The following is a 134,361-nucleotide window of genomic DNA, read 5'->3' on the forward strand; positions in this document are numbered from 1 at the left end:
CCCGGACCTCGAGCGCATCCAACGCCTCCGCCGTCTCATGGTGGCCAAGGAGGAAGGGGATGGGGCCGCCGGGGCGCGCTGGCGGGGTCCCGGGCGGAGGAGGAAGGCGCCGCGCAACGTGCTCACGCGAATGCCCTGTGAGTCCTGCAGGCCGGGGAGGGAAAGAGGGACCTGCTGGCTGTCCGGAAGGCGACGGCCAGGGGGCGTCTGCAGGGTCTGCACGTATGTGGGGGAGGGTCTTCGTGAAGGCTTGCAGAGACAGTCTGTGACTGTGGGGAGTATCTGCTGCAGTAATGTGGGATTTTATGGGGGCGTGGGGAGGGTCGCCTCGAATAATGAAGGGTCTGCATGAGCAGCAGGGGAGAGTGGTAAGGCTGTATTAGTAATAAGGAACGGTGGGGGAAGGTCTGCAAAGGTAACCGGGGTCAGTGAAAGTGTCTACAGAGGTGATGAGCTTGCAGAGAGATCTGCAGGAGCGATGGGGGATCTGGAGGGGTGGTGGGACCTGGAAACTGTTACGGAGTGTGTAGGGACATCATAGGGAAGTCTGCAGAGGTGATGAGAGGTCTTGGGGATTAGATAGAGGTAGAAGGCGGGTGGGGGTGGGGGCTGGGGCGTACAGGAGAAGTTGTGGAGAGCACAGCCAATATTAGGGGAGGGAGAGTGTTTGGTCAGTGGGATTTGGGGATGATCTGATGGAGTGGGAACATCTGTTCAGGTAGGACAAGGGACATAATCTCAAAACCCCTGCACGTTAAGCGACAGCTAGTTCTCGGGTGCTATAAGCAGGAGAAGGGTTGCAGGGTCTTGATACACATAGGTTCATGCTGCTAAATCACAAGTGTACGAATGCAGCAGGCACCAAATACCACTAAAACATAGACACTGTTTTACAGCCACTTTGCCTGGCCGGGTGCAGGACTGTGTCTCTCAGGCTCGTATTACCATATGTGCAGGTTATTTTAATTTCTGAAAGTGTAAATGACACAAGAGAATTTCTTAGGCCTCCTAATAGATCCTTAGAGTAAAGCTGTAAACAGTAGAGGTTCTAATGTGTGAGTTAGGTCTTGTATATATGGAATAAAAACCGTCCAGGGTTATACCTTTTATCATGTGGCAAGCAATTCTGACATCTGCCCTGTGAACACAATGACCTACTTAGCCATTCAAAGCATCTGTAGCCTGATAATTAAATTGTTACATTATTAAATCACTGCCTTCTGAGTGCAGGGGTATGCTAAGCAAGGGACTATTTTATTTTATTCCTAGAAATTTATTTAATAAAGAAACATCCTGAAAAGCTGTGTGCTATATGGATGTCTTTGTTGGATTATTTACGGGGCCAGAACATCCCTGCCCAAGCTAGGATTTACCCTAGCTTGCTGGCCCAGCAGTAACACAAAAGAGTATGAATGTTTCTAAAATGAGAGCAGTATGGGGGACCTATTTTGCCTATAAGTTTTGCAAATGCATGTTGTAGAAATGCACTCCCAAGTCTCAGATTGTAACATTTATTTCTATTTACCAGTTATTGCTTTGTTACTGAGATTGGCAAGGGAAAGAAATATTTCTATGTGGTGGGTGGTTTTAGCTTTACTGTATTGGTGTGACAGGGTGTGAAGACTAGCTTTGTCGATTTCCCATGATTAAATATATGCCTGGAATCAAGATCTGAAGAAATACACCCTTGGCTCTGAAAGTCTTAATCATGGCACTGGCAACAATTAGTTGTACGTGATAGAAGTAAGTTGACATCACAAAGAATTGATGACCTTCAGAAAGCAAGAAAATGGCAAAAGCATGGCTGAGGATTAGACTTATTCAAGAAAGAGTTCCTGTAAGCTTTAGGTCTTGAAGTTAAGGAAGGAGATAATGACGGATAGTAATTATTTTAAAATCAGGCTATTAATATGTTATTTACATGTAACAAAATTCACCGTTTTTAAGTGAGTTTTGACAAATATGTAGAGTCTGCCTAAGTTTGAACACTGGCTCCTCTATTCTCTGGCTATGTTACCTTAGGCAAGTCCCTTAAACTTTTTTGTGCCTTAGTTTCCTCATCTGTGGAATGAAGGCAATAATAGTTTCTACCTGTCATTGTGAGGATTAAATTCCTTAATACGTTTAAGCATTTAGAACAGTAATGGTCCCTAGCACATAGGGAAGTTTTCAGTGAATGTTAATTGCCATTCTTATTTTAGGTATGGTTGTGGTTATTATTATTTTTAAATTGTCATAATTAAAAGCCCCAGTTCAGAATGCATATAACCTGCCTGTATTGAGTCTTGGCTTAGCTGTTTACTAGGTAAGTGACCTTGAGCAAATTACTTAAACCTTAATGAGCCTCAGTTTCCTCATCTATAAATGGGGTGAAATAATGGTACCTATGTGTTTGGGTTGTTTTGAGGCTTAGATAAAATAAGGTATGTAAAGTTAAACTTACCACAGGGCCTGGCTCATACCAAAGGCACAGTAATGGGTGATATTGGTGGTGACAGTGATGATGATGGTGAGTGAGGGAACTAGGCAACTCTTGTGGTAAACCAATAATCATCTGATAAGGTTTTGGACTGGATTGTGTTATGGAAAGAGAAAGGCAAAGGCAGGTCTTAGTTATTGAGAATCTATAGTCTAAATTTAGTGATGGCCCCAACAGGGAGAAGGAAGAGTGGAGCAAAAAATAACCAGGATTTGGAAGGGTGTGGCCCAAGAGTAGTGGCAGCAGAGAAGAGGATTTGGAAGAATAACTTTCATCAAAGATAAGGCATATGCTTTTTTTGTCTTAAAAGTTTTAGAAGCCTGGCTCATATCTATTTCGAGTTTGTCTCAGGGACAGCTGGAAAGAGAATGTGGATTCTGATTCAGAATGAGGAGCTCATTTTTGCCTTGGCAGTTTGCTCTGATAGGTGGTGCTAGTGTTGTATTTTTGTTCATACAAGGAGAGAAATGCTTCCTGGAATTACACCTTATTAAATCTGTAGAAGAAAAAAATAAGAGAAAGGTACAAAGATATGAGAGTTGAGAGGCCTGAGTTTGCTGTTTATTTAATTAGAACAAGGGACTGTTATTAAGATATATGCTTGCCCTTTCTCTCTGTTTTGTGGGTGTGGGGGAGGAAGTAAGGTCCCTATTGTTTTCCAAGCTAGAGAAAGGGTGGTCTTTTCATTCTTTGTGGAAACACATATGTCTGGGGGCAGGAGGCAGTGCATATGTATCGGCAAGGGTTAATCCCGACATTGTGACCAGTTTCTAAGAAATTGATTTATAGAGACTTATTCCTGGAATTAATCTAGAAGTTAACTAGTCTAACCTCATTTTATGAATGAGGAAACTTGGACTTGCAAAGAAAAAATTACTCACCAAGGTCACACAACTAGTTATAGTGGCCTAAAAATTGTTTACAATGCTTGATTTAACATGGCCTAAGGGGCTGAGCCCGTGGCGCACTCGGGAGAGTGCGGCGCTGGGAGCGCGGCGACGCTCCCGCCGCAGGTTCGGATCCCATATAGGAATGGCCGGTGCACTCACTGGCTGAGTGCCGGTCACGAAAAAGACAAAAAAAAAAAAAAAAAAACATGGCCTAAAACATATATGCAGAGATATATGTGCACGCGCACACACACACTCTTATATATCAAAGGTTCAGAGGACTTTAAAATATTGCTACAAGAGAGGTAGATGATGAAGGTCAGACCAGGGTTCTCATGTTCTACCCAAGGCTACTGTTTCTACCACTTTGCACTGAGGAAGGAGATGCTAGCCAGGTAAAGGAAGAAAAGATTTTATTAGCAAGCAGCAAGCAGACCTGCCAGGCTGAGGGGAAAAATGGCATCAGCGCCTAGAGGCAGTTGGGTGTCTTCTTTTATAAGGTTAAGACTGGCATCTGGCCTAGCCTAGGAAGACAGTCACAATGTTCCACTCCGGATACAGTCTGTTTATGGGAACAGAGACATGGAGAGACAGAAACCTTGGTCTGGCCCGGGGAAGCAGTTACAATGTTCCACCCCAGTTTAGCTTGTTCAGCCTGCTCCTGGGAACAGACTTAGGGAGATAGAAACTCTACTTCTCATCTCCTAAGTCATTTTCTTCCATAGAGGATTGTCTTTTATTAATTTGTCATGGCCATCATTTATCAGCCAACCTATGGATGAGAGAAGGTAGTGAAGAGAAACCAACTTAGTTATCCAAACTGAAATGGAGGACTATTGTTCTCTTTTATGCCACTAGAAACAAAACAGATTCTTTTGTTTACTATCAATGGCAAATAATCTAAGAATTTTGCCTTGCAAACTTGGGAGAGAAAGACTGAGACTGTGTGTGTATGTGTGTATGTGTGTATGTGTGTATGTGTGTATGTGTGTTTGTGTGTGCGTGTGTGTGTTTTGGGACTTTTTATATACTATAGCAAGCATATTGTGAGAACTAAGTTAACATGAGGTAATAAATTCATCCCTGCTCCCAAGGTGAGTAAAGTATCCCTTATAATAAAAGCTGAAATTTGTAGTCCCAATATTTTTCCCATGAATTGTCATACTGCTCTTTTCAGATCATGCTTATTAGCAATCTCATAGGAACCAGATGTTCAGCAGGCCTTTTATGCTATCAAGGCTTAGGATATAACAGTATTTCCTCCTACTGTAAAGATGATATACATTAAAACACTAGTGACTCCATAGAGCTTATGCATGCAGTAGCTCAGATTCATGGGGCCAAAAGGCCATTCTCTCTGAGAGGCTTGCACATGTTTAAGGGAAAATGTGTACACAGTTCCTGTCCTTCAAACATATGAACAAGGTTTTTGGTTCTTTGGAAGGCACAGGCTAGATATGTGATTCATGAGAATTATGCTGAAAAAAGTTGTCTTAAGGCACAGAATTGAGAATCTAGCTGCTGGTGTGTACATTTAATATGGTATTTCTTTTTTTGCCACTAAAAGTTTTAAATGATGGTGCTCTTAGAATCAGTAACATCATAGAATAAAGGCTATAGAGGTAGTGGCACATTTGGATGATATCCATACCTATGGTTTATCCATATTCTGTTGGAATCTAGTCTCATCTCAGTGTGTGTTGGCTGTACTAGCCATGATGTCCATTGGGGAGGTTGTCACTGCACTGTGTTGCCTTGTATTTCCAGACATGGTTGGGTGGTCTTGGCTGTTAATTCTGGGAAGGAGGGCAGATGTTTATGCTGTACTGTTTTTCTCTTGTTTCAGTGCACGAAGGCAGCCCTCTGGGTGAACTCCATCGTTGTATCCGAGAGGGGGTAAAGGTGAATGTTCACATCCGCACTTTCAAGGGACTTCGGGGCGTCTGTACAGGCTTCCTCGTTGCATTTGACAAGTTCTGGAATATGGTAATTAAGCCTTTCTCCAGGGCCCGGAGAACCTCCTAGACATTAAATCTGTTATATGTCTAATGGACCTGAGTAAACTTAGCAGGCAAGACTTACAGAATAACTTCCCAGAGGACTAGAATGTTTGCACACTTTTGGGCAACAACAACAACAACAACAAAAAGTTCTTTTTATTGCTTCCTTTTCCTTAAGGAAGTGGCTCTCAACTGGGGTGATTTTGCTCTTCCCTCCCTGGGACATTTGGCGATGTCTGGGGACATTTTTTGATTATCACAACTGTAAGAGGAGGTGCTACTGGCAGCTAATAGGCAGAGGCCAGGAATGCTACTAAACATCTTATAATACACAAGACAGCTCCCAACAAGAAAGAGTTATCCCATCCAAAATGTCATTAGTGCCAAGTTTGAGAAACCCAGACTTAAGGAATAATTACTTATTTCATCTATTTAGCAATTTTAAGTTGATTTCCTACCACCCATTCTTTGATTTATTTAAAAATGTTTATTGACTTCCCACTTGGCTGGGCCTGGTTCTAGGTTTCTGAAAGGAACTTTCATTCTACAGTGTGTGGGAAGATAGGTAAGGATGGAGGTAAAGCAGGCATTAATAAACAAAGTGCTTTGCATAGTGTCTCCTTACGAAGGAGTGTATCACACATCCCAGCCTTCTTGAGGCTTACTATCTCTTTACTAGACGTTTGTTGGAGAGAAGGGATATGTTTTAGCACAACTATAATATGAGGTAGGGCTTTCTAATGTCTCTTTTCCATATGGTCTTCCATCTCCAACTTTCCTTTTCCCTGTGCTTTATCCCCATCCAAGCATTCTCCTAGATAATAACGATAGTTTTTAGCATATATTGAGTACTTGCTATGTGCCAGATACTGTACTAAGGGCTTTATATACTACCTCACTGAATGAATTGTAGGTACTATTACTGTTCCATTTCACAAATGAAGAAATTGAGTCTAGAGAGACTGGAAGTCCCAGATCATACTGTTAGCAAGGGAAAGTACTAGTCCTTATCCTGGGTTTTTCTGACTCTTCTAAGACCATGTTTTCAACCATTATGGAATTTGAATCCTAACTTCAAATACTAGACCTGGATTTTATTCCTAGCTTTACCACTTGGTAGCTGTGTGACTGTAGCAAGGTAATTTCTCTGAGCCTCGGTTTTCTTATTTCCAAAATGTAGGAAAAAATAATTTGAGTATTATTTTAGTACTACCTTTGAAAGGAAAGGATTTAAGAGAATATATTGATGACAATGGTAGTAATGATACTATCAGTTTATATTTGTAGGATGATTTATACTTTCCAGAGTAATTTCTTTTACACAGTCTCATTTGATCTGAACAGCTGTCCTGTGAGGTTGATCTCAGTGATAAAATTCACCAATAATCCTGTGTAACCCTAGTTAATCTCTGCTATTTGCTATCATAAGACGTAGAAACTGAGGAGGGTAAAGAAGTAGTAATGTTTCTCAAAGGGTGGTCTAAAGCCATTCTGCATCAGAATCACTGGGGTTTCTGGTTAAAACAGAAGGTTCCTGGGTTTTATCCCAGACCTACTGAATCAGAATCTCTAGGAGAGTAGCCTTGGATTTGTATTTTAATAAGCTTCCTAGATATTTATGCACACTGAAATTTAAGAGCCTCTACAACATAGTTGTAAAGGCCCTCACCATTTATAGAAGAAATCTATCATATGTGGTGGTAGCACCTTGGAAATTCTCTGCAGAAAGTACCAGGTATTACCATTTTCTTCTGCCCAAGAGCTGAGTCGCCTGTTAAGTTTAGTTCTGCTACAATTAGATATTATTCTGTCTTTTTTTCCCTTGCAAGCTGTAAGGGTAATATTTTTAATGCTGCCTCATTTTCTTTTTTCCCCTTTGGGCTGTTCCTCTAGGCACTTACTGATGTTGATGAGACCTACCGAAAACCTGTTCTAGGCAAGGCGTATGAACGGGATTCTTCATTGACTCTCACTAGGGTAGGCAGTTTCCCCTGACCTCCTAAATACCCATCATGTTTTCCTGCTTAGAAATTAAGATCACTGAGCTCCATTACCAGGATTTCCTAGAGGGAAATCTTTATTGCTGCAAACCAGGTATGCCTGTACTGAGAGTTCTTCCTTAGTCTCTCTTCTTGTGCTTCCAGCTAATCTCAGATGAGTCTGTGCTTCTAACCTGCATATTATTTGAGCAACAAGTTAACTCTTATAAGGCTTAAAAGTCTTTCAGCTTTGTACCATGGAAATAAGTAGGTGCCTTTTCTCTTGACATACGTATCGGTTTATCTGACTTATGGCTAGAAATAGAAAACTCATTATTAACTTTTTAAAAGATGAAAAGCAAGGTGTCCACAGATCATAATTAAGGAATCTGGTCTTTTTCTGAATGTTGAAAGGGAGATGTTGAAGGGTAAAGAGAAGGCTAATATTTGTCATTGCTTTCCTTAAAAGCTATTTGATCGGCTGAAACTTCAAGATTCCGCCAAGAAGGAAGCAGATTCTAAGTCTGCAGTTGAAGACTCCACTCTGTCCAGATACTCCCAGACATCTACTTGGAAGGTGGCTTCAGTGTGGGGAAGAGGAGACACTGACAGGGGTTCACGCAGGCGTTCCCGTTCCGTCCCTTCTTCCCTGCAGGCATCCGCAAGGGAGGAATCCAGGTCAGAGATGTCAGGGAGGACTACACGGACAGAAGGGTCCAGTGCAGGAGGTACCTTTTCCAGGGCTACCACCCTTTCTAGGGGCCAGTCCCGTAAGAAAAAGCGAAAGCCGAAAGTTGATTACCAGCAGGTATTCACTAGACACATAAATCAGATTTTCATTCGAGGTGAGAATGTCCTGCTGGTTCATCTTGCACAGTGACCAGCTCAGCCTCAATTAAGCTTTGGTTTTTAGAAGTAAAGTGCATGAATTGCTGCTCTGCTGTATCTTAGTATCTCAGTGAAACTCTGAGTTGGAATGATTCCCTCTGGTCCTGCATATGCAGAGGACAGAGCAGGCTCGGTCCTCTGGAAGTTGAGCTCAAGGGGAGGACAGGTCTTGGGAGGGTAGTTGTTTGCATTAATGTTAAGGCAAAAGCCATACATAGGTACCTGCATCTGATGTGGTATTATGGTCTACTTCAGACTCTCAAACCAAATATGAGTATAAGATCTTCCATTTGACTTAAGGGTCACACAGTATGAATGGAATTCGCTACTTAGAGAATATAGAAAGAAATTGTCTCAGAAAGAATTATCTCATTTCTAAAAGCTAGTGCCCTGAGTACTCATGAATTTGATTCTAAGAATAGCAGTGTGAATTGCCCTGGAGCCCTGCACCTCCATGCTGTTACTGACCTTTGTATTTTGCTCTGCACTATTCTTTCTTGATCAAGAAATGAAATTATTATCTTTGAATATCTATACGATTAAGGAACATTACCAACTTACGTATGGGCAAACTTTGGATAGGTGGTATGCTCAAAGCAGCTAGCAATGAATGCTCTATTTTGATCCTCTCCTTATTATGGAAAGGAGTACAGGACCTCATCAGTCTTCCCTTACCAGCGGTAGCCTCTGCAAATGGCATACCAGATGGGACTATAAGATGCTTGTGTGGTGGCTTCTTGTCCTTCTCTCTGACTTCTGTGGCATGGTGCTAGTGCATGTACCTGTGGTATTGCTCCTCTGTATGTAGTGTGAATTGTCCTGTGAGCTTTATGGCAGGAGACTGTGACCTTCATGTCTGGCTTCAAAGAGTTCTGGGGAAACTCAGTAATACACACACATCACACAGCTGAGAGTCCCCTTTCCAGACAGGGCTGGCCTTGTGGAGAGTATCTTTCAGAATGGTTTTGTCATGAAACACAGGTGTTAGTTTTGTTCCCTTGTGTCAGGCCAAAAATGTTCTTAAAAAGTACAGTGGGTAGTGTCTCAAGGGACACTTTACTCACAGCCTGACTTGAGTAACAGGCACACCATAGCACCCACAAATGCTTCTACTTGAATCATATTATATGCTTTTCTCTATCATCAGTGCAGAATAGGCTGCATCTTGACACAGACTGTTAGGCAATATTGCCTCTTTTGTTTTGTTAGTTTATGTTTGGTTTTATCTTGGATAACTTGTATTCAAAGTGAAAATAAGAAATAACTAGCTAGTTAAAATGTATGAAAAGAAAAATTTTTCCTGCTCTATTTGTTGTGTAACTTAGATAAGCTTTCTGTGAAGCAGGGTGACTAAAGTTTGGGGAGCCGGGACACCTAGTCCTTCTGCTAGCTGGACTACTGGTTTATCATACAGTGAAAAGTGAGAGGACTTCCCCTCTGTGCCTCAGTTTTTTCCCATTAGACACCTACCTCATAGGGGCATTGAGACAAAGAATTTTAGAAAGGCATTTTACAGTCTCTAAACATGTTTAAGTGCCATGAGTAATTTTTCCTAACTCTATTTCATTGCTTTGTAAGAACTCTATGTCTTATGAGCAAGGCAGGTGCTACATAAGAAAGTAATCTTCATAGGTGTAATAATTATGATCTTGTCGTAACTCGCATCAGAAGGCAGTGATATCTTCAGAAATTATTTTCCGTATTCCATTTCTTCTTCCCAAGGGAAAATGGAAGTTCTCTGAAGAGTAACATTTTTTTGCTGCTCCCCCCACATCCCAGCCCCCCCTTTCTGATCATTATCAGAAAAGATTCCCTTGAACTTTTCAAGGGGTTTATATGATAGTACCAAAGGGAGAATGAGCATCTAAAAATGACACATCCCCAAAGGGGAATTTGTGCAAGTTTTTTGTTTTTATTTGTTTTTATTTTTAAATGCATTTTAAGGTATACTCTAGAGCCAGATCAGATGCATTTAAGTTTATAGTGGTTCTAGGTTACAAACTCAGGTGAACAATTATCTTTGGAATCTGCCAGTCTAAATTCTCTTCTAAGTAGTGTGTCCAAAATCTCAGTTACCAAATTAATAGTTGTCTTGTTTAATCATCAGGTGATGCTCTTTATCAGTTTTCCTGGTGTGGCTATCCTCATCCGTCTACCCTCTTGTCCCTCAGCTAGAAGCTGTAGTGGATACTGTATTTTCCCAGTAATGTAGAAATTTGGAATCAAAGGAATATAATTGATTTCTTTTCATTTCAGTGGCTGATTAAATCTAACCTGATTTATTTTAAACACATTCTTCTTCATGTTTAGATATAATATTCATATATCTATACAAGGGTTGATTTTCTGTTTTCTGCCCAACATGAAAATTCTGGCTATGAACATTATTTTTAAACTGTGTGATCTATCGTATGTGCTATATGTTCCCATTGACTTGTTTGGTTAGGACAGGGATTCTGGAATGAATCATATCTAGTGAATATGCTGTTTTGTACAAAGCATGATAATTACTTTTTGGAGAAGTCAATTTTTAAAAATCATTGCCTTTATTATTGGAGAAATTTTTCAAAAGGAAGAAAAAATAGATCCTAATAATATATGTGCTGCTCAAAAACTAATCATCTAGGACATTATAATAAATTGCTATGGAAATAACTGAAGTCTTCAGAAGAAGGAAAGAGAAGGGGAACGTAATGGTGGAGTTCGGGAAGCCCCCCACCAACCCACCTGAGAAGGGCCCTACACAGCTGAAGTGCAACAAAACTGGTTTCTAGTATTCTCCAAGGATGGGCGTGGGAAACTTGGTAAGAATAGTACTTATTTTTGAACATTCAACTTTGGTTCTTCTGCGTAATCTCTAGATACGGGAATATGTTTTCAAGATAATTCACAGGACGTATATATGCACATGGTGAGTTCTTCTCAGGAGTAGCCAGCTTTGTTAGATAGTAGCAAGTGATTAAAAAAATGGAAGATACGGTTTTGTGCCCAGAACAATTTCATGTGCCATTCTTTATACATAGAGATGATTCTTCTGCTCTACCAGTGAAAGTTCTACTAATGGTAGAACTTATTTGATCTAGTATTTGGGAAGCATTTATGCTTCCTTTCAGGTATCATCTTATGACCAGAGGTAGGCTGTTTGTGAGAATGTTAGCCAGAGTTAGTAGTGGCTGAAGCAGGTGACTTTAGACCAATTGGTACCTTGCTGTCTGTGCATGGTGCATGTCAAGTTAGAAAGCTTGGAAACCATTAGCATTGAGATCTGTGTATATAGACATCGTCATGAATTGTTATGGATAAGGAGAAGCTCTATCCTCATGGTGAAAGAGTCCAGGAGCACCTTTAGAGATTGTTAGATCAGGAGCTATGAGCTGCCCTTAATTCTCAGAAGCCTTATAGAAATCTAGGTGTACCACTTCTAACCCTTGAGAAGAAAGAAATAGAAATCTAACTTGATGGAAAATGGATATTTATATTTCTCTTTGCATTATTTCTGTAGCAGCTGACATGGGCAAAATCATGAAATAGAATCAGCTCTATAAATTGCTTTTTTAAATTTTCTCTAAATTTTGTTTGTAGGAAAAAATTAAAATTATTCAGAGACAGCTAGCTGTCATTGATGCTTCCTCAAAGCTTTCCAGTCTTATATGTATTTTTTATGAATGAAATTGTTACTGTGAGAAGGTCAAAGTTCATGTAAGAGAAAAGTATCGTGGTATAAATATGATGGTTTCGCAGCTGTTTCAATTTTTCTTTCTCTGTGCCAGATATAGAATGCAGTTGGCCCCTTTTCAGTAACTTGTGTTCACCATTCTGTGTTTTTCTTCTCCCAGAAGGCTTTACTTAGTGGTTGTAAAGCAAGAAAATCTTATTTGGGCCTGTGTTGCGAAGGTGGGTGGTCTGTTGTTATTTTCTGGCAAATTGAGTTGATGGATTTAAGATAAGCCTTTGGGGTTCCTGTCAGTTTTCTGGGCTCTGAGGAAGGTTTGGGCTTCCTTTACTCTCAGTGTGAGTATTTTTCAAATGTTTGTAAGTTCTCTTGCACTTCTCTAATAAAAATGAAAGCTCTCTGTCAAGAAATGGCTTTGGATGGTTCGAAGATCTAGAGAAGAAAAATAAGTACACCTGAGACCTTCAGTTGGCCTTTTATTTATTTAGAATAAAAAGTAGTTTAATAAGCTACCAGAGTTGGTGCTTCTTTAAAAACACTCTCTGAAAAGATGGGAACTGTCCCTTAGGAAAGCTATAAAAGCTATTCCCAACACATGGCAATTGCTTTCGATTTTTAGTCCTTTGGAGCAAATGTCTGATGTTATATTTTTAGAGCGGTGAAAAAACAAAGTTAGAAAATTTTAAGGGATATTATTTAAAAAATGATTATCTGGCTGAATTATGTGTGAGTTAGGTTCTAGAGCAGCTGTCCACTTCTTTTTCTGTTGTCCTGACAGTAAAGCAGTAAGCTATGTCTTGAAAAGTGACTTGCTTATTCCATACTGACATCTAAAGACATCAGACTTCTATTTGGCAACCCTGGGGATACCCTCTGCACCATGACTTATTAATGTTTTTTTAGACAAGGTTGTACCTGGAAGACTCTATGTATCTATAGTTTTACTATTCATATACCAGCTGCTAAAAGAAAAACCATGACTTGTAATCTTGTCTTTAAATTACTCCTAATTGTTGTTAACCGAAACCCTTCCTATTTAGGGAGGATTGCTGCTAGTAACATCAGTTTGCAATGTTCTGCTTTAGATGTGTGTCACATGGGAGTGTGGAAACTAATAAATATGATTGTATTATTGGCCTGGCTGCTTTGTCTCTGCTGATTTTGGGGAGCGTGGAGGTGGGGGAGACAGGGAGGTAGCAGGAGAGTCCATTTCCAAGTGAAGACACCTATCTAGAAAGTTAAAACATCTCAAGCCTTCTGCAATCTCATTATTGTAACCTTGTGCCTTTTTTTTTTTTTTTAACCAAAATACATGCCATTCTTGAGGGATTTTTCTTCCAAGTTTATTTGAAGTTCATGCTTAGAAAAGGAACTTGGTCCACATTATAGATTCTCTTTTTTAAGCCCCAAGCAATGGTAACTGCCCCTGCAAATTTATTCTGCCTAAACAGCTCACTGGCACTAATCCATTCTCTTCATGGTCTACTGTAATCACTATTGATTCTGCTCTCTTCTGAGTGTTTTACCACATTTGGGTAATTGATCCTAACGTGATTCCAGAAATATGTGAATTTGCCACCAGTTTTCCTCTGTGCATGCACAGGAAGTTGAGTTGCCCAAGGATTTGCCACATTAATTACTTGATCTCTTCTGTGTGCTTCTGGAACTGAGTCACCTGGGTAAGGTGGACAGGTAAAATCACATTGATTCTTAAGGAGGGAAACCTCAAGTTAAATGTCAAGACCCAGTTCCCCACTTGAAAGGATATGTTAACTTGGGCTCAGCTGCCACACGTGAAATTTCTAACCACTGTAGTGGAAGAGAAGGAAGCAAGACCCACATGCTCTAGGTCTGTTCCTTGTTTGTTTTGTATCTCAAAGATTTCTGATTAAATGAGAATGTTCTCATTAATCACAGTAAAGGCAGAAGAGTCACCTAGCTTCAAATGTACAGTGTCAGATAAATGTTGTCAGAGGAGTGGAAGCCAGTGGAATGAGACACATTTATCACTCTTGTCTTGTGCTTCTCGGAAAGGAGTGGAAAGGGAAGAAAAATTCCTTGCCAGCCACCTTCTCTCCTTGGATATAAATGAAGCATTTTCAGTCTGCTCAGTTACCACTAGGTGGCAGTGAGATAAAGAAAACTGCTTAACTGAGGGTCCCAGAAGGACCTGTGTCTCCAGGTCTCCAGTCACTGCTACAATTTATCAATAATTGCTCACCAGTCTGGGCTGAGATAATCAAGGACAAACAAGCCGTAATCAACCCAAGTGGCAGTATAAATGTTTCTTCCCAGTATTGCATTTACCTGATTTGAGGATCAGGAAGCCTGACTGTTGGCATCCAGGTAGGGAATGTGCTCAGGGAAGAGTGGTGAAGAGAAATCTCCCCAGGTCCACCGCTATTCTGTCACTATTCTCACGTTGTGAGGCTCCTCAGTTCTTCTCAGAGGACTGTCCACTCCACTCAGCCTCTTTTTATCTGCTGGCAAGGGATTGCCTCAGGAAAACAGTCTTGAAACCCTTATATCTCAGCAACCATCTCACTTCAGAACAATTCAATTTCACCCAGTGTTGATGCCTGAAAGTCCTTTTGTGAGAAAGGTTGTAGCTCTCTTACGATTCTCTCCCATAACCAGAATTGGGCCTCCACTCCAAGACTATAAGCAACTGTGTTCTTGAGTCAGAAGAAAATTCATAATAAGTAGAAGAAAGTCTGTTGTTTTAGGCTGGGACACAGCGGGGGCAGAAGAGCCAGGGTTGGCAGTGCTACTCAGTCTCCTAGTACATCATGCCACAGCCTTCAAAAGACCTCCCTACCTCAGACATAATTTTCCAGCAGCCTGTGATGAACAAGAATATAGTATGTGAAATAATAGATACTGGTCTTCAAATGAATAACTAAAAGTAAGATTAGAATAAAGAGCTTCATTTTATGCCTTTTTAGTCCTTGGCAAGTTGCACTACATTTCAATCAATCATGCTGTGTGAAGGGGCAGAGAACAGGTCGTGCAAAAGAAATACTGTCACTTTTGGGCATTTCAGCCCTCTGCCAAGCATGTTACATGCATTATTATTCACATACAGCCACCCTAACAGTAGTATTTTATCCCCATTGTATATGTGAGGGGACTAAATCTCAGAGAGGTTTGGTAACTTGCCAGCATCTGTATACAACATCATCATCATTAATATCTCTCTGCTAATAAATGGTGAATTTGGGATTCTGCATATATCTCTCTGACTCTTAAGTTTACTGTTAGCCAGTTGCGCCTTAAAACTATTAAATTTCTCAGGTATTAACCAGGAAACTTTAAGGGCGAGCTGAGTCATCCCCTTAGACTAACCAGCAATCAGAGGCCTGAGTTAAGATATGGCTTGATTGGTTGCTTCAAGTTCCTCTAGTCCCTTCTGATTCACACTGTTCTTTGGCTGGAGTGGACACATGCACACAGGACTTTATGGCTTCCCAAGAGGACCAGGGAGGTGAGCACCACTAGAGGAGACAGGCCAGCTGTGGCTCTGGGAAGAGTAGCTGCCATGTGAGTGCTAGGAGGTATTTTACCCACCAGTTAGTTTGGCCCTGGAAGTCTTTCCTCAGCTCTTCATTATGCTCAGCAAGTCCACCGTCCCTTTCTTTCCAATATTCCACAACACTTGGGAAGGATGCTTTAAGCTCTTGGCCTTGACAACAGATTCATCTAATTGAAGAAATTCTCACAGCCAAGGTACAGAGGTGCTAAAGCTTCAAGAAAGTAAGGTTACTTGAAGGCCGACAGCCTTTCTACTCAGACCTAAATGGGGCACAAGCTGAAAGATTTGGCAAGCCGTCTGTTCATCTTGTAAAATTGCCCTTCAACTTGATGATGCATTAATTTTCAGAATATGGCAATCCTGGGAGGGTTTTTGGGTCTTTCACTAATTACTTCTGAGCCTTAGATTCCAGATCTTTAAAATAGGGATAATACCACCTGCCTCACAGGGGTGTTGATGAAAAGTGTTCTGCTCTTACAGCAAGCACTTAATGTCATTTATGCTAGTTGAAGGTTCTGTGTGATGCTCAGCAGCTTTCTGGACTTCCCTTTGCCTCCATTCTGTGTCCTGAGACCAGGCCTGGCAAACAAATGGACAGAGCAGAATGTTGGTTTTGAAGGATTATTCCCAGGCTTCCTGAGTTCTCTGTTCTTCCTCAGTTGGCTCTCCCTGGGTTAAAACTTGGGAATGTCATCAACTTCTCCACTGCTGGGAGAGCTGTGTGCTCCCCCAGGAACGACATTAGGCTCCACGGGACATTCATTAGTTGGGGTTACAAGGGGGCCACAGGGCACTGAAATGGTAATTTCCTACATGGGACCCCAGTGACCCAGAGTGAGCTAGCTCAGCTGGTCTGAGCATGTGGCTAATGAGGGAAAGGTCATGGTTTCACTCCTGTGTGGGCCAATTAGTGTCACGTGGAAAGCATGCTCTTGGGGCATCAGGCAGCAGTCTTACATGTTTGTGGTACTGGTCACCAGAATGGCTCAGTATAGCTATCGTCACTGTGAGAAACCCAACCCAAATCCTATATCTTCTTTCTTATTATTACATAGCCCATTGTTTCCAAAATTTGGGTCATTTACGGAGCACTTTCATGATATTTGCCTTATCCTAAGCAGACACATTTTTATTTATTCAGTATTTTTCTATAAATTGACTCACTTTTTAACTTACACTTAAAAGGAAGCTAATACATCACTACCATCAATGCAAAATTGGGAAGTGTGTTGAAAGAACACATTAAAATAAATACATAATTATTGAAATGAAAACGTTTGTCTTCATACCATCTGCAAACAGCTTCTGTGCTACAGTGATCAATGGACCATGTGTTAATAAATGTTGTGTGTATAGAATCTGCATGTGTTATATAATACACACACTGGTAATAAAATGGTCACATCAGCAAAGACTATTATAAAACAATTGCTTTAGTGGGAAGAGTTAGGGCCAGCAACTGGGGAATTTCACATTCGAAGTGATGAAATTATTATTCTTGCAGGAATTTTAACACCAAGGGTCTAATAGCCGTAAACGTATAGCTATGAAATCTAAACTCTGAGCATATCAAGGTTTAATTTACATCTAGCTTTTGCTCGAGTCATGGCTTTTGTTCACACTCTTCACTGGCACTATCATTAACACAGTGCTTCTTACACGTCCTTATCATTATCGCCCATTTTATGATAAACAAAGCACAAACATGCAAAGCAGATGCATTGGCTGCACATCTTTGTGCCCCTTCAGTCATAAGCCAGTTAACGCTAACCTTCCTGGCTGGCCAGTTCTTTATGGAGATGAAGATATAACCAATAGTGGTGTTGGTAATAAGAATATAGTCCCTAATTAGTTGAGCACATTACATACAATCCAGTTAAGAAAATGTACACTGGAGGACAAATACACATAAACACACACACATACACCTCAAGGTTGAGAGAGAGCCTGGCCGCTTCCTACATTAAAAAATGAGGAAATGTCAAAGCAGAGTTGTAAAAACTCTGACATGTTTTAAAAATCCAAGTTGAAAAATGGACAGCTTTCAATCCTCTCTGTATCTGTGACTGGTGTGAGGTGTGTAGCTTCATTTGGAGGTGAGCCGCAAGTCTGTAGGTGAGGTCTTTGTGAACGTAAGGCCCAAAGGGTCCTCCCTCCTGGCCCCAGCCCGAGATGAGCCCCACCAGGAACATTGACTTATATATGGATCTGGGCTCAAATGTTCTGTAAGGGAGAAAGAAGCATTTTGGCAATGTGGAAAAACAAAGTCACCTTGCATGTAGAAGGACCAGAAAGTGAATAGCTACACTTTCCTTCTCGTGTCTTTCTTATCTTGTGGGTTCTCCCCATAGCCACTTCTGTTATTTCGGCACTGCTTGGGTTATCCCACTTTTAAAGCTTTCTCATCATCTTTGGAACGCCACTAATTGGAAGCAAGGGGGCCAGGCTGTAAGTGCCAGAAGACTTACTTAGATTAGAAAATCAAAACATTAAGAAGTGAGAAAGCAGTTATAGCTTTCCTCCCATTGCTCGTGAATCTGACTACTTTAACCATAAGAACTGCATTGAATGACCATGCACATGCATGCACACATGGAAAAGAGCACATAAAGGACCCCGTGACGTTAACATCTACAAAGTTCTCACTGTGCAATACTTGGAACAGTAAGATTGTGTAATTGAGAGTGTTATGTATGTACTTATATGAAGTAGTATAAAAACAAATGTTTACTGAAAAATAATCTATTAGAATTCTGTTTGTATGGCTTTGTTCTAAGACTGATGCATAGTTGTGGTCTTTGCCTCTAGGGCAAAGAAAGGTTTTTCTGCCTTTTGGCAGAAAGTGACTAGTTAGTTTGGTATCCTATGTGAGGAATCTGAGGTCAGGTGCTATGGCCTCTTTTTTACTGTTGCCAGGACCAATTATGCCTCAGCTGAGTCTCTCTCCCTGCTACCCCCTCAAGTCCCCAGAGCCAATCTGAACACATCTGTTGCTCCATTAAAAGTATTTTGGCAGAAGCTGCTTTCCCCTGTGGTAGATGTCCTTACTGGCTTAGAACTATTTTTACTCAGAACTGTTTTTACCTATATTTAAATAAGGTAGGTAAAAAACATATACATGTATGTATATATACACATATATGTGTGTGTGTATATATGCCATTTTAATAGAGACCAAAGTGAGGTCGTGACACCAAACCAAGAGTGATATAGAGATTCCAACTCAAAAAAGGTTTGGGAGAAACTTTTAAACCTTCACATACCAGATGAGGAGCCCAAAGGATTCTGAATGTTTCCTTCCAGCTCTACCTTCTGCTCTAGTCCTCAGGTACAACCCTCAGTGATCATCCCTCATATCCAGCCTCTCTTGCACTGAGTGGATATTCAAAATCCAGTGCTTACTCTTTTGAAACACATTTTAGCAAAGTCCTAGTAGACATATCTCAGGTCCTAGAGATCTTACTAGGAAGTAACATACTTGGGGTAACATACTATCCTACACAGAACTGCCCAAGTAGTGAGCCATGGCACCCTGAGTTATATGATTGATGCCTCAGCTCTGGGGCAGCTAGAACCTCTGGGTCAGTCACTTCCAGCCACAAGCATCAACAGCTTCATCAGAGTCCCTTGAGTGTGGCCGAATGGAGCAAGGTATGAAAGTGTGGCCCATGGTCCTGTAAATGTGGAACCTGATGAACCTGCTGACATCTACATTGTTATGCTCCATGCCCATGAGCTGAGGGCAGCAGCTGAGAAATTGCTTCACATCTGAAAGGCCATATGCCACTGCCCATCCTGAGCAAGGACACAGGGTAGCTACTGAAGGAGGTTGTGTTCCAGGTGCCCAAGATGCAAGGACTGGCTACATAAATTGCAGGGCCCAGTGAGAGATGAAAAGGCAGGGCCCCTTGTTCAAAATTATTAAGAATTTCAAGATGGCAAGAGCAGAGCATTAAACTAAGCACAGAGTCCTTCTAAGCGTGGGGTCCTGTGCAACTGTGTAGGTGGCAGGTCTATGTAGCTGGCCCTGCAAAAAGCACAGCACCAGGCCAAAGTGGAGCCAGTTGGAAGTGCAACAGTGCCTGGGGGTCAGGTGGGTTGGCGAGGGTGGTTCTTGGCAGACAGAGCTGAGTCCGTCTTCACGTATATTGTGTTCTTTGAGCTGTTTGTGATTGATGTGTCCTTTTGGTGGTGTCCAGACTGTCTGTACTTAGTAACTACTCTATGCATGGGTTATTGACAAAGAAAAGCATTCTCGTTATTTTTAAATACTTTGAGAAAGTTTTGTTAGATTGGAAACTCATTCACACCATTGCAAGGAATTTTACCCTTGCAATTGTCAAAGAAAGAAGAAGAATAATTATTAGTTTCTTTAAATATGAATCAAATGATATAAAATTTAGAATGGTTTCAAAAAAGTGTTTGTTTTTTTAATATCATCACTTAATGTGAACAAAGTTTACTGTTAATGATGACTATCAAGAACTTAAAGAGACCATTAGTAAAAAGTCTTGATGGGATTAAAAAAGTCTGATCAGGAATTGCTATTTCAAGCATAAAATCTGATATTAAAAAGCTATGTTTTTAAAAGCTAATACAAATTTCTCATTAAAAAATTGAAGTGGTTATTTTTTGGGAATTTTTTACAAATTCAGTATTTAATGTCTTCCCTAAATTTTGAACTTTTCTTACATAATATGAAGAGTAATGAAGGCTTTTGTCAAGTCCCACACAGATACCTCAAATCTCTAATTTATCCCAGTGTGTGACTTAAAATATTATCATTTTTTATATGTGCTATGAGGCAAAAAATGTTGGAAGCAGTACTCTAGCCAGCAGCTGTCTCAGGGAGTCTGAGGAATATGAAGAAATTCATTTGTTTTGGCCTGCTGGTAGTAGAAGAGGCTATTGGAGTTGGACTTGGTAAATTAAGCCATGATTGAAACGAAATGCAATCATGGTGACAATAGTAATCATAGAGCTGTTGAAATGATTACATGAGATACTGCATGAAAAGAGCACAGAACAGTGCCTGATACATAGGAAATATTCAGTGAATGATAGTTACTCTTACCTGGCACCTCGGATAGCTAAAATGTTGACACATTCTGTTGATTCCCTGTCCACAGTGCCTCAGCTCTGCTCCTGCCCTTACTTTCCGTCCTTTCTGTCCCACCCCACCATAATGTAGCATTTTATCACTGCTCACCTAGACAATTATATTAGCCTCTTAATTTGTCTTTCAGCTTCCAGTGTTTTTATTTTTGACTTATCTGGTTCAATTAAGATGCTTTAGGCTTCAAGTTACAGAGCACTCACTAAAACTTGTTATTTCATACATCAAGACATCCAAAGTTTTCACAGTTGTTTCAGTAGCCTAACAATGTCAGGGCTCAGGTTTAGGGCACGCGCGTGCGCGTGTGTGTGTGTGTGTGTGAGAGAGAGAGAGAGTGAGTGAGTGAGTGTGTGTGTGTGTGTGTGTGCGTGTGCGTGTGTGTGTTTGTGTGTGTGTGTGTGTGTGTGTGTGTGTGTGTGTGTGTGTGTGTGTGATTTGCCCTCCTCCTCATGGTCTCAATATGGCTTTTATAGCTCCAAACATTACATCCACTCTTGATGACATCCAAAGGCATAGAGGAAAGGTATTTCTTTTTACGAAGGAGGAAAATTCTGCCAGAAAACCTCTTAGATTTCCTAAGAACACATCCAACTTAAACCAATCACAGGCAAAGAGGAATGGATTACTATAACTGGTTTAGACTCTTTGTCATTTATCTCTGGGCCTGGGCCTACATTCTCTGGGCATAAGCACTAGCCCTATACCCAAACAGAACTGGAAATCCATAGCTAGGAAGGCATGATGGCCTTTGGATAAACAACCAACATTTTTAGCCTGTCCTTCCTATGCGCCTCTGGCAGATTCATCAAGCATTTCCTGCTTGAATAAGAGTTCTTCACAGCCCGCTGGGTAAAGTTTTTGTCCTTTCACCTGGAATTAAATGTGTGGTCCCTAATCTAGCAAACTAGGTCAGATTTCACCAGCAAAATCCTTTTGGAGCATCTCATACTTTTCCTTCAAAGCTCCTTATCACCTTGTGGTAATTATACATGAATTTGGAACTATACGACTAGTGTGTCTGTTTAATTCCAGAATGTAATCTCCAGTGTTAGGACTGTGTCTGTTTTGCTCACAATTATACCCAACACCTAGCACAGTACTTGGATTAAGTAGGTTTTCATAAATATTTGTAGGTTGATTCAATGTATATATCTGTCAGAGGAAGCAAGCAGCAATTTCAACAGTTAGATATTTAATTTGGCAAAAGCAGGTTTCTATGTAGCTATCAAAAGAGGTTGAAAGAATTTGGTACCTTAACATCACCAACATTTTGTTAGAGGACTAATTGCCAAGCCCCATGTGCACATGGGACCATTAGTAATTCTGTAGCTATGCAAATTAAAACAGTGATGTATGATTTATAGCTTTAATAACATTCTGAAGGCTCTTAAATTTTAATCACTTGCAACATCCTTTTTAATATTCAATTACTTTATTAACTAATTAGGTCACTTGCTGAAAAAGCACATAAGGCTGGTGCTATTTTAATATCAGCTGAGCCTCACAAAATACCTTTGAAATGGTGCAAATGGTTTATTTATTTTAAACAGATCATTAAGATGCTATAATTAATAAACCAATTACGAAAAAAAGGCCTGATAGTGATAGATGCACAAGTACAATAGCAGTGTCCAATGGATTAGTCATTTTTATATACACACATCAAGGGGCAAAACTTAAATGAAAACCCACTGTAAAAAGTGCTTTCCTAAATAATTAATTTGTGCCATGACTGATAACTCTACCACAGCAAACCTAACTTGAGGCTTGTTCATTATGCAAACCTGTAATGTGTACTTTCTTTTCATCAAATGACACTCTGAATGGAAAATCCACGGCAAGCTAAACTTGGTGTTCGTTGATTACTTACAAGGGCCTTAATTTGCAGACAGAGCTGGGCACTTCACTACTTATCAGTGCGTTGGATGAGGCGATCCTCCCTGAGGAGAATCAGAAGGCGACACATACAGGGCCAGCAGCATTCCTGCGTATTGATTTCCCAGCGCTGTGTTAAGGTCTTCAAAGCAAACAATGTGAACAAAGAAAGTTGAGGCCAATCCTGTAGAGATTTTTCACCCAATATTCTCAAGGGAGACTGTGGATCATAGCACTAACCCTGCATTGCTAATGCACAGAGATGCTGGGACTATGGCTGGGGGTGGGGAGGGGGGCAGCTTTCAGGTTTTAAGTGGAATTTTATTTTGGGGTTCAGGATAAGGTAAGGGTACCAAATCCTTTTGCTGGGCCGGGAAAGAACACTGTAAGATCCTAGAAGCCAGGTAATTTTTCTGGCTAACAATAATATAAGAAGAAGAACATAACAGCCACAATTTTTTGAATGCTTACCATCTAATTATCAGACACTGCATTGATTGCCTGTATTATCTCCTTGAATATCCTTACAAGTATCAGAATCTACTGAATAATTCTCTCTAGAGTTCCTTCCAGTTCTAAATTCTATAATTTTATCTGTTCACTTTTCCCCTATGTCTCATAAATTTCAGGGTATTTGCATCATCAACATTTATTTACTCAGTACCTTCTAGTACTAGGCATTGTTCTAGGCACTGGAGATATTGGGATGAACAGGACAGATAAATTCCCCAGTCTCATGGTGTTTACATTCTCTTGGGGGAGACAGACAATCTACAAGGAAAGAAATATAAATAGGAATATTAGACAATGCAAAATGCCATAAAAAGAGAATAGAAACAGGAGAATGTGCTAGAGGATGAATGGGGCAGCTCTTTGTGATTGAGTCACCAGGGAAGGTCTCTTGGAGGAAAACAACATTCACAAATGGACAAGAGGATCTTGAACAACTTAATGTTTGTTTCTCCCCCAGTCTTACTGGTTCTTTTCTGCATTATTTCCTTTCAAATGAGTGGAGGTGAATGCAGAAAAGACATGGGGAGGCCAGACTGTGGTGAGAGTGACAGGAAAGAGAGAGACTGAAGGAAAACGGTACCTGGGATGATCATGTTGCCATCATTATCATTATCATTATCTTTATCTTTATTTTGTAAGTGCAGGCACTTGTTTGCAATCAGATCACAATATGAACTCGTGTGGATTTTGTTACTAGTGTGCATCCCAGTAGGTGAAAAACGGCAGGGAGAGCTATTTCTCATCTCTTAAACTTCTTTCCTGCTACTGTCATGATCTGCAAGTGGTCACAACTATGTTTTATGTATTTCCAATCGGTTTTAGCACCTTCATGATGTGTTGATGGAACTTTAAAATATTCATGAATTTCCACATTGTCCCATGGATGCTAAGTCCTTTAGGAAGAACAACCTAGCCCAAACAGTAAACCTGATGTGGATGCCACTCAAATATGTAGAAAAAATATCATTCTGCATTAGTCCCTAAGGGAAAACATAAGACAGGGTCCTTATAATCTCTTAATGGTGAGCCGAACAGTGTTCTGGCAAAGTGTGCCCCCTCCCTTCCTGGGCCCCTTAACTGGTGGGCTATCGGGATTTTTTAATACCTGTGGGGACCAATTCCCAGCACAAGCTGAGTTATTTCTCAGAGGTGTGTTAAGAACATTCTTTTCAAATGAGACAAGAAAAGATTAAACATAAGCAGACCCCGACCTTGGTAAATGAAGTTCCATCAGATTCAAGTGTATAGTTGTTTTTCCTTCTTCACCAGCCCAAAATAGATCCTCATCGTGAATCTAAGTGAAAAGGGTATACTAGTGATCAAGGACGAGAAGAGCTGTGAGTTTTGCAGTGAATTTGGACAAGAAAAAGCTAGTCCTGTACATCGTTCATGTCCTCGAAGGAGACTAGAAGGCCCTTTCAAAGTCGTCACAAAGTTGCTATTTCTCACTGTTGTGGCTTTCTCTAAGTACCACATGGTTCAAAATAAACTATTCTTATTCAATTTTTGTTTCATTTGATCACTGGCGTTATAACAGCATTATAATTTGTGAACTCATCGCAAATAACTAAAATAGGTCTTATTTAAGAAGATAAACACTATAAGACATTTCTATAGAAAAATAAATTCTGAGTTATAAATGACTACTAAGAAAATTTGGGAACACACTCCCTTCCTTTTTTAAATTTGGAACTGCGTCAAGATGGTTGGGTTTTGAGATCCCCAAAGGATTGTTAAAAACAAAAAACCTAAAAAAGCCAGCCTGTGAGCCTGAGAAGATGAGAGGGTGACCCCTTGCACACACATCTTCTACTCAGGGTCCTTTGCCCTCTCTCAGGCATAGATAAGGCGAGAGAGTAGGTGTGCCCAGAGCAAACACATTAATAGTGCACATCCTAGGTCTTAACAGTTCTTTTCTTTTCTTTTTTTTTTTTTTTTTTTTTTTACCGGTAAGGGGATCAGAACTCTCTGCACCACGCTCAGCCAGTGAGCGCACCGCACTGGTCATCCCTACACAGGATCCGAACCCGCGGCCTCAGTGCTACCAGCCCCGCACTCTCCCGAGTGAGCCACGGTGCCGGCCCTTAACAGTTCTTTTCTCACACTTGGTAGTAACCAAACTTTTCTGACTGAACATCCTATCAGTAAAATAGTTTTTAGTGTACCACCAAATGTGTGTATTTATGAAATAGATACCTGCACTATTTTCAGGCTGCACATTAATCGTGAGTAATGTGTATTTTTCTGTATTTTAGGTAAAATAAATACAAGTAAATATTCAATTCTTGTGCCCATTGGGTCATGTGGCATTCTCCCAGGGCTGTGTGAAGATCATTGGTCTGAAAAATTTCTGAACTTGAAGATCACTGTTATGAACCATTGAGGTCAGCTGACATAAAAATGGGCTCTGGCAGAAATGTGCCCAACATTAATAGAGGACAGGTCTACTGTTAGGAGCACCTTAAGGAGCATTTGGGGCATTTCTTGCATAAGAATTTGGATTGGGCTGGCCAGTTAGCTCAGTTGATTTGAGTGCGGCGTTGCAACACCAAGGTCAAGGGTTTGGATACTGCTACTGCCAGCCACCAAAAAAAAAAAAAAAAAAAAAAAAAATCTGGATGGAAAATGCATTAAACAAAAAAGTTGGCCTTTGACCTTCTCTGGAACTTCTGTTGGGAACACTGGTCAAAGCTTTCCAAGAGATGTGTAGTAACTTTATACAACAGTGTTTCCCAAAGTTCTGCCCTTCTCATATCACCATTCAAAATTTTTTCACATCAGAGTACCACAGTGTTGTTATTTTAGAAATAATTTTTTAAAAAAATTTTCTCATGATTACTTAAATGAATGTTTCAAAAGAATCCTTTCACTATCACAAATGGCCAGTCTCCCTTGCTGTAAGTAGAAAGCAATAATAAGGTTAAGTGTGAAATTACTAAATTTAAAAATATTCATTTATGTGCTACCCAAAATCACCAAATAAACCAAAACCAACAAAACAATTCAAAGCATCACATGTTGGGAAATACTGCCTGCAGCCATCCAAAAACAAACACAGTATTTGCCAGATCTTCCTTTAATGGGTTTTGCTGGCTGTCTTGACACCCGTAATCCAACAACAGTTTATATCCTCAGCTCCATCACAAGCTTTGCATTCCCATTTGGAGGCTGTAAAATTGACAGGGCTCAGCACTCTGCCAGCTGTCCCGGGCTCTGGCAGGCTCTGGCGGGCTCTGCCACTGATAAGTGTGCTGTGTGCTGCAGGACCTCAGTTCCCTACCCACCCACTCAGCCCTCTCACATGCCCAGGGGCCTCCTCCCATACCATAGATTTATGTTTTGTTAAGAAAAATTACCTCATTTGGTTTTAGCGGTGCTAAATATTTGAAGATTTACTTTCATATTCTCTGGAAATATTTAGTCTAGGTTTTTCTTCTACATCTACCAAGCAAGGCTCTGTTTCTCCTTCTGGAAAAAGAGACGACTATACTTACCATTTAGCCTAGTGTGACTGAAACAGTGGGTAGAAGAGTCTTTTTTTTTTTTTTTTTTTTTTTTGAGAAGGATAAAAGTACGCTGTATGATGAAAGAAGAACAATCTATAATCCCAGACAGGTGGGAAGTCTGGCAGCCCAATCACCACCTTTACTCAGCAGGTAGGTACTGAGGACTGTGGTAGGCCCAGTATGGACACAAAGACAGTCAACTGGGCCTGTATGCTCCGTGAGTTTACCGTCTTGGAGGAAAGATGGGTAGATGAACCATAATTCAAGGCAGCATGTGGTAAGCGCCGTTCCAGCGCAACTGGAAAGGGCCGGACCTTCAGCAGGCTAGTTAACAGCATCGCCTTTGGAGTTGGATGAACCTGGTGCAACTACTGGGGCTGCTAGGGCCTTTGGCTATTTTCTTCACAACAGCTGAGCCCCAATTTGTTCCTAATCTGGAATATGGGAACCACACTGTGTTTGCACATGTTATTTCTGTAGCAGTTGAATTAGCATAGCCTCATCTGGGGATCCTCCTTCTTCATGCACATTTGGCCTGGAGGAGATGATGGGAGACCCCGATCTGCTTTTTCTCAGCTGGGCTCAGTGTCCGCTGCCTCTTATAATGTGACTTTTGCATGCACCCTAGTGTTTAAAGACTCTGCCATAAAATTACGCTCCACTTAGACACCCTTTATTGCATATTGTACATAACTGTACATAGTTGATACATAGATGTTGTTGTGTGGGGTTATGAACACAAAACTATGTGCAATTTAAGGGATTTTCAAGATCAATTCTAATCCTCCTCGATATCTGCCATATTCCTGTGTCTACAATCAACCCCCCACAGACACTGTAACTTCACTGTGATACCAGCTTACAGGTTATCATGAGACTTCAATGGAATAACATATGCGAACCCCTTAGCATAGTGCCTGGCACACAGCTGACAATAAAGGTTAATAAACCATGATAATAGTATTATTGTTTTCCGTCCAGAGAGGGAACCATCAGCTATGAGTACCTACTCTGTAGCTATTAGTAATATAATTATCTAAAGGGTTGGGGAGAGAGAGAGGTCACTTCCCCTGGGGTTACTGCATTTTCATAGAAAAGAATGGAACTAACAGAACCTGAGTCCAGGTAAAGGCCTCCAGGGTCCTGGTGCCAGGATTGGCCAGGAGCAGTGTTAGGGGAGGAAAAACAGGCACTGAATATGCCAAGAGTGAGCAGCAGTTTCCTTTGGTTAGCACATGCAAGAGAAGCCAGAGGACAAATGTCCAGAAAGGTAGCCTATGGTTAGATGGCCTTGAACACCTGGACTTGATTCGGTTGGGATGGAGAGCCATTGATAGTTTTTGAGCTGGAGTGAGATGAACAAGACGTCTGAAGTGAAGGAGAGGTTAGAATCAAGGCAATGATAATCCTGTATATTTTCTGAGCAGATCTTAGATATTTTATTGTTTTTCTGTTTGTTTTAGTTTTTTGCTACAGAGTTATGTATTCCCATCTTTTCAAAAAAGTTTTGACATGTTTCTTGCCATTTAATGATTATTTAAAGAAAACATTTCAAGATATGGAATTCTGAAATTACAACTAATAGGAATTTAAATAATGACTTAACTTTATTGAAGAATTTCACAAACCACAGCACTGATGACTGAATTCTGAGAATGCAACTGTTATGGGAAGCCCATGGAAAAATCCCCAAAGTGGGGTCTGGGACCCACCAACACCTACCATACAACAATAACAATATAACATATAACCTTGATAGAGAAAAACACCAGGTCTCACATTGTACTTCCAACTGAACCTATCATCAGCCTCAAATAGTTTTGGAAGGTGGCGAGAGAAAGAAAAAAAAGAACTAAATAATAAAAAGAAGTTGTCTTGCAAATACTTTACAAGCAGTGGTATTATTATTTATATCGCCTGAGTTTAAGCCATGCGTTTGCTAGTGTCTAAAACATGCAGGTGTACATATAAAATGCATCTAAATTTTATAAGAAACTTTTTTCTTAAAAAATCACATTTTTTTCATCATACTTGTATTGAAAATGATACAAGTTCTAGTGTCTGCCCGAATATGACATCGGAATTTCTTCAAATAAATGTCTCCCCACCTGCTCAGGGTTAGAGAATACTTTGCATACCCAAATATGTGATTTCCTACTGGACTGTTGTTCAGAATATTGTCATATTTTTGTGAGTGATACAACCTGTCCTTCACTGCAAAACCACTGCCCTCTGTCATGGAGCCTGTCCTCATTTTAAGTTTTTGGTGCTTGACTTTTCATCTGTAAATGTGAGTATATTAGATGAAGTGGTAGTCGTGGTGGTAATTTTTATATACTTTGGGGCAAAAGTGGATTTCACATCTCCACAAATATAGTAATAATCTCTGTGTGGGAATTTAAGGTGTTGTTTTCTTTTATTTAACAAGGAGTTGATCACACAACAGAGAGTTCACATTGCTTTCACATATGTATTTGATCTCATGGGTTCTTTCAAAGATAACCATAATTCTCAGCTTGCCATCGAATACATTTGTTATCAATTGCTTTCCATTGCGGGGAGTGGCTAGGCCTTAGTTCCCAATTTTTTGGTAATTCCTATGGTATACATTTTCATTTATTTTCTAGCCATGAAATAAGAAAAAAGTTAAAAAGAATTAAAGTCTAAGGACTTACTGGGTTTTCCCATTAAAAAGGCCAAGGGAAGAAAATGGAAATGATTAAGGGCCCTGTGTAGAGGTGTGGGAAACAGAAACCCATCATGAGCCAAATGACAGTTCTTCACATAAAATTATCATATGATGCAGCAATTCTATTTCTGGATCTATGTACCCCAAAGAACTGAAAGCAGGGACTTGAACAGATATTTATAAACCCATGTTCATAGCAGCACTATTCACAATAGCCAAAAGGTGGAAGCAACCCAAGTGTCCATTGAGAGATGAATGGATAAACAAAATGTGGTGTATACATACAGTGGAACATGATTCAGCCTGAAAAAGGAATGGAAGAAGCCAGTCACAACAGGACAAATACTTCATGGCTCCACTTACGTAAGGTAATTAGAATAGTCAAATTCATAGAGAAAGCAAACAGGAGGGTGGTTGGCAGGGGCTGCGGAGGGCAGGAAGTTGTGAGGGAGGAGTGGGGAGTGATTGTTTAATGGGTACAGAGTTTCAGTTCGGGAAGATGAAAGGTTCTGGAGATGGGCGGTGATGATGGTTGCACAACAGTGTAAATGTATTAATGCCACAAAACTGTACACTTAGAAATGGTTAAAATAGTAAGTTTTATGTTATTTTACCACATTTATACATATACCACATTATACCCTTAAAATACAATATGTATATTTTACTACAATTTGAAAAGATAGACAGATGAAATACACAAGGTACTCGAAAGAACTCCATGAGACTTGAATTTCCAGTCTTCCTCCTTAGCCTTAATATTCTCCTAAAACACATCTGCGAGCACAATGGTGAGGAGAGAGTGATGGGTACATGTTTGGTTTTGAAAGCACAAGGGCCGACCCGTGGCTCACTTGGGAGAGCCTGGTGCTGACAACACCAAGTCAAGGGTTAAGACCCCCTTACCTGTCATCTTTAAAAAAAAAAAAATGTACAGAGTCTTCTAGGTCTAATCTTTCTTCACATGGGATATAATCTCAAACAAGTCTTCTATGAATATGTCCCTCAAGACATCTCAACCCAGAAACTGAGGAAGTGTGGTCATAATCACTCCACTGTTCCATGGACACACTACTTACTCCAGGGGCCCATTTAGAACAGCTATCAACACTTGAGTCACTGACTGCACAGGGAGTCAGGGGTACCCTCAGAAGGACCCAACGAATGATGTTCCCAAGTTACGTGCAGACACACAGAAGTTTCATTCTAAGAATTTTCTAATTCACTGGAAGTCCATCTTGCACCAATTTGATTGTGGCATTCCCTGCCTTTGCCATCTGGAGATGAGTCCTTTGCTTTAAAGAGTCTTGGCGAACATGTGGTTTAGTGGAACAAAATGGAAGGCATTTTTGAAACACAGACATTGTAAGCCTCAAATCAGGCACTCAGGAAAAAGAAGTCATACATCAGGAACATGGCCACCAGCTTGGGGACAGTGTTGGTGCCAGTGTAGAGATACAAAGACATGAATAGCTAACAGTTGATTGTTAACCTCCCAAACTCAATTCAATGTGACAGTGACACTTCACAGCACATTGCATCCAATCTCATTTGAAGCTGACAGAGATTGTTTCTGCTTTACATCTATTGGTTTATTAATGGTCTACAGCCTCTTAAGCAGATGCATATTCATTAGGTAGCCAGCTGCTAAGAGGTTCCCAGATGTCGAATGTAACTCTGTCTTGAAACATATTTTTTTTTCCTTATCATGAAACAAAGTAATTGAGGCCTTATTAAAGAACCAGTTAATTACAAAAGCGGTACCTTATGGCACCCTTTTTATCATTCAAATCTGAGAACTCTTGGGATGTCTAAAAAATTTGGTGAAGAGAGTATTTAAAGCCAACTTTTATTATATATACTCATATGTATGTGTATATGTGTGTGTGTGTACACACACACACACACACACACACAGACATATACACGCATTTCCACATTGGAGGAATTAAAAGTATGTAAAAAATTCTTAACCACTGACAAACTTTTCGGCTACAATAGTCTTTCCTTGGTTCATCACAGTAATTAGGTCTAAAGGACAACACTTTTAAACCTGGCAAATTAATTAAAATGAAGGTACTTTAATAGTATTTCTGTTATCTAGTCTTATTACTTTCCTGTAAAAGATGTGAAAAATGGTTTTCTGTGTAACTGATTCCTCAAACCTCATTTTATATTTTCCTTTAAAGATAGTATTTTTTCCCCATCAAAAATAACAAAGTCTATCTATCAGCAATCAAAGTAGGGCTTTCAAACTGTCAGGTATTTCTAAGTGCTCTTTAAATCCCTATTCTAAAGACTTCAATTCAAATATCCCCCTAAGAACACCTTAAATCTAGAAATTCCATTTTTATTTTTATTTAGTGGCTGGGCATCTCAATTCTATTTCTCAAGTGCAAGAATCATAGGAGCAAATAAGATATTGCCAAAAGCACACAATTTTTAGAAAACATTCCAGTGCACTTTTTGAAATGGATTCCTTAACCAAGCAATCCAGCTCCATCCACCTTTAGCCTGCGGCTTACACTTCACATGACTTTGGATCCCTTGAGGTGCCTTTGTGTTATACTATTCCAAATCTGCTGGATTTTTCTGCTTTTGAGATTTGGCTACTGTCTTATGCTAAGTTATATCACCATTTCTGCAAAACAAACAAAAGGTTTACCCTTCAGAAGAGATCAGTTTTATTTGCTTGTGGCTCATCTCTTGCTGTTGACCTTTATAAAATGCAAATAGACTACATAAACATTTCAGTGCCTACTTAAAAAACATATTAGTTAACAACCATTTACTAGCTGTCTACTATGTGTGGAGCATTTCATGGCATCTGGGGACAATGTGGTCGGAGCTCAGGGACATGGAGGAAAAAGAGCTGGCAATTTATCTGTATGGCATGTACAATCTCTGAATTCAAAGGTCTGAAATATTAATAGAGGGTTAATGAGGGGTCGTGGAATGAAACTGAATTTGGATTCCAAGGATTTGTCCCAGGAGATATGGCTTCTCTAAGTACCTTGATCTCTCAGAGCCTCAGTTTCCTCATCTGTAACAATGGAATAAAACTGTCTTACTCTCTTAGCTTAGGGCTATTGTGAAGATCACGGAAGAAATGAGTGTGAAACAATACTGTAGACTGTAATATGCAAATGCAAGTTAATACTACTTGAAAGATTTAGCACCTCAGATACAAAAAATTCATGTCTTTTATATGAATGGACCCTAAGATACAAACAACTAATATCTTTCACATATAAGTGAAACAATGCAGTACAGGTTCTACAGTAAGTAGCAGACTATTGCTATACAATTTTCCACTTAAACTCCAAGTAAAGTGAGCCCTAGGATAACCATGGTGAGGAAAGCAAATGAGGCCTTCAGAATATTCCATTGCTAGTGGTGACAGTCACCTCTGAGAAACTTTTTATTTTTTATTTTTAAAGGAATTTATTTAGCTTTTAATTGAAATGTACTGATTTTACATATTTATGGAGTACAGAGTTATATTTCAATTCATGTATACAATGTGTGATGATCAAATCAGGGTAATTAGCATGTTCATCATTGCAAAACTTCATCATTTGTGATGAGAACATTTGAGCTCCTCTCCTCTAGACATCTGAGAACATACAATAAGTTATTGTTCATTATAGATGCCCTGCACTATTGTATACCGTTAGAACTTATTTTTTCTATCTAGCTGTCATTTTGTACCTGTTAACAAACCTCTCCCTGCCCCCCTCTCCTCTCCCCTTCCCAGCCTCTAGTAACCACAATTCTACTCTCCGAGGAACTTTTGAGGAGAGTGAATTAATGACTTATTTCAACACCCTAAACACCAATTATTGCATGTCCTTGCCTATTTCACCTCTTCTACTCCTTTTACTGAAGGTCCAACTACACCTAAGCTTCCAGCAGTTCTTTCTCCACTTGGAGTCTCCACGTGTGTTATTCTCCAAGGCTGAGCGACTTCCCTCTCGCTTAGCGTGACTGCCTCCTCCTCCTTGTTCTTCAGATCTCTGCGTTAAAATCTCCCTTCTCAAAGATGTCTTCCTGGGTTACCCTATTTAAATCAGGCCACTCTTAGCAGAGTAGCGCAGCGGAAGCGTGCTGGGCCCATAAATCAGGCCACTCTTTCTATTCTTATATAACAGCACCATGACTATTTCCTTCATGACACTTAATACCTGCCCACACTTCTGTGTGGGGATCTACTGGGTAGTTTCTGTTCCAATTACCGTAGCACCTACCTTAATGTAGTACAGGCAGTAGGCATGTAATAAATACACATAAACACATCAAAGAAAATTTGGAAAGTGGTTCTCTTTGGTGTGGTGGCCCATTACAATATTGTAACCTCATTTCCCAGTTGGGAAGATTTGGGCTTCACATTAGAATTAACATGACTCTTTTGGTATTGTTTTCCTTTATTTAATTTTTGATGACTGAAAAGTGAAAATATCATGAAAAAAAATCTGTGAATACTGGAACCCAGTCCACTATTTATATCTTAGCTGCATTTAATAAAGAAAATAGTTTATTAAAACTGGTTTATAAATTACCAGACACAAAAGGTCACATCTTCAACACTCCATTCATTAACAAAAATTAATTCTGTGCCTACTTCCAGATGAAGCTCTTCTGAGATAAGGAATTGTGACTAGAATTTCCTTCCTCCTTCCATAGTTGAAACCTTGCCAAATGTACTTACTGAAGGTTGATCCTGGTGATTGATCAGGATCAACAGTCTCCATTTTGATGACCCTACACAACAATCTTCTCAAAGCTTCTTCTGGCTGTTTTGCTCTGACTATCCTATATCTGCCACAGGGAGGTAATTGTTTCATGGATCATGAGACTGAAGCAAGTTGATGTATATAAGGTGCCCAGCACAGAGCTTGATATTGTCATTTCATTAACTGGATGGAAAACTTGCTAGATTCCTCCAATTGCAGGAACCAAATTTACCTAGGACTAGTAAGGAACACTATGAACATGGATGTACTATCCTATACAGTCATCCGTGAGGCGTTTGCCAGAGAACACTAAGTATGCAAAGTCGCCAGCCCCCTTGCAAACAGGTTAGAGACCTTTAGGTTTGACTCCGTTTAACCTCTCTCTCAAAGGATGGAAGATTCAAAAGGTTTACAACTCACCAAGCACCCAGTCTCTGTCTGTGCTTTTTTCAAAAACCCAAGTGGGTAAGAAACTTACTCTCCATATTTATAAAAGCTAGTAGATAGGCACTGTCTCAGAAGAAATAATCTCGAAAAGTGAACAAATGCTATAGTGTCACCATATTTTAATATTCAGTATCCAGAGAGCAATCTCACATGATAGGAATTTTGCTGATGACTGGTGAAAAGCAAAACTAAATTCTTTGTACCTCAAATAGATCACCTTATAACCAGAATAAATTAAGCCAATGATGGATACATAGTCTATGGGAAAATAATCCTACCTGATAATTCTGTGTAGCAGCAGTTCACCCAGCACAGTCCACTGAGGAGTCTTGAGACCCATTCTGGGAGCTGCCCCTTTCTAACCACCTATCCCTGAGGTAGGACTTTTTTCATATACAGTCCTTCCCCCCAGAACATCGTATCACAGCAAATTGAACATAGAAACACATAAGAGAACCCAGCTGTATGTTATTGAGCCAGGTAGTAAAGAGATTTGCAAAAACGGAAAACAATACCACTCTTCTCACAAATTATCTCGGAAAATATATTTATACAATTGCAATTTATATTAATATTTAATGGGTTTGTTGTACAACCAGTTAATATTTTTAAAGCTTTTAGTTTTTATTTCACATGCAGTAAATGCTGATATATACAGATAAAAGGATATGTAGACACATAAACTAAAGTTCCTTGGGGTCCTCAGTTTTTAAGATGTAAAGGGGGAGACCAAGCTGCTCCATATACAAACTCTAAGCACTCTTACCTTATTAAAAAATAGAAAGAAGTGAGCTTAGAGCATTTAAAGAACACAACCACAAGATGTGCAGTTATGAAGAATCAAATGGAAAAGTAGTTTTCCATAGTTCAGAGCTCAATTATTTAAAATGACACTTATTTTAAGGAGTAAGAAATGAAACCCATCTTTGCCCATCAGGACTTCATATCTCTCCCAAATCCCTGGGAAGCTAAGCATCTGAATTGGCCCCATGCTGACTCTCAGCCACTGGGCTAAGCAAGCCCAGTGTAAAGGGGCGTGGGAGCTACTTATTGTATCTGTGACCGCAGAACATATTAGCAAGGCTGTCATTGTTAAAGAAAGACAAACAAGAACTAAGGTCATAATGAGTTAAAAAGTAAAAAATCCTCTTTCATGGATTTTTTTTTTTTTTTTTTAGTCTTTATATCTGATTGCTTATCTGGGTATTAGAAGAATAGCAAGATCTTAGTTCACAAAACTGTAAGAAGTCAATCAATAAAAAAAAAAATTGAGATCTCTGGCAGGGCTGGTGGCGTGGGTCGTCCCCGGCCAGTGTCAGGAGGGCAAGGAAGTACAGGCTGGGCCAACTGTCACTCCACCGCACACTGGGCTCCGGCCCCTGGTAAACTTCCTGTTACCGGGAGGCAGATACCATCTCTGCGGCCACCAGTTCGGAAAAACGCCTAACCGATTTCTGGTTAGGAATAGTGTGGTCAGAGAGTTCCCGAGTTCACTTGAACCTGCCGGAGAGCTGACTGCGGGCAGGCACCAGACTCGGTCAGCGCCGGGGGGATTCAAAGTTGAACCGTGTGCTGCAGGCTCCTCCCCTGAGGAGCTCACGCTCTGGTGTGGGAGATAAGACAAGTACACAAATAACCGACACCAGGAGGAAGGTGATAAGTCCTGAGAAAGATCTACACAGTGCTACAAAGGCACCCAGAGCGACTGGTCGTCTGCACCTAGCAGAAACCTGGTAGACTTCCTGCGTGAGGCAGTGCCGAGCAGGGTCTTGAAGGCCCAGCTGATAGACGAGGGCTGCAGAAGACACATCCCAGCCCAGCCCAGTGCAGCACAGAGCAGGGAGACGTCGGGCCAGGGAGGTGGAGACTTGACAGAAACCACACACCCTGTGGGGTTGCCACTGCGTGATCCAACAGCCCGGGCCAGAGCACAAGGACCAGGGAGAAGTCCTGCACAGGAAGTGGAAGCTCAGCAGAGACCACACACCCTGCGGTACTGCCCCGTGATACAGCAGCCCAGCAGAGTCCAAGCTGACCAGAGAGGTGGCTCCCCGGAGAGGCCCAAGACCTGAGGCAACCACACACACAAGGCACTAGAGGCCAACTGAGCAGTCACAGAGGTAGCCATACCAAATTGGCAACCACAGCAACATCTTAGTTAGTCAATAGTCTCAAACCGGTGGACTGTGAAACCCCCTGCCACAATGAATAAACATCAAAAAAAAGATACCAGAAATACAAAAAATCAAGAAAGTACACCACCAAAAGTTAATAAATCTCAAACTCTAGATCCTATAGAACAAGAAGCCCTTGAATGACTGAAAAGGAATTTCGAGTGATAATTCTAAGGAAACTGAATGAGATACAAGAAAACTCAGCTAAACATCATGATGAAATGAGGAAACGTATACAGGACCTGAAAGAGGAAATGTACAAGGAAATCAATGTCCTAAAAAAAAAATGTAGCAGAACTTGCTCAACTGAAGAAGTTATTCAACGAAATAAAAAACACAACGGAGAGTTTAACCAGCAGGCTTGTCGAAGTTGAAGAGAGAACCTCTGAACTTGAAGATGGGCTGTTTGAAATAACACAAGCAGACAAAAAAAAAGAAAAAAGAATCAAAGACATTGAAGAAAATCTGAGAGAGATATCAGACAACCTTAAGCGCTCAAATATCCGAGTCATGGGTATTCCAGAAGGGGAGGAAAACAGAGATTGCATTGAAAACATATTCAACAAAATAGTGGCAGAAAACTTCCCAGGTATAGGAAAAATCACAGATCTTCAGATCCAGGAAGCTCAACGATCTCCAAACGTATTCAACCCAAAAAGGCCTTCACCAAGACATATTATAGTCAAATTGGCAAAACTCAGAGATAAAGAGAGAATCTTAAAAGCTGCAAGAGAGAAGCGTCAAATCACCTATAAGGGAGCCCCAATCAGGTTAACATCAGACTTTTCATCACAAACCCTAAAAGCTAGAAAGGAAAGGGATGATATATTCAAAATACTAAAAGACAAAGATTGCCAGCCAAGAATACTTTACCCTGCAAGGCTATCCTTCCGAAATGAAGGGCAAATAGTATATTTCTCAGACAAACAAAAACTGTGGGAGTTCACTACCACACGACCACCCTTACAAGAAATCCTCAAGGGAGTACTGGGTTTGGTTCCTGAAAAATAACTACCACTGCCATAAAAACCCAAGAAAAATCAAAACCCACTAGTATAATAAAAATGGCATTCATGAAGAGAAAACAAACAAACAAAAACACTATCTACAACCTAAGGAACCAACAAACACAGAAACCAAACAATAAATCAGAAAGCAAGGAACGGAGATTTTCAAGATGGCGGCGGCTGCGGCGGCTGGCGCGGAGTAGCTGAGGTGGAAAAGGTGGCCACTGGGCCTCAGGCAGCCGGGAAACTTGTGGACCTTCCACTGGCCATCTCTTAAGGGAGGACTGCTGCTGCTGGCCGGTCGTGGGGGTTCAACGCCACTTTGCCCCCGGCAGGAGAGGCTGCCTCATTTACAGGCAACAGCTTTGAAGTGTGGAGAAGGAAAAGAACTGATTCTTAGCTGCAAAAGCGAGTCTTGAAACAGGGAACACGGCGCCAGGGCTGCTGTGGATGCAGCCAGGATCCCGGAGGCTGGGGCCGCACTGAAGGCGGCCAGCTGCCCTATTCAGGATTCGAGGTTTCAGGCCGGCATTAAAGAAGATTCCGGGGAGCGCCCGAGCGGCGCCGCGACTGAACAGCCCGAGGCGGCAGCGCCGAGAACACGGAAGGCAACAAACCAGAGACAGAGCGAGCGCCCGACCTGGCACAGCACTGTGAGTGATCCCTGGCACAGCTCTGTTCGGGGGGTGGATGCCCACGCGGCTCCTGCCTGCACCACCAGGCCACTTACTGCCCCGGTGCTGCCTCCATTTTCCCAGGTGCGGGCAGCTCCGCCCTGCTCGGCCATCACTGAGCCCATTTGCTTGGCCTGGCGCGGGGCTTTCCGGACCCTGCGGGCCGGCCTCCTCTCCCACTCCCTCCGCGGTTCTCTGGCGGGGCTGGGGGTGTCCCGACCAGTGTTGGGAGGGCTAGGAAGTACGGGCGGGCCGACTGTCACTCCACCACACCCTGGACTCCGCCCCGGTAAACTTCCTGTTACTGGGAGGCAGATACCATCTCTGCGACCACCAGTTTGGAAAAAAGCCTAACGAATTTCTGGTTGGGAATAGTGTGGTAGGAGAGTTCCCAGGTCCACTTGAACCTGCCGGAGAGCAGGCTGCAGGCGGGCACTAGACTCGGTTTATACCGGGGGGATGCAAAGGTGAACAAGACCCGAGAAAGATCTACACAGTGCTACAAAGGCACCCAGAGAGACTGGTCGTCTGTGCCTAGCAGAAACCTGGTAGACTTCCTGGGCGAGGCGGTGCTGAGCAGGGTCTTGAAGGCCCAGCTGATAGACGAGGGGTGCAGAAGACACGTCCCAGCCCAGCACAGTGTGCACAGAGGGGGGAGACGTGCGGCCAGGGAGGCGGAGACTCGACAGAAACCACACACCCGGTGGGATCGCCACTGCACGATCTAACAGCCTGGGCCAGAGCACACAGAACGGGGAGAAGTCCTGTACAGAAAGTGAAAGCTCAACAGAGATCACACACCCTGTGGTACGTGATCCACCAGCCCAGCAGAGTCCAAGCTGACCAGAAAGGTGGATCCCCGGAGAAGCCCAAGACCCGAGGCAACCACACACACAAGACACTAGAGGCCAACTGAGCAGTCACGGCGGGAGCCATACCAAACTGGCAACCACAGCAACATCCTAGTTAGTCATTAGTCTCAAACCGGTGGACTGTGAAACCCCCTGCCACAATGAATAAACACCAAAAAAAAGACACCAGAAATACAAAAAATCAAGAAAGTACACCACCAAAAGTTAATAAATCTCATACTCTAGATCCTATAGAACAAGAAGCCCTTGAAATAACTGACAAGGAATTTCGAGTGATAATTCTAAGGAAACTGAATGAGATACAAGAAAACTCAGCTAGACATCATGATGAAATGAGGAAAAGTATACAGGATCTGAAAGAGGAAATATACAAGGAAATCAATGTCCTGAAAAAAAATGTAGCAGAACTTGCTGAACTAAAGAAGTTATTCAGCGAAATAAAAAACACAACGGAGAGTTTAACCAGCAGGCTTGTCGAAGTTGAAGAGAGAACCTCTGAACTTGAAGATGGGCTGTTTGAAATAACACAAGCAGACAAAAAGAAAGAAAAAAGAATCAAGGACATGGAAGAAAATCTGAGAGAGATATCAGACAACCTCAAGCGCTCAAATATCCGAGTCATGGGTATTCCAGAAGGGGAGGAAAATAGAGATTCCATTGAAAACATATTCAACAAAATAGTGGCAGAAAACTTCCCAGGTATAGGAAAAATCACAGATCTTCAGATCCAGGAAGCTCAACGATCTCCAAACGTATTCAACCCAAAAAGGCCTTCTCCAAGACATGTCATAGTCAAATTGGCAAAACTCAGAGATAAAGAGAGAATCTTAAAAGCTGCAAGAGAGAAGCGTCAAATCACCTATAAGGGAGCCCCAATCAGGTTAACATCAGACTTTTCATCACAAACCCTAAAAGCTAGAAAGGAATGGGATGATATTTTCAAAATACTAAAAGACAAAGATTGCCAGCCAAGAATACTCTACCCTGCAAGGCTATCCTTCCAAAATGAGGGGCAAATAGTATATTTCTCAGACAAACAAAAACTGCGGGAGTTCACTACCACAAGACCACCCTTACAAGAAATCCTCAAGGGAGTACTGGGTTTGGTTCCTGAAAAATAACTACCACTGCCATAAAAACCCAAGAAAAATCTAAACCCGCTAGTACAATAAAAATGGCATTCATGAAGAGAAAAGAACCTAACAAAAACACTATCTACAACCTAAGGAACCAACAAACAAAGAAACCAAACAGTAAATCAGAAAGCAAGGAACAAAAGACACCTAAGACAACCAAACGACCAATAAAATGCTAGTAATAAATCAACACCTTTCAATAACAACTCTTAATGTTAAAGGCTTAAATTCCCCAATTAAAAGACACAGACTGGCTGACTGGATCAAAAAGCAGGACCCAACTATATGCTGCCTACAAGAGACCCACCTCACCCATAAAGATTCACACAGACTAAGAGTGAAAGGATGGAAAAAGATTTACCATGCAAACAGAAAAGAAAAACGAGCTGGAGTGGCTATTCTTATATCTGACAAAATAGACTTTAAACTAAAAACCATAAAAAGAGACAATGAGGGACACTACTTAATGATAAAAGGACTGATCCATCAAGAAGACATAACAATCATAAATATGTACGCACCCAATGTTGGAGCAGCCAGATTTATAAAACAAACTCTATTAGACCTAAAGAAGGAAATAGACACTAATACCATAATAGCAGGGGACCTGAACACTCCACTGTCAATATTAGACAGATCATCTAGGCAAAGAATCAGTAGAGAAACACAAGATCTAAACAAGACTCTAGACCAATTGGAATTGGCAGATATCTACAGAACATTCCACCCAACAACCTCAGAATATTCATTCTTCTCATCAGCACATGGATCATTCTCCAGGATAGATCACATATTAGGTCACAAATCAAGTCTCAATAAATTCAAAAAAATTGGAATTATCCCATGTATCTTCTCAGACCACAATGGATTAAAACTAGAAATTAATAACAAACAAAACTCTGGAAACTATACAAACACATGGAAATTAAACAGCATTCTACTTAATGACATATGGGTCCAAGAAGAAATCAAGCAGGAAATCAAAAAGTTTATTGAAACTAATGAAAACAATGATACATCATACCAAAACCTGTGGGATACTGCAAAGGCAGTATTGAGGGGAAAATTTATTGCATTAAATGCTCACTTCAGAAGAATGGAAAGATGGCAAGTGAACAACCTAACACTTCACCTTAAAGAACTAGAAAAACAAGAACAATCCAATCCTAAAGTTAGCAGACGGAAAGAAATCATTAAGATCAGAGCAGAACTGAATGAAATTGAAAACCAAAAAACAATTCAAAAGATCAACGAATCAAAAAGTTGGTTTTTTGAAAAGATAAATAAAATTGACAAACCATTAGCATGGCTAACAAAAAAAAGAAGAGAGAAGACTCAAATAACAAAAATTAGAAATGAAAAAGGCGATATTACAACTGATTCATCTGAAATACAAGGAATCATTCGAGACTACTATAAACAACTATACGCCAACAAATTTGAAAATCTGGAGGAAATGGATAAATTTCTGGACACACACAAGCTCCCAAAACTGAACCGTGAAGACGTAGAAAATTTGAACAGACCAATAACAATAAAGGAGATTGAAGCTGTTATCAGAAGGCTCCCAACAAAGAAAAGCCCAGGACCAGATGGATTCACAGCAGAATTTTACCAAACATTCAAAGAGGAATTGACACCGATTCTTTACAAACTATTCCAAACGATTGAAACGGACGCAAATCTCCCAAACTCATTCTATGAAGCAAACATCATCCTGATACCAAAACCAGGTAAAGATATAACCAAAAAAGAAAACTACAGGCCGATATCCTTGATGAATATAGATGCAAAAATCCTCACTAAAATACTAGCAAACAGAATACAGCAACACATACGAAAAATTATTCATCACGATCAAGTGGGATTCATCCCAGGGATGCAAGGTTGGTTCAACATACGCAAATCAATAAATGTGATACACCATATTAATAAACTCAAACACAAGGACCATATGATCATCTCTATAGATGCTGAAAAAGCATTTGATAAAGTTCAGCACTCATTCATGACAAAGACCCTCTATAAGTTAGGTATAGAGGGAAAGTATCTCAACATAATTAAAGCCATATATGCCAAACCCACTGCCAATATCATCCTGAATGGGGAAAAGCTGAAAGCTTTTCCTTTAAGAACAGGAACTAGACAAGGATGCCCACTCTCACCACTCCTATTCAACATAGTGTTGGAAGTACTAGCCAGAGCAATCAGAGAAGAGAAGGAAATAAAGGGCATCCAGATTGGAAAAGATGAAGTCAAACTGTCCCTGTTTGCAGATGACATGATCCTATATATCGAACAGCCTAAAACCTCTACAAAAAAACTGTTGGAATTGATAAATGATTTCAGCACAGTAGCAGGATACAAAATCAACACACAAAAATCAGTAGCATTTCTTTTCTCCAATAGTGAACATGCAGAAGGAGAAATCAAGAAAGCCTGCCCATTTACAATAGCCACCAAAAACATAAAATACTTAGGAATTGAGTTAACCAAGGATGTGAAAAATCTGTATAATGAGAACTACAAACCACTGCTGAGAGAAATTAGAGAGGATACAAGAGGATGGAAAGATATTCCATGCTCTTGGATTGGAAGAATCAACATAGTGAAAATGTCCATACTACCCAAAGTGATATACAAATTCAATGCAATCCCCATCAAAATTCCAAAGACATTTTTCTCAGAAATGGAAAAAACTATTCAGACATTTATATGGAACAATAAAAGACCACGAATAGCCAAAGCAATGCTCAGCAAAAAAAATAAAGCTGGAGGCATAACACTACCTGACTTTAAGCTATACTACAAAGCTATAATAACCAAAACAGTATGGTACTGGCATAAAAACAGACACACTGACCAATGGAATAGAATAGAGAATCCAGAAATCAACCCACACACTTACTGCCATCTGATCTTTGACAAAGGCACCAAGCCTATTCACTGGGGAAGGGACTGCCTCTTCAGCAAGTGGTGCTGGGATAACTGGATATCGATATGCAGGAGAATGAAACTAGATCCATACCTCTCACCGTATACTAAAATCAACTCAAAATGGATTAAGGATTTAAATATACACCCTGAGACAATAAAACTTCTTAAAGAAAACATAGGGGAAACACTTCAGGAAATAGGACTGGGCACAGACTTCATGAATACGACCCCAAAAGCACGGGCAACCAAAGGAAAAATAAACAAATGGGATTATATCAAACTAAAAAGCTTCTGCACAGCAAAAGAAACAATTAAAAGAGTTAAAAGACAACCAACAGAGTGGGAGAAAATATTTGCAAAATATACATCTGACAAAGGATTAATATCCAGAATATATAAGGAACTCAAACAACTTTACAAGAAGAAAACAAGCAACCCAATTAAAAAATGGGCAAAAGAGCTAAGTAGGCATTTCTCTAAGGAAGATATACAAATGGCCAACAGACATATGAAAAAATGCTCAACATCACTCAGCATCCGGGAAATGCAAATCAAAACCACATTGAGATACCATCTAACCCCAGTTAGGATGGCTAAAATCCAAAAGACTATGAACGATAAATGCTGGAGAGGCTGCGGAGAAAAAGGAACTCTCATACATTGTTGGTGGGACTGCAAAATGGTGCAGCCTCTATGGAAAATGGTATGGAGGTTCCTTAAACAATTGCAAACAGATCTACCATACGACCCAGCCATCCCACTGTTGGGAATATACCCAGAGGAATGGAAATCATCAAGTAGAAGGTATACCTGTTCCCCAATGTTCATCGCAGCACTCTTTACAATAGCCAAGAGTTGGAACCAGCCCAAATGCCCATCATCAGATGAGTGGATACGGAAAATGTGGTACATCTACACAATGGAATACTACTCAGCTATAAAAACGAATGAAATACTGCCATTTGCAACAACATGGATGGACCTTGAGAGAATTATATTAAGTGAAACAAGTCAGGCACAGAAAGAGAAATACCACATGTTCTCACTTATTGGAGGGAGCTAAAAATTAATATATAAATTCACACACACACATACACACACACACACACACAAACCGGGGGGGGGGGGGGAAGAAGATATAACAACCACAATTATTTGAAGTTGATACAACAAACAAACAGAAAGGACATTGTTGGGGGGGAGGGGGGAGGGAGAAGGGAGGGAGGTTTTGGTGATGGGGAGCATTAATCAGCTACAATGTATATCGAGAAAATAAAATTTAAAAAAAAAAAAAAAAAAAAAGAAAGCAAGGAACAAAAGACACCTAAGACAACCAAATAACCAATAAAATGCTAGGAATAAATCAACACCTTTCAATAACAACTCTTAATGTAAAAGGCTTAAATTCCCCAATCAAAAGACACAGACTGGCTGACTGGATCAAAAAGCAGGACCCAACTATATGCTGCCTACAAGAGACCCACCTCACCCATAAAGATTCACATAGACTAAGAGTGAAAGGATGGAAAAAGATTTACCTTGCAAACAGAAAAGAAAAATGAGCTGGAGTAGCTATTCTTATATCTGACAAAATAGACTTTAAACTAAAAACCATAAAAAGAGACAATGATGGACACTACTTAATGATAAAAGGACTGATCCATCAAGAAGACATAACAATCATAAATATGTACGCACCCAATGTTGGAGCAGCCAGACTTATAAAACAAACTCTATTAGACCTAAAGAAGGAAATAGACACTAATACCATAATAGCAGGGGACCTGAACACCCCACTGTCAATATTAGATCATCTAGGCAAAGAATCAGTAGAGAAACACAAGATCTAAACAATACTCTAGACCAATTGGAATTGGCAGATATCTACAGAACATTCCATCCAACAACCTCAGAATATTCATTCTTCTCATCAGCACATGGATCACTCTCTAGGATAGATCACATATTAGGTCACAAATCAAGTCTCAATAAATTCAAAAAAATTGGAATTATCCCATGTATCTTCTCAGACCACAATGGATTAAAACTAGAAATTAATAACAAACAAAACTCTGGAAACTATACAAACACATGGAAATTAAGCAGCATTCTACTTAATGACATATGGGTCCAAGAAGAAATCAAGCAGGAAATCAAAAAATTTATTGAAACTAATGAAAATAATGATACATCATACCAAAACCTGTGGGATACTTCAAAAGCAGTATAAGGGGGAAATTTATTGCATTATATGCTCACCTCAGAAGAATGGAAAGATGGCAAGTGAACAACCTAACACTTCACCTTAAAGAACTAGAAAAACAAGAACAATCCAATCCTAAAGTTAGCAGACGGAAAGAAATCATTAAGATCAGAGCAGAACTGAATGAAATTGAAACCCAAAAAACAATACAAAAGATCAATGAATCAAAAAGTTGGTTTTTTGAAAAGATAAATAAAATTGACAAACCGTTAGCATGGCTAACAAAAAAAAGAGAAGATTCAAATAACAAAAATTAGAAATGAAAAAGGCGATATCACAACTGATTCATCTGAAATACAAGGAATCATTCGAGACTACTATAAACAACTATACGCCAACAAATTTGAAAATCTGGAGGAAATGGATAAATTTCTGGACACACACAAGCTCCCAAAACTGAACCGTGAAGACGTAGAAAATTTGAACAGACTAATAACAGTAAAGGAGATTGAAGCTGTTATCAGAAGGCTCCCAACAAAGAAAAGTCCAGGACCAGATGGATTCACAGCAGAATTTTACCAAACATTCAAAGAGGAACTGACACCGATTCTTTACAAACTATTCCAAAAGATTGAAACAGACGCAAATCTTCCAAAATCATTCTATGAAGCAAACATCATCCTGATACCAAAACCAGGATAAGATATAACGAAAAAAGAAAACTACAGGCCGATATCCTTGATGAATATAGATGCAAAAATCCTCACTAAAATACTAACAAACAGAATACAGCAACACATACATAAAATTATTCACCACAATCAAGTGGGATTCATCCCAGGGATGCAAGGTTGGTTCAACATACGCAAATCAATAAATGTGATACACCATATTAATAAACTCAAACACAAGGACCATATGATCATCTCTATAGATGCTGAAAAAGCATTTGATAAAGTTCAGCACTCATTCATGACAAAGACCCTCTATAAGTTAGGTATAGAGGGAAAGTATCTCAACATAATTAAAGCCATATATGCCAAACCCACTGCCAATATCATCCTGAATGGGGAAAAGCCGAAAGCTTTTCCTTTAAGAACAGGAACTAGACAAGGATGCCCACTCTCACCACTCCTATTCAACATAGTGTTGGAAGTACTAGCCAGAGCAATCAGAGAAGAGAAGGAAATCAAGGGCATCCAGATTGGAAAAGATGAAGTCAAACTGTCCCTGTTTGCAGATGACATGATCCTATATATCGAACAGCCTAAAACCTCTGCAAAAAAACTCTTGGAATTGATAAATGATTTCAGCACAGTAGCAGGATACAAAATCAACACACAATAATCAGTAGCATTTCTTTTCTCCAATAGTGAACATGCAGAATGAGAAATCAAGAAAGCCTGCCCATTTACAATAGCCACCAAAAAAATAAAATACTTAGGAATTGAGTTAACCAAGGAGGTGAAAATCTCTATAATGAAAACTACAAACCACTGCTGAGAGAAATTAGAGAGGATACAAGAAGATGGAAAGATATCCCATGCTCTTGGATTGGAAGAATCAACATAGTGAAAATGTCTATACTACCCAAAGTGATATACAAATTCAATGCAATCCCCATTAAAATTCCAAAGACATTTTTCTCAGAAATGGAAAGAACTATCCAGACATTTATATGGAATAATAAAAGACCACGCGTAGCCAAAGCAATGCTGAGCAAAAAAATAAAGCTGGAGGCATAACACTACCTGACTTGAAGCTATACTACAAAGCTATAATAACCAAAACAGTATGGTACTGGCATAAAAACAGACACAGTGATCAATGGAATAGAATAGAGAATCCAGAAATCAACCCACACACTTACTGCCAGCTGATCTTTGACAAAGGCACCAAGCCTATTCACTGGGGAAGGGACTGCCTCTTCAGCAAATGGTGCTGGGATAACTGGATATCCATATGCACGAGAATGAAACTAGACCCATACCTCTCACCATATACTAAAATCAACTCAAAATGGATTAAGGATTTAAATATACACCCTGAAACAATAAAACTTCTTAAAGAAAACATAGGAGAAACACTTCAGGAAATAGGACTGGACACAGACTTCATGAATACAACCCCCAAAGCAAGGGCAACCAAAGGAAAAATAAACAAATGGGATTATTTCAAACTAAAAAGCTTCTGCACAGCAAAAGAAACAATTAACAGAGTTAAAAGACAACCAACAGAGTGGGAGAAAATATTTGCAAAATATACATCTGACAAAGGATTAATATCCAGAATATATAAGGAACTCAAACAACTTTACAAGAAAAAAACAAGCAACAGAGCTAAGTAGGCATTTCTCTAAGGAAGATATACAAATGGCCAACAGACATATGAAAAAATGCTCAACATCACTCAGCATCTGGGAAATGCAAATCAAAACCACACTGAGATACCATCTCACCCCAGTTAGGATGGCTTAAATCCAAGACTCTGAACGATAAATGCTGGTGAGGCTGCGGAGAAAAAGGAACTCTCATACATTGTTGGTGGGACTGCAGAATGGTGCAGACTCTATGGAAAATGGTATGGAGGTTCCTCAAACAATTGCAGATATATCTACCATATGACCCAGCTATCCCACTGCTGGGAATATACCCAGAGGAATGGAAATCATCAAGTTGAAGGTATACCTGTTCCCCAATGTTCATCGCAGCACTCTTTACAATAGCCAAGAGTGGGAACCAGCCCAAATGTCCATCATCAGATGAGTGGATACGGAAAATGTGGTACATCTACACAATGGAATACTACTCAGCTATAAAAACGAATGAAATACTGCCATTTGCAACAACATGGATGGATCTTGAGAGAATTATATTAAGTGAAACGAGTCAGGCACAGAAAGAGAAATACCACATGTTCTCACTTATTGGTGGGAGCTAAAAATTAATATATAAATTCACACACACACACACACACAAAAAAAAAACTGGGGGGGGGGAGAAGATATAACAACCACAATTACTTGAAGTTGATACGACAAGCAAACAGAAAGGACATTGTTGCGGGGGAGGGAGGAGGTGAAGGAGGGAGGGAGGTTTTGGTAAGGGGCAACAATAATCAACCACAATGTATATCGACAAAATAAAAGTTAAAATAAATAAATAAATAAATAAATACAAATTTTTTAAAAAGGTAAAAAAATTGAGATCTCCACAGCTTGTAAAAGCTTAGAACCTTCTAATGAGTTATTTGTGTGGCAAATGTTATACCCAGAGTTCACATTAATAGTTTCCTCTCACATCTGCCCTAATGTGGTAAGCAGAAGTGAGTCAATACATTCACAAAACATCTCATTTATAATTTCCTTGACAGTTCAAAAGAAAGCAGTTAACTTCATGCAGATAGTAAAATCTTCAATTAGAAATCAACTTAGTAGAACAATCTCTCCGGCTTTCTTAAATATACTCTGCTTTTAGAAATAAAACAGGAATATGAACTTTTAAATTTGCTGTCTAAATTAAATGACATTCACATGAAGTGTTTAGCACAATGACTGTGCAAAGCAAGCTGTCGATATGTAAGGACATTTACATAAATAACAAAATTGGAGGCAGAGAAACATTTACAGCACATATGTCAGTGCTGGTGGGTCTCACTCACTTAATTATCCAGTACTTCAAGACTTTTCAGTTTATTTTAGGAAAAATGTATTAGGGCCCAGAGATGTTAGGTAAATTGATCAAGGTCACACAGTGAGTGGTTGAAATGGGATTTCATCTGCTTCCAAGCACATGTTCTTTCCACAGTGCAATGCTGTCTCCCAGGAGAGCTGAAACACAAAGCCAGTTTATTTCAGGAATCCATTTAACATAAGGTGTGTTCCATGCTTAGTATGGATTTGGCTTTATTTCCTAATATCTTAGCTAAAGATCTACACCATAATGACTGATGTTCATGAGACAATGTAAAGTTCTGAAAGAAGGTAAATCCTTTTTTAACTCATCTGCTAAGAAAGAAAACTTTTTCATACTTAAGAGTACTAACCCAAGAGGGGAGACTGTCTTCAACACAAAGAAATGATTAAGTTTTAATGGAGAAATGCTAATTATCCTAATTTGATCATCACACATTGTACACAGGTATTGATATTCAACTCTGTACCCCATTAATATGTATAATCAATGTTTCAATAAAAATAAGAGAACCGTTCTCTCCAAATTTATAATGGACCCCAACTTATCAGTGACTATGCTCACACCAATAGTACTATGGGTATCACTCAGGCAAACATCCAAAGTACTATAGAACACTGTACATTTATTATTCTTGAAAATATCAGAGAAGAAAAAGAAAATCTAGAGAGGGAAACAAAAATAAATCTGGAGTGGCTATATAATCTCACTCATCATATGCAAATTGCTAGAACAGTAACTTTTCTCCTCAATGTTAGGCAGAATAAAAAATAGATACAAATGGAAAAGCTTTGGTTGAAATGGAAAAGGGGTATAGAATAGGCAGAAGGGGGCCCAATAGAAAACTGAAGAAAGGAACAGTATGTTCCTGCCAACTCCAACTGATTTTGGGGTATTCGTGCCTTTCTCTGAAGTATCACTTAGTAACCCCTCCTGAGACAAATCATGAATTGGATAAACCTCCCAGTGAGGCAATTCTTTTTTTCTCTTCCATGGGATCTGAAACAAAAATACTGATGCTGAGGTTCAATAAGAGATGTGGGTTAAAGGTTCAGACACAAAATATTTACTTTCTCTAAGAATCATATACATTTGAGAAGGTGAAAATATACTTCTCAACTTGAGGAAAAATTTCAGATTACAGGTTTTTAAAGATCAGTTAAGATATTCTACCATGCTGCCACCAGAGGTTGGCTTGATTGTTCTGAAGTAACAACACTTGAAAGCTCCTATTCCTTGAAACTAATTTAAACACATTGAATTGTTGAAAGATTAAAAACCGCAAGTCAGCTAATTACACTCTCTCTCATCTCTTATTCAGCAAATGAATCGCTTTTCATTACCACTTAGCTGAAGTACATGAATTTCTGCCTAATTAGAAATGTTGTAGATGGAACATTAGCAAGAATGGAGCAGGTCAGGATATCTTTGCTGCTTCATTTTTAATTTTTAACAGTGGAGTCTGCTAGGAGGGAATAGAGAAGTCATTAAATAATTTTAAATTATTTATAAAAATTACTTTGCCCAAATTATAATTATTTTTTCCCCAAATGGTCTCAAATGTCTGACAGGATAAAAGAAAAAGCAGTTCAACACTGATTTTAATGAACATTTTAATGTTATGTATAACAGAACATTATGAATACAATGGAAACAAAGTTTTATCAATTTAATAAAAAAATTTTCAACGTAAAGTGGGGAGATAACAATTTGATACCTATATTAATTTATTTTAAAAAATATTCCCAGCTTGACGGTGAAATAATTTTGCATTCCAAACTCTAGAATCATGATTTTCATATGAGCTTAATGCAGAATTACAGCAGGAAAATGAAAACATTTTAATTAATTTCCTTTATTTGTCATTAAATCAAGAAAATCTTTGACTGCTACAGGTCTCCTTTAATACTATATATTTAACTCCTCTTTATTGGAACCATACTGCTAATGCCATATAATATACTCTCAAAATCAAAACAAATACTGTATAAAATCTCAAAATGAACATTGTTGAGTTCTAACATTTATATTTAACTTAAGGTTTTAATGGATTTTTACCTTTTCAGATTTTTGAAAAGACACCAAAAAAATAAAAATAAATATTTTTCTCTTTTGACTCTTCTTGACTTTAATCATGACTACAGGGATAAACACAGAAGGAAGCCTTGCCAAGTTAATCACTGCAAATCGTATATAATGACTGCTAAAAACAAAATACTGGAGGCTTTTTTCTTTTTTCTTTTAAAGGAAACCAGAGAGCAGTCCTGAAAAAAATATTTTTTCCTAGTTCTGCACAGGATAATTATAGCAGAAGACATGGGAAAAGTCCCATAGCTATCACCAATTGCTTAAACAGGTTTTATTATAGTAAAAATTTGGAGTTATAATAGCAGTGTTGCTGGAACATTAGCAAAAGTATATACATTCCAGTTACCTTTGATTTAGCCATAATCACATATGTATGCCTTTTTTGGACAAAAATATATATTTTTATAAAAAACTGATCATCCAACTTTAATGATCTCATATACGGACTTAAGAGTGGTAGTAAAAGGAACAGACCCAATTATGACAAGGCGATTCAGGGACAGAAAATCAAGTTCCTCAGGAAAAGAAAAGTATAAAATTAGAGATCCAAATACATTTATTCAGCCCTGTTCCAGTCTTCCCACAAATTATGATGTTAAATGGGCTCTTCAATTTATAAAGGCTTTCAACGGTCTCATCGCTCCACTTGTGGTCTATCCTCACTGGGAAAAATGATTCTAACTGCCTCATCTGAAGTGCTCTTGCCTGATCTTCTGAAATATTGGCTATTTCACTCTTATAAAACAGCCTTTTTGGTTTTTTATGTAGGTTTATTTTAATTGACAACAGAAAGGGGAGTTGATTAGCATTTTCCATCCCAATATCACCTATCTGCACAGCTAAAAATTCTTCATTCAATCTGCTTCTTTATAATCTATTTGCTAAAGTTGGCGAAATTTGCAAAGGCATCTTGCTTGGGTTGCACAGTTCCAGAAGTCATGGCTATGTTGGGCATCCCCATTCCCATTGTGCCTGTCATGCCCATCCCAGCAGTTGACATCCCTATGTTCATGTTCATGCCCATCATGCTCTGGTTCATCATCGGAGTATTTCCAAGAGGGGCCATTCCCATGGTGCCAGTCATCACATTGGGCATACTCATAGGCACGGGTCCCCCCATCAAAGGGTTAGTTTGGGGTCGCACAGGAAGCATGTTCGATGCAGAACTGAGGTTCACGGCTCCAAAACTTTGAGTCATCACATTCACAGGCTGCTGCATATCTACCAGAAGAAAAGAGACAAAAGAACTTCACAATTAATTCTTAGATTCATAGAGCAGAAAAATAATACAAACTTCCTGAACCATCAAATACTTCAGGCCCAATAAAATTCCTTTATAGTGATTTTATAAGAGGAGTCAATAAATTTGTACTGGTTACTCTTGAGAAATACTCAGTGACTACTAGCCCTGGTTTTTGAGAGAGTGAGCTGGGGAAAAAAATGATCCAATTTAAAAACATTTTTTAAAAAAGTCTATTGTTGAATCCTACCTAACAAGTTGTCAAGAGCTAGTGTGTATCAAAAACCTCAAAAAAAGTTTACAGTTGACCCTTGAACAACTCAGAAATTAGGGGTGTCGACTCCCCTGTGAAGTTGAAAATCCATGTATTTTTGCCTCCCCCAAATGTAACTACTAATAGCCTGACTGGAAACTTACTGATAACATAAACAGTTGATGAGCACATATTTTGCATGTTATATATATACTGTATACTATATTCTTACAATTAAGTAAGCTAGAAAAGAGAGATCTCCATAAAACTTTCCAATATATCTATTGAAAAAAATTCACATAAGTGGACCTGTGCTGTTAAACCTATGTTGTTGAAGGGTAAACTGTATATCCTTTGACTCATTTACCCTGTTTTTTTGTTTTTTTGTTTTTTTTTAAAAGATGACCGGTAAGGGGATCTTAACCCTTGACTTGGTGTTGTCAGCACCACGCTCAGCCAGTGAGCGAACCGGCCATCCGTATATGGGATCCGAACCCGGGGCCTTGGTGTTATCAGCACCACACTCTCCCGAGTGAGCCACAGGCCGGCCCATTTTACCCTGTTTTTATAGCATTATGTTAAGGAAAAAAAAGTCAGAAGTACAAAGATTAATGCAAAATCATGGAGTTATTTATAACAAAAAGCTGGAAACAATTTAAATAATGGACAAGAGGAATTGTATGCTAATATGATGGATAACTATAAAGATCTAAAGATCATTTTTCCCTAAGAATATTCAACACAGGAAAAATAATCATAATTTAATGTTGAATGAGAACAACAAGAAACAAGACAATAGAGAAAGAATAATCCCAAATATTAAACATATGCTTGGAAAAGACAGAAATATGTATTAATGATATTACCCCTTAGACTGTGGAATTCAGATTTGTTTCTTCATATTTGCTTATATTTAAAAAATGTGTACAGCAAATATTTTTATTAATTTAGTGATCAGGCCCTCAAAACTCACCACAATACAATAAATATTATCATGACAGGAACAGAGAACAAAGTGACTCAATGTGCCAAGAGGGATATCAAATGAGTATTGTGTAAAAAGATCTTAAGTAAACACAGTTAGTTGCTTTCACTACGGTTTATCTTATGTATTTTTATTTCATAGCTTGAAGTACTGTGTGCTGGCATCAGGGCAAAAGATTACAAGAACACGAAGAAGTGGAAAGTAACTTACTCTGTTGTTGAATCATTGTATTGAGTGATGGCTGCTGGGGTTTGGAAGGCTGCATACCAGGTAGTAAGTTGTCTAGGCTGATGTTTACACTGGGGTCAGACCAAGTAGAGGGCAGGGTTTTGCTGACTGATTTCTGGACCATATCTGTATTCTGATTATAGAGAGGATTAGGCTTCTGCAGCACTGTGCTAACATTTTGCAAAGGCTGGAAAATAGAAAAGTACTCTAAAAGTTAAGCATGTGTTGTACATAGATTATCAGATGGCAATTTAATCACAATAATAAACTTCTGAAACCAAAAAGAACCACAAATGTTCTATGCTAATGTTTTCAATACCCTGAAACAAACAGCTTCCCAAAGAGGTTCTTCGAAGAAGTCCCAATCAGGTTTGGGGGGGAAAAAAAATACACATCTAGATTAACAATTATTGTCCCACCATCCAAAGTCTAGAAGCCACCATGCCTGGTAAATGCCCAGGGCAACTACCAACTTCAGGTTAGTATAGCTTGAAGGAAATATACAAGTGAAAATTTATTCTTACAAAACAGAATTCAGAATATGACTTCTCACGTTATAAAAGGCAAAACCATAAAAGAGCAAATTATATTTCACATATCCTGATTGACATTTCCCTGCTCTGTGCACAATTCTATGGCCTAAAGTAAGCAACACTAGTGGAACTTGATAAATATGGACCAATTTAGGAGATAAGAGAAATTCAGGAGAAAGAAGTAGAGATAACTGGTGGTTACTAAGGATAACTGTAAAAATAACAGAGAAAACGAAAGGAATAAGAATAGGAAGAATAATTAAGAATGTACCAATGCAAAGAATCAACAGTCACAATTAAGACTGCGAATAAAGTAGACTGGCTTTATGCGTAAATCATACATTAGGTCTAACTTCTGTTATACACAACAGTCACCTTTCTGCTTCTTTCTTCTTGTCCTTCATCCTAACACCCAAAGAGGAGAATCTACACATTAAAACAGCTAATTAGCATCATAAACAAGGATTCTCAATAGCTCGAGTCAAAAATACCAACTCAGACACATATTTTCCAACTCTGTACTTACTCAAATTCTAAGCTAGTATTAGGTAATTTGGATCTAACTATAAAAATGTGAACTAAGAGGCTTCCACTTTAGTTGTTTTCCTTTATGAAAATTTAAATTGAAAGAAAAGCCTATATAATGTTATATAATGTAGAGCAGGCCCAGAATAGGGAAGGATAGTCACCATTTAAGAGAATGATTTTCTACATTAGCAATGATTCTTTACAACCAATGAGTGATATTTCTTTAAGGACATGGCCAGAAATTTCACTGAGTAAAATGCTTATCATGAGTGAGGCAGTATCTCTCTTTTTTCCCTTCAAAACAAATTTTTAAAGTATTACACCAATTTGTTACAATTCAATAAATTTCCAGCATGTCCCTTCTCCATGCAGAGTACCATGCTTGGCTTTACAGGGACTACAAGATGGATGAGAAGACATAGCCCTCTATAACCTAAATGACCATACTAGGGGAAAGAGCGTAAGGTAAATCCATGTGCAAAGTGGTGCATGCAGAAAAAGTTTGCTTATTTTTCTGTTTTATGCCAATCTATCATTAGAGTAGTTAGAGCACCTCAAAGATTATGAATCACAATTTCCAAGGAAAAGTGGAAAACTTACCTGTGATCTTGACATGGGCAAACCGAGCCCTACAGTATTAGTGCTCATCATAGAGAAATTCATACTCTGGGAAGATGTCATGGTTGCCTGGGACGAGCCCATAAGATCAAATAGGTCTGAAGAATTTGAGGCAGCTGGAGGTGGGCCTAAAGCCAGCTGGGAGCCACTGACAAGTTCTACAGCCGGCTGTGAGGCACTGCCAAAGAGCTCACTACTGGAAGCAATAGGGCCTGATGGGGCTTGGTTGAAGGCACTCCAGTCACCAAAGTCTCCATTCCCACTTGTTGCTGTTCCTAAAATAGAAAGAACTATAAGGGTAAGAAACTTTGTGAAATGCCCAGAACAAATGTAACAATCTATGAAGTGAAACAAATCAGAGCTGATCTGAGTCCATCCAGATTAACATCTGCAGGTGCCATCTCCATCTGGACATTACTCTTTCTCGTGAATATTACATGAGTGTTAACAAGGTGGCAAAGAAAAAAACCAACCCGCCCCCCCCCCCAACTCCTACATATAAAGTAAAATTCAACTCTTGACAGGTCTGTAGGTGCCACTAGCAATTATCATAAGAACTTCCCTTCAGCCAAGTTTGCATATCAAATATGCTTCCAGCTAAACAAATATGATCTAGCCTGGGACTCTGAAAAGCAAGGAGAAAATTCTAGACTGGTTATACTTTTTACTGGGAGCTCCAGAATCCTCATGCAAGGAGACAGTAAAATCAGAGAACTCAGCTCATTTAGTTCATTATTTGGAAAGGTTCAAGGAGAAATTAGACTACAATTTATACTACTATCTCATGTAATTTTTAAAACCCCAAATTCATGAGATTAATTTAAAAAGAAATGAAACAGAAAAGCACGGAGGAAAAAAACTTAATAAAATTAAAGTCAAAGTTAGTAAATTTCTATAAAAAGTCCTCACTCATTTGGTCATGCTTTCATTGACAACACAAGGGTTATAGCCATGATATAACCCTAGTACACTGCTTGCTTCAACTGGGATTGTTCAATTTATTTAGGTAAAAAGATGGGAGGGGAACTCATACTGATATTAAAGAACAAAACAAAACCCTATCACTACACTTCAAAGTATAATTACAATAAGTTTAAGGATGAATGCATTCAATATGAAAATTGATAATAGGATAATTGATAGACTGTAGCGGTTAAGAGTATGAATTTTGTATCTTACCAGCTGTGTGACTCTGAGCAGATTACTTAACCTCTCTGTGCTTCACTTTTAAAATCTGTCGTGAGGATTAAATAATTTGACATATAGTAAGGCATTTAAGAGATTTGTTATTGTTACTTTGGATTAATTGTGAGAGTCCAGATGAGAGCCAAGGCACTGTGCTCTTTTCTTTAGGCATGCCAAATAAAAGTATAAGTCAAGCTTCTGTAAATTCTGCATACATAATATTAACTATTTGGAACACAATGACTATAAAGGCAAGTTGATATTTCAAAAAAAATTTTTTTAACGAGGCTATACATGAATCTAAGTAAATAAACCTTTCTTAAGGAAGAGACAAATAAATATGAATAAATCAAAGTTGAAAAGGCAAAAGGTGAAGAAAGAGCTACATAAAAACTGTCATCTAAAAGTGAATAGTATGTATTTCCAAGTTAATTAACACCATCTCTTTGCACTCCATGTTCATTTACAACTTGGAAATACATTTTGTCTAGCCTAAAAGGTAACCAACCAATGCAATACTGTCTCATTATGCTAAATATCAAAAGAGAACAATAACATGAAGTCTTTAAAATTATATTCTTCTATTAGCATATTAAAATGTAAGCACCCTCAAAAGAGAAAATAATTCACTTAGAAACCCCAAGCTCTACCAACAATTTAATATAAGAACTGGGCTAATATTCATTACCTTAGGGTTTTACTAAAACATGTCTTTGATCTTCTTTACAAGAGACTGCATAAGAGTTTTACAATTAGTTCTCTATATTAAACAATTTAAACTAATTTAAGTAAGGCTGCTGGATAAAGGTTAACTATATGCTGATTTTATACTTGCTTGATGAATAAAGCAAAATATGAATGGAAACTGGGGCAAAATATGTTGCTCCATCTGAAAACTTAGTATCTGAGATGATTAATCATGGGAGGAAGAGATTTCTAGTGAGGCATATATTGTTCAGAAATGATTAATCATTGTTGCAACAGTTCCAGCCCCCTGTGTAATGGTGATCAGGTTATATTAATCACATGCATACAGATGAAGAGATGTATCACTTAGGCAACATTAACATTCAAATTATTTGCATAGTAGGCAACTTTATATACATAAAAACTTTTGAGAATTACACAGGGAATCTGTAAAATTAGGGCAATGTTTATCTTCCACTTTGATTTGCCTAAAGTAAGGTATCAACCCTTAGAAGGCGTAATCACACTTCTAAAATGAAGCAGTTAATTCTGGGAAATACTTGGAATTTACAAAAGTAGGCTGTCAAAACAATCCCAAACCACATTAAAAGCTATATACATTTTTATTCCTAACTTCTCACAAACTGAAATAACACATTAATAAATATAAATTTTAATCCAGTTTAATATAAAGGAAACGGATTATTCTACTACTAACGAATAATAAAATTAATTCAGTTAGATTATCTTTTCTCCCTGCCTAACCTCATGTTTAAGATTTTTATAGCTAAATTATAAAAATGTTATCTCTCAAACTTTAGACTCACCAAATTTTATAAAACAAACACAACTTGCCCTTCAAAACAAAAGAGCTTAGTCCCTATTCCACATACTTCTATAGACATTACTTTATCCTTATAAAAGAACTGTGACAGGTAGCATTATTCCCAGTTTTAGAAAGCTGGGAGGCTCAGAGGCTTTCCCAAAGTTAAACAGCTACATGTATATGGCAGAGGTAATAAGATAAAAATATTAATTAAAAAAGGAAAAAAGATAACTCCTTCACCTCAATACCTGACGTTTAAGTTTATATTCTTCTTGTATGTTGGGGTCTTTTTTTTTTTTTTTTTTTTTTTATCAAATCTAACAGAGTGAGAAAGTTTTGCCTGATGTTCAACTGTTCACTTACTTTAGGATATGTCAAAATGAAGTTCAGTTATTTTTCTTAGAAATGCTCTTAAGATATCTAAATTACGAAGAAATGAATTTTAGTAAGACAGTCTGCCCAATCCCAATGTCCGTAAGTTTCATTCATGAAAATCATATAAAGTAAACATAAACCGTAACATTTTTGCTACTAAAATGAGATTGTATATACTTATTTACCTCCTGCTCCCCGCTCCCCCAAAAAGCTAAACAAGACTGAGTTACGAATATGGGCAATTTTCCTTAGATGTACCAGAGTAGTCTGTAACTAAATTAAATCATTTGGCACATTTAGGACACTGGCCCAATAAAATACTCTGTGAATAAGTTCTTTGGGAATTATGACTTATAAGTACTACAAGGAGAAAAACGATGAGAAGAAGCTGATTTTGGGGGGAAGGTAGTATTTTGTTTTGATAACTTTTTCATTGCCCCTAGATTTCTGGCCAAATAAATTGCATCATACCTTGGGAAGGGAAACTGCTTGACGCAGCAGCTGAGCCAAAGTCAGCAAATCCTCCAAATAAATCAGCTGATCCTCCTAGAAGTTAAGAATGAGGAAAAAGTTAAACTGTTAGAACTAGAGAACGATTGTAAGCAATTTCAGGAAGCCATTTTAGCACCACACAAAAATACCCAATATTAGAGATCCCAGACCCCCTCATAAAAACTAGTTTGTTGACCTAGGTTTTCATGTCACCATGTTCTCTGTAAGCTACCACAGACTATTTTACATTCCTTAGTCCTGTATCTAGTAAGATAAATGATATATCTGTGGTTAAAGTTATCACTCACTAATATTTCATGAATATAACACAGGCATACAGTCTATCCAGTCAATTATGCTCTCTATAAGAATCTTCAATTAATACTAACAACTGAGAAAAAAGGTTGCTGAGGAATAAGATATTCACATGAGAAGTAAATGAAACAGATGATCCTTGATTAGACCCTGGATTTTTTTAAAAAGTGCTATCCTGAAATGACAGAATTGAGACACTAAGAAAATATGAGTATGGTCTGTATATTAGACAATAATATTGTTTCAATGTTAAATTTTCCCAGTATAATTGTATTATGATTATAAAGGAGAATGTCCTTGAAGGAGACATATGCTGAAATATTTCAGGGGCAAAGTGTCATGATTTTGCAACATCCTCTGAAATAGTACACAATAAACAAACAACAAAAAAGAACTAGAGAGAGATAAAATGGGGCAAGTTTTCTGTATGTTTGAAATAAGAAGTTAAGGAAAAAATATAAAAATCTGTTTAAAAATAGGAAGAAAAATCAATGTAATGATTTTGGTGGACTATTTTTTTTTCTATTTATTACATGAAAGAGTAAAATATCTGTATTATTAATGCATGGAAAAATAATAGCTTTTTGCTACTTCTAGACTGGTGTTTCTAAAGGAGTGAGATCCAAACTGTAAGTCTGCAAATCAATCTCTGTGCATAACATCACATTATCATACAAACTTTTATTTGTAAAACACTACATGGGTAAGAATATTTACTTTTATCTACAATTTGAACAGTAACATTATTTCAATATTTAATATTCCATTTTCTCTAATTCAATTATCAATGAAACAGCCAAAGATCTAAAACCTTAAATAATCATCCTTATTTTTGTCTGTCCTTAAAGATTTCACCTCTTAAGAGTCACAGCCTTAGAATTCTAGAGTGGCAGTTCAATTATGGTGCTTTTAGTGTTATGCGAACATTATATAGGTTACATCACAGCTGCTTAGCCTGCAGTGCTTAGAAACTAGCCAGGTGGGACTGGAACATCTGGGCTGCACTCAAACACCACCAGGGACAGCTTCCAACATCTGGTGCCATTTCTGAATTGTCTTATCGCTGCAAGACATTCTGCCCCATCTGCTACACTCAACTGGGTTAATTAAACTAGAACCATCTCCCCTTCTTAATAAATGGCCAGCAGTAATAAAAAGAACAAATCAGTTTCTGATACATGTGTACTTGGTATTTCTTCTTAATACACATTTACTATCAGCAGGCATAACTAATTCCTCATTCCTTCACCCCATTTCAGATGCACATGCTCACATATATATCTTCACTCACCAGTGAACGAATGCCAGCCAAAACCAAGGCTGTTCACTCCTACCAACTCTATAGTTCATACATCTATTCTTCCCTCTCTCCAAAGGATAATTTTCAGAGTGATCTGGTTTTCTCTTCCTTAAAGGTACATACATCATGATAAAATGTGATGAGGAGCACAAAAGGATCAATGAGGTATATGTTAAAACTATATAAACAAGCACAAATATTAATAAAAATTAGCAGGGAAGAATGTTGCAAGCAGTTGCAGCTTAAGTTTTCTGTAATATTCCTTCATGTTAAAAATATTGCACAAAGTATACTGTTTGGTAATAGAATGTTAATCAATTACTATAACATTAAGGGATTAGAATATTGGGGATTATTTTTATTTGCTTCATCCCAGCAGTAAATAAACATCAATATGTAACTTATTACATCAAACTGGTTAAGAATTTTCAAATCTTATCCAGTCTAGGCTACAAAGAAAAGTCATGTTGAGGATAAAAGCACTAAATACTACAGATCACAACTTCAAACTGGGTAAGAAATTTTATTTTGACATATTATTAATTTAAAATTTCAGACAAGCACCTCCTTTACTTATTCTGCTGCTACACCTTCTACCAACTAAACTGAAATTATACAATGTTTATAATTTATATACAGCAAATATTATCCCTCTCCAGCTATATTTCAGAGAATTTGACTTCAACATGACTAAGAGTATTAGGAATAGAGAATGGAAATATGCACATAGGTATTTTACAAATAAAAGCCACCTTTCCTTGAAAAAGATATGACATTTTCCCCTAATCTTTTGAAGTGCCACATCTTACGCTTCCACTGGTACTTTACACAATGCCATCTTCAACTTTGAAAACTGTCTCAGAGTTAAAAATCTCTTTATTTCATTTAGGAAGTTTTTCTGAGGAGGGACTATCCACACCTATATGTGCGATATTCATACCAATGTCTTAAATTTAACAGAAATTTTCTATACTTAAGCATTTTCCCAGATAACTTCTATCTAAGGGAATATAAATAAAAGAATCTACCATAATTTGCTGCATGTGGAAGAATGCTGCTAATTTTCACAAGAGCTATCCTTCAAGATTCCCACATGAGAGCTGTCATTATAAATGAACCATTTCCATCTGCCTTTTCAGGGCAGCAAGGAGGTTATTTACAATCACCAGCTGGGAACATATATTTTCCAAAGCAATACTGTGAACAAGAAAAATATAGGTAAACTAGACAGTGCTTAAATTATACATGAAAATTTACTTCAACAAAAATTTTAATCTACATTACATTAAGAAAAAAACTTGCATGAGTAATTCTCATATATACAAAATTAAAAGAAATGACAAAATGCAAAAAAATTATAAATATATGACAAAGAATTTTCTATAACATATGAGAAGTTAAAAAAATAAGAATGAATACTCCAATAGAAAAAATAAACAAAAGACACAAATAGACAAGTCACAATTGGCCTATAAAAATACCAAAAGTGTCCAAACTCACTTAGTCATCAAATTGTAAAATAAAATGAACTACTATCTTCACTTTACCAAACTGGAAGAATTTGAAAGTCCTATTTTGCTACATTATTTATAATAGAGAAAAATTTGGGGGAAAAAAACCAAGAAAACCAAATCTAGAAAAAAAGAGATTGATTAAGTAAATTACAGTATATACAATGTAGGATTATAAAGCAATGAAGTTTTCTAAATAATACCAACTATCTTAAGGAAATGCTCATGAGATTGTGAGTGAAAAGCAGTTTACAAGAAAAAAAAAATCCTACCTAAAAGCCTGAAAAAGACATGCTACATAATAAATGCTTAAATAAAATAAACGAATTGACTGAATATATAGAAAATGTATATAAAAAAGAATATTCACCAAAATTAATAGTTAACTTACACATCTAAATTATACTGAATCACTTGATTTCCACCAAGTGATTTCTAAAATAAGCATGCATTACTTAATCAGTAAAAAGAAGAGTATGCTAAAAAGAAATTTATTTTTAGTAAACAGCTTAAAACTAGAGACAACCTTCATACAAATTCTAACATATAAGTTGGTATACTGATGTAACAAAGTGGTTCATAATCATGTAAATATCCTCAACTAATTACTGGGTACAAAGCAATATGTCCAAATGTATGCAACTAATGAAAATTTTGGATTTGATATACATTAATCTTTTTAACTGTTTTTTTCTTAAAGAAAAAAATTCAAAATATTGCAAGTCATGTAAGGCCTTTATTATGGTGTATTTTCTCTTCAACCTTATTTACTGTATACTAGAAATATCTTACCTTGTGTAATAATAGTATATTAATCAAGACCTAAATTCCTTAACTACAAAGACACAAAGGAGACAACTCAGACTTGTCTTTAAAGAGGTGAAACATACATTAAAAAAAAAAGGCATTTTATTTCTAATTGGCTTATCTTCTAAATACTTTAAATAACTATTCATTTCTTTATTTTCATTTGTCTTTTAAGCTTAGAGGAATTCTAATATTTATTTATTTTTTCTATTCATTTCTTTACATGTTCACTTAGAAATGCTACATGGAAAAGCCACCAAAACATCATTAGAGACAGGTTTTAGAAGAACATCACTACAATGGAACATTTATCAAGATAGTCTCAAGTAAATCTTGATGAAAAGTGAGGTTTCGCATATATATTTTTAAACTTGGTAAGATACTCTACAAGGACTTTACCATATATACTTTTGAAGATGCTAACTAGAAGAATGTAAAAACACACAAAAAAGAAAATCTGAGCATTTTCTCAGAGGAGATATTTATCTGGTGAGCAGTACAGATGCCATATCTGCTTAGCTTTACAGTTCGTGCCCATATTACTTGCATGATGGTGCTATTATAAATATGGGCACATCTGGTAAATGACACCCAAATGGCATACCAAACAGCAATGTTAATATGGTAGATTTTTACACCTTTTTCATGTGTAGGTGCTAAAGATTTAATATCCAATTGTCTTTCACTGCTGAATTCAATTTAAAATATATTATTAAAATATGTAAATAGAGATTGGGAGTAACTAAATTTATGTACTGACTGGAGGGGGATCTGCATAAACTGGTTAAAAATACTGTTTCAAATAGGAGATAACTTTTAAAAAAATTCTGATGTCAATGCACGTTCAGTTGCTTTTTAGAAATATTAAGATAAACTTAAAGGCAAGAAACCTATATTTCATTCAAACTTTGTCTCAATTACTATATTAATATTAATTGCTACTTCTATTTAATTTCTTAATCTACTGTTTGCACTAGAGAAGAAAAAGCACTCAAAGGTTTCTTGCCAAGCAAAGGAAGCATGTTGATATTTAATAATTCTCTCTGTTCAAAGTAATCTTGATATCACCAAAGAAAAAAGTGACATTCACTCACCTGACCTTCCTAGTTAATTCTTCTCTGATTGCTCCATTAAAACTTTCCACAGATGCATGAAAAGAGCCTTTTAATATTTCATGCCAGGAAGTCCAAAATAGTTAATATTCTGTGGCAGTATGTCTGTATTATATGACTATATGCTAACTACCAGTTAGTATTACAGTTCAAACCTTAAACATACAAAAAGACAGCACATAAATTGTTAAACAACTAATGTAGATGGTTTGTAACCTTGGACATTATAGTTCAAATAAGCTTAAAGAATAATTTTAAGAAAAGATATACAGGGCTGGCCCGTGCCTCATTTGGGAGAGTGTGGTGCTGATAACACCAAGGCTACGGGTTCAGATCCCTATATAGGGATGGCTGGTTAGCTCACTTGGGAGAGCGTGGTGCTGACAACACCAAGTCAAGGGTTAAGATCCCTTTACTGGTCATCTTTAAAAAAAAAAGAACAGATATAGTTACAGAAAAAAGGGAAAGGGAATTGAAGAATCTCACAAACTTGGTCAAACCAGATGTCCCACTCCAAGAATTTTATGATAGTAGGGAAGAAGGAGAAAATAATAGGAACTTTATATTATAATAATTACATGTACTAAACTATCAAGGAAAAGTAATTTCCATCACAGACTTATACTTAAATGCTAATATAAGTTTTAAAACAATTCAGCTTTGAAAACTCATTACACACCAACTAGGAATAATAGATTTACTTTGTAAGTTAGTTACACCCCAATCTTGCTGTCTACATTTAAATTTGTTATGAACTTTAAATAGGCTTGGAAAGGTTGTCTTTAAACAGAAGTTGTATTTCTTGAATTTTTAACTTGTAGCACAGGAGTTTATTAAAACCCCATAATCATCAAACACAACCCTAAAATATCAATTTTCTTGAAAACAATTTATCAGGAATTACTCAAAATCTAGCACATATTGGAAATCAAACTGAAAAAATCATCAATTAAATCCATGAGAAAATCTTGGTAATCTCTTCTTTTGCTGAAGCCCTCTTAAAATATGGTAAGGTAGCTTGGTAGATAGTTATTACACACTTTTCCTCCAAAGTACTCAGACAGAATATTTGTATAACTATTTGTGACTATTAATTATTTCTTCCACTTGTCCTTTCCATGAGGGCAAGAACTCTGTTTTATAAGCACCCAAACCAGTATGTGGTTCAACAAATATTTCTTAAACAAGCGAAAGTAAAATGAACTCTAAGCACACCATGTCGACAACCATTATTAAAATTTAGGAAAAGACTAAAATGGGTAGAGCAGTACATTTTGCTTACAAAGTAAGCAAGGCAGCAGTTTTAATGTAATTTTTTGTTTCTCCACGTTAATCTTAAAAAAATTAAAAATGAGAACTATAAAGCCTCCAAAATCTTTGATCATGGAAAATTTTGGAAAGTATACCACACCTTGGAATACCATTTATTAATTAGGGATACCATTTATTAATTATATCTATTAGTTAGATATAAGGAATCATTAAAATGTAAGTATTACAGTGATCTGAAAATATTATTATCACTCACCAATATTTATTGACTATCAAAATAGAGTATATTTCTTTTAAGGGATAACTGAGAAATTGAGCATATATAAAAAGACAAACAAAAAAAACCAACACAGTAGTTTTAAAGAGTGGTAAAGATCATAGGTGCTAAAGATATTAAAAAGAGGGAGATTATCAAATATTTATGTATTCTTCTCCCTTAATTTCGGCAATTAAAAAATTCCCCAAATAATGCTCAAGGCTCACTAAATTTTTTTTAAAATGCAATGCAAACAAATAATTTTATTTTTCATTCCATCTTTTATTTGGCATTTTTATAAATGACTCTGAAACCAACGTAACTAAAAAGAAAACGCCAGTGTGGAACCTTACCTGTTGATTGGCTACTGCCATCAAACAGATCAACAAGGTCACTAGATGACTTGCTGCTAGGCACTGAAGTCTGAAAACAAACATATAGTAAGACTGGAAAACAAATTCCTACTATTTTCTAAAATCAGCTCTACCCATCTCTAATTCCCAATTTAGACACAAATAAATGTCCTTATTGTCTTAATAAGGATAGATTTGGTTTTCTGAAAAAAAGAGTACTGACCTTGAGTCCTTATGGAGAAGTAGTAAGCATTTTTTAACTAATTCTATTCCCAGAACTGTAAATGTCCCTAACATGCATACTCTCTTTCTTACCTCATTTCTTTTTTTTATTGCATTTCATTCTGGAAAACATGCTTCCCAAATCCCACTCAAATCTTAATGTTATGTATCAGAATCATTAAAAAAAATACATATGCCCCAGCCCCATCACAACATATTGAGTCATAGTTACCCAAAGTGTGACCTTAATCTGTAAAGTCTTAAAGAGCTCCCTAGGTAATTCCAAGGATTAAGATCCACTGTAATAGAGGCCAGGATCCTACCCAGCTCTAAAATTCTATGAAATTTAGAAATACTTAGTGTTTATACTTGTATATGACACAATTTAGTATAATTCTCTGTTGTCTGATATACTTTGACATCTAACTCCTTCATACTAACTGAGTTCCCAAACTAAACTAAGGGTCCTAGACTTGAAATACTATTTTTGTCTTCTCCATAGTGCTAAGCACCCCGATACCTATGTCCTATACGTGCAATATATACATGTTAAATTAGAACTGAATTGTTAGGCAACAGAGAAACACTAAGTTCCTTGGCATGTTAATTTGAGCTCTGAAGATTAAAATACTATATTGTGGTTTGAAAAGTCCTTTAAACTGAAAGAGATCTGAAGCAGGTGGTAAACTTTTCAAGAACTTCAGCCTTCTAGACATTCTTTTGTAATAAAACATAATAATAAAAAGCTTATGCTACAAATATAAAGTATTTATGGCATAGTGACATATATTCAGGCTATACTACTAACTGACATTTAAGGGCTAGCCAGTTAGCTCAGTTGGTAAGAGTATTGCCTTGTAACACCGAAGTCAAGGATTAGATCCCCATACTGGCCAGCCGCCAAAAAAAAAAAACCCAAAAAACAAATTGATATTTAAAGTACTTCAGGATATGAGATAAAAGTCTCAACTTGTTAAAAAAAATTATACAGTTTGGATGATTTTGGTCATGTAATCTTAAATGAATTCTCCATGATAGCCATCATGTATTGGGGTTTTAAATGACTATCTACTAAAGCCTATACAGCCATCAGTAAGCTAACTATATCCACAGGAGGGGAAATCTAAGACCACACTTCTTAGAAATAACAGACCCATTTCATCTCTTTAACGATAACTAAAGTTGATTTATAATTCTGATGTTTTCATCAGAACGAAAAAGATTACAACATGGGTGAAATCATACACCAGTCCAGAAGATATATGGCAAAAGCTGACGCAGTACTTGTTCTTGCTACTAAGTAGGCCTACCTTTATTTTTACAGTCACCTACAATTTGCAGGATACATTAGAAAAATGTTTTTCCTAGTTTTTAACTACTTCTGTTGCAAAGACACAAGTTGGGTAAACAGTAGTGGGGGAAAGTGACAAACAACAGTTTAGTCTTCTGAGGCAATCTCCCTCTTCAGCAGATTTCTGTTCAAGAGACTAGCTTGTAGCCAGCTACCTAGTAGATGCATTTCTTTTCTGTGAATAAAAACAAATGAAGAAGGTACAAGAGGCACTGCTTCTGATACTGATCAGTAATGACTGTGAGGCAAATAAGCCTCCCTGTATAGGAACAACCTATATGTTAAATGAGATCATTTCCCCTCTATATCTCCTTAGTCCCTCTTTTGTCATTTCTTAAAACTTCCAAATACTCCCATGTTTTCCTTAACTGAACCTAGTTGTGCTTGGTAACCAGTGGTGTTGTCTAGAAGGAAACAGATACACTATATTCTGATTCACAATCTTCCCCAAATGAACCAAAGTGTCATTTCTACTTTCATAGAAAGTGCACAGGCAATCATTCAGCAATTGGATAGGTTTCTTCCCCCAAAGAGATTTCTTATTATTAATGACTCAGTAATACATGCCAGATGATCTATAATTAATATGATCGCCTAGAAATGCCCAAGCCTACGAATGCAAGAATTCTAAAAGGAGTTAATAAGAATAAAACCATGTATAATGTGTAAACTCCTACAATTCTCACCTTAACTGAAGACTGAGGTGTGTGGGTTGAAGCATTCTGATCTGGACTTGCTTTGTCCCCTGTGTAATGTGCTGCTGCTCCAAGATCAATGGTTTTAGAAGGATTTGCTGAGCGCTTGTGTCTGGTTGTGGTGGTCTCTGTGGCTTGTGTGATATGGATATGCTTTGTCGTCACAGTCTCCTCTTCATCTTTGAATTCACCTTTGGGAGATCTGCCTCTTCTAGCTTTCTTTTCTTCATCACTGTCACTAGAAGATATTAAAAATGAAGCAAAATAGTAAGACTTGAGATTATTTTAAAATGGGGTCCTCAGTGATTTGAGCTAAAGAATTTCAAATGCAGTAACTCCAAAATCTCATACTTTGACTAATTGACAGGAATCAACAGAAAGTTATCTAAGATGTCTGAATAATGATGTGTGTGTTGGGGAGGGGAAGTGGGAACTCACAGAATTCCTCAGATAAGTCTAAAACACTGCTACAACAAAGTATTTACATAAATGCATACCCCCAAAATGTCTGAAATAATTCAAGTTTTTATTATAGATTTAAAGCTTAATTAAAAAATAAAATAGTAGGATTATATCAGAATCAACTGATAAGACCCTGACTATTTCAAACATCTGCACTTGATGACCATTTTCTTGAAATGGATTGCATGCAAATGGCTACAGTTCCATTTTTATAACATAATTCTGTCATCATCTCTCATATCCTATGGCATGTACATCACGAAATATTATAATTTCAATGAACACTTTAAAAATATTATCCTATCTGAACTTAAATTATTAAATTCTCATCTGTAAATGCACTTTACAACTGCACTCTATTTTACTATAGTATTAGATCAAACTTTTACATAACTATGAAAACTGCTTTATAGAAAACTTAACTATATTTAAAATGTTTCTGAAATAATTCCCTTTTGAGCACAGTCAAAAATTTTTTCCTTTTTTTTTTTAATAGTACAAAAGAAGAAAACCCTAAAGAGTAAGAAACTGTTTTTTTCATGTGATGGTAATGAAAATGTCAGCACTACCCTGTTCAGTAACAAGGCACTGTTGTGTTTTTTGGTGCAAGTTGGGGGTGGGTAGGGGGAGACAGAGAGAGAGAAATTACCTGAAAAATGTTCGATTAACCTGTATTACTTAATTTTACATTAAGTGGTTACATTGATTTTACATTAGGTGGTTTATAAATATCCTGGAATAAAATGCTTAAAATTTTCCTTTAAACTATGACTATTGCTGATGCAATTTAACTCAGACTAATCCAAAGCAATTTCTACTTAAATATAAACCAATTTGTAAGTTGCATAAATCAAGGATCAAAAAGAATGGCTTCCCACACAGAGCAAAAGAGTTAAATATATTTGTATATATAAACATTTTTAAGGAACCTACAAATTCTGATAAATGTTCAAAAGCCCTTACTAAAGTTCCAACAACAAATAACCTAGAGATTCCCACCATCAGTCCTATAAGTAAAACTGACATTTCTTACCATTTTTTTTTAAAAAGACAATTCATAGTACACATTTTATTTACAGTTTTGTATGCTGCCTTAATATAAATGGGACTGTTTTCTACTTGAGCCATTTTTAACCAAAGCAAAATAACCTAAGTAATCCAAAGTGTTAAAATATAGCACAAAGATACGAAAACAGACATATCATATGAATTCTACTTAGGAATGTAATTATGATGTTACATTTTTTATAATCCACAATTATGTTCAGGAAATCACACGAACATAGATCACTGATTTGAATGAAATGCATAAATTTGTAGCAAAGCTTTGTAGTTACAAAAACCAAAAAAATTACCAAAGAATGCACAAAATTAATATTTATTCCAACTTTATGTCACATTCCTGGATCCTTCGCTAGCATTACATGAGGAAAAAACCAAAAGCAAAACAAATGAGAAACTGAAATCAGAGTCCCTAATGTTATCAAGCAGGGAAACAAATTAAAATCTAGCAGCCATCAGCAAGAGTACAGCAAATACAATGCTGTAGAAAGAAACAGAAAATTGCTGGAAAACTGTATGCATCATACTCTTTCAAACCAGCAAAATATCCTCCTGCATACAAGGGAACATAAACAGAACTTTTTTCCAATAAGGTATAGAAATGCAAGTTATTTTTTGAATACTGCAGATGGGTAAAATGTGTTTGTAATGTAATTCAATTAAGCTATTATAGAGTGGCCTAGGAACACATTTATAGATTGTGTGACGTGTACTATAATTCTTTGATTGGGATCGTGGACACTCTAGCCAAAATTTTAAAAAATATATGAACACAGAAGTACAAGACGAAGGCGAATGAGACTTCTCTTATATTTCAGTGACATTTAGATGGAAATCAAATTCAAATGCAGTCCACTCTGCTTTTGAAGAGGCTTTGGTTCAGCTCCCAAATCTCTACTCCTTGACGCAGTCTCCTATAAGAATCCTCCGAAGGTGTCCTCTTAAACAACAAACCTATTTTTAGTGGTAGAGCCACTCTTAATAGCTGTGTCTGCATGGGAGTGAAAACCAATCACTATCTCTGGAGGAAGTCCTAACCTTTCCTAGTATACCCTCCCTATATGTATAATAGCATCTGTTTTCACATTCAATAGTCCATATTGCTATCTTATCTTTAGCTCTAACATTAACAACAGCTCTACATACATCATCACCGTAGACAACAGAAGACTCTCTAGTAAGACACAGTAGTGTCTCTAGCCAAAAGCAATCGAAGTCACTTTGTCTCTGTTGCCTGTTCAATGTAATTAGCCATTGTCTTCCCTGTTTGTTTTTCTCATCTTCCCACATAGGCTCAATACCATCCTTAAAGAGTGAGTAGTCACAGCCAGGCATTAAATTCCTAGACAACTGGATATGGTTGTACAGAAGCCAAAAGTCTTCAACAGTATCAAACTTAGAGATTAGCCGAAGGTTTGCTTGCCAAGTTTTGCTTTTATCGTTTTTAAGAAACCAGAGCGCCCATCTGTTCTGTAGAGGGAGTTTCATATAGTGATCTGGGATAGCAACCTCCTGATTAGATTCTGTTTTCTCCTCTTCTGCAGCTGGGGGATTAGGAGTATGGTTGGTTTCCAGTTCCACAGTCGCCATCTTAGAATAGTCTGATCAAACCCATTTCTGACCTTTTTGATGTCCAAGTTTATTTCAGTGCAAGATAATTTCTTTACAAGTTGAAAATACAAATCTGACTAGCACACAATGAAGCAGTAGCTTCATATGTGATCAATGTTCAAGAATTCCTGAATCTAATTATGAACTAATAAGTCTGAAATTCTGATAATATGCCATAGAGGTCACATGCAACATTTTCTAAAAATCTACTCTTCTCTCACAAGTATTCCCAGATAAAGAGTCCCTGTTGCATCCTATTGTTACTATGATAAACCATATTCACTTTATCTTCATTCTTTTAAACCTGAATACTCTATACAAAAGATTTAGAAATTCTATCAGATCATGTGTTAAAGGCAACATAGAAAAAAAATCATGGGAAAAACAGAACAACAACAAAAAGAATAAGGAGACAAAGCAAGAAAAGAACAACTGAAGGTGGAAGGGCAAAGGAGAGAAAGTAATAATACAAGAATACACAAGGTTCGATCTCTAACCAGCCTTCCCTGCCTGATTCCCAGACTTCTTCGGGGAATATCAATAGAACAACATATGGCCACCACATTTTCCAAACCAAGCCAAAAACTTATAAGCACAGGCCACAAGAACATTAAAGGAAGAAAAAATAGCACAAAATATTTGAAGTGAGCACCATTTCCCGAAGTTTAGTATTTATATTTATCATGTGCATACTCTTTCCATCTAAAGGAGCTAGAAATGTAATTGTAAAATAGATATATCAAAGTGCTAAAAATAAATTCAGGCTCTTCAAAGATCACATTCCAGAAACAGTCTTGAAGAAGAGTCATTCTAGGGATTTAGTAAATATGGAAACATACTGAAAACACACTAAACAAATATTTTGGAACCTGTTTCAAAATTAGATTATATTTGTATTTGTACTTTTCACTGACCCCTAAATCTGAACTATTAAGGTATTTTGAGAGGTAGGAAAAAACAGATAGTATTTAGTTATGAGAACTCATTTGAAGGCTTGGTTCCATCACTGTGTTACTTTTAGCAAGTCCAAAACCTGATTGGGCCTCAGGTTTTACCTCTAAAATATAAAGTTAAAAATCTTTGTTCTACTCTATTTAAGAGATATTGTGAGACACAAATGATAAAGGTCTTGTAAAACATGCTTTGCAAATTAACTGGTATACACATTGCCCTTTAAACTGGCAAGAAAAACTAGCTTATATTCATAGGTAAGAACAAAAAGTTCCAAGGACTGTTCTATGTAAAACTAAATACAAACGCCCTACCATCAGAAAATGTAGTTTATGAAAATACAGGTCTATACTTGAAAATTTTTAGTTCAAAAATGCATTTGGATTGTTTTTCTGGTACATACTAGCACAGAATCATAATGAAATGTCATGGGAAGAGTTAAATTTCAAATCCTTTAACTTTTGTTTAAACTTAATATATAAACTTCATTATCCCTCAACAATATCTTAGGTCACTAGGTCATCTGTTGTCCAAATACAAAATAATCTGTAAAAGTTTTTGTCAGGGGAAAAAAAATTCCAAGGGAAGATTAAGTAGCCTAAATAAAAATATATAGGACACATGATCAACTTTAGAAATAAATGAACACAGACAACATGGAAGGTGCGTCAATATTAATTGCAAATAATGTTTGAACTGGCATCTTAAAAACAGCTGCATAGTGCTTGCTTCAGCAGCATGTGTACTAAAACTGGAACAATACAGGGAAGATTTGCATGGCCCCTGTGCAAGAGCCACTCACAAATTCATAAATTGTTCCATATTTTTGTACACAGAGTTTTTAGGGCAGTGGAACTGTTTTATATGTTACTGTAATAGTGGATATTATGTATTTGTCAAAACCCAGAAAACTACACAACACAGTAAACCCCAGTGTAAACTATAGATGTACCATACTAGCACAAGATGTTAATAACAGGAGAAACTATGGGGAAGAGGAGAAGGTGTACATGGCAACTTTCTGTACTTGATGTACAATTTTTCTGTGAACCTAAAACTGCTGTAAAAAATAAAGTCTATTAAAAAATAAATAAATAAAAAGCTGATCTTCAGATAATGCTAATACCCCACACAAACACAGAACACCAAAAACCCAGCTGCATAAATTTAGCACCCTTTCCAGGAGATCCAGAAGACAAAGTGTTAATACCTGCATCTTTCTGGAGAGTCTTCTCTATCTTTCCTCCGGAACTTGCTGATGGTGTCATCAATTGTGCTTCCAATTTTATCACTCAGTTCACCTAATTTATCACTGAATGGAAAAGCACTCTTGTTTTTATCCCACTCCTCATCCCATTTTGATTTGGGCTCAGGATCATATCTTTCACCTATATAAAGCATTAAAAAAAGAAGGAACTCTAAGGACATTAAATTCAAAAGGTGTCTACAATCTTTATTTCTAAAGCTTTTCCTCATAATAAAATTGTTTTCAAAGGAAAACAGAAAGCTCCCACAGTGCTGAATCAACACAATTACAGCAAGGCACAGCATGTAATGCCAGTCATTAAGTGGCAGGAATGCAGATTCAAAAGCTTTTGTTTATGAAAACTTACACAACCTTAATGCACAGCACAGCATAACAGTTCCTAAAGGCTGCTGAAAGGAGTAGTAGAAAACACAAAAACCAACAAAAGATATATAAGCAAAAGAGAAATGGAAATTTCATTTTTACAAAAGTCACTTAATGTATTATTTTTCATTTCTATCTCTAATGGATTTTCAATTTTTAGAAAAGTATTGGACAGCAACAGTGTCTTAAAAAATACAAACTGAAGGAACTCCATTCTGAACATTAAATTACCCAATATGTTGAAAGGACTCAGTAACTATCATTCTTTCATATCAAACCAGAAAAATAATTTAATGGATATCAGAGCATGAGAAAGCATTCCTACTTTAGAAGGGAAGAATATTCTAACCAGCAAAAACTACACATACTAGAATCATGAAGTATGCTCAAGCAGTTCAGAATAGTGATGACCTATTCAACACTAATTTGAAATATATGCTGGGACTGGCAAAACCTAGAGAGCCTTTGTGTGAATTTGGAAATGAAGAGAATATAATATGGCAGTGAACAAAAAGCCCAAAATGTCAAGATTCGTTTTAGTTCTTGCCCTTAGGGACCTAAAGGAGAGAAAGGAATTATGGACACAAAATGTAAGCCTTCCATTTCCATGTCCGAATTTAATTTAAGAAGCAAGAGTGAAAGATACAGAGAAATCATGTGAGGTTTTTTAAAAAAGAAAACAGTGAAAACTAAAGCAGGTTGGGAAGATAAGAAAAAGGGCAATGAGAAATATCAGAAGAATTAAAAGGTGGCTAATGGAACTTTTGTTTTTAACTTTTGTTAACAAACTCTGATGGCATATATGCCCTTTAGAAATTGAACAAAACCATTTTGCTGAACTGCCTGCTAAAGCTGCATGGCTAAAATTTTCTGTAAGAGATTGAGGATTTTAAAACATATTTACTAAATGTGGGAGTGACACCAACTTAAAGAAAACATGGCAAAATGAAGTTTACTGGAAAAAATTTAAACCAGAATGATTTTCCAAAAACAAGTTAATTTCCAACAATGTATATGTACATTTCAACAACAATGTGATGAACTAGCCTTTGAAAAGCAACAGATTTACAGAAAAAATGAAAGTAGATAAAAACCAAACTGTTTAACTTTGTGAACATCATAATAAATTATTGCTAAAGATACTGGATACTGGTAAGACACTATCTAATGTCAGAATGAAAAAACATACAAAATAGCTAAAGTTGATTAGCTAAGTCTGAATAATAAAAAACACTAATAACCGAGCAAAGAATGTGATGCAAATTCACAGGATGTTCAACTCCACCTCTAATGTGAATGCTGCAAGTAGTTCATTGTGACTGAGTCATAAAACTTACTCAATTTTCTAAATTTATCTGACATAATTACGTATTATACTGGTAAAAAGAGGGATACAGGCACATGGAATGAGGAAATGAGTTGCAAATAGCAATTTCTAATTAAAAACACATTAAATTGCTATAGCTACTTTGAAAAAGCTAAAAAATAAAATAACTACTTGGGTAAATAATCCAAAAACCTCTTATTCCCCTAAACAAATAAAAACTCCAAAACATATCTATATGCTTTATTTAAAGAAAATGTTCTTGCCCAATTCAAGAACAAACTTTTATGTGATGCTTTGACATAAAAAAGGGAATTTTTCTGCTGTTAGAAACATCCTTAAACAGCTAATTAAATGCAATATTTGTCCTTTGAGGGCAGGAAAGCAAAGGAGCATAGGAATAAAAATATTTTATATGTAATTACAAAATAATAGAAGATTTTTTACATGGTTCCACTGAAGGAGTTACGAGATTTCAATATAATCCAGATATAAACAAACTTAGATATGGGTAGGGGGAACTGGAGAGCCCCAATATGCAGATGCTAAGGTACATAGTACTGGCCTGTCTGTATATACACAAAACAACTAGGGGATTGTCAGAGTTCAGAGAAGACGGAACAAGTCCAAAGGGACCCATGTCGTGAAAGAGAGTTCTCATTTTGTGTATCTGTTTCAAGCACCTATTGCCCTATTTTAGGGAAACTATATTATATCATTATATTAAAAATAAACATGAGAAATGACTGTTCTAGTTGCTCTTCAATGTGTTAGGAACAATAAACAAAGCAATAGGATTAGATGAAAAACTGACAGAATCGTTGGTCATCTTTTTCTACGTTAAATTATGAATTGCTTAATTAAGGGAAGAGAGACTGAGACTGGACTGACTTATCTGTTTTGGGCCAAAATAAAGCTAAATTGGTTTAATTAGAAAGATAAATCTCCTAATCAAACATTTTTTTGCTCTAAACTGTGGGTGAGAGAAACCTTTCTTTTTTTCTTTCTTTTTTAAAGAATGGTAACCCTAAGAGGAAAGGGTATATACATCTATTTTATACTCTGTGTCAATTCAAACTTTGCAGTCATTTAATTAGCCATTAATGGTTAAAATTATAGTCTTAAACCCACAAAAGTTAAAAATCGGCAGGAAGATTCCCAACATCCACATGATAGGAGCCAAAATGAGGATTATGTATATTTTAGCATTCTATGTATAATGGAAGGCAAACTGACATTTTGGTCTTTGGTATTTCAATGATTCTAAAAATACATCCAAAAAGCTAAGCTGATGCCTAGGTGCCAGCCTGTCTTTGATACTCACTGTATCTGAATCCTCCAACACTGTCTGAGGAAACCCCAACATATTTGTCTTTGTTCTTCTTTGCTTTCTTTCGCTCTTCCCGAAGTCTGTCGTCATCCTGGGCAAACTCAACCAATTCCTTCACCTTCTGGCGAATATTTATACCTTGATCCTTGCCATGTTCATCTGTGAGGGTCATAAGGGAAAAACAAAACTTTAAGGATTCACTTAATATGCATGAAACTCTTTAAGACAAAAGAGACACAAAAACTTCAACATAAGAAACCAACTTTAATAGTTAAAAAATGATTAAAAAGAGGCAAATTGTGCCATTTAACTTTGTCGTTTCGTCTTCAGCAAATTCTAAGTTCTGAAATGCAATTTTGTCTTATAATAGCAAGTAAAGTTTAACTAAAAAGGAGCACAGATAATGGTACTATGCAAGGTCAATTAAAGATCCACTAAAAAGGATTACTCATTATGACCATACAAATAACTATATCCATAAATGTTTTGTTTTTCTATTGTATTTAACAAAATAAATCAAAACAAGAACAACTTTAACATTTTAATGACTGAGAGCATCTAAATGTCTTAGTTTCCCCAATACAAGTTTGGCAACACTAATTACCAGGATTTAGTGTAGCTTAAAAATTGAATTGGTAAAATGCTTTTGATTGGGATTCTCTACAAAATGAAATGTGCTTCATTTTCTAGCTTCTTTTACATTCAAAACACACTCTGGCCTCGCTGCCTTTGCACAGTAAATATTATTTGGTGGGAGGGAAAAAAAAAACCCCAGCTTCAAACAGATGTGTGTGTTTTGGAGCTCTAACCTTTTCTTCCCATATGATTAAAGCTATTCCTTTATGGACACCACAGGGGACCAGTCTCCAGTGCATATTTTAATATAAACCCGAACACTCATGTTGTGTTGGTTCTGTTGTTATTAGCCAGTCTTTTCTGCAAGTTCTTGTCTTCACTAATTAATACTCTAGGGCCCCACGTCTTGGATTCTGCACTCGTCACACAACCAGCAACAGTCATATTCTAATTAGAGCAGAGAAGCTTCTAAGCTGGTTCAGGTGACTGACAACTCCAACTACTGTTTTAATTTGCTTATAAGGTTTTTCTATTGCTCACCTACAAAGTGGTAATTTTCCAGGGATCGCAAATCATAAATGTGTTCTCTGGCACTTGTAACAACACGCTCTGATCCATTCCTTATGAGGTAAGCTAGGAGCAGCAATGACTGTAAAAACACAAAGCACCAAATGATTTAACAAAATAAATTCTGGTAGAGCTTTGGTAAATGGTTAAAAAAAATAATTCCAACATTACCAAATAAATAATCTTAGTGGTGGTGGTGGTGAGGTTCTTTACATTAGATTTAAACACATAGCAATTTGAAGTTTCTCTTATAACAAGCATAGTAAATAATTATAAACTGTCCACTGGATACTGTGCTAAAACATTTTTTAAAAATCTGTAATTCTGATGTTCAAAAATATCTGAATGTATGATATAAATGAACAATAAGGTTTTAGAAAGTTGTCTCAGTTTTTACTTTTTGTCTGGGCATTATGGAAACCACGAATTGTTAGAAACATCAGAAGAATCATTCGGTAATTATATAATCCCATGGTATTTTCCCTAGATAAAATTTAATTTTGAGGTTAATGATGTGGCTTTTGTTTCAAAAGTTGCCACCAACAAATAAAATAAAAAAACCTAACGTTGAAGAAAACACTGTTAAAATGTGTACTTAGAATGACTGCTAATGGGTCTGGGGCTTGTTTTGGGGGTAATGAAAATGCTCTGGAATTAGACAATAGTGACTCTTGCACAACTTTATGAATACACTAAAAACCACTGAATTGTACACTTTGAACTTAACCTTGATTAAAACAAACCTCACTTAAAGATTATTAGTTATATAAAAATCTAGGTAGGTTGGTGAAATTGAGGGGCACAAAACCTCATCCTACCAGTAATTTTTCTTTAAAAAGGTAGTTTATCCAATAATTTTTTTAAAAAACCTATTTTTAAAAAGCAAATTTAATTTTCATAAATTTTAATTATTTCATCACACCTACTTTACAAACTGCGAGAATAACAGTGAATGTTTTTGGAAACAAACAACATGAAAAACTTGAAACTAAAGCACAGATTTTCAATCCTGAAAGCCAGAAATGTTGCTTTCAAAGTTTCAAATACGAACATTTTATGTCTTTTTAGAAAGCACAGAAAAACTTATTCTGAGTAGCAAGAAAAAAGGGTAAGGACAGAAGAACAGACGATCATCTTGTTTTGGATTTCTACATTATGTGAGATCAAAACTAAATAAAACACATTTAAAATATTAGAATTTAAGTCTGTTTTAGAACCTCTAGTTATATTTCATGAAATAACATATTTCCGGGTGCAAAATACTATAATACCGCTATAAGTTAGGCAAATTTTAATGTAGAGATGACAAACCATATTAAAATGTGTTTTTCATCTTAATTGCTCATACACTAAACACGCATAGTTTTAGAGATTCATTACTTCAGATGTACACAACATATTTTTAGTAGGAAAAATTTTAACAGATACAATAATACTCAACATTATCAATATTATTTCTAAACATTTTACAGTAAGAATAGTTGTTTATGATGACCAGAAAACAGAACACAAATAACAGATCTACTTCATTTGTCTGTTTTAGAATATTCTAATCCATGATTTAATGTGCTTCAAAATCACTTATATATTTACACCTTAAAGCATTTGTTTTCAACATGTCAAGCAATTAAAACAGACTTATGCCCATACCTTGTAAACTCTTCTCCAATTCTTTTTGTTGTCTTTTAACATTCGTGACCAAAGCATGTTCATAAGTTCTGGAAATTGTTCATACATAAATGTAGCCCTGAAAAAAAGAGTTCTTCTTAAGAGCTTGCAATATGTTAATTTTGACAGTAGATGGCAGCCTTGTTCTAAGTTACTGTTTTCCCCCCAAAGCTTAAAAAAATTAATAAGCTTAATTCAAAACATTTAGATGATATGCTTCCTTGAAAATGTATTTCCTATATTTTATAAAATACTTAGTACATTTGTAAGCCCCACTAATTAACATCATACTTCGCAAGCTCTTCATTCACTAGCACAGTGGCCCAGATGTTCATCAGGAAAAATTTTGTATAACTTCAAGTTATTTTACATGCATTCGTCAAAATTTTACAAGATTAAGCTATAGTAACCCTCTAAGCTTCACTAAAAAAGAAAAAAAGGGTTTTTTTTTTTTGTTTTGAGTTAATTTTTAAGGGAAACAGACCTGCAAAAAAATTTCTACATATTATCTGAATGATTATGCAAAATTTATACTTGGCAGCTAAATAGTTTAAAACTGAAAGCAAATCTCACATTTCTGTGTAAAGATACTTTGATTCTTTCTGCACTGCTGACTCAAATTATCACTTACTTGGCAATCTCTCCCATGAGTTGCCCAGAAGGTCCCCAAGGATCATCATTCGTTGCTTCTCGAACCTTAGACTCAATCTCTGAATAATTCATAACCACATTGGTGCTGCAGAGAAAAAAAAAAAAAAAATGCACGCACATACGCACAAAGATTAGCATCAAAACTGAGGAACACATGAAAACTTAATAATGACACTACCGGGTGTCCTAATGAGCTACCTCTACAGAGTGGGAAAGAAAACATCTTTTGTGCACAAACCATCCCAAGGACACTATATAACACATTTAAATTATCTTTAAGAAGATTTTACTATTCCATTAGCCTTCAAGAATACAGCTGGGAGATTATATTAGAGCTGGCATAAGTCTGGTAAAAAACGGCTTTGGGTCACATTAAAAAGGAAACTGAACATGCTAGAGTCTATTATAAAACTAAGTTGTCAAGTCTCCTGACCAGACCTGGTTTACATCCAGTCTTACATTTCTTGGTTATGGAAATTCTGTAAATTAGGCAAAATTACATAACAGCTGAACACTATATCAGGCATAAAAAATTAAAAGGTAAATCAAAGATAATACCCTACAGATGTTTAGTATTACTATGAACATTTAATTGCAATCCCTCAGTCTTTTTTCACTTGCTATATCATGTATACTTTTCCATGTCATTATATAATCACTGCAACCCTCAGTTTTATTGGCTATATAATATTCCATCAGGAGATTATATGATAACATATTTAACTTTCCCTTAAGACTTCAGCAACGGTCAAGAACATGAGCTCCAGGAGTCAGAAAGATCTGACTCCAATTACTTACTTTGTGACTTTTGGCAAAATTATTTTAATTATTTTAATCTCAGTTCCTTCAAATGTAAAATGGGAATAAATAAGACTATAATAAATAATGATGCTTACTTAGCACAGTGCCTGATATATAGGAAGCAACCAATAAATGTTAACTATTATTATTATTGAATATAATAACCACCTACTGAGAATTTTAGAATATTAAATATTTTATATGAAAGAATTAGCTTTGAATAGAATACCTTAAAATCAAGACATGAGATGGCAAAATGCTGGTTGTTAAAATGGAATTTCTCATGCTTATATGAATTTAAGAATTCCAAGACATTCTAAAAATGTACACAGAAATACTGCAAAAATGTGACATACTATATAGTAGTATTCATTTGACACCTAAAGTTTCATTTATTACAGAACAGTTGTTATAACAGATGCCTGTGAATATGGTAATTCAAATCTTCCATTTAAAATTAAATATTAGAAATAGTGAAAAAGCAGAATTGGGTAACTTTTACTTACATATACCCCAATTTTGCTATACAGTTTTTGTTATCCAGAAGGTCTATTTTTCAAATAAGAAAGCTTTAGTTGAAATTGGCACTTAAATCTCTTAAATATAAATTCTAAGTTTATTGCAAACACTTCCATTTCTTTATCTCTAAGGAAGAGACTAATAAACAGATTTGGGTCAAATTTTAAAGGAACCATTACCTAGATAAATGTGACTTGCCAATCATGGAATAAATATGGCTTCTAGACTTACATTTGGAATACTTTCAACTAGGAAGAAAAGTAAAATCCTATTATTTTCTTTCAAATCTTGGAGAAAGCTGCTTCCTAAATAATCAGCTAGTTTGATAAAATAAATACAAATTATTTCCCTGGGACTAAAATAAATCCATAATCTCCTCTGCCCCCCTCAAAATTAAAGACTACTAATGAACTTTCATAAAAATTTAGTAACGATTCCATTGACAACAATTTTATGTACAAATGTAGAATAATCTCTCCCCTAATTTTATCAATAATGGAACCAAAATAAAACGAAGGCAGCCAATAACAGATTTGCAATTTAAGATGCCAAGGAATGATGGATTTCAGAATGCTTTTGTTTATTCTGGTGGCTTAAGAATGCATGGTTTAGGCAGTTAAAAGTGTCAAAATGCATCTGTGAAAATGAACAATAGCAATTAGGATTATAATTCACCCAAGCATTTCATTACCAAGAATGCACTTGAAACCTTTTTGCATTGTTTAATTTGTTGAAGAACAAGATGAAAGGAGTTAATCTTCAGTCCGTGTATATGAAATATTTTTACCAGAGCCTTCATAAATGCTGTAGCTTTCGGAACACTACTTTCCTTGTTCAAGCTACAAAGGCCCATGGGTCAAATGAGAAAGGTCCCGTTTCCGTAACCCTTCTCAAGATTTTTAGTCGAAAGCCTGTGTGTTTGAGTGCTACGTTTAGAGGAAGAGGTGGCAGAGAGCCAATCATTTAAGAACCTCCTTATTTCCTTGGTTGAAAAACAATGCGAGCATACTCACAATACAGTTATAAAGTACATCCACAGAGGAATATGGCAACTACAACAACAAAAAATAACACTTCCATGAAGAAAATCAGGCTCTATTTTAAGGCTATTTTCCAATGAAACTGTTGCTTTCAGGGACTGGGAAGAACTCTCTTAAAATGAGATCTGATGGCATAAAGAATTCCAAAACAAAGTATTTTTAAGCTTCACTTAATTCAGAAACGAAGCTAAACAAGCAAACAAACAAAACCACTATATAGTCTAGCCTTATTCCAAGTCATTTAAAAAATAACTATTTCTAATAAAGGTAGAAAGGGCGTTTTGATTCTTCCTTTCCCATGTTTCTACTGCCCTCAATCCATGCCTTACCCATAATACTGGTGACCTTTAAAAAAAAGAAAAATAATACCCCCCAAAAGAAAAGAAAAATAAAAAAATCTATGACAAGAAGTGAAAGGAAAAAACAGTTACTTTAATTCTTTTTTTTTAAAAAATTTTAACTTCTCAATATACATTGTAGTTGATTTTCAGTTACTTTAATTCTTAAAACTTCTGAGTGCTACAAATGTCTTAAGAATGGATATTTCAGACGCTAGAGGGCGCCTTGGTTTTATTAGTCACGAAATCCAGACAAAAGTCTAGAATCTGTTCTGCAAATAAAATTTTGTTTAGTAAAATACCAGTAAGTTTAATAGCATTTGGACTAACACAATAGTCAAACAACTGACTTCTGGACTTTCACCAATCCTAAATTAAAATTCCTGACTTGAAAAGATTTTAAATTATCTATTCGTACTCAGTTTTAAAAGAAAAGAACAGATAATCATTATTATGACCTTTTGTTAAAGGCTGGAGTCCTTGGATATAGGCTTTTCTACTTACATTTCCTTTCACAAAATTATTATTATAACACTATGAATAATAACACTGAAAAAAATTTCTGTATACTATTTTAAACCACCTTGGCATTGATATCAAAATATAACTCAACCCACAAAAATTTCTAATGATTTTTAATATTTCACTGATCACCACCAGTAACTAGCTTCTATCTCCTGGTTTTTACCTGTATTTAATCTCCTCAAACATATACAGATATGTAATAATGAAAGGGAAAAAAGTAAAAGAAGAAAAATAAGCTTAAGAAATACTACTACATTTTTGGAGATTTCTGACATTTCTTCACTAAGCATTAAAAATTATCTATAATATTGAGAACAATCTAATAGTCACCAGAAAGCTCAAAATGAGCCCTCTTCGCACTTGCTCTAAGTTTACTCAATATGTTAACTTTCTCTTTAAGATAAAACATTTCTTGAAAATGGGTGACCAAAAGAGAAGACATCTCCGTCTTGATAAAGATCAATAATGGTTAAGATCACATTGTTTAATGTAACAGCTACTACTGCTGGGTAGGTTAAAACAATACTAAAAATTAGGAAACTCTGATGTTAGGCTTTAAAAAAAAAGGGAAGAGTTGGAGGGAATGACCAAAGAGTAAAGAACATAAGAAACTACTCATGTTTTGAAGATTTTATCTTCAGGCAATTTTGAGTCACTGCTCTTTACAAAGATAAAATCCACAAATATAATCATTACTGTTTATATCTGTAAAACTGTTCACTGCTTCCAGAGTGCTTTTACTGACTTTCACATTTGCTCCTCACAACACCCCAGCAACAGGCAGGACAGGACTAAGATTCCTCAATGAGGGGGTCATAATTGCACAACCAAGCACTACTCATTCACTGAATTTTTAATACCAACTGCTAAAATTCCTCAAGTTCTGCACACACACTTCTGTGGTTGTGTGAACACAGCCTACATTCAATTACTCAAGAGTCAATTTTCAGTGTGTAAATTATTAGTGCTCATCATGGTCTCCTCTTTATTCCTCATTTTCTGCTTGTTTGACCACTCCATACTGTTAAATATCAAGATATTTTACTTTGTAAGTTTGAGTCCAGGTTTTATAGGCAAGAATAGGTTGAAAGTAAAAGCTAAAATGGGGCTTTTAATTACAGAAAGTCAATGCTTCTTTCAATCTGCATTAAGAATAATGAGTAAAATGACTAACAACAAAAAACTTCAATCTTTATAACTGATATTTTTTCTTCTTAAAAGTTAAGAATAATGCTTTGCTAAAACAAAACTATATATCAACAGAAAAAGTAAAATGCAGGTATAATCTGGTCTTAACCACTAACAAAGGATTAAAGAAATTAAAACAGATTGATGTAGTAAGAACTATTTTTCCCAGTTTGCCTCCAATTTTTAAAAAAATTTAATCAAATGGGTCTATATTTTTCATATGGTTTCTTCATTTTGTTTTAAGCTTTTTAAAAAGACTTCACTCACCCTGAGGTCAGGAAATATTTTCTCTGAGACCTTTAAATGTGTTTTGTCACATGCATGCACACACATACCCACACTGACACAGAGAAAGAGAGAGATAGCAAGAGACAGACACAAATATAACTTAGATCGAAGCAACTGTTTTAAATAATGGGTTTTTTTGTTTGTATTTTCTTGTATTTTCCAATCTTTTCCTCATAAGCATTATATTGTAACCAAAGGAAATGCCATTAACAATATAAATCAAATACTATATCATTTTGGCTACATTTTAACTATAGGCAGGTGAGCATCACTGTACACCACATAAATATTATTTGTATTTCTAATATCTTGTTTTATTAGGATAACAAGTGAAGCAAACTAGTAACTAAAATATATGCATATATACTAAAATATGTATACCAAGTACTATGTTTGTAAAGTCACAGAGAACAATTTAAGTATCTAATTTTGGAATTAATATGATTTTAAATTATTCTTCTCCAAATTATTCTTGACAACAAAACTTGTATTTAAAAGTCCAATCTTAACTTCAATGCCACAAAGATTTCAAAGATACTATTATAACGAAGTTTCATAAAACGATTATAATCCCTGTTAAGCATCAATCTTAAAAAAATTTTAAGCCATAAAACACCCATAAAATGAACACTGAAGAGAGTTTCCTCAGGTAACAAGTCACTTAAGCCAAGAAAATTTGTTCTTTTTATGTTTCTAGCTGACACGTTAAAGAGATATTTTAAGAATAACAGCTTGAGAATGGACCTTGTGATATTCATTTTTTATCACAGGATGGCCTTCACCACATTACCCTTTCTTGCAAGCCAAACATTTTATAGGTTCAATATTCATATTTTAAAAGCAAGTTACTGAGGCTGGCCAGTTAGCTCAGTTGGTTAGAGCACAGTGTAGTAATACCAACGTCAAGGGTTCAGATCCCTGTACCAGCCAACTGCCAAAAAAAAAAAAAAAATGCTTAAAACCAAGTTACATATCATTACACTTCTGTGAACAGTATCAAATTTACGGTCAACAACCAAGAAGTCTACTGCTCCTAAATTAAATACATAACTTCCATTGTTAGCAGAAAATCTGAGGCTCTATAAACATGATGTGGAGGTGAAAAAACTGATTAGTCCACTTGGTTGGATATTTACCACACATCAAAAAAAAAAAAGTCTTTTCTTGATCTGAAAATGAAGCACAAAGCAATGAAAATGTCTCAACACAAGCAACAATGTGGTTCAGGAGAAAAGTGAATTTTGCTACAACAAATATTATATTTATTTATTTAGTATCTTAGTTATAAAATAGCTTCAGTGCTAAAATAACGAATAAACTAAAGTACTCCCTCCATACCGTAAGAAGTAAACCAATAAAATAAATATCAGAAAGTACAGAAGAAACAAATAGGACAACCCTAGCCCTGGTAGTTTTCTCTCTAATGCTGTCCCCATCTACCAAAAAAAAAAAAAAAAAAGGAAAAATAAAAAGTGAGGAAAGAGGCAAAGTACATTTAATAGCAACTCCTTTCCACAGAAGTTTAAGTAAACTCATTCATAATCCCATGACTAGTGAATGGCAACAGATGTTAAAACTGTGTTAGGTCTCCTAATTCCAAAGTCCATTTTGTATTAAAATCAGAGAATTAGTAATATTACCCGACCTAAATGAAAGCCTACTAGTTAATATACAAAATAACATCAAATGTAACATCACAAACTGTGCTAGCAAAAAAACTAAATGTTGACTTATCATTAAAAAATTTAAAAGATATATTCTCAGTCATCAAAATTACATTTTCTTTGGTTTTGGTAAATATTAAATACAAACCATCCAATCAAGAGAGAAAAGGCTGCATGATTAGATCATGTGGTTAGAGCACAGTGCTGGTAACACCAACGTCAAGGGTTCAAATCCCCACTGGCCAGCTGACTCCAAAGAAAGAAAGAAAGGGAGGAAACCAATTTTCTTTCCTCTGACATATGTACACTTAAAAGTAAGGTAAAGAAAATATCTATTTAAATAGGGAAAAACTGAAATTGGAGATATATGAAATCTGAGCCTCTCTTATCCATTCTCTGCAGTAACAAGATTTCAGAAAAGAATAACCTGGTTACTTAAAAAACATATACCCTATTTCAATCCAATGATATCATATGTATGTGGGATGCTCATGTGCATATTATTCATGACTTCAACTGTTTACACAGAGGACTATGCTGGATTATGCACCTTCTGTTTTTCCTCTTTACTTTTCAAAAGGGAACACTAAAATTCTAAATGTTGAAACATGAAACTTTCTGCTGTTTAAAATAACCATCAAATATTCCACTGAAATATTACACCTCAACCTTTAGCTATCTCAGTCAAAAAAAAAAAAAAAGATCAAATAAATAAAAGAGCAGCTTACTGCCAGGCTTTGAAGGAGAAAGTGATGCCCATATTCCTTTTTAAATCTTCTACTTGTAGAATAATTCTGGATACTTACTTAAAGATGAAGTTTGTTACTATTACTGGGTACCTAAAACATTTAAAAAATACAATACAGACAAAAAACTGCCCAAGTTCAAACTCAAATTGCCTTCCTGTCTGACATTAAAAGCACAGAAAATGTTGTATTAATGTTCAAAAACACCACTTCCAATTGTTCCCTCCTCACAGATATTAGACCATGGAAAAGTATCCCTAACTGGTATAACTATTTTTGAAATCCTGATTGTTTTAAGTTGTAAGATAATTAAAGACTATATTCTTTTCTAAACCAAAAGCTGTTCTCACATCAACTTTACTATCAAATTCTTCATTTTATTGTGACTGATGCTGGCATTCAATTTCAGTAATAGTTCAGTCCAGTATTATCATGGGGGTGGAAAACTGAACTATAGAATTTTTAGCATTCTTGATGTTTTCCACTGTTGATTGATATGGCTCAATATTCTTGTAATCGATCTCAAATTTTTACACTGTATTTGTACTTACAGATAAAATAGAAAGAGAAATTCCATAAAACTGTTTTCTATAAAAGTATTTTTCGGTTTTTAGAGGGAAACTGGGATCAAATGAAACAGTGAACAGTTCTCTGCAAGTAGGAAAAAAAACTATAAGAACAACATTCTTGAAATATTAAAGACCTTTATGTATCTTCAAAATTATGAAAATGGAAATGTTTGTATAGACTCCTGATGATCACCCAGAATTAATTTAAACTATCCTATGCATATTATATTTCTTCACCACAGGGTAACCAATGTATAAAGTCACCAAAGTTTTATTTCTTAGGTAAGAAACTTTTGCATGGTAGAACTCTCTTCATAAATTTACTGATCCTGTATAGATTTGATTGTGTCATCAATCCCAGCTATCGCCAAATCTGATGTGTTCCTCTTTAAATATATATAAAGTATTTCTTTTCCATCCATAAACTGTCATTTTCTTAGACTCTACCATATACACTATTAGCACTAGAGGTTAGCTTTCAGTCATTCTTTCACAAAGAAATAACTTGTTACCACAGCCCCAGAACTGAAGGACAAGTCTAAGCTGTGAGGTGGATGCCAGTGACAGGCTTAGCTAAGTGACTTGTTCCCATACACACATTATCAGATTTAGATCATAACAAAATTATAAATTATTTCCTGTTACAAACCTTCCAGATCTGTTTTAAAAAGTCAAAACTTTGAACAGAAAAATCTATCAAGAATCTACCACATTTTAGAAAGAATGGTTACACAGTAGGAAATGTAATGTAAAAAATTTAATTGAGAACTTTTATCAGTAGCTGACATTAACTGATTTATAACATACTTTCTCTTCTAATCTCTAAAAATACCCATTACAGATTATCAGTATTACAGTCTTTATCTAAAAATTTCAAGGTTAAAATCTAACATTCCACACCCCTGCAATTTCAAACTGTGCATTAAAGAAGTACCCAGTCCCTTGCTTATAGAAGAGTTGCCAGTATTAATACAATTATCAGTTCGTTTGCGGCAAAACTAATCAGACTCACATCTAAAATTTCTGAGATCCCTAACTGATATGTTCATTACTTAAGTATAAAATTGTTCTGAAATATAAAGCAAAAGTAATAAATCTAAAGAATTTTTTAAAAAAAATCCACAGAAAAATCATTCTTTTATGGTTTATGTAGAATTGAAGGTCAGAAAATATTACACTAAGGGCCGACCCCGTGGCTCACTCGGGAGAGTGCGGGGCTGGAAGCACAGCAGAGCGCCATGGGTTCGGATCCTATACAGGGATGGCTGGTGCGCTCACTGGCTGAGCGCAGTGCGGACGACACCAAGCCAAGGGTTACGATCCCCTTATCGGTCACAAAAAAGAAAAAAAAAAGAAAATATTACACTAAATAAGTAATCATTAAAGAAGCCAATATTTCCAATTTAGTTTCAAATGGCAACAATGTATCAGACTAGAATATACACATAAATTGATCATGAAAAGATATAAACTTATAGGAGCAAAGACTAAAATAACCCATTTTAAATAAAAAGCCATTAAATGTTTATAGTCTAGTATAAGTCTTTTGGAAAACACTAGAAGCCACATGTAATTATTTTAATGCCTCAAAAAATATAGGAATTGATACTTAACAAAAAATACACAAATTGGGATGGTAATGGGATTTCTGCCCCTTATAGCCTGTCATTTAATTCCCTCCAAAAGGAACCAGCCTCTTGATCACTATTAAATGTGACTTAAACTGGCAACTTTTCAAGGAAATAGTTTAGTAATTTACGTAACAGATGTACAAAGAAAAAAACTACATAATGAGATAAGCCAAGAAAAACATCCTAATGTCCACAACTAAATTATGACCTATGGGAGGAAGAAACTATAAAACTATTTCCCTTTCCTTACAACTTCAGTGGTTAGCAATACCATATAAAATAACTTGTTTGATAGCAGCCCACTTTCAGACATGAAAATGGACCTTGATTCCAGGAACTGTTCCAAAACACAAGGCTAGACTAAAGGAAAATACAGCACATTGTATGTGTTTTCATAAACTGCTTCATTTTTTATGGCTATTTTGTATAAAAGCAAAGTAATATATATACTAATTAATTTATTAGAGATTAGGAGGGCCTGAATTTTGTCTCTAGAATATACTAACTCTGATCCCTGGACAAATCAACCACTGTACGCCTCAGTTGCCTCTCCAAAAGAAAGGTCCCTAAGTATTACTCTTATTATGGAGATTTAATGAAATAATTTCTGTAAAGCATTTAGCACACAGTTTTCTGCTATTACTTATTACTTTTTGATTGAAGATACTCAACCTAAATATGGCCCCTTATGAGTAGTCTGGCATAGCATATTACTTACCCACATCTCATTCACTGCTGCAGAACTTTATAAGTCGTGGTAACTAGCTGCCTATCTGACCCAGTTTGTAGACACCAAAATTAAGATTTCAGGAAGAGAACTACAGAGCAAGCAGAAATGACTCTACTGCTTATATGACCAAAAAGCTAAAAATGAGTATCACTAAAGACAATCTATTAATAAAAGTCCCACCACAAAACAATTGCTATTTTACTGTTAATAGAGTTTGTATTTTGAAGTTCACTCTCCTTAATCATGCACCACCAACTGAGCTAGGGTTTTATTTTATATTAAGTAGCAAGTTCTCTTTTAGTGGTAATCTGACATCCTCTGACAACATCAGCAAAAAGTCTTTAACTTTTTTGGATTTACTAAACTAATTCATTCTTATCAACTGCTTATCATCCCATAGCAACTTATACGAAAAATAAAGACTTAGATTATTTTAAAAAAGGAAATGATCTAATATAAAGTTTATATTTACAATTTAGAAATATCTAAAGTAGAAGAATTCTCAGCTTTCAAAATGCTGAAAATAAGGTCCAAATGAGGAGCCTGGCTGAACAGAGTTTTAGAAGGGCCATGTTATCTAGTTTCTGTACCGTTTCGTCTGCAAGAACACAAACCATTATACCAAGAAATGTGTGAATGTTCATTGGGTCTTGATTGTTTATACAGACCCCCTTCTCTCTTCTCTAAGTACAAATGCTGCTACTATTATGACCTGTGCAGCAGATGACAGGCGTACAGAAAAGCTGTCTCAACATAGGCTAGTCTCATGACATTAAGGACTTATTAATTTCCAGAGAAGCACTCTTACAGCAATAAGATTGGGGGAGGGGGTATTTTACAGTTAGCAAAAGGGAACAAAAAACTGTATGGGTAAGGGAAGTAGGATGAAAAGTAGCTTCCAAAACATGGCAGCAATGGTACTTGGAACAATGTAGCAACAGAACAGGCAGAGGCAGCCACCACTAGAAAATTCCTTTCCTGGGCTGGCCCCGTGGCGCACTCGGGAGAGTGCAGTGCTTGGGAGTGCAGCGGCGCTCCCGCCGCGGGTTTGGATCCTATATAGGAATGGCCGGTGTGCTCACTGGCTGCGGGCGACACCAAGCCAAGGGTTGTGATCCCCTTACTGGTCACAAAAAGACAAAAAAAAAAAAGAAAGAAAATTCCTTTCCTTCCAATGCCACAGAAAGAGCTTCCATAACACAAAATTTCACGAATAGTAACAACTATAGAGTTTCAAGATGGCGGCGGCCATCCCTGGACTCCGCCCCGGTAAACTTCCTGTTACTGGGAGGCAGATACCATCTCTGCGACCACCAGTTTGGAAAAAAGCCTAACGAATTTCTGGTTGGGAATAGTGTGGTAGGAGAGTTCCCAGGTCCACTTGAACCTGCCGGAGAGCAGGCTGCAGGCGGGCACTAGACTCGGTTTATACCGGGGGGATGCAAAGGTGAACAAGACCCGAGAAAGATCTACACAGTGCTACAAAGGCACCCAGAGAGACTGGTCGTCTGTGCCTAGCAGAAACCTGGTAGACTTCCTGGGCGAGGCGGTGCTGAGCAGGGTCTTGAAGGCCCAGCTGATAGACGAGGGGTGCAGAAGACACGTCCCAGCCCAGCACAGTGTGCACAGAGGGGGGAGACGTGCGGCCAGGGAGGCGGAGACTCGACAGAAACCACACACCCGGTGGGGTCGCCACTGCACGATCTAACAGCCTGGGCCAGAGCACACTGAACGGGGAGAAGTCCTGTACAGAAAGTGAAAGCTCAACAGAGATCACACACCCTGTGGTACATGATCCACCAGCCCAGCAGAGTACAAGCTGACCAGAAAGGTGGATCCCCGGAGAAGCCCAAGACCCGAGGCAACCAGACACACAAGACACTAGAGGCCAACTGAGCAGTCACGGCGGGAGCCATACCAAATTGGCAACCACAGCAACATCCTAGTTAGTCATTAGTCTTAAACCGGTGGACTGTGAAACCCCCTGCCACAATGAATAAACACCAAAAAAAAGACACCAGAAATACAAAAAATCAAGAAAGTACACCACCAAAAGTTAATAAATCTCATACTCTAGATCCTATAGAACAAGAAGCCCTTGAAATAACTGACAAGGAATTTCGAGTGATAATTCTAAGGAAACTGAATGAGATACAAGAAAACTCAGCTAGACATCATGATGAAATGAGGAAAAGTATACAGGATCTGAAAGAGGAAATATACAAGGAAATCAATGTCCTGAAAAAAAATGTAGCAGAACTTGCTGAACTGAAGAAGTTATTCAGCGAAATAAAAAACACAACGGAGAGTTTAACCAGCAGGCTTGTCGAAGTTGAAGAGAGAACCTCTGAACTTGAAGATGGGCTGTTTGAAATAACACAAGCAGACAAAAAGAAAGAAAAAAGAATCAAGGACATGGAAGAAAATCTGAGAGAGATATCAGACAACCTCAAGCGCTCAAATATCCGAGTCATGGGTATTCCAGAAGGGGAGGAAAATGGAGATTCCATTGAAAACATATTCAACAAAATAGTGGCAGAAAACTTCCCAGGTATAGGAAAAATCACAGATCTTCAGATCCAGGAAGCTCAACGATCTCCAAACGTATTCAACCCAAAAAGGCCTTCTCCAAGACATGTCATAGTCAAATTGGCAAAACTCAGAGACAAAGAGAGAATCTTAAAAGCTGCAAGAGAGAAGCGTCAAATCACCTATAAGGGAGCCCCAATCAGGTTAACATCAGACTTTTCATCACAAACCCTAAAAGCTAGAAAGGAATGGGATGATATTTTCAAAATACTAAAAGACAAAGATTGCCAGCCAAGAATACTCTACCCTGCAAGGCTATCCTTCCGAAATGAGGGGCAAATAGTATATTTCTCAGACAAACAAAAACTGCGGGAGTTCACTACCACAAGACCACCCTTACAAGAAATCCTCAAGGGAGTACTGGGTTTGGTTCCTGAAAAATAACTACCACTGCCATAAAAACCTAAGAAAAATCTAAATCCGCTAGTACAATAAAAATGGCATTCATGAAGAGAAAACAAGCTAACAAAAACACTATCTACAACCTAAGGAACCAACAAACAAAGAAACCAAACAGTAAATCAGAAAGCAAGGAACAAAAGACACCTAAGACAACCAAACAACCAATAAAATGCTAAGAATAAATCAACACCTTTCAATAACAACTCTTAATGTTAAAGGCTTAAATTCCCCAATTAAAAGACACAGACTGGCGGACTGGATCAAAAAGCAGGACCCAACTATATGCTGCCTACAAGAGACCCACCTCACCCATAAAGATTCACATAGACTAAGAGTAAAAGGATGGAAAAAGATTTACCATGCAAACAGAAAAGAAAAACGAGCTGGAGTGGCTATTCTTATATCTGACAAAATAGACTTTAAACTAAAAACCATAAAAAGAGACAATGAGGGACACTACTTAATGATAAAAGGACTGATCCATCAAGAAGACATAACAATCATAAATATGTACGCACCCAATGTTGGAGCAGCCAGATTTATAAAACAAACTCTATTAGACCTAAAGAAGGAAATAGACACTAATACCATAATAGCAGGGGACCTGAACACTCCACTGTCAATATTAGACAGATCATCTAGGCAAAGAATCAGTAGAGAAACACAAGATCTAAACAAGACTCTAGACCAATTGGAATTGGCAGATATCTACAGAACATTCCACCCAACAACCTCAGAATATTCATTCTTCTCATCAGCACATGGATCATTCTCCAAGATAGATCACATATTAGGTCACAAATCAAGTCTCAATAAATTCAAAAAAATTGGAATTATCCCATGTATCTTCTCAGACCACAATGGATTAAAACTAGAAATTAATAACAAACAAAACTCTGGAAACTATACAAACACATGGAAATTAAACAGCATTCTACTTAATGACATATGGGTCCAAGAAGAAATCAAGCAGGAAATCAAAAAGTTTATTGAAACTAATGAAAACAATGATACATCATACCAAAACCTGTGGGATACTGCAAAAGCAGTATTGAGGGGAAAATTTATTGCATTAAATGCTCACTTCAGAAGAATGGAAAGATGGCAAGTGAACAACCTAACACTTCACCTTAAAGAACTAGAAAAACAAGAACAATCCAATCCTAAAGTTAGCAGACGGAAAGAAATCATTAAGATCAGAGCAGAACTGAATGAAATTGAAAACCAAAAAACAATTCAAAAGATCAACGAATCAAAAAGTTGGTTTTTTGAAAAGATAAATAAAATTGACAAACCATTAGCATGGCTAACAAAAAAAAGAAGAGAGAAGACTCAAATAACAAAAATTAGAAATGAAAAAGGCGATATTACAACTGATTCATCTGAAATACAAGGAATCATTCGAGACTACTATAAACAACTATACGCCAACAAATTTGAAAATCTGGAGGAAATGGATAAATTTCTGGACACACACAAGCTCCCAAAACTGAACCGTGAAGACGTAGAAAATTTGAACAGACCAATAACAATAAAGGAGATTGAAGCTGTTATCAGAAGGCTCCCAACAAAGAAAAGCCCAGGACCAGATGGATTCACAGCAGAATTTTATCAAACATTCAAAGAGGAATTGACACCGATTCTTTACAAACTATTCCAAAAGATTGAAACGGACGCAAATCTCCCAAACTCATTCTATGAAGCAAACATCATCCTGATACCAAAACCAGGTAAAGATATAACCAAAAAAGAAAACTACAGGCCAATATCCTTGATGAATATAGATGCAAAAATCCTCACTAAAATACTAGCAAACAGAATACAGCAACACATACGAAAAATTATTCATCACGATCAAGTGGGATTCATCCCAGGGATGCAAGGTTGGTTCAACATACGCAAATCAATAAATGTGATACACCATATTAATAAACTCAAACACAAGGACCATATGATCATCTCTATAGATGCTGAAAAAGCATTTGATAAAGTTCAGCACTCATTCATGACAAAGACCCTCTATAAGTTAGGTATAGAGGGAAAGTATCTCAACATAATTAAAGCCATATATGACAAACCCACTGCCAATATCATCCTGAATGGGGAAAAGCTGAAAGCTTTTCCTTTAAGAACAGGCACTAGACAAGGATGCCCACTCTCACCACTCCTATTCAACATAGTGTTGGAAGTACTAGCCAGAGCAATCAGAGAAGAGAAGGAAATAAAGGGCATCCAGATTGGAAAAGATGAAGTCAAACTGTCCCTGTTTGCAGATGACATGATCCTATATATCGAACAGCCTAAAACCTCTACAAAAAAACTGTTGGAATTGATAAATGATTTCAGCACAGTAGCAGGATACAAAATCAACACACAAAAATCAGTAGCATTTCTTTTCTCCAATAGTGAACATGCAGAAGTAGAAATCAAGAAAGCCTGCCCATTTACAATAGCCACCAAAAAAATAAAATACTTAGGAATTGAGTTAACCAAGGAGGTGAAAAATCTCTATAATGAGAACTACAAACCACTGCTGAGAGAAATTAGAGAGGATACAAGAAGATGGAAAGATATCCCATGCTCTTGGATTGGAAGAATCAACATAGTGAAAATGTCCATACTACCCAAAGTGATATACAAATTCAATGCAATCCCCATCAAAATTCCAAAGTCATTTTTCTCAGAAATTGAAAAAACTATTCAGACATTTATATGGAACAATAAAAGACCACGAATACCCAAAGCAATGCTCAGCAAAAAAAATAAAGCTGGAGGCATAACACTACCTGACTTTAAGCTATACTACAAAGCTATAATAACCAAAACAGTATGGTACTGGCATAAAAACAGACACACTGACCAATGGAATAGAATAGAGAATCCAGAAATCAACCCTCACACTTACTGCCATCTGATCTTTGACAAAGGCACCAAGCCTATTCACTGGGGAAGGGACTGCCTCTTCAGCAAATGGTGCTGGGATAACTGGATATCCATATGCACGAGAATGAAACTAGACCCATACCTCTCACCATATACTAAAATCAACTCAAAATGGATTAAGGATTTAAATATACACCCTGAGACAATAAAACTTCTTAAAGAAAACATAGGGGAAACACTTCAGGAAATAGGACTGGGCACAGACTTCATGAATACGACCCCAAAAGCACGGGCAACCAAAGGAAAAATAAACAAATGGGATTATATCAAACTAAAAAGCTTCTGCACAGCAAAAGAAACAATTAAAAGAGTTAAAAGACAACCAACTGAGTGGGAGAAAATATTTGCAAAATATACATCTGACAAAGGATTAATATCCAGAATATATAAGGAACTCAAACAACTTTACAAGAAGAAAACAAGCAACCCAATTAAAAAATGGGCAAAAGAGCTAAGTAGGCATTTCTCTAAGGAAGATATACAAATGGCCAACAGACATATGAAAAAATGCTCAACATCACTCAGCATCCGGGAAATGCAAATCAAAACCACATTGAGATACCATCTAACCCCAGTTAGGATGGCTAAAATCCAAAAGACTATGAACGATAAATGCTGGCGAGGCTGCGGAGAAAAAGGAACTCTCATACATTGTTGGTGGGACTGCAAAATGGTGCAGCCTCTATGGAAAATGGTATGGAGGTTCCTTAAACAATTGCAAATAGATCTACCATACGACCCAGCCATCCCACTGTTGGGAATATACCCAGAGGAATGGAAATCATCAAGTCGAAGGTATACCTGTTCCCCAATGTTCATCGCAGCACTCTTTACAATAGCCAAGAGTTGGAACCAGCCCAAATGCCCATCATCAGATGAGTGGATACGGAAAATGTGGTACATCTACACAATGGAATACTACTCAGCTATAAAAACGAATGAAATACTGCCATTTGCAACAACATGGATGGACCTCGAGAGAATTATATTAAGTGAAACAAGTCAGGCACAGAAAGAGAAATACCACATGTTCTCACTTATTGGTGGGAGCTAAAAATTAATATATAAATTCACACACACACATACACACATACACACACAAACCGGGGGGGGGGGGAAGAAGATATAACAACCACAATTATTTGAAGTTGATACAACAAACAAACAGAAAGGACATGGTTGGGAGGGAGGGGGGGAGGGAGAAGGGAGGGAGGTTTTGGTGATGGGGAGCATTAATCAGCTACAATGTATATCGACAAAATAAAATTAAAAAAAAATAAATAAATAAATTAAAAAAAATAAAAATAAATAAAAAAAATAATGAATATTGTAGATTAAAAAAAAAAAAAAAAAATAGTAACAACTATATAAAAACACATGTGCATGTGGACAAAACCTGGAAGGACAAAATAAACATATGAAAACAGTTATGCCAGGGTGGTAATAACTAGAGTGCAGTGCAGAAAGAGTAATTGTCTAAAATTTTAAAAATATTTTTCATTTATATAAATGAAAAAAACTGACCTTTTTAAAAAAGAATAATTGTGCTTGTATTAAAACTTCTCTCCACTTGCTAGGGAAGTCCCATGGCTGGGCTGATTTACTTCTGCTGGAGATCACACCCAACCCCTCTGGCTCAGCGGTCTGTATTCTATCATGTCCTGTCTGCACAGACAAAAGCTGAAAAGACAGCTTTGGATGGAGGGTCAGAAGGTAAGGGTGTCAGGTTGTTCTCTGCCCCTTGGCTAGGTGCAGAACATGCTGTTTTATTACCTAGGAATGCCAACCACAACCCAAAACTATTTTTTTTTCCAGCTGATTTTTTTCTCTTTTATTGTGTTTCTCTGTAACTTTCAAGATTTTCACTTCCTTCTAAAACAGTACTGGTAAATCATGCTTTGTGAAAAATACTGTCTGGGAGATATTATAGGTGCTATGTGAGAAAAGAGTGCCATGGGGAGGTTCAGGAAATGTTAAACAAAGGCAACTTTATTATTGCAACCCCTCTCAGAGACTAATGGCGCATTGTGAGACTCCAAAAGGGGACTATATTACATATTCTAAAAGTTTTGAGACATATATCTTTTTCCTGGAACATCTTATAAGTGTCCCAAGAAACCCACTTTGGCATATGCTATTCTAAAAACTTGCCCTTTTCATCAAAGTCCCCAAAATAAAGTTTATACTTTCCATCTCACCATTCTTGTTTTTAATGTCTGTTATCTTCTACTTAATGGACAGATTTTCCTTCAGTCTTTTATTTTTATGTTTTAAACTCTTGTGGCTAGCTTTCAGCCTTTTGTCTTGCTTTAAACCTCATCTATTTTTATGTTTTTAAAAACTCTTGATTGATCTTTGCCATTGATCTTAGTTTCCTACCTTGCTTATTTTAAATCTCATGTTTACTCTTTTTGTACCCTTTATTTACATTGGGTTTTAAAAAACACAAACTTTATTGCAACCCCTTTAAAATTCTAACCTATATTTAGCTTTAAGTTTTAATTTCTTAATCCTCATCTAATAACCTTAGGTTAAACTTCATTCTTATTTTGCTTACTTTATGATATTTTAAAATGCATAGCTGAACAGAGAAACAGGGCAAAAAGCTCGGGCAAAGAGATGATGGCCTCTCCTCGTTGCCTCTTATTCTCACACTAGCAACTGTTTCTTTGGGCTCCCTTCTGAAGAGGTAACATTTTTCACAAGGGCCAATTAAATATGTATATGGGATACTCAAAAGAAATTAGCTTTATTAAGTCCCCACAGTGAAAATATGATTATTCTTACAAATTAGAGCTGCTTTTTAACAATAAAATGTCACTTTCTGTGTATTATTTGAGAAGTAGCAACGTAACTGTAGTTTCACTACTTTTCATCCTGAAAAATGATCTCAGTGTGTATCATAAGGCTAGTCAGGCTGCATGCACTTGTTGGGATATTTGGAATTATCTCTGGAGGCCTCTTCCTTGGGTATGTACTTTTCATTAATTTCCCAAACCTGTTAATTCTGCATTAAAAATATAGGTACTTATCTCCAGCCTAGACTCCTACAAAAGCCATTTAACAATCTCTCCATTTCTGGTGTATCTTCTTTTCATTCATCCTCCCTACCACAACCAGATTCATCTTTCTCATATGTAGTGTTGGCCCATGTTAGTCCACCACAAATTCACCACCACCTTCCCCCAAACATTTTCCTCCTTCCCTATCAGTGCACAGTATCATCAAGAGTTATGGCTTGAGCACCAGTCACTGTTGATTATGTCTCTCCCTTCCTCCCATCCAGCATCCAATTTACTTCCAGGTCTTTTCAATTCTATTTCCTAAGTACCCCTCAGATATGTCTGTCCACTTCTTCCTACCCACACTCCCACTACCTGAGTCCAGGGTCACCACCATTTTTCACCTGGATTATTGCCAACAGATGTGTAACTTGTCTCTCTGCTTCTACTCTATCTCCCACCAGGCTGGAGCCAAAGGGAGCTCTTGCTGAAATACAAATCCTTTCTAATTGAGCCACTATTTTAAATCCAGCAAAGGCTCCCTTATTATGCCTTCAAGATGAAGTCCAAATTCCTTAACATGACATAAAAGATCCTTCATGTGAGATACCAACTTACTACTTCAGTCCCATCAGCGTGTCATTCTTACATCTAGGCCTTTTGCACAGGCTGTTCTTTTAAGTCCTTTGCCCAACCATCCCTGCTCCCCAGCTAATTCTACCTCATCACCAAGTTTTAATTTGAACATTATTTCCTCCACGAAACTTTCCTTTAACTCCCAAAACAGTTGGGGGTCTGTCTATATGCTCTTCATAGCATGCTGTGCTTTCCACTATCTTGAACTAAAAACCAGTGTATCATAACAGGCATGTTTGTTTACTCGCTTGTCTCCCCCTCTGGACTGAAAACACCTAGAGGACACAAAATATCTTGCTTACATAAATATCTCCAGTGCCTAGAACAGGCTTGGTGACAGTAGATGTTCAATAAATATGTACTGAGTAATTGAACAAATGGACTAAAATTCTTAAATAGCTTCTTTTTAAAATAGCTTCTTTACAATTATAAAAAAGTTCCTAATTTAACTGGTGACCAGAACTTGTATGATCTGGCCTCAACCTACCTATCTAGCCTTTTCTCCCATTACTTCCATTTCATTTCCTTCATAGGATAATTATTCTGCATTGCTAGCTGACTGTATTACAAACATGCCCTTTACTTTCTTACCTCAGTAACTGTGTGCTCCTGAAATTCCCAACCTTCCTTTTAGTTAAAATTAAACTTTTTAACAAAGATGCAAAAATGAAGCCTCCCTGATTCTTTTGTACCCATAATCTCTCCTTCCTACGATCAAATCTAACATTACATTTATAACTCAAAAAAATAATAACAGACTGGCCATTAGGTCAGTTGTTTAGAGTGCGGCCTTGTAACACCAAGATCAAGGGCTCAGATCCCCATACCAGCCGGCCACCAAAAAAAAAAAAAAAATATATATATATATATATATATAAACTCTCTATGTATTATATTCTGCCTTGTACAATGGCTATATATGAAATTATTTGAATTTCCTTAATACATTATAAAGTTTTTAAAAAGCAAGTAGATTCACACTTCATTATTTGTGAACTCTGCATTTGCAAATTTGACTAGTTACTAAAATATATTTGTAATTCCAAAATCAATATTCACGGTGCTTTCATGGTCATTCATGAACATGTGCAGGACAGCAAAAATTTGAATCATCCATCACACATATTCCCAGCCAAGGTCAAAGAAGTTCTCATACTATAAACAAATATCCTTTTTGTAGTCTATTTAGTGCCACGTTTTTCACATTTTTCTACTTTTCATTAGTGATTTTGCTCTTTAAAATGACTCATCAGCACACTGCTCAAGTTCTGTCTAGTGTTCCTAAGCTCAAGAAGGTTGTGATGTGCCTTAAAGAGAAAATGTGTGTAAGGTAAGTTTTGTTCAGACATGAGTTATAGTGCTGTTGGAGGTGAGTTCAATGCTAATGATCAAAAACACATATTTATTAAATAAGGTGTTTTTAAACAAAAACACATAAAATAAGGTTAGGTATTGATCAGCTGAAGAAAATTTTGTGGCCAGAGGCTCGCAGGAATCTAACCCTGTGTTTTCCCCTAGGAGCAACAATTCAGTCTCTGCTAACTCAGTGTTCATCGTGACTTTATAAATAACAACCTCAAATAACGAGAACTGACTATATCTTATGAGGTTTTGTTTCCCTTTCAGTACCTAACAATGAATGCCTCACATAAAACAGGTACTTAAAAACTGACTAATGAATGTATAAATGAAATCTATGGTATTTTGAGAATGGGGTGGGGGATGGGCTGAAGGGAAGGAAAGAAGCTGAGATCAAGATATGAACAGAGGGAGCTAAAACAAACAACCCCCATCCAACAAACACATAAAATTACATGACAATCACCACCCTCACACATAAAAAAAATTTCTTTTCAAAGGTTATTATCTACATTTAATTCAAAACCAGTGTTGTATCTCCAGAAAATTTCTCAAGTGCTTCTACTCTTAATACTCAAATTAGGAGCTTCAATTATTTAAAATTGTATAATTTTTCAACTTCTTTATGTAAATTTTTTTTAATTGCTGGAAAATCTCATTCTCACCATATGGCCAGCCAGTTTTTTTGCAATTTAAGTCAAAAGAATTTCATAGTCCAAATGAACTATATACTTGGTTTGGTGATAAAGCAGGCATACTTAAGATATAGATCCTGAGATTATTTACAGATAAATTAATGCTCTACACTTATTTCTACAAATTTTGCATACATAGGTATTTTACATTTGTTTGATAAATGAAGTGCTAACATCTAGCATTCTAAATTAGAATAGTGCTGCCATAATTAAATGAGACTTTCTTAAATTACTCAGTAGTCAGCTGCTAGTATAAACAATTCAAAAGCCAAATGGGATTGCAATACAACAGAAATATGTGAATTAGGTAGACAGTAACAGGAAATACCATGAGGAAGAATACATTCTATGGGAGCATCTTATTGACATAATCATAATAATTATCTATAATACATACACTTGTAGAGCATATGCTTTGATTTTTGTCTGTTCATACTTACTTGATTTAGGGAAAGCAAACTGCTTTGCTAGAGGTGGGAAAAGCAGGGACAGCAATGTAGTGTTCTTCACAAATCTTATTCTCTTAAGATTTAAAAATATGAAAACAAAACCTTAAACTTTAATTATCTAAAAGAAAAATACCACCACCACACTTCCAAAGAGCTCTTTGTCCCATGTGCCAACTCTTTCAACCAGCGGTGATCCTGCACACTAAAAAGTTCTGCAACATCTTAATTATGACAACAGCTTCTCTATAACTCTCTATATAATCAACTACATAATCTCTATTTTAAAAACTTACTCCACCAGTAAAAGGAACCAAAACCAGGGGTCCTTTGAAAATGATTGACTCCAGGGCTGAAGCAGTGAAAGTATAAGATAAGCCTGAAACATCTTGTGCCAGAAACTTAGAAAGTGCTCCCCCTGCTCCCTCAAAAGGGCAAGTCAAAAGGATACAGGCCAACTTTATGGGGCTCATACTGACCAAATCTGTGAAAATTTCAGCATCAAAATAAATAAGGACAGTAATACGACCCACTGAATAAAATGAAAATCCATGGAAGGAGGGAGGGAAAGGGAAGACAAAATGGAGAAGGAGAGAGGAAAATAATGAGGGCTCTTGCTTATAGTAAACTGTAAATATGGAGAGATTCGTGGAACTGAAGGGGGGAATCACCATTTTGCAATCATTATAGTAAAGACTGGTTCAAGCAAGAAGCATCAAGAGGTGCTAAATCCAGGGGGGAGAGTTTGATGAAGAGAGGGCTCAGTGACCCTCACAGATTGCTTATTAGTTGCAATGTAAGTATATGGTAGAGGAATGAGACAATCTCTTGACTTAGTGATCGAAATTAACATCACCAATGAGGGGCTTAAAGACATTATGCTCCTCCCAATCATTTAATGTAGTATTCCAGCTCAGATTATATAACCTGAGGAAACATCAGCTAAACCTAAATTGAGGAACATTCTGTGAAATAACTGGTTTGTAGTTTTCAAAAATGCCTGTCATGAAAAACAAACTTAAAAAACTCTTCATTAAAGGAGACAAAAGAGCCATGACAAATACAATACATGGTCCTAGATGGAATCCTGTACTGGAGGAGGAGAACTAACAAAATTGGAATATGGACTACAGAGAGAGAAAACTATTGTTTCAGTGTTAAATATTCTGAATTTGATAACCATAGTATGGCTATGTGAGAGAATAATCCTGCTTAGGAAATCCATAGCACAGAGGCAAAGGGGACATGATGTGTGTAACCTACTTTCAAATGTGCATGTATAGACACACAGATAAAGATGGCGGGGGAGAGGAGGGGATGACAAGTAAATACAGCAAAATCTTAAAATTGGTGAATATGGATAAAGGGTATACAAGTGTTCTCTTTATATTCTTATTTCAAAATGTAAAGTTCCTTTAAAAACTGCCTTATTGGACAAAATTGTGAATGTACTAAATGCCTCTGAATTGAACACTGTAAAATGGTTTAATTCTATGTAATGTGACTCTTACCTCAATTAAAAAAAAAATATTTAAAAAGAAATCTGCTTCAATAAGTAACATAACATGAGACAAAATCAAAGTTCATGAAAAGGATTGGTTGGTATTCTGTTTTCATTTGAGCTGTCATTTTCTTGATTCTACAATTTGAAGAACATTTATTTCAGTGTCAAACTAGGCAATAACTAGCTCTCAAGTGCAATCATTCCTCCATTAAAGCACCGAAGAATTAAGACGCAGTGTGAATATTATGCTTTTAGATATACAACGCCTAAGTTTTAATGTAAAGTTTATCAGAGTTAAAACACATTTACTACAAAATTAAGGCTTAATTGACTTTTATAATTAACATCATCTTATTTTATAGTGCAGTTTATGCAAATCTTATTATTTGGGACACCCACTACCACCCACCCTTCCAAACCATGTTAGCATGTCACGGAGTCTTAAGTATTTGAGTAAAAAAATCTTACAGGTCATTGTACTCAACAAATAAATAGGCCAAAAAACACCCTCCATGAAACTTAAGATTTGCAAAGATCTTGTGATCAAGTTACAAAGTTTTCATGTAACATAGTAACCTATTACCATATTTAATAAAGTTAATAAAAGCTAGCAAAATGTTATATTTAACTCTAAATAACTAGGATACCCATCCCCACTTGCTAGAAAAACTGTTAGTTAAATATTTAGCATAAAATACTTATTTGAAAGTTGCTCTCCAAATACTGGTCATTACAAATTCAACTGTATATCCTGTGGTACATATTATCGATTCAAGTACAAGTTCCTCAAATGTACTTTATAATAAATGTTAAAAGCCTAAGCTCCCAAGGTCTATTTTTTTTTTTTTAAGTATAGGAATATTCCTATTCAGCAACAAAAACATTCCAACTCTGTACTTTAAATCAGCTTCAGACTCACATTGTCTTGTGTATAAGTTTAACTGTGAAATATTCCTTACTATTACTGACAGTTGCTTATGGACACTTGCACAGGTTATTTGCTTTTCAGTAAATCGATTTTGTTTTAAAAAAGAAAGCACAGGGTGATTTTTTTCTTGCCAAGAGGTATCATATGTTAAACTGGTTTCACAAGCAGATCAAATATCCAAGGTAATCAAAAATGAGTACGGCATGAATTTTATTTGCATTATAGATCCCAATTCTAGTTTTCACATGTATGATAAAATGGCCACTAAAATAAATATAATAGTAAAAATTTTACTGTTAAAGGGGTTTATAGTTTTATGAAAATATACTTTGTAAACTTTTAAATTCCTATTAATTAGAACTAACCTAAAAAAAGTCTCTGTTCATCTATTTTAACTTTTGGATTACAACTTTTGAAGTTGTCTCGCAATGACAAAACTGAAGTAAAGAAACAAAACAGAAATAAAGAATAAGACTTTATTAAGAACACAATGGTTAAATGTCTTCACAATATATTAGCTCATTTAATAATTTTAACAGTTCTGGAAGGTAGACCTTATCCCCATTTTATACAACAGAAGTAGTTGAAGTATCTTGACTACTCATGTCTCCCTCCCAGTTACCACCCCCCAACTCCTCATTTAAAAATAAAATTGAAACACAAAGAAATCTGGTCACCTTTGGCACACTAAAGACCAGTTATCTTTTTAAATAGGTGGTGCTCTATTTAAAACAGTCTATTAAGGCAGTTTTATCAAATGTATTATCTCCTTCAGGAGAAAAAAATCTAAAACAAAGTACTGAAATCAGTTAACCCTAAAAAGAAAAAAGGCATGAAATCTAAGAGAATGATAAATAAGATATCTAGCACTGGCATGATATGTGAAAATTACATTTTTGTACACACAAATGCTTGATATTGTACAGTTTGATTCTATCACTTATAGATTTTTCCACCTCCACCTGATTAAATGCACTGTCGAACATCACAACACTAACTGAAATATATAACTTTAAAAACTCCTATCAACAGAATGATGAGAAATTCTATACCCCAACAATGTTTGCGATCCCACCGTTTTGGGAACTTAAATACTTGATATTTTGTTTAAACTAAATTACAATTTCTTCATTTTTCACCAGTGATTAAACACATACCCAAAACTAGATTCAACTTTGCTGACATGAAGGAAATTGTTTCCAGAATCTCACTCATGAAATTCTGAAGACCTTTATAATTTATTTTTTCCTCAAGTTCCACCCAATAGAAACATCTACACTTCATATTATTTAATTTGGACTATCTGATTGGGGTAGAATAGGGACCCCCTTTATTTTGCAACAGAACAGCTTCTTAGAAAGTATTCACTAATGTCATCCAATGCTTGGAACCATTTGGGAGTGGGTTCTTATCAGTGAGCCCACATAATTTGATGTGTGTTTCAGATTTTTCACTCTGTAATACCTTATTTGGTCTCACCTTCCTTTCAGCAAATGAGTACATATTTTTAAATACCAAAATCTATCTCTTTCTCCTTTTCCTCAGCTTTATTTTTTCCATTTTCTGAATTTATACAGTACAGCATCCAAATTCTGATATTGTATCATTTTCTATTTCCTTTTCATGTGCTTTTCATATGGAACTGCCTCATGGTATTATAAGGTGCTGCTGGAACCCAAAGGTCTTTCTCACATCTTACAGTACTCTACAGGGCTTGTGGTAGGTATTTAAAAGCACTCATTGAAGAATCCTTACAAGGTATGGCCTAAATTAAGTAAGGATATCAAAAATATACATTTGGTATTGTGTAACATTTGAATATTTACAACCTATGCCAAAAATATAGTATTTGGATAGGTACATAAGGGACTAAGGAAAATTATTCCTAAATGATCCATTTTGAACATAAGAAAAATTGGAAAAAGTTGCGCATAAATCACAGATTAATATGACATAGCATAACAGGTATATCAAATTGACCACAATATAAAGATCACAGGATTATGAAACTTTTAAAAGTTGTACAACTTGGTTAAAGAGGACCACTGATTCTGAAGCACATACTACAGCTCATAATAAGGAATGTCACATTTTTTGGATGGATTACAGAGAGCACCTCTGTAACAATAGTGAAGATTTTTTTTTCATCTACAGAAACATGTTTGCTTCCCTTTCATTGTGGGTCATCCAGCTTACAGACATTATTCAGAGTACTGCAAGAGGCCAGAAAAATTCTCATCTATGATAGATGCATCTGGAGAAAAAAGCATAAATACTCTCACTGAATTTGTTTCAGAATCTTAAGAACCATAAATTTTTTCTAAGTAATTTTTTTATTTGCATAGGGTAGACGCTAGTAATTCACCCTTATAAGAGTGAAATACAACAGTTTTTTGTTTAAATAATGTCTTATAAAAGATTAGGCAAAACCTAAATATATGTTCTGAAAGTAGATCACCTAGATTTTAATCTAAACTATTTTCAGATGTGCAAGCTTTGGCAAGCTCCTGGACTTCTCTGTGCCCAGTTTCCTCACCAGAACATTGACAGTAATAACAGCATTGTCACCATTATTCTTGGCACACGGCAAATGCTCAATAACTATTAGCTTTTATTTTTAGAAATATCTGGATTTAAAGGATATCCTCTGTAGTAAAAATCAACTTACCAAATTTAACATATTCATTCAAAAGTATTTATTGAGTGCCTACTATGTGTCATACACTGTTCTAGGAGTCAGTAATACAGTAGTAATAAACAAAGCCACTGCCCACAAGGAGCTTATATATCAGAGGCAGATGACGAGTACACGTAAACAGAGAAAAGAAAGGCACAGAAAAAAAAGAGTGATGCGTGTGTGAGTGCATGCCATGTGATACTGGAGGCCCACTGAACACAACACTGAGAGAGCAAGGGAGAGTGGTAGGAGATGAGGTCAGAGGGGTCACCAAAGAGCCACATCACGTAAAGGCCAGTAAGATGAGAAGCCACTGGAAGGTTCTGAGCAGACCTGACTTAGTATTTTTCACTTGCTGCTGTGTGGAGAACAGATTATAGGGTTAAAAACTTTATTAGGCTTCACGAGAAATGAGCCACACTTCAAAAGCTCATTCAGTACCAAACTTATAACTGTAAGGCAAACACATCAAACCAAGGATATTATTTAACCATGGTCGTTTAACTGCAAAAAAAAGTTTTATCCATACAATCTTAAGTCACTTTAAAAAATGACAAATGAAGAACGAACATGAGAAAAATCAAAGGAAAAAAGCTCAGGATGCTTATATGTATTGTTCTTTAATGATGTGCTAAAAATTCATACAAACAAAGGGCAAGAAAAACAAAAAAAATGAATTTCCAATGCATTTTTTTGTTCTATAAAAATATAAGTCTGTCTAGATCAGAATTCTTGAGTAAAACACTTCAAAAACATGCATGTACATTTTCCAAATAAGGTGAGTTTGTGCAAAAGTTACAAGAAATTATTTGTTAGAATTATGCAGAATTTAACTACTCTCCTAAAAATTGAGAAACTAAACAAAACTCATGTCAAAAGAAGACATTCTAAAATAATTGGCTAAATAACTGGCTAACTAAACTTTTCCTAAGTGAAGTACAAAGCATGCATGTCTGCTGTTGCACATTAGCAAATCACTCATATTTAATAATTCGTTAGCTAAATCTATCCACAATGTCATAAACAGCTATAAACTGGCTCTAAAATGGGAATATGTCGTGTTCCTTTACCTGTGTTTAAATTTCGGGTTAAAGGGTCCTCTTAAGCCAAAAGAATTTCTTGCCAGTTTGGAAGAGTGGGTTGAATAATTAAAAAGTCCTTTCTGCAATAAGCTTTCCTTGTTTATACTGCTCATCTATTGTCAGAGACCATGAATTTGGTATTACATATTTTAAAAGGTTCTTTTTCTTGGTATTGTTGAGTCTCTTAAGGATAAATTGTCAGCTTCAATTTGCATTCATAAAATAATTCTTTTTTATGTTTTAGAAGAAATGTTTTACAATAGCAGTATCTTTAAAATCTTGAGAAAATACAAAACATGCTGAACAAAATATTACAGGAATTGGCAGATGGAAACTGCAACATGTCTTTCTAAAGATTTTATTCTTCAATATGTCTTTCAAAAGAATATTTCTGCATTATGCTTTACAATATTAAAGTAAAAGCATTTATTATTTTGTAAAAATAACACAAGGCACACACAACAGAGGTATTTGAATGAGCTTTCCTATATGTAGGCTAAGTTATCTATTCAGTTGAAGAATTTTACAAGAGAGTACCCATGAAAATAAAGAGTTCCTGGATTAAGACACAGTTCTTACATACTTGTAAACAATCTAGTCTGACAACAACATTTTTATTCTCTCAAACACTGCATTCCTTTGATTTTTCTCGATGTTAGATTATTTTGTGCATAACACAGTAATTGTTAATAGGTGTTTCAAGAGTTTATTGTATGTCAAGTACCATAGTAAGTGTTTCACACTTAATTCTCAACTCTGTAAAATAAATATCATTGTCTCCATTTCATAGATAGGGAAATTCAGAAATATTGGTCTAAAGTCCAAGATCTCTGTTTTTCAGCAGTGAACCTAAAATTTCAATCCAGTTCTCATCTCTGAACCACTAACTGCTTCCTAGATCCATTAAATATCACCTGGAGGTGCCTAAGTAGAGTTAGAAAGTGCACTTTGCTAGCAAATTACTATAGAAATACACAGATGGAGAAACGCACACAATTAGGCTAACCAAGGAAAGCTCATATGAAGTGATACCTTAAAAAGACACGAAGGAATAAACAGTTAAATATGTTGTTCCAGAAGGTCAAGTAATGTGTAGCTGAGACTGAAAGAAGTTAACTCTTTGTATTTAAGTACTAAAAATGTACTTCGAATCTGTGAAGTAGTCTTGTTCCCCAAAACTGGAACTTGAATTTGATCAAGAGATTAGACATAATTACCAATTTACTGGAAATATAGAGGATGGAGGAACATTTAAATAACACCAATGGGATGGAATGATCAAAATCCAGACTGAGGGAAATGCAAATAACCCGCTTTCTTCCACAAATAAACTGCAAGGGGGAAGGAAAAAAAGGATGGAGTTTAAACACATAGATTAAGAGAATCAGGAGATATGATTCACCAGTCAGAAACACCAAAAAGGAATTATGAGACAATTAAGAAATGAATACTGACTATACATTTCATATTAAAGAATCACCTTTTATTTAAGGCATAATAAGGGTATTGTGGCTTTGATTTAAAAAAAAAGATGATTCCTTACCTTTTAGGGATTGATATATTTATAGATGAAATGATAGAGTATCTGGGATTTGCTTCAAAATAATATGGAATGGTGGTAGCTATTACAGCTCATGCAATATTAGCTAAGTTGCTGAAGCTGGGTCATGTGTCCACAAAAGTTCATTACAATAGTCCCTCTATCTTTAGATATAGTGGGAATTTTGCATAATAAAAGCTAAAAAAATAAATAAATTCCAGTTAGATGGTAGATCTAAATATAAAAGGTAAAATAAAGCTTCTAGAAGATTAAAAAATTATTTAAGCACTTTCTTTTTTCTTAAAGGAAATATTAAACAAACATTAGAAATAAGTAGGGAGGGCCGACCCCGTGGCTCACTTGGGAGAGTGCGTCGCTGGGAGCACCGAGGCCGCGGTTCGGATCCTATATGGGGATGGCCAGTGCGCTCACTGGCTGAGCGCGGTGCAGGCAACACCAAGCCAAGGGTTATGATCCCCTTACCGGTCACAAAAAAAAAAAAAAGAAAGAAAGAAAGAAGTAGGGAAATAATACAAGGGTACAGAAAAAGATTCAACTGTGGAGCTATACTGTAAAACTAGGAGTACTAGTAAGTAGCACTTAAAAAAGACCAAGTACTTTTAGTGGATGTATCAGCAAACAGATGAAAAACTACTTATAAACTAATTAAAGGGCAGAGGAAAACATAAGAAGCACCTAAGTGCTTTTTTAAAAGCACCTTGACAGTAGTACTAAATAGACAGATTTAAACTACAGAAAAACACCCCTAAGAAATGCTGGCAGGACATAAATTAAACTCATCTTCCTTTGGAATTAAATTCTTAATATCTACTTGTGTCCAGTTACTAGAAAAGAAGAGGATGATTAATTCATTGTTTTGGTAATAACAATTACCTACAATTGGTTCAGAGAAAAGTTGATACAGGAAGACCAGGAAGCTGACAATCATCTTATCTTTGCTATCAAGTTCCAAGAAGCAACTGAACAGAGATTCTAATGATAAGATAAGGAAAATAAGGGGAAAGACAGCTGAGGACTGTAAGAAAAGCATATTTGTTGTGGCAGGTTTCTTGAAGGCAGGTATTGCCCTTTTCAAGTTCAGAAAATATAGTACTAATCCAGTGAATAATAAACATATTATTTGTTGAAATAACTGAAATGAACTATTCTCTATAAAAGCAAAAAGTTCTCCCTCTGGGATCAGCTAGACTAGAACAGCAGTTTCTACAGCTCTATTCCATAATCTAAACGAACTAAAAAATGAGCAAATATACACCAACAAAAATCAACTTATGGAAGATAAATGCAAGCTATGTTTAGAAGAATAATTTAAAATAGGCTATCTATAGCAGCGGCCTTAGACCTTAGCCAGCGCTGTTTGAATCCCTATCATAAAAAGGGCCTCTGATGAGATAAATTTACCATTAATATTACTGCAAGGAAAGATAAAGGTTAGTTGGTTTTGAACAATAAGGAGCAATTTTGATCTACCGCTACTGTGTCACCTTCACTACATTCCCCAAATTTGGAGACAACAGAACTGCCACAACTTTCAATTTATACCATGGATGGGATGACAAAACATAAATGTATCCACTTTTATTACAGCCTCAAATAAAGGGATGACAATGGTCAAGCTAATCCTAGTTGGTAGGAATGGTGACATTTATCCTTTCCTGCCACAGCTATCTTTTATGAAACTTGACTACAAGTAGGAGGAAACTGGCACTTCAAGCTCTGGCTCGCCTATGGCTTTATGTGCTTTCCCTCAGTTCCAAAATGTTCTGCATAACAGATCCATTTAATACCAGCAGGAGGTGCAACAATTGTGGAAAATATCCTCCCACTTTCCAGAAAGTCTTCAAGGTTTCAAAAACCAGTGTTTGAAATATATCATTATACTTAAGAACTGCTACTATACTGAATCTACTAGTGACTCCAGGTAACACAGTTTGAAAGAGTTACATTTTTCTTTCTGAAGTAAACCTCACAGGGTAGGAATATAAGCACACTATAAGTCCTAGTTTTCCTGAGTCGTGGGCTATATTTACTTATTGCACAAAACATCTAAATATAACATTTATTGATTGCCACTTTAAAAAAATTTCCCTTTTTAGCCTAAATCGTCTCAGGACGATAATGACTTTCCAAAATTTATCTGCTATTGTGAAATACTAGTTCCAACTATTTTTCCTTGATGGAAACTCATTTCTCCAAATAGCCACTGAAGCTGGAAAAAGTCTTATTCTATCCTGGTCCCCTCATTTTACAGATAAGGAACCCAAAGTCTGGAGATTCGTGTGATTCATTTTCAAATCATACATATGGCCAGTTGAAAGGCAGTGTCAGAATTTGAACCCAGGTCTCCAAATCCCCTAACTAGTATCCTTTCTATCATATAAGCCCTCTTTTTATTAGTCCAGATATCAGCGCAGTCCTTAATCACTTCCCTTAATGAGGGAATTTGCCAGTTCCCTCATTTTATTCCTGATCATCAGAGCAGCCATTCTATGGATCTGCCACACCTCCATTATGGCACTTTAAGGTGCACAGTCTAACTGGACAGTGCTATAGGTACATGGTTCTATAAGATGCTTACATTTTGGGAGTAGAATTTTTTCTTTTCCTGCCAGTGAAAGATGAAAATTAAATCCTGAGCACTCATCAGTAAAATAACCTCATATTCCCATCAATATCATGTGTCAGACACCCACGAAAACTTTAAAAAGCCCTTGGTGGTAACATTCTTATGTTTTTGAATAACTTGGTTCAAGTCTACACTCTAAATTTGGTAGTAGAAAGGAGCACAGAAGTTATTTTTCAACAAAAGCTCTTCTATTATATGACGTGGTAACTACTTGGCAAATTTAATCTGAAGCACTTGAAGATTAGTGACATAGGTGATAAAGACAAACAAATACGAAAGGAACAATAATACCAGGAATATTGCCTTGATTTCTGTCTTCTGAAAAGTGAACGGCCTTGTCAAATTTTGGGGTACCACAAATTTTGTCCTCTAAGATAACGAGGTGTTCCTTAGTGGTTTTCTTCTGCTGTCCTCTGACTCAGAAATAAAGGGTAGTTTTGTAGAGACTATTTTGGACGTCTAAAAACTAAGTTGGTATTCTAGGCTTTATGTGGAAAAGAACCATTATTTTATTTTATCTTTGATAAGCAAAGTAAAGGGCATATAAATAAGCAAAGCAGCCCAAAATAAATATCTCAGGGCTTAAAGGTCAAATGTAAAGGAAAATGATTAAAGCAAATCACTTTTCAAAGTTGGACCTTCTCTCTTAATGAGGATTAATCTCACTCTAAATGCAGAACATTTACTATAGTTTCATGGTTTCAAGCAAACTATAGATGACCCCTGAACAACATGGGTTTGGACTGCATGGTCCACTTATATGCAGATTTCCTTCCATAAATATATTGGAAAATTTTTTGGAGATTTGTGACAATTAGAAAAAACCCAAAGACAAACCACACAGCCAGAAATATTGAAAAAAAAAGAAGAAGAAGAAATTAGGTATGTCATGAATGCATAAAAATATGTAGACAGTAATCTATTTTATCATTTACTACCCTAAAATATTCATAAATGATAAAAAAGTTAAAACTTATCAAAACTTGTGCACACAAACAATTACATACTGAATTTGGTGCCATGAGCAATGGAGAGGAATGTAAACAAATGTTTTCTTTTCTCTAGCTTAATTTAAGAATACAGTATGTAACACATACAACATACAAAATATGTGTTAATCGACAATGTTATTGGTAAGGCTTCCGATCAACAGTAGGCTATTAGTAATTAAGTTTTGAGGGAGTCAAACGTTATACTGGATTTTCTGCAGCATGGCAGGGGGAGGGGTGTTGGCACCCCTAACCCCCAAGTTATTCAAGGGTTAACTGTATACTGATCTAAACATATCGTGTTGAGAGCTTTACACACAATCCTAAGCCCTTTACTCTTATTCCTAATGACAACATTTTAAGTTAGGTATCTATCATCATTTTCAGTTTGTACTAGAGAAAACTGGGGCACTGCTAGTTTAAGAAACTTGCCAAGTGTTACAAAGCTTGAACCCAGCTTTGCAGGTTCTGAACCTCTGCTACTTAGGCACTCTGTTGCTTTCTTGGTAGCATAGAAAAATTGAAAATATGGTCAAACTCTAAGTTCTATATGATCATTATCAAAGCCACTATGAATTATTTTGTTTTCTGATGTCAAGAAAAAAGTTTGCCATCTAAGACATTTCCTGATTTTAGGTTAGGTGGGGGCCACAAATGAACTTTTTTTCTCACCACACTTATTGCATAATCACTAAAACCCAAAAGGAAGAGGGCTGGTTAAGTTTTTAAACTTTATTTCCTGCTGGCCTGGAAGATCTTACTTAACCACTGTTTTGGGGGGGTTTTGGGGGGAGGTTAGGGGGAGGGTGGGCTGGACGGTGTTACAACACGGTGCTGTAACCAACTAAGCTAACTGGCCAGCCCCTTACTTAACCGCTGTTATATATAATATACTCAAGTGTTAAGGTTTTCCTAGTGCAGTAAGACACTAAACTTATTTCAGTTTTAAAGAAAACCAATTATGTATTGGTCATATTACCTGTCAGAGAAGTTAAAAGTAGATCAACAGGACATAAACCTAGGTTGTTTTCTTCTTTAGGGGAAATTTCTTAATGACTTCTTAACTAAACCGAATGGAACAAATGACCCACCAAAATGAAGTGTAGTGGAAAAGGAAACAGAGGAAAAGAATCACAAGACATTATACGGTGATCTACTTTCACTAGGGTTAGAAAAGCAAAGGATGAGTCTCCTCTTGAGTAACTTCGGCCTGACCACAATAGCCACTTGTTACACCTACCACCCACTCTAACACTTCAGGTTCATAAAGAATTAAAAGGAGCCCAGCAAGATAAAGGACATACCCTGACCAAGCCTACGGTGTCTCCGTATCACACTCCGAACGACAAACTGGGCAAGTGCACAGCGTCCCCAGTCCTCAAGCCTTCTCTGCCACCCAGGAGGGAAAGCCCACAGCCCGGGGCCAAGACAGTCCTCCGGCCAGGGAAGTGACCAAGTTCGAGACAACCTGCCCCCTTCTCTGACCAAAGCGTCCGCACCCAGGGGTTGGGGTAGGGGCACAGCCCGGAAGGCCTGGATAAGAGAGCAGGGGCTAGCAAGATGTTTTGAAACGAGTGAGGGTCCCTCCCCCGTCTCGCCGGTGGGGACGATGCCCGGGGCCAGAAAGGGAGCCGGCCGCCGCCATGATGGGACTAGCCGAGCCGGGGGGGGGGGGGGGGGGGGGGGGGCAGGGGGGGGCCCTAACGGGGGCGACCCCGCGCGCAGATCCAGGTCCCCTTACTCCTTTGCTCTCCTCCCCCGCGTGGGCCTCCACAACTGCCCCCCGATACTCACGCTTTGTCCACCAGCTCCCGCACCTTCCACATGTTCAGCATCGTGCCCCGCGCGGGCCGGGCCGCCGCCTCCCTCTCCTGCTCCCCACGGACCCCGGAACACTTCCGTGCCCGGGCAGGTCCAGGCCGGGGTCGCTGCTGCCGCCCGCCGCTTCGAACTTCCCCAGTCAGGTCCTTTCCTCGCCACAGCCGCGGCGCCGCCGGTGACACGTCGAGACGCGGCGGCAGAGGCGCTGCGTGAAGCGGAAGTGTCCAGTTCTCCGCCCGCTGCGCGCGGGGAACGCCGGGACTTGTAGTTTTCCTTGCCACCCAGTGGGAGGGGTTAAGTTGAGAGAGCTGGTGTGCTGTGGCTGGGATGATTTCTCTTCAACTCTCCCCGTTACCTGCACCAGACCTACTGAACCAGAAACTCTTTGGGTAGGGCCCAGCGATCTGGGCTCTAACAAATCTTCCAGGTGATTCTGATCACATTCAAGTTTCAGAGCCACTGGTGGAGGATCTAGACCCGCTCATTCTTTTCAAATGTAAAATATTGCTGTGTAATTAATAATGATTATACAGAAGTGTGATTGGCATATGCATTCCTCATTGACAGACACATCGCTGTATTTGTTTCTAAATGTTCAGATATACGTGCATCCTGGGCCTTAGTTTCCAGTCACGTAAGTTGAAGAAGTTGTATTCTAAATCCTTTTTCTCGCTATAATACAATGGCATTGTATTTAGACAGCTACCTGATATCATTGTTATACACTTTATTATAAACCTCATAAACTCAAATTACACTCCACAGGAAACTAGAAAGACAATATTATATTGTTGGGAAAATATAGGAAAATGGTCAGGGCCCCTCGGATGTTCAGAATCTTGATGAGCATTTAATGTAAATATGCACGTGTGCCCAGGTGGTCCTTGGTTATTGTCTAATGTAATTGCGTACGTGCACCCACGTGTCCTGGGTTATGGACTTACCCATAAAGGATGAGTGGCTCTGATCCACTGGTGCCCCCGACCCCCAGGATGCCCCGGGGCGGGGGCGTGGGGAGGCAGGCCACTACTGCTGCTGGAGGCTGTTGCTTTAAGCTGTTGCTGCCAGTGTCCCTGGGAACTTCAGTGAGGCCGCTGTGACCTCTGGACCTGTAAGCTGCTGCTGCCCTTGCTGAGGACTGAGCTTGTGTCACCTGCCAACGGCTCCCGGGATCTTTCCTAATTACCTAGCATGGACCTGCATGTGAGGGGTCCGGTGACCCAGCCTGGCATGTGAGGGGTTTGTGACCCAGTCTGTACAATGGGTTTGAAGGGTCTGAGCCCTAGCCCTGACAATGGAAACTTAATATAAATAAAATAATGAAACATTTTGGCTTTAGTTATGATTTGCCTTGCCCAACAACTGGTGTAGTCGTGTAGCTTTACATATATATATATATATATATATACACACACACACACACACACATACACATATATATGATACACCCAAGAACTTAGCAGGTTTGTGTTCTTAAAGCATACATGCTACTTTCAGTGTTTTGTTGCAATGGTTGTCATTGCTTTGTTTTTCACTTATGCATTTTTGTTAATGCTTGTTAAAGCTTCAAGCAACCTTAAATTTCATTTGGTCCAACTGCATACATTTTACAGGTCTTTTCATTCTACAAATATTTATTGAGCATCTTCTATGTGCAGCGGTAAGAACTACAGCTGGAGTCCCAGCTCTCCTGGAGTTTAAAGGTAGTTGGAGGAAACAGATAACAATCAAAGAAACATGTAAGAATTGCAGATAGTAAGTTCTCGGGGGGGGGAAAAAAAAAAAAACAACAAGGAGAGAATGTTATAGACAATGATGTCAGAGGAAAATAACATTAGGGAATATTTAGGTATCTTTGAGGACATTATATTTAAGCTGAAACTTGAATGGTAAAACGAAGCTAGCCATAAGAAAAGATCTGCAAGAAAAGAATTCTTTGTGGAGGGCAGATGAAGACTCTGATTCACAAAGAAGTGAAACTGATGGTTGCTAGTCATGAAGTTAGGTAACAATGATCCCAAATCAACAACCCAGAACCTCTGACTCCTGGTCCCTCAAGTCAAGCCACCTGTTCAAATTGGATCCACTTAATTACTGGAAGCAGCTTTTAAAGTGGTTTCATTTAAGGCTTTGTGATTAAGGCCCCGAGACAGAAGCAAGTAGAAGACATTGACAGGAAGGAAAGTACAAAGAGAAGAAATCAAGACAAAGCTATCTCAGAGCTTTGTTGAGATAGGGGTGCTTGGATAGGTGGGTGGGGAGGAGCAGGTAAAGCTGGAAAGAGATAGGGAGAGGAATGGAATTAGAGAGAGGAATGGAATTAGAGAGAGGAATGGGGCTTTCAAATGAAAAGTTTGTGTTTCCTGTTGACAGGACTATCCAACCCAAGATTCAAAGGATGGAATGTGGCCAGAGGAGATAAGAAAGAGAAACAACTTTGCATAAATAAAAGCTCAGCAAGTTAACTTTCAAACAAGCCAGTCCAGAGTACACCTGCAGAATGGGCCTGGCACAAAAATAACCACCTTCCCCGCCCTCGTCCTGTTTGCGTGTTCACAGCAGTGAATAGTCGGCCTCACCAGAGTTAGCTAGAGAGTACAAGGTCGTTGTCTACTTTGCTTGTTCCAATACCAAGTTTGGGTGTATCTAGACTTATTCCAGAGTTGTCCCCTGTGGTGTTTTCATAGTCAGCTGGGACCATCTAGAATATAACACCAAAATACTTGCTTATCTACCTTTGATTCAAGAGAGCCCCTAAAGGACTAGAAAAACCAGACCAGGAGAGTTTGTTAAAAAGTGGTCTCTGGAGATTAACCATTTGAGTGTCAACAAAGTGTTCCAATTTTACCTTTTATCTTGCAAGTTTGGGAGCAGTTTCCATAGTAACTTATTTGTGGCAATTTAAATATGCCCATGGTAGAAAAATAAAGGGCAGAATGCCCCACACACTCCTCTTCAGGAATTCATATATTCACATATTTTTCACTAAATGAGCTGACAGTTTTAGTAAGGCCAAACCAACATGTTTTGAAAGAAAACATACTCAGCTGTGTTAATTATGTAGACAATGGACACTGATCACTTATCTCATGTGGTTGGCTCCTCATGCTCCGTCTGGAGTTTAATTCATGGTACAAAGGTATGGCAGCCAGGGGAAGGCACTGTCCAGACCTCCCTTTAAGAGAACCAGTTAGGAGAGTGTGGTTGGCTGACAGCTTCTAGCAGCCACTTCTCTGGGATCACTTACATGAAGGCCATACATGCTCTCTCTGGGCTACTCCCAGCCAATGACAGAGTGAGGTATGCAGGAGCCAGGACACTTCTGCCCAGTGCTGCACTCCTCCATGGACAGTCATTGTCCTGGGCTGCCCGTCGACTTGGCCGAGATTTCCTCAGAAGTTTGTTGCAATGGGACACCCTTCCTACCCAATCTTCCTTCCTTTCCTCTCTCCCTTGACAAGTGTCAGAACTTCCTTGTAGTCTGAAATTCTCCCGTCCTACTCTTGCTCTCTCTTCCCATTTTCCTTCATAGGCATTTCCCTGAATCTCTTAACTTCTAATTCCATCTTGGCTTCTGCTTCATATAGTACCCAAACTGGCACAGCAGGCAAACCTTTGCACCTTGGTTTCAGTATTGGGGCCCACCAGTATTGTTTTTGATCACACTTGACTGCTCCTGTCTAGAAGTCAGGATACATGGTTTCTAATCATATTATGAGGGTTGCCACAAAGAGCCATACAGATTATATATTGCACAACTCCAGGGGTACCATTTATGTAGAATACCATGAACTGCTGATGATTAAACACAGAGAGGAAGGATAGGGTAGTGATTAAAAAGTGCAGACTCTGCAGTTACACAGACCCAGGCCCAAATTCTGCATCTGCTATTCAGTAGCTTGTTCATTCTGAATAAGTTAATTAAAGCAGTGTAGCATCATGGTTGGGACTCTGGAGACAGATTGCCTAGGTTTAAATCCTTGTTTTGCTCTTACTAGGTGTGTTACCTTGGGGAAATTATTTGATATCTCTGTGCCTCAGTTTTCTCATCAGAACGGGGAATTATAGAAACCTACCTTAAAGGTTTTTTCAGACAATTAAATGAGGTAATATTTAGGAGAACTTAGGACAGTACCTATCACAAAATAAACTCCCAGTAAATGTTAGCAATACTGCTACTACTACTATTATTCTACTACTACTACTACTACTACTACTACTACTACTACTACTACTACTACTACTACTACTACTACTTGTAATTGAATTGATCTGTGAATTTTATTCAATATTCAACAAGTATTTAGTTAGTTCCTACTATGTTTCAGGTGCTAGATGGTGAATATACAATTGTGGATAAAACAGACACAGTAAACAAGTAAATAGATGTAATAAACATAGCAAACTAAAGCAATGTGCTGAGGATCAAATGAAATAATGTGTGTAACTGTCTTCACACTGGGTCCTGCATGTAGTAAGTGATCACTAAAGTCTACCTCATTAATATTATCAAATCCCTTACGTGGATCTCAGTTTTTTCCATATAAACTGAGCGATTAGTCTATCAGAATATCCTAAACCTAGCCATATGAGGGAACTTCAAAAAGTTCATGGCAAGATTCGTATTATCTTTTAATTCTGTTTTTCCTTGAACTTTTTGAAGTACGCTTGTACATCAGAAATTCATAGACATCTTTAAAAATTTCAGATTCTCTTGTCCTACCCCTCGAATTTCTGATTCGGTTTATTCATTATTCTCAGTCGCAAGTGACAGAAACTCTACTAAAACTTGCTTAAACAGAGCAAGGGCCTTTATTAACATAGGAGACTGGGGAGCTTTGCCTCAGGAACTTGGCAAATATCGTCAGAACTCTCTGAGTCTCATTTTCCCTTATGGCAAACTAGTTGGCAGGAAATAGGGCTACCACCTGTGGGAAACAGACATCATTTTTTCAGTCAGGCACTCAAGGGGGAAAAGATACTGTCTTTCATCCACTGAGTCTAACCTCACAGGAAATGACTCTGATGGGCCCAGTTTGGATCATGTGCCTATCTCAGAGCCAGTCACCTTTAGGGAGGCCAACATGACAGAATTGGTAGGTAGCCCAAGTAGAATCACACCAGAGTGGGGAAAGATGTTCTCTAAAGAAACTCTGAAGAAGGCCATGACCTGGCAGACAAAAGTGATAATTGTTTACAACTCAGTCTGAGGTGGGCTCTAGAAATCTGTATTTTAAAAAACCTCTGGTTCGCCAGGGTTTAGGATGCCCTGGGCTAGATGATACAAAGCCCTTTTTAGCCCTCCGAATTCCACAAAAGTAGCTGGTTTGGGAAGAGTAAAAGAAAAAAGAATACCATGGGGAATAACAGAAAAGAAACAGGAGCAATGAAGAGGGAAGGAGTAGAGTGGCCTGAGCTGTCACAGTGCGAGCATTGCGCAGCAGGTAAACTGAGAGCAGGGCATGTCCTCGCTAACTCTCTGTTCTGCCAACAGACAGCTAGACAGACAGTTGGGCTCTTCTTGGCTGAAATTCAGTTCCCTTTCAGGGCTGTAAGCAGGGCTCAGGTGGGCCTATTCAGAAAGCCTGGTTGGTACTGTAAAGGGCTAACACATTTGGAATCCTTCTGCAAGAATGGGCAGGAGGGGCGATGGAGGCAGAAGTGCTCTTGGAATCATGTCATCCCTGCCTCCTCTCCTTCCTTGTGTCTCCTGAAACAGGCGAGCCCAGAGTGGACGTGCTGCTCCTGGTGTCCAGGCCTCTGAAAACTCTATTCACAGGAAGCTAAGTTGCCATCAGTGAAGCAATCAGGTGGCTTGTAAGTGTGGGAACTAGTCCTGCAAAGTCAAGTCAGATTCAGGGGTGAGGGGGGTGGACGTCAGAAAGAATAGGCTAGTTGATTTCTGAGGCAGGGTCTTTCTGGTCAAGCATCCTGAGAAAGTCCTCAAGTGTCCAGAATTCACCCTGAGTCTCCCCCGGTCCCTGAACTCTATCAGTTAATTGAAGGAATTGTGCTCTAGAGGAAGAGCTCACTGTGATGGAGATCAATTGCCTGATGGACAGACCACTGCTTTTTAGTAAAAAGAATGTATGTGACTACAGACTTGGGGGGGGAGGGATTAGTCAACACTTAGCGTGCTCTCCTGGTGATGAAAGAGTGAACATTTAACATCTGTTGGGCACCTGCAGTGTGCGGTGGGGTTAAATAGATGACTGAAACTTATAGTTGTAGGGGAGGAAAAAATTTCCCTGTACCCTCTTATGTTTATACCTGGGGGCCTGTAAATAAAGCCGACAAATGACAGATTAGTTTGTTTATGTGCACAGTGTGCGTACAAGCAGGAGTGCTCAGTGATGAGTAACTTGAAGGGATCATTAGAATCTGGGGCTTATATTCTTAGAAGGGGGAGAGGAGCAGGGAGAAAAGGCTCCTATGGGAAGAACAAATACATTTCTTTAGGAAAGACAAATGGGTTTTAAGAGAACAAATGAGAGACAAGAAGGTTTGTGATAATGTTTTTCTACGCAAGTATGAAAGGTCTCTCTGTTTTCTTCAGGGTCATGACACTGTCCCAGAGAGGGGCTTTATCGTAATTTACTCTTGCTCTCTCTCCTGGGAGTAGAAGCCACCCTGAAGAGGAATCCATGGCAGTCTTCATTTTTCAGAAGTTTCTGCCTTAAGTCAGATAAGGGAAGCTCTGAGAAGGCTTCTTTTTGCATCTGTTACATCTCAAATGTCTTCAGTTTAAAATACTGTCATATTTATGCCAACCCTAGAGTTCCAAATGGGTCCCCACATGGTCTAGTATGGAAGATAGTATATAAACAAACAAATAAAAACACCAGCGAGATAATTAAAGAGGCAGTGTTGTGTGCAGGAGAGGTTCAGAGCACTGTTGTGGTGTCAGCAGGACCTTGGTTCAAACCCAGATTCCACCACAGAGCTGAGTGACCTTGGCTAAGTGACTTGACCTCTCAAGTCTCAGCCCCCTCATTGGAAAAGTGGGACTGATGAGAGTCCCTGTCTCATCGAGTTGTTCTGAGGAGTGAATGAGATGATGTACATTAAATGTCTAGCGTAGCACCGGGCATGTAACAAGAACTTATTAAATAAGATCTATTATTACTAAACTGTTTGCAATGAGAGATCGGGGCAATGTGGGAGAGTGTGTTACATCAGGTTCATTAAGTCTTTCAATAAATATACATTTGGGCACTTACCCCATTGCCAAGAATTGTAGTATGAAAACAGACACAATCCCTCTATTCATGGAGTTTACGGTCCGATGGAGGAGGTGGGGATTGAGCAAACGATGTCATGATAAATCTGTTTTATCTGTGAACTATGATGGAAGCTGTGGAAGACAAGGGCTATGAGAGAAGATAACAGTGGTTATAGATTGAGGAAAGGTCTCTCTGGGAAAGTGACATTTAAGATGAGGGTGGAAGGATAATTTTGAGTTGATGAGGGGAAGAGCATGCCAGACAGAGAGATCAGCCTGTGCAAGACCTGAGGTAGGATGCAGCTCAGCATATTCCAGGACCTGAAAGAAGGCCCTGTGAGACTAGAGGGGGGAAGAATGGGCAGGGGTGAGCCTGGGAGTGAGCAACGACGTGCTGGTTATTTACCTGCTCAATCCGTTCTCCATCCTTCTCTGTTCTGCTCCATGCCCTGTTCACCTCTGTGGACCTCCTGACCTGCATTCTCAGGGCTTCTGGCTTCCACAGGGTTCTGCCAATTTTGTGAGGGGGATCAGAAGATGGAGAGAGGGAGGTCACGGTATTTCCTCTCCCTATCTGTCTTGGCATCATGCTTCTGGTGATAGGCACGGAGAGGCCACTGCTGGTGTCAGCCACCTTCTGTGGCTCCTGTTCTGTCTGTTTCTTGCCTCTTCAGGCTTTGGGCAGCAATGTCTTCACCCTGATGCTAATCCCTGGGTGCATTCCCAAGCATTGTTGGTTTCCTCGGTCTTTGTTACGCTGTCTTTAGCTGTACTCCCTGAGTATGCCAGTGTCTGCTGCTCAGACCCTGACTGATATAAGGGGCCACACATGGAGGGACATGTATGTTAAAGACACGGCCTCGTTAGATTGTTATCTTATGTGCCACAAGAAGCTACAAGCATGCTATAGTCACTGCCTTCCCACTTTGTCTTTTCCCAGCTGTGGTCCCATTTGTCTGCTCCCCTGAAAGGAGGCTGTCTTCTTCACAAATGGGCTCCTCTTCATTACTTCTTAAGCCATAGTTGACCACTTCTTCCTTCTCAAGACTCCTGTCTTAGCTTTCGTGACCCCACAGTCTTCTGGTTCTATATTTTATGCTCCTTAGAAACCTTTTGTTCCTCTTCCATCTTCTAGATATTGGAGGGGTGGGGTCTCTATGGCTTATTTTTCTCTTTCTCCACTGCTGATATCAACCATAATCATCTCTCTAGATATCTGAACTATTGCAAATGCCTCTTAAGTGGTCCCTCCAGAAACTTTTAGAATCATAAATTGAACCATGTTACCACCTGTACAAAAACTTCAATGACTTCCTATGGCACTGAGATTCCAAACTTGATCTACCAGGTGTCCATCCCTGGTCCAAACTGCTGTAGCCAGGAGGAAAGAGTGATAGTGTGACTGAGGCTAGTTCTCAGAAAAAGGGGTGTTGGTGGTGGCCTGGGTTCAGCAGTTATCACTACAAATCTGTCATCAACAACGTGGCAGCATGTTGTCCTTTTATGTTGTATTTGTATTCCAGCCAATCCTTCTGACAAATAGGTCTTCGTGGTAATGACTGGGTTTTTGTAGCACTTGGACTTTCAGTTTAGATTTGGAAATCTAAACCAAGGCTTGGTTTGCACTTTGTTTACAAACCCTCCCCAGGTGAGGTTACTTCTGCTACTCTCATTCTTGATGTGTTGATTTGACTAGTTTCAGAACTCTTTTCTTCTTTTTAATCTAAGTATTTATTCAGGTGACACACTGTTATTACAGAATGCAAGTGTCTTGAGTTCTGTTTTGTTTTGTTTGCAAGTGGTGTCCACCATAGAAACGGACTTTCCTGTGTGCCACTGGTTCTCTTGAATTATCACTGGAGTCTTACAGCTTCTGGTGGGTGGTTTCCAACCTAGTTCCTCCTAGGCAGGTTTAATGTTAGAATTTCCCCATCTTTGATGATTCATCCTGAAAAGTCGTGGGTCACTGATCTGGTTGGGAAGTCTAAGATCTGACAGATCCAAACGCCTGTTGGGAGAGGAGGGAGTGGTGAAAAGAAGCAAGTAGTAGCAGTATTTTTAGTGCAGATTTATTCTCTTTCTACCTTTGACGCAGCAATCCAACTCCTAGGTATTTATCCAAGAGAAATAAAAAGGTACATCAAAATTCTCATGCAAGAATGTTCACGGCAGCTTTATACACATAGCCAATAGCTGAAAACAACCCCAATATTCATCAACAGGGCATGGATAAATGAGCTGTGGTATGTCATTGGAATAGAGCATGACTTAGCAAAAAAAAAAAAAAAAAAAGGAATGAACCACCAGTACATGCAACGACCTGGATGAATTTCACAGGCATAATAGTGAGCAAAAGGAGCCAGACCTAGAAAGTTATGACTCCATTTATGTAAAATTCTAGAATAGAAAAAACTAATCTAAGGTGAAAAAAGCTATAACCATGGTTGCCTGAGGTAGAAGGGGTGGGAACAGAATTAAAAATAAGAGTACTATACATTTATTTTGAAAAGCAAAACAATCCAAAAATGCATAAAGAAAAAGTTAATACTTTTAACCCTCTATCAGAATTTTGTTAAAAGTCTGATGTGTTTTTCCCATATTCTATTCATGCTCACCAGATATAAACAAATGTAAACACACCCTGTTATGCCTGTGAAACTCATCCAGTCTTTGGGATCATGCTATGCATGATGCTTGCTTTTAAAAATGCTCACTTAGTTTCATAGATAGCCCCTCAGTTCAATAAATATAAATCTAACTCATTCTTTTTAATAATGCCATAATTCCTTAATATGAATGTGCTGTCATATATTGAACCTTTCTCCTATGATGGATAGTGAGGTTATTTCTATTTTTTGTCTTTGCCACTGTAAACAATGTTGCAATAAAATAGAGCTTTGTACATATATCTTTACATACTATGCTTAGAATAAATTTTAAAAAGTGGGTACAGGGAGAACACATGTTATTTATTTAATAGGACAGTGGCAGATTGTATACTGAGGAGGTGATAGCAGTTTTCGCTCTCACCAAGCAACATGTTGATGAGATCATTTTGTCACTTCCTCCCCAGCACTAGATGATATCCCTCTTTTGAATTTTTGTCAGTTGGATTGATAAAATATGTTGCCTTGATTTCAAAGTACTTGTAATTAAGGTGAACCCGTGTTTTCATACTTGGTAGAAAAGTTTCTTTTAACATCTCTCCCATTTTTTGGTCTTATTTTTTCTTAGTCAGTTTGGCTCAGACTCCTCAAAATTGTACATTCAGGTATATTGAGAGAGGGCAGGCTGGCATGGCAGGAAAAGACTCATTGTTTGTTTGTTTTTCTTCTGCTTCAAATATTCAGCCTAACGGAAGGAAATGAGTGACACACCCAGAGATCCAAAAGCGGTTGCAAGCCCTAGCTCAGTGGCCCATGGCAGAGAGACCTGAAAAAGAGTGACTTGTACCTGAAGTGGGTTCCTGCGCTGAGTTTGCCACCTCCTCACTTCTTCTTGCATTGTGTTTGCATCAGCATTTTTGCTGCAGATGTTAACTGGCTCAGGCAGAGTGAATTGAAACGGCTTTCCCTAACTACCCTGCCTGAGGCTGGTTCTCTCCGTCATTCCGTATCACAGCAGCCTGTTTATTTTCATCCAGGTACCAACAAAAACCTGTGACTGTTTTATTTATTTATTTATTTACTCATTGTAGTAGGCAGGGACACAGCAGAAAACAGAACTTAAAAGTGATTCTCTGAAGAGAATGAAGTGAAGGGACCATTTATGGAGGCAAGGTCAGGGTTAAGGGGATTAACAAGGACGTGGGGGCACCTGAGACTAGCAGCAGTTAGAAGCCATTGCCGCCTGTTCCAGTTATCTATTGCTGCATAGCAAACCACCTCCAAGCATAATGATTTTTAAAACAATCACCATTTATTTGCTCACAGTTCTTCAATTTGAGCAGGGCTTGGTGGAAATGGCTCATCCCGACTTTGCAATTCACGGAGTTGATTACGGCAACTAGACTGGCGCTGGAAGATCCAAGATGGGTTCACTCATGTGTCTGGTGCTTTTGCTGGAATAGGGAGTGGTGGACTAGGCTTTTCTCTCCTTCTCTCCTTGTGGCCTCTCATTATCTAAGAATTCAGCCCAAGCTCTTAATAGGTGGCTGGATTGTAACAGAGTAAAAGTGGAAGTTGCTGGACCTCTTATAGACTAGTCCCAGAACTGTTAGAGCATCAGATTTGCCATATTCTGCTGGTCAGAGCAAGCTGTAAGGCAAGTTCAGATTCAAGGGGAGGTGACACAGATACTACCTTTTAAGGGGAGGAGCAGCTTGTGCATGTATGGTTGAAATGAATGGTTAGTAGCCGTCTCTGCAGATACTCCACCACACACATGTAGGTATGAAAAGGCAATGGGAAAAAAAAAATACCAATGAGATCTGGAGCTATGGAGGGGGGGGTCCATTCTACAGGATATGGTTGAAAGCTACTGCCAGATATGTAGTGCTGAAGCAGGGAGGGAATGACAGAAGATATATCCTGACCTCCTGATCCATACTGTCTGAACTCCTACCTGAAAGGACGAGTCGACACCAGTTGACGATCCACCAGAGAGAGCTCGTTTATTAGGCGGCACACACACATATATATAGGGCTTTTAGGGAAGGCTGATTGGCTTAAAATACAATCCCTACTTAGCATTACCGCATGGGGCTTGGGGTGAGCTGATTGGTGTGCGATTCGCGCCTGCGGGAAGGAGAGTACGGAAGAGAAGGGCAACCAGCGCCGTGATGGGGTGTGGCCAAGAAGGACTTATGTGATCAGGGTGTGATCCCTTGGGGCATTTGGGTTCTTACACTACCAGTACAAAGAAGCCTGGGTGATACTATTCACAGAGGTCAACCCTACCTCTCTAGGGTGCAGAGTGGGTCAGAAAAGGCCACAGAATGAATGGGGGCTAGGTGGGCAATTAGAAAACTAGCATTTTGAAAACTCTGTTTCTTATATTAAAGTATAAGCTCCGTGAAGGCAAGGGTGTGGCCATCCTGATCACAGCATGTGTCTGACACTTCCCAGGTACTCAGTAAAACATGTTCAAGGACCTGAGAATGAGTGATAAACTTGACCTTCCTTCTTTCCGATGCTGCAGAGGAAACATCTGAAAGATGGCAGAGTGGAGGTTTTTGAGAAAGAGACCAACTTGGTCCTGAGGCTAGATTTCAGCCACAGTTTCACTTTGGGGCTAGTCATAGTATAAAGCATTAATGAATTCTCCCTAGAGACTGGTATGGAGTGCTGCAAGAATATAATAATTAGTATGATATAATATAAAATATAATAAATATCATAATAAACATAATAAATAATAAACATTTGTCTATTTTTTCTTTGGTTATTTATGCTTTTGGTGTCATAGCTAAGAAATTATTGCCTAATCCAAGGTCCTGAAGATTTACCCCTATATTTTCTTCTAAGAGTTTTATAGTTTTATCTCTTATGTTCAGGTCTTTGATCCATTTTGAGTACATTTTTGAATATGGTATGAGGTAGGGGCCCAATTTCATTCTTTTCCATGTGGACATTCAGCTGTCCCAGCACCATTTGTTGAATAAACAATTCTTTCCTTAATGAATTGTTTTGGTACCTTGTAGAAAATCAGTTGATGGTAACCTTCATAGGTTATTCCTAATGTCAATGATAATAATGGAATTATTGCTGGCTCCTGGTTTCCATCAAGAACCATTGCCCCTTTGAGCACTTTTGTTTCAGAAATCATTCCAAGATCTCAAACATTTATTTTTGATTAACACAACACTGAACATACTAAGGTGTTAAAAGGACGCTTCAAGTAAGATTTTATAAAGAGTGTGGGCGAGTAATTTTGAAAACTTTCCTCATCTATAAAATGGGGATAATAATTACCCTTAGGGTTGTTGTGGAGATAAATGGATTTTTTTAAAAAGCCTGCAGAACTATGCATTAGAGGGAATGATTGTAAAATGCTTTACAGCTATAAAGAAGGCAAACTTCAAACTTGCTTTGGCAAGAATTGGACTGGGATGTCAGAAAGCAAGCTTTGTTATGTGACTAATTTGCTAGGTGACCTTGCCCAATCACTTAAACTCTCTAAGTCTCAATTTCCTGGTCTATTGAATGTAGGTAATTGTGCCAAGTCAAATGACCTGTCCGGGTTACTGTGAGATTAAAATAATGCAGTAGGTGTAAAGTGCCTTGGAAAACTTATCTTGATGTCCTGGGCTTTGTGAACTATGCATAGAGAGTTGCTTGCTTTCATTCTACAAATTGCCTTTGCATTGTATATAGTGCCTGATTTATCCCTCTGCTTGGGACCAGCTCCAAGTAATATTTACCACTATAAAACATTAACATGAAATTTTTTACCACTTATCTGGGTAAGGGCCAAAGCCTGATACTTGGCTCAAAGAAAGTAGTTATACAATGTTTAATAACAACCAGGCCCTCAGGACACTCAATAAATACTTCCGGTGCTAGAGTAAAATGTGACCAAAGAATATCAACCACAGTCTTTTATTGATTACTTAGAATGTTGAGGAAGTGTTTAAAGAATTCTCAGATGTCCTTTATTTACATTATACTAGAGCTGGATGCTAAGGGTCAAATGTGTCCCCCAAAACTTCATGTGTTGGAAATTTGATCCCCACTGTAATAGTGTTAAGAGGGTGGGAAATCCAATTATGATACTTGAAAGGTGGGGCCTTTGAGAGGTGATCGGATCATGAGGACTGTGCTCTCATGAATGGATTAACCCATTCATGCAGTAATGAGTTATCATGGTTGTGGACTGGCGGCTTTGTAAGGAGCACGTAAGAGAGCTCTCTGGCTGTTCTCTCACCATGTGATACCCTGTGTTGCTATGGGACACTGTAGAGAGTTCCCACCCAGAGGAAGGCCCTCACCAGATGTGCCCCCCTGGACCTTGGACTTTCCAGCCTCCAAAACTGTAAAAAATAAATTTCACTTCTTTACAAATTACCTAGTTTCAGGTATTCTATTATAAGCAACAGAAGTGGACTAATACACTGGAAAATCTAAGCCTTCACACCCTGATCCACCCCACCTCCCACCCCAGGCAGTTATGGGGAGGAGGATGGTTTGCCCAAGGGAACATAGTTTGAGGAGAGAGGGACAGTGAACCAAATAAACTAACTGTAGGAATTCAAAGCACTAACTCCCTTGTCGAGGAAGATACATTTACAAGTTATGAAGCATTCAGGGACCTTTCTCTGTATCCTTACAGGCTGGGTTAGACGCAACTGCATCTGCAAATTAATGTTAATCTTTAGGAGATACAAGTATGATCTGACAGTTATTGACAGGCCATGATAGAATAAAGATCCTTAATTGTTACCTACCACATCAGGGAGACACCCAAAAGAACCAGACACCTGGAATACCAACCCCCCACCCCCTGCCAATTTTCTACGTGTTATTCTAGACTGAGTAACTCACACTTTGAGATTTTTCACCTATGGGGAACACATTTCACCTGGTAGAGGATGAGAGATGGCTCTAGGGCAAGAGCAGCCTTTGTGAAGAAGGGTGGAATTTATCAGAGAGTGGTAGAGAGGAAGGCAGCGCTCTCATATGAGAATATGAGGATCAGGAAACAAGATTAGGATCATGGGGCTTTCAAAAGGAAATACCCTTTGTGAAGGGTTTAACCTTGTAGGTGATTTTCCCTTTAACCATGTATATCATTTTAAATTATTTCCCTCCTACTCTGTAATTCTCTTTAGTTTTCTCCAACAACACTTTAGTAAAGTATGATACCCAGGTACTCACCAACGGTGCCTCAGTTTCCTTATCCATAAAATGGAGATAATACCTTTCTCATAAGTTGTCATGAGGATTCAGTGAATCAGTACATATTAAATGTGCTAATAAATGTGAGTTAAGTTAGGATACCTGCCAGTGCCAGTCCAGAAAAGTGCTCAGAATGAGTATACGTTGACTGTTGTTGCGACTGTTAAAACCACCTCTTCCTCCCCTTCAGGAAGGCATTTTGGATATTGAGATATCTTTAGACATCTTCCTCAAGGCCTTTCAGATATTGAGAAGGGCCAGGGCCATTTTCCTTTTTTGAGCTCATCAGTATATTAAAAAATAAAGACATTACAGAATAAGATTGTAAAATAGTATGGTATGCTTTAAACATTTACATATAATAAATTAATGCTTTGCAACACAAAAAAATCCAGGCAATAAAATTGTGCTATTCACTGAGTAATTACACAGCATACAAATTGTGTGCTAAGAATACTGTAGCTCAGATACTGGATAGAAGCTTAAAGCTGAAAGGTGAACATGAACATTGTCCAGTTCTGTCAGTCTATCTTCCTATCTTTCTATATAACCTCATTTGGAAATAACTTTAAAGGCAAATTTTAACCCTTTCATGAATGAGAGGCCAGACCAAAAGGCCCTTTTGCTCCCCTCTGTATCCAATCCTTTGGGCCCAAGCAGATTCATAAAGGGAAGTAAGGGCCTCCTCTTTCCAGCCACCCTCCCACCACCTTTGCAGAAGGAGGAATGGCCAGAGAATAAGCAGTGTGAAGGAGCAGTGTCAAGAAGACGATCTGGGGGCTGGCTGGTTAGCTCAGATGCTTAGAGAGTGGTGTTATAACCCAAGATCAAGGGTTTGGTTCCCTGTATGGCCAGCCAATGATCTGGAAGGGACAAACTCTTTTTCTAATATTTATAAGGGAGGTAAAAATCTGGAGAGAGAGAAAAGCTGACATTCTAGTCACTTCATTGATGCCTGGTTGCTGAGCATTGCAGGAGAGCTGAGCCTCAGCTTCATGGGCTGAAACTATCATATTTATCTGTTTTGATAGAAATCTTTCTAAAATGGAGTGTACTTCCCCACATTATTAAAAAAAGCATAGTGGAAATAAAAAACAGAACCAAAACATACTCTCCAAATGAAAAAGATCGATGTTATTTTATTTGAGATACCGTGTGCATATGAATCATGTCTGAGGAGTTTCATTTTGTCATGGAGCAATATCTAGAAACTCACAGCAGAAGATAAAGAATGTACACATAATTTTCCACACTATCTGCGTTTCCTTCACATTTTCATGTCAGTGTCATAACTCAACATGGGGATAAAGAGAAGGTTTGGTACTCATTGTTGTAAAAGTGAACCTGCAGAAGAAATGTGGCTGTAAGCTCTTCTGTTGGATGAGGACCATTTTTAAGTGCTTTTTTGCCTCTTTTTTAAAAATCAAAAGCACTAATAGAAGACAAGGCAAGGTTAGCTCTTAAAACAAATTTCCTTAAAAAAAAAAAAGAAAGAAAGAAAACCAAAAGATTTATTTCCAGATTGATGTCACTCTCTTTTGACTCAAAGATCTGCCATTATTTCATTCTTTTTTGGGCCCGAGAGGCAGAGTGGAGTACAGAAAGGGCCATAAGAGTTGCAGGCTAAAGTCTGGGTGCTGGTCTCAGTTTCTTACCAGCTGTGGTTTCAGGCATCTGGATCTTGGATTCCCTATTTGTAAAATGTGAATGGCCCAATTTCTCCCAGCTCCAGGAATGTTATAAAGATGAAATGCATTAGAGATCTGCAACTATAAATGTAAATGGATAATGTTGCCTAGTGCCTGTCCTGGAAGGTAGCTGGTGTTCTACAAAGGGTGGCTGCTATTATTTGTTAGCCACATTTTATTTGAGCTGTGCTCCTTTAGACATTGGTCTTCCCTGTTTTCATCTCAGTGGCTTTCCTCTTGCCCAGTGGGATGCATGGCATAACCACCCATTCATCCATCCATCAATTCATTCATCTATTTATTTATAAACATTTTATTTTGGAAACTTCAAATATACATAAAAGTAGAGAGAATGATTTAATAAACCCCAACGTATTCATCACCCAGATACAGTCATTAACTCTTTGCCACTCTTGTCTCATCCATACTCCCTGTCTACTTCCTGTAGTGGATTGAAATATGTCCCCCCAAACTCCCTGAAGCTTGAATCGTGTCCCCAAGTTTTACATATTAAAAACTTAGCCCCCACTGTGGCTGTTAAGAGGGTGGGAAATCCCATTATGGTAATTAAAACGTGGGGCCTTGAAGAGGTGATTGGATTGTAGGACTGTGCAGTAGTGAATGGATTAAAAATGTTCATAAGGGGCATGGTTCTGAGCACCTTAAAAGAGGAGAGTCTGTCTTTCTCTCTCTTTCCTTCCACTGTCTTGCAATGTGAGGCCCCCTGGGTCACTGCCGCCACCACCAGATGGTTGGACTTTCCAGCCTTAGAAACTGTAAAAAATAAATTTCATTTTCTTATAAATTACTCAGTTCCATGTATTTTGCTATAAGCAACAAAAACAGACTAATACATTTCCCCACTGGATTACTTTGAAATAAATCCCTGACATCATATCATTCATCTGTAGATATTTCTATATGTATCTTTAAAAGACAAGAACTGCTTAAAAAAAAAAAATGTAAAAATAACAATAATTCCTTAGTATTGTAAAAAAAATTCAGAATCAGTCAATGTTCAGATATTCCAATTGTCTCATAAGTGTGTCTTTAAAAAATTGCTTTAATTGGGATCCATACAAGGCCCATACATAGCATTTGGTTCACATAGTTCTTAAGTCTTTGACAATCTACAGGTCCCCCCGCCTTTTTTTTGTCTTTTTTTGTCCTTGCAACTTATTTGTCGCAGAAACAGGTCAGTTATCTGGAAGAGTTTTCCAAAGTCTAAATTCTGCTGATTGCATTCCCATTGTTTAACATGTTTTTCTCCCCCCTCTATTCCCTGTAAACTGATATTTAGTTCTGGAGGCTTGATTTGAGTCAGATTCTAGTTTTTGGCAAGAATATATATATATATATACTTCTAAATGATGACCGGTAAGGGGATCTTAACCCTTGGCTTGGTGTTGTCAGCACCACACTCTCCCAAGTGAGCTGCTAACTGGCCATCCCTAGATAGGGATCCAAACCGGTGGCCTTGGTGTTATCAGCACCGCACTCTCCCAAGTGAGCCACAGGCTGGCCCTTGGCAAGAATATTTGATGGGTGGTGCTATGGACTGAATTGTGTTCTTCCAAAATTCATATGCTAAAGTTCTAACCCCTAGTACTTTACATTATAACTATATTTGAAGACAGAGTCTTTTAAGAGGTAATTTAGTTAAAATGTGATCATTAGGGTGGGCCCTACTCCAGTGTGACTGGTGTTCTTATAAGAAGAGAAAATTTGGACACAGTTACAGAGGGAAGATCATGTGAGGACATAGCTAGAAGATGATCATCCACAAGCCAAGGAGAGAGGCCACAGAAAAAAACAACCCTGTCAATACCTTGCTGTTGGACTTCTAGCTTCCAGAACTGTGAGAAAATAAATTTATGTTGTTTAAGCCACCCAGTACGTGGTACTTCGTTATGGCCACACTAGCAAACTAATACAGGTGGTGATGGGAATTTCCCTCAGCAGACCCGTGGTGTGGGGTTCTGTCTTTCTATGGTAATACTTGCTGCCAATGATGAGTATTGCCTAGATCCATTCTTTCATTTGGAGTTTGTAAAAATGGTCATGTTCTAATTCCATCATTTGTATTTTATTTCTTTTAACTGGCATTTGCTTCTAAAGAGATTTATTTTTCCCTCATCAACCATTTGATCCTCTCTCTTTACCAGTACTGAGAATAATGAGTTGGTTTTCTAGCATCTTTCAAAAGTGAGTAGTTTTTTTTTTTTAAATGAATTTATG

General features: G+C 37.4%; 2 protein-coding genes, 1 non-coding gene and 1 pseudogene across 4 annotated transcripts in view; 2 read left to right on the top strand and 2 right to left on the bottom strand.

Annotated features, from left to right (window-relative positions):
- The window catches only part of LSM11 (LSM11, U7 small nuclear RNA associated), a 13,359-nt gene extending 308 nt beyond the window's left edge, over positions 1 to 13,051 (top strand). The window contains exons 1-4 of the mRNA XM_063087785.1: positions 1 to 137; positions 5,216 to 5,355; positions 7,263 to 7,346; positions 7,818 to 13,051. The exon at positions 1 to 137 is cut by the window's left edge and continues 308 nt beyond it. Of these exons, the coding sequence (XP_062943855.1) occupies positions 1 to 137; positions 5,216 to 5,355; positions 7,263 to 7,346; positions 7,818 to 8,228 (772 nt within the window). The 3' untranslated portion in view covers positions 8,229 to 13,051. The remainder of the gene's footprint in view (positions 138 to 5,215; positions 5,356 to 7,262; positions 7,347 to 7,817) is intronic.
- A 37,664-nt stretch (positions 13,052 to 50,715) lies between these two features.
- Positions 50,716 to 115,572, bottom strand: CLINT1 (clathrin interactor 1). Of its 2 annotated transcripts, none has more exons than XM_063085578.1 (12): positions 115,352 to 115,572; positions 80,060 to 80,164; positions 79,411 to 79,507; positions 77,734 to 77,842; positions 76,612 to 76,776; positions 73,544 to 73,721; positions 68,239 to 68,485; positions 65,980 to 66,049; positions 59,033 to 59,107; positions 55,471 to 55,763; positions 53,792 to 53,942; positions 50,716 to 52,324 (listed from the first exon to the last, which is right to left on the bottom strand). In XM_063085578.1, the coding sequence occupies exons 1-12, from the start codon at positions 115,390 to 115,392 to the stop codon at positions 51,978 to 51,980; spliced, it is 1,878 nt and encodes a 625-aa protein (XP_062941648.1). In that variant the 5' UTR covers positions 115,393 to 115,572; the 3' UTR covers positions 50,716 to 51,977. The 2 variants fall into 2 exon arrangements, with proteins under 2 accessions (XP_062941648.1, XP_062941647.1); XM_063085577.1 differs by having other exon boundaries at positions 53,792 to 53,996.
- Positions 70,713 to 71,361, bottom strand: LOC134370983 (eukaryotic translation initiation factor 4E-like; annotated as a pseudogene).
- On the top strand, positions 73,055 to 73,161 carry LOC134371326 (U6 spliceosomal RNA). The gene has a single exon (XR_010022763.1). It is a non-coding gene; the product is annotated as a U6 spliceosomal RNA (small nuclear RNA).
- Positions 115,573 to 134,361: the final 18,789 nt, after the last annotated feature.

The sequence above is a fragment of the Cynocephalus volans genome, chromosome 2 (genome assembly GCF_027409185.1).
Source record: "Cynocephalus volans isolate mCynVol1 chromosome 2, mCynVol1.pri, whole genome shotgun sequence".
NCBI lineage: Eukaryota > Metazoa > Chordata > Mammalia > Dermoptera > Cynocephalidae > Cynocephalus > Cynocephalus volans.

Bases quoted from the DNA above. Each gene is read 5' to 3' on its own strand.
- CLINT1 (XM_063085577.1), bottom strand. From the start codon at position 115,392: ATGCTGAACATGTGGAAGGTGCGGGAGCTGGTGGACAAAGC. The intron at 68,486-73,543 runs GTATTAACACTT...AATATCTTCTAG, and splicing joins GACTCTCCAGAAAGATGCAG to TGACAGTGATGAAGAAAAGA. The intron at 55,764-59,032 runs GTATGATGCAAT...TTTCTATTTTAG, and splicing joins AAGCAGTTTCCCTTCCCAAG to GAACAGCAACAAGTGGGAAT.